This window comes from Halichoerus grypus, chromosome 9 (assembly GCF_964656455.1).
Source record: "Halichoerus grypus chromosome 9, mHalGry1.hap1.1, whole genome shotgun sequence".
NCBI classification, from domain to species: domain Eukaryota; kingdom Metazoa; phylum Chordata; class Mammalia; order Carnivora; family Phocidae; genus Halichoerus; species Halichoerus grypus.
The window spans coordinates 54,581,892-54,726,070 of NC_135720.1; the positions used below are offsets into that span (position 1 = coordinate 54,581,892).

At 42.2% G+C, this 144,179-nt stretch overlaps 1 protein-coding gene, 1 long non-coding RNA gene and 1 pseudogene across 2 annotated transcripts; 2 read left to right on the forward strand and 1 right to left on the reverse strand.

Annotated features, from left to right (window-relative positions):
* Positions 1–934: 934 nt before the first annotated feature.
* PREP (prolyl endopeptidase) lies at positions 935–116,902 on the forward strand. Its single transcript, XM_036095859.2, has 15 exons — positions 935–1,195; positions 6,271–6,345; positions 24,402–24,535; positions 25,704–25,834; positions 28,284–28,493; positions 33,842–33,963; positions 50,342–50,447; positions 63,960–64,151; positions 68,389–68,586; positions 74,177–74,280; positions 103,754–103,890; positions 106,547–106,641; positions 109,629–109,760; positions 113,133–113,289; positions 116,157–116,902. Exons 1-15 carry the CDS (start codon positions 1,151–1,153, stop codon positions 116,449–116,451), a joined length of 2,133 nt encoding a protein of 710 aa, XP_035951752.2. The 5' UTR covers positions 935–1,150; the 3' UTR covers positions 116,452–116,902.
* Positions 107,794–112,335, reverse strand: LOC118538061 (uncharacterized). The gene is made up of 3 exons (XR_004918425.2): positions 112,222–112,335; positions 111,110–111,305; positions 107,794–107,881 (listed from the first exon to the last, which is right to left on the reverse strand). It is a non-coding gene; the product is annotated as an uncharacterized LOC118538061 (long non-coding RNA).
* A 16,093-nt stretch (positions 116,903–132,995) lies between the features above and the next one.
* Positions 132,996–135,036, forward strand: LOC118538056 (cytochrome c oxidase subunit 1-like; annotated as a pseudogene).
* Positions 135,037–144,179: the final 9,143 nt, after the last annotated feature.

Here is a 144,179-nt window from a genome sequence, read left to right on the forward strand (position 1 = left end):
TTAAGAAGTCAGGAGTACATAACACATGGGACATACACAACAGCTCTCATGATGGGGGCTATAAAGCTTCTTTCCAATGGTCCAGAAAGCAAAACCTAGCCCAAGGATGAAGAAATAGAACTATTAAAATGTCATGACTTTGAGGTCAAGCATCTGGGCTACTACTTTTTCTCCGACAGGGTGACAGTAGGTGCTCGATAAACAAACACATCGGCAGGAACGGAATTAAGGAATGGCAGGATGATTAAACGACCCTAGATGCTCCCACCTTAGTCCCCTCTCAATTGGCAAAGCTCAGATAAGGGCTCATCCATTGTCCTACAAACACCTCAACGCGCCTCTATAATCTGGATGCCCAACCACCCAGTGCCCACTAGGGGTGTTGGAGTTAAGGGAGATGTGTTTCCTTCACGGTTATCATGAGCCATTATTCCTTCCCTTCCAAGTCCGGAGTAGCAGGCAGTGAAAATTAGGCCACCTCAAGCCCTCTGCTCTCACGGCTGGGGAGAGGCAAGGTCTCCCTTTGCCGCCTCACCACGCCCGGGAACAGGAAGATGGGGGGAATCGATTAATAAGTAAACCCGGCTGTTCACTCTCCCGGGAGCGCGGCTGTGGCTAAGCTGACAGCGAGGGACTTCGGGGAGGGAGGGAGGAGGCGTGGTGGCCCCGGGCCGGCGTGACCGGACGTGTGCCCCGCACCGTGGCCCCGGCCGGCGCGGGTGCGTCTCCGGCGGGTGCCCGGTGCGGTGGCCGCGGGCGGCGGGCCGGCGTGGCTGCGGCGCGGCCTCGGCGGGGTGGCCCGTGTGCCCGGGCGGCGCGGGCGCGGCCGGCGCTCCTGCAGAGGGAGCTGTGCGCCCGGCCCGGCGCACGCACGGCGCCGCCCGCTCCCTCTTGCCGCCGCAGCCGCCGCTGGGCCCGCCCGCCGGGGAGGGGCTCCCGGCCTCGCCGGCAGTTGCTTCCTGCTTCCAGCACGTCCTCGCCGCCTCGCCGCCGGTCCGGTCGTGGGAGCCCTGGCTGAGAGCCGCCAGTCGCCGCCGCCGCCGCCGCCCGCTCGGCCCCTGCCAGCGCCCCAGCCTCGTCCCGCGGCCAGCCCGGCCCGCTCGCGCCCGCAGCCCGCGCCCCCACGCTGCCCCCCCGCCCGCCCCTGGCCATGCTGTCCTTCCAGTACCCCGACGTGTACCGCGACGAGACCGCCGTGAGTACCCCAGCCCGCGCCCGCCCCGCTGCCCGCCGCGGGTGCCGCGTCTGCCGCCGCCCGCAGCTCCTCTCCCCGCAGCCCCTCGCCCCCTGCGTCCCTCCCCTCCCCCTCGGCCTTTGTTTGCGAGAAACGGGCCGGGGGCGCGGGGCTCCTCCCGAGCCGCGGGGGCCCTGGTGGCCGTCATTGGCCGCCTTGTGGCGGCGGAGCCCGGGGTCCGCCGCCGTTTGGCCGCCTCCTGAAATCAATGGGGTCAAGGGCAGACGCCCAGGTAGGAATGGGCGTTTTACGGAATTGGGAAGACAGAACCTGTCCCTGCTTTTTGACTGGAGGAGGCTCTTGCTTGAATATGGTGGTAGGAGTAAGTGTGGATGTGTGTGGCTAATGTAAAATTTAAAACAAAAGCAAACTTTTTAAACTTCCAGATTTAAAATCCTTAAGAGTTGAAGTTCATTCATTCGATTTTAAAACGTGTGTTGAGCGCCTGCCCTGCCCCAGGCCGGGTGCTGGGCGTTGGGCGCTGGGAATGCAGAGACTAGACACAGTAATGGGGAGGGTGGAGCAGTGACCCCATAGGGTTGCAGTGCTGATCCAAGTTTTCGTAAACAAGAAAAGGAGTTAATGGGGGTGAGAGGAGGCCTTTAGAAGGGAGAGGGGATGGCCTTTTTCAGAATGAGTTTGTTTTGCTTAGTGGAGGGGTTAGCCTTCATTTACATAAGCTGTAGATTAGCTCTGGGTAACTGGTGAGATCTAGTGGGTGGAAATCTGGGCAAACACCCTTTTTGTGTAAAAATTAATTTGGCATCTTAAGAACTGGAGTGAATCCAAACGTTGTGGGCATGATTCTCTTAGGAGTAGCCAAATTTCTCAGATTACTTAAAATAGAATCAGAATAAAAAAATTTTGTATATATACATCTAGTTTTTTTTCTGCTTACTCTGACCTGACTTATGCCAGAAAGTCTGTACTTCAAAGCACATTTCACTTTGGGTTAAAAGGTACTGAGACTTTAGAGTAAAGGACATATTGTTTCAAATTAAGACTTCCAAGTGGCACTGTGCATTCATGGTTTCTTTGACCAGTGGCCATCTGGTAACCATGTTTTCTCAGTCTGTTCAGCTGCTTGCTTATTAAATTTACTCTAACAGTCCAAGAAGCTCTATTCCTGTGTTTCTTTTGTATATGGGAGTAAAGTGATCCTGCCCAGAATGGAAAAGAGGACAGACCAAGTGAGAAGACCTGAGTGCTGGTTCTGGTTTTGCTGCTCACTAGCTGGATGCCTTTGGAGAGATCACTCACCTGTTATAGGCCTTCTTTCTCATATATGAAATATTAGTGCTGGCTTGGCTAGCCACAGGGCTTAGGACTTACGTTGGCAGTGAGAATATTATCATTCATTTATTCACATGACAGTCTAGCCCTGCAGTGTGCCAGACTTTAGAAATCGGAAGACATGTGAATATCTCACTTCGGTTCTTCAGGATCTTTGAGCTTTCAGGGTAAATAAAAATATAAAGAACTATCTACTGTGTGCCTTGATAAGTACCGTTTTAGATTTGTTTTGTTTTTAGTAGGGATCGCTTCTTGCTAAGTTTTTCCATTTGGGTTACCAAAATTCTGCAGTTCTAGAAAGGGTTAAGTGAGGATTTTATGAAGACATCAAAAAGATTATGAACAGTTAAAACAGTGATGAACAATTAACTTGAAAGGTGCCATGGATTTTAATATTCTCCAGTTTCTTCTCACCAGAGAACTCATGAAAACCCTAAGCCTCATGGCCAGGGGAATGTAGCTCTGGTCCAGCTTGGACCCTGGTGTGTGGCTCCCACAGTGTACTTATCCCAGCCCTGATAGCCTATATGGGGTATCTTTTTCCTGTAACAGAGTCCTGATTACTAAACCTTAGGCTAGACTTAACGCATTTATTCAAATTGTAGCCTTGATTTCTAGGATGGTTTTGTCTCTCTCCAGCAGGTGCTAGAGATTGCTGCAGCTCTCTGTCACTTGAACATCTTTCAGCCATATACCAGGCAGTCTTCTGTTGAACTGTGGGGTTGGAGCATGCAGCCATTTTTGGTGGATTTCAGAAATTTGGAAACCATGACACTTCCAGTGTAATGCCATCGTTCCCCCCCCCCCACCCCCCACCCCCAGTGTGTTGCTGTCAGGAAATATTCAGGCCTGCTACAGGGGTTAGAAGAGTGTGTAGGGTGAGGGGAGAACACAGAGGAGAATGGGATTAATTTCCATCAGGGGAAAGGGATCATATGTGAATTGAGCCTGGAAGTTGGCCAGTTGGATAAGGTAGAAAGGACATTCCTGGCTGTGTGACCAAAATAAATCATAGTTATGTAGGGCTGGACAGTTGTGGACTGGTGCACTTGTTTGTAGGATGGCAGGAGGGCCATTGTGACCATCCATGGGTGGATAAGCTTGGATGGGGGCTGGGAAGGAAAAAAAAAAAAAGGTCAGATTTGATGGGCTCTGCTTGCTGTGTGCAGGACTCTGCAATTTATCCTGAAGTCAGCAGGTAAGCTATTGAATAGTATAACTAAAATGTTGATTAGTAACAGTGCCTTATCAGGGCTCTATTTTTAAAGTCTTTTGGGGAGATGAGGAATGGCTGGCAAACTTAGAATCAGACACCGCATAACTTAAGTTCAGGGGATGTGGCTATAAGATCACTCCATTTGTAGGGAATGGTCTTGTAGAAGAAGTAGTGGGGCAGGGGAGTAGGGTGGTGGCCCTTGGCTCCTGGGATTGTCCTGGAGAGAATCTGTTTCCTACCCTGGTTAAAAATGTCTGCTGCATAACTGACCTCAGTCTGTTTTAGATGGTAATGCTGGTGCCAGGAAGATGGGGCTGTTTCAGAGGCACACTGGGTTCTGAGTCAGGGTCCAGGTATGGACCTGCCAAGTTACACCTGGCCTGGTTCATTAGCAAGAGGTTAAGTAAGTCCACAGGCTTTGGGGTTGGCTCACAGAGGGTCACCAGTTCTACTGCTTAGTAACCATCTGATTTCAGTTTCCTGCGTTAGTAAGAGTCTCTCAGGGAGATACCGTGGCTAAAATCTGTGGCACGGTGTTTAGTCCACCGTGGTCTCCAAGTGAACAGTAAATCTGAGGCCTTTACGCTTGCTAACCTTTGTGAATTGCATTCCATACTCTGTAAACTAAGAATATCATCCACCCTCTTAAAAGTTTGCCTTAAAACACTAGGCACAACAGCGTGGATAAGTCAGCAACTCTTCATTGCTTTGGATCTAGTATTAGGCAAAACTAACATGATTTCCAATTAATCTTTTCTGCTTTCTTATGGCAAGTTAACTTTATGGAAACGTCTGAGTTTTAGTGACATAATCGAGGAACATTTTTAAATCTGGTGTGTCACATCCAAAGAATATTTGGGGAAAAGCTGTTGGCAGTTTGCTTTTAGTCCCAGCTCTGGTTCTGAACTCGGTGCGGCCCTGGGCACGTTGCCATCTTGTGCCTGCCATGGCTCCTAAAAATATTGGATTGGAAGATCCTTTACAACTTTAAATTTTTCTGATTTCTTATTGTCAGAAGAAGGTGGTTATTTTAAGCGTATTTAAAACCACTTCAGGGTGTGTAAAATGTGAAAGCCTTGGGGATAAGAAGGAAAGATAAAAAGTTCTCATTCAGTGGTAACAATCAGTTACAGTTTAGAGAGGTTTTCCCTAAGGGTTGAAAGTTGGTGATTTTATGAAGACTCATCAGGAGAGATTTTAGCCTGGTGTTACATCCCTTGAATTTGTCAGTTGTTTAATGAGGACAGTTTCTGAGTGTTCTACTTAACTGCCCAGTCTTCCAGGTGTGCATTTCTCCAGGTGTTCTCTCACCTGGCACCACATGAAGGAGATGAAGGCCTTTTGTGGAAAAGCCTGGGGTTTTAGGCACCAGGAGATTCTTCTCACCCGGCCAGGAGCCACATTGGAACTGTGACCAGCAGGAGAAACAGAGATTGTTTCCCATTAGGGAGGAACCCTTACCTTCTGATAGTAGAGATGAAGCAAAGAGACAGGTTAAAAATTCATCTGAGACCCTGGTATTCTGAGAAACCGTAACTGAAAAGTTGGGAGTTGTTCGAGATACTTACTGGACAGATGTCCATGTGGCTTCAGTTAGATTTATCAGGATAGGATGAAATGGAGAGATTGCATAACGGTCTTTACCTTTGGGAATTTTCTTTATGCATGATCACCTGGGGCGTGGTGACTCCCACCCGCTCTGGCAGCCTCGCTCCCTCTCTGAGGACAGGCCAGGATGGGGGCTTTGCAGAAGCCTGCAGGTGTTTCTGATGGTCGGTTCCCATGGGAGCTCCTGAAGCCTTCCCCTCAGCCAGACCCTGCCTGCACGAGCCCGTGTCTTTCTTCAAATACCAGGCTAGTCGGAATGGGTGATGCCTTCGGGCCTCTTTTTTTGTAATCATTTCATAACAATACACAAAAGGGAAGAAAGGCCTCAGTCTTAGAAATGTTCTTTCATTGGGCCTAAGTCAGCTTTTTTAGCTGATATCAACCAGATTCATTATACTACACTTTGGTAACTTGCTTTTTTGGCAGTTGAGACTTAAAGACAAAAGGTATCGTGTAGTACATTGTAGGGAGATTTTCTGATCATTAGCAAGCTTAGCAGGACGAGAAAAGCTGCCAATAAGCGCGCGTGTGGTAGCTCCTTCACAGACATGCCCTTCTTGCGCCCCGGCTGCATTGTGCGGTTCTGTGCTTTGCCCCTGACCACACATTGCCAAGTTTCTTTAGCACAGCGGCGGGCCTTTGTTTTGTGTTGTACGGGCAGAGCGGTTCCCTATTCTGACCTTTCATCTTTCTTCCCTCTCCAGCTAAAACATTCTTTTCATGACGGGTGGCTTGACACCTTTGAGAACCTGCCAGCTTTGGTTCATGTGGTAATTTGGGCAGACACATTGCCAGTGAGCCAATTGGGGTATTTTCGCCTGTCCGTCTCCTCTGTTTTTTTCTCTGTTACATTCAGAAGATACTAATGTAATTGGGGGTTAGACACTAATTGTCCAATACCACATTTTGTCTGTTGCAGGTACAGGATTATCATGGACATAAAATTTATGACCCTTATGCTTGGCTTGAAGACCCAGACAGCGAGCAGACAAAGGTAATTGGGGCTTATAATTAAAGATAAGGTAGACCTAGTACCTGGCGCCAAACCCTAGCCATTGGTAGCTACGGCTTTTCCTTCCTGGTGTCTTCCTGTGTGTCCTGCCGTGGGATGGTGAGTGAACCTGTTGGTGCTACCGCTTTTTGTCGAATGACTCATGGGAGAAAGATGAGCGCATTTTAGTCCCAGAGAAAATAAAATGTTTGCAATAGTGTTTATGGTTTATGGTGACACTGATGAACAAAGTATTTGAAATGAAAATAGGAGAAAGAAAGAAAACTGATTTTTACTGAGTAAAAATGAAATCATAAAATAATGTGAAGGGAAAGTTGCCTAAAACATTTTTTCCAAAGGAAAAAGAAATCCTGTGAAGTTGGCCCTTGAACAACCTGGGGGTTTGGGCCATTGACCCCCCATCCCCACCCCACATAGCTGAAAATCCAATTATAACTTTTGGGTCTCCAAAAAATTGACTACTGGTCATCTACTCTTGACAAGAAGCGTTACCAATAACATGAACAGTCAACACACATTTTGTATGTTACACGTATTGTATATTGTATTCTTAAAATAAAGGAAGCTAGGGAAAAGAAAATGGTATTAAGAGAATCATAGGGAAGAGAAAATACATTTATAGTTCTGCACTGTAAAAAGCTCATGTATTAAGTGGACCCACACAGTTCAAACCTGTGCTGTTCAAGGGTCAACTGTATATTGAACAAATATCAGGTCTTAAAAAGTGAATGCTGGTCTTGGATTACTTACTGATTTTAATGCAACAACAATAAAACAAAAACCAAATTATAAATAAGAACATTCTTATATTTTATAGAAGTAAGGGGGTGGAGGGGAGAATTTTCTGTTCTGTCTAAAAATACAAAGCTTTCCTGTTCTTTTGGAGAAGCACAGTATTTTTTTTTTTTTAAGATTTATTTATTTATTTGAGAGAGAGCAATCAAAAGTACATGAATGGGGGGAGGGATAGAGGGTGAGGGAGAGAGAATCCTCAAGCAGACTCCTTGCTGAATATGGGGCCTGATGCAGGGCTTGATCCCAGAACCCTGAGATCATGACCTGAGCCAAAATCAAGAGTCGGCTGCCTAACCGACTGAGCCACCCAGGTGCCCAAAACATATAATATTTTGAGCTGAAGTCTCATTTCATTAATGAAGTTGCCCCTGAGTGCTATGTCCTACAGATACTCTGTTCTCCTTGGAGTACCCAGGACTTGTCCTTTGGGACTCATCCTTACATATACTGTATGTGGTTAATAAGTTTGCTTGGGTGTGGGGATCATGTTTCTCCAATCCATCTCAAGTTCCTTGACTCCTTTTTATAACTATATTTACATATTACTTAATTCATGGGAATATGTATACTATTTCTAATATGCTCACTATTCCAGAAATTTATGTGAGCTTCTTTAGAATCCCAGAGTACATTTCCCATTTTTTAAAAAGCAATGTTAAATATGCTCCTTTTCTGTCACCCTCTCCTGTTCTTCCTAGCATGTCTGTCCTTTTTTGCTCACTACAGAAGCTCTTACAACTTCTTCCCTACCTTTTGTCCTTGAAATAAGCACATCACCGTTTTGAGATTTTCTAGTGGTGTTCCCTAATACTACTTCTAATCCTTCTTATCTCCCTTTCCTGACCTTTTAAGAAAGACAGAGGTCTCATGGGTGAAAATGATTGGTATTTGGGTTTTCATGAAGCATTGGTTATAGAGGTGGATGGGTAGAGATTCCAAAACGAGCAACAGATGGAGATCTTTAGGAGCGGGCGAAGGCTCTAGCTCTGCAGAGAAGGCGAGGAGGCGCAGGGAGCAGGTGTGGGGCTGCCTCCTCACCTCGACCCTGCCATGAATGACCTTGATCACTCAGCATTAGCTGGAGCGGAGACAGGGATTGAGCCTGAGATGGAGAGTCACAGGCAGCTGCGTAATCTATGATGGATGGGAAGCACCGGGGGAGGGAGTGAACTTCCTGTGCATCTCTTAGAAAACTGTCCCCAAGGCCTGTCTCTGTGATGATTACTTTGTCTGGGGTAATGGGTGCAACCTGGATTTCTTCAAGCTTTGGTGGTGATTGAGGGATTCAGCAATGTCAGAATGACCCAGTTTTAGTTTATGTGGTGATGAACGTAACATATAAACTTTGCGGTTCCTTAATTGACACTGGCTGGTCCCATGGTCAACAAGCCACTTATTAGTAGATGGAACTTTGTAGTGACCTCACAGTCCACATTTGGTGGCAGCTAATGAGTATACGCTGTTATTTTCATGGTATACCTTTACTGGATGCTTACTGTGTGCCAGGCACTTCATTGGTAGCTTTGCATGCCCTATTTCATTTAATTCTCAAAGTCTGAAATACATCTTTTTGCTTTCCCCATTTCACAGATGAGGAAATTGAGTTGCCGAATGGTTAAGTAACATGTCTAAGGTCACTGGGCTAGTAGGTGTGGAGCCAGGAGTGCCGTCCAGGTAGCCCAGGTGGTTATCAATTATACAGTAAAAAATAATAAAAGAAAAAAGACTCTGGGAGTTACAGCTTTGAGAATGCAAGCTGTAGGAATATATTCATATCTGTGCTTGCCATGGGACTTCGACTTTGTGGTCGTTCTTCGAGGACTGTGGGCCGGCCCCATGCCCATGCTAACCTGTGTGGACAGCTTCACTCAGGTGTCGGGGGGCTTTGCAGCTTTTGCCTCCCCTCTACAGTCTTCCTGCACACCCTTCTCACTCTTCTCCAGACAGGTTCGTTATTGACGAATAGTGTATCATCTGGTTTGTAAGGAGTTAAATTTCAGTGTCAGACTGAAAAGGTAGCATGTACTTTTCCAATGAGCAAAAGAGCAGCGTGAACATTTTCTGCTCATAGTTATACACATATACACAAAGGTGGATTAGTCATATCTTGGTGTAAAGAAGACTATCTTCACATAGCCTCCAAAACAAAAAGCTGCCTTTTTTTTAAGATTTTATTTATTTATTTGACAGAGAGACACAGCGAGAGAGGGAACACAAGCAGAGGGAGTCGGGGAGGGAGAAGCAGGCTTCCCGCCGAGCAGGGAGCCTGATGTGGGGCTCGATCCCAGGACCCTGGGATCATGACCTGAGCCAAAGGCAGATGCTTAACCAACTGCGCCACCCAGACGCCCCTAAAGCTGCTTTTTCAATAAAAACCAGTCAGGAAGTGTGGAACATATGTAGTTCTTTTATACCAAAATCTGAAATGCTATCAATAGGTCTTTGATTTAATCTAGTATTTAATATGGGTTATCCATTTCAGACAGTGTCTGGCATTTAACACTTTATCCTTTATAAAAGAATATCAGACCAGACCTGTAGCTTAAAAAAACCAGGGTAGGAGGGTGTTGAATCTAGACGAATCCTTTCAAGCTGTCAAGGCCCATATAACCCCATTTTATAGCAAATGTTCCAGATTGTAGAAGATCCTGCACAACTCACTTGATTCTCTGAAGTAAATCCAATCTCGATGTGAAAACTTGAGATACTTCGTAAAGAGGAAACAGACCAGTGCTGCCCAGTAGATACATAATAATTCAAATTTTTCTAGTAGCCACATTGTAAGAAGTAAAAAGAAACAGGTGGAATTAATTATATAGTACTATATTTTATGTAATTAGTATTTTCAAAATATTAATATCTCAACAGGTAATCAATATGAAATATTACTATTTTACATTATTTTTGAGACTAAGTTTTTGAAACACTGTGTGTTTTACACTTCCTGCACGTATCAGTTCAGAGCAGACGCACTTCAGGTGCTCAGCAGCCGTACGTGGCTAGTGGCTACGTGTTGGACAATGAAGATGTGTGGACCGATAGATTAAAGAATATAAATGTTAGTAGATTTAAAAGAAAGCAGAATTTATCGCAGGAATTGAAGAAGAGTTTAATATTAACATAGAAATGGATTAAATAAAGCTATATAATTACTCTAATTAATATCAAAAAGAAATGAAAGAAAATCTAAAGTAGGAATAACAATGCTTTATCAAGATGACATCTCATTCAAAAACAACAACTGAAATACTAGGCTAAAATGTCTCCGTCACTGTGATTTTTATGTTTACAAAGCTTTGACCAGTACAATAAAACATGAACCAAAATGTGGAGAAAAGAAAAGAAAATTATCATTAACTGTAGATTATATGATCATGTGTCTAGAAAACCTAAGGGAAACAAATGAAAACATCAGAAGTAATGATTCAGTAGAGTATGTACAAAATAATATGTACAAAATATAAAACTTAACCCTCATATATATCATTGATAATCAGAAATTAACCTATCTGATAGCAACACTTAGAAAAAAAAAAAAAAGCAAACACTTAGGAATGAAAAAGAGATTTTATGCCTCCTGGGAGAGCAATAATGCCATTTTGGAAATATGGACATCTCAAAAAGGTTCAGTTGGGGGCATTATTTCTAATAGTGAAAAATTTCCAACAGTAGTGTAATGTTTGAGTAGAAAATATTGAATCTGCTCAGCGAAGTAGTAGATGCATCTGTTAAAATGTTGGGCTGTAAAGATTGCTTACCAACCTGAAAAAGTGCTTATGGTAGATTACTAAGTGGGAGAAGGATGCAAAATTCCAGTGCTCCAAACGATTACAACTTTAAAAATGACCTTTGTAAAAACGACTGTAGGAGAATCTATATGGAAAGAGGAACTCAGCAACAAAAATCAGATTAAAGGGAAAGCTCTGGGTTAAAAGTACTTTAGAGACCTAGGCATGACTCTTGAAGCATTGGAACCACAGTGAAATCTCACTGGTATAAGTGGAACCCCAGGGTCACCTTGGGAGTTTTCAGCATGAATTGCTAGAGAGGGACGTTTGCAGTCATTAGAAATGATTTGAGGACTAAATAGGCAGGTCCCAACGGGCAGTTAGCTCATACTCTCTTTTCAGCAGGCATTTCCAGTGTGTCCCGTGCACATCGTGGGATGCAGTTCGGAGGAGTCTCCCTACACGCCGATGTTTTGACAGAGGTTAATTTGAGCCTTCAGTCTAATAACAAGGCCCCGCTCCCCCATCTCCATCCACTGACATTAACGTGCATGTGGCTGGCATCCTCATCTTCAACTTTCTAAATTTCTTTCTTGTTTCTGCTGGCAAACAAGCAGTCCCCAAACCCCACACTCTGCTGTAGTTTTTTGCAAACTCTTTCTTCCTCTGTGTTGGTGCCCTGGCCCTTTGGGAAGTGCCCTGCTCAGATGTTTTTTCAGATCTTATTATGGGCTGTCTCCCTCTCTTTCTCTGCCTATCCACAAGCCACTTTCCATGCTCCCTTGATGTAGCTGAGCCACCTTCCTTTGTCACCACTCCCAGGAACATCTCCCATCAGTGTAGACCAACCTCCATCATGAGCAGCCATGGCCTACTTGTCCAATCCAGAAACTTCCCAACCCAATGTTCTTCACTATGCACGTGGACCATGCGTCTGGGGGAGTCGTGGAGACGTGCGTGTATCCTGGCTGGGGGACTGCTCTGCCGCTCGGCCCTGCATTGCCTCTCAGGCCCCCGGACTCTGCTTCCATTGTTTTCACGGTGGAAGTGGTGGTCTCACCGGGAGTAGTGAATGCGTATTTGTCCTGGCCTCTCCCCCTGCCGTGGTGTTGTCAGTCCACACCTCACCATTTGCTCCCCTTCTGATAGTGAAAACTTCCTCCCTTTACATCACTGGGCTTGGTTTTGCAGCCCCAAGTTCCAGGTAGAAGCAATGTCCTTGTAAGCTCTTGAGTCTCTTGGTCTCACTCCATGTTTTGTGGCTCCACCTTCTTAGTTGCATATTCCAGAAGTTGTTACTGAGTTACTGAAGGGGAGATACACAGAGAAGGGAAGAAGTTATATCTTTCAAGGGATAGCTGTCTTACTTGTAACGAATTGTCAGATCTGACTTTCACAGAAACTCGGCCCTGGGACTTTGCTACAGGAGTAACTAAGTAGAGTATCAGCTGCATATATCTAATGACTAATTTTTTTTCCTCCCTGAGAGCTGCCCTAGGCAAAATGAGAGTAACGACAGCTCCATTTCCTTGGTGGATCATGAGAGAAGAATGCTAGTAAGAACCAGCAACAACAAAACAAAAGAGTTTTTATTTATATTCATGCCTTCTGATAAAATGAAATAAAATTAGCGTCTCTTTCAGAGAGGATCAAAGGAATACACAACATAGGTCTTCTTTTCTAGGACATTATTTGCACTTCCTTCCCATTCTCCCATTGGGCTGAAGAGTTACAGGTCGCTAGCTCATGACACCTGCTGGTGAGGGGCTAGGAAAAGTAGGGAGGAGAGCAGGAGTCCTTCAGTCTTTCAGAGTAAGGAACGTGGACATATCACCTCTCTCTTCCCCTGTTCTTGTACTATTTCCTTCCCTGGCAGGCAAGATTTAAATCTTAAAGGACTTCTGACCATCTCTAGGATATTGAGGTAGGCTAGAATTTCACTATAGGTATTTTAGTGTCACAGAGGCCAGTGGAGAACAACATTTAGGGAAGTCAACACCTGCTTTCAGGCATCCTTCCTGCCTGTTGTGAGGTCTCTTTTCTTGTTTGTTTGCTTGCTTTTGTTTTCATTGTTAAAGGTTAACCCTAAAAGCACGTAGTGTGAGGAGTTTCGGCTCTGTTCGGTAGCAGTCTGGCCTCGATCTCCCTAGGCACTCTGCTTTTCCCAGCATGGAACCAGAGCCAACCTGTGGAAGAACCAGCTTGGAGCTAGGTGAGCAAGATTCATCTGTCCAGTTGCATTTCTGCATTAGGCCCCTGTGCGGTCAGGCTGCAGAGCCAACAGAGTAGAAGCCTGTTCCCAGGACTTCCAGTACTGTGAAGGGCTAGTTCAATGTCTCTGAGCCAAAAGACAGCAGATAAAGTTTACTGGAAATTAATTGAAAGTATAAAAGACTGGTTTGAGTTTATGGTGTTCTTTGAAGACTTCAGGACAGACTATGAATATCCTCCTTGTGGCTAGTTCCTTCATCCTGTGGACTTGCAGGCATTCCTCATGATCCTTCTGTTGGGAGGCAGTGTGGAGGCAGAGGATATTTGCCAAATGGGACTGGAAGTCAACGCACAAATCAGAGCTCTTATACTTGCGTTTTCTTGTGCTATGACCATGGCAGGCTACCTAGCCCAGACTGATTTTATTCATCTCTAAAATGAATATAACCATAATCAGTTCATCTGGCTTCCAAGGTTTGAATGACATTCAACTCAGAAAATGCACGGAAGAATTCACTTTCCACACACACTAGAAGTCTGTACAAAGATGGCACAGCGTGGGGCGCTGCTGCTTAAAGGGCTTGAGGTCCACACCTTCAGACTCGAGTGCTCCAACTCCTTAGTCAGAATGTCGAACTTAAACACTCTTCTTTTTATTTTCATCCAGAAAACTAAGCAGGATTTTCCTTTTGAAGCCTACGTTTTTTGGATAAATGTGCTTACGTTCTGGGCATTGGTGTTTTTCCATGGAACTGTGACCTTTAAGTGAGGCTTCCATGTTCTAAAGCATGACGATTCAACAAAGGGCAGAGATTACCTTGAAGCTGTTTGGTGGTGCCCCTTTTAATTGGGGCCTTGTGAATTCCACTGACAAAGCTGGCGTATAAAACGCCCTTCCCCCCCATTCACTAATGTTTCATGTAAGGGCCTGGATTCAGAATTACTACTATGCTGTCCATTCTTGAGTGGAAACAGGAAGTGCCTTAGGTAAATACATTACCACATATTTTCTCAATCTCCAAGACTTGTAAGATCTTAAATATCTCACCACCTCCTTTGGAAATGTTTACCCTTATCATGGTTTGTAAACATACTTCTCATAAATCCACAATTGAAATATGTAAGTAGGGAACAACTCCTCTTGATCTGTGGATGGTGTAATCATCAAAAGTATGAGGAAATGGGGCACATGGGTGTCTCGGTTGAGCGTCTGACTCTTGATTTCGGCTCAGGTCATGATCTCAGGGTCATGAGACTGAGCTCCATGTCCGGCTCCACACTGGGCGTAGAACCTGCTTAAGATTCTCTCTCTCCCTCTGCCGCCCCCACTTCCACTGTCTTTCTAAAAAAAAAGGAAGTTGCTGGTACTGGACTGTCCTCTTTTCTAAGTGCTACTGGCTCTCTTCTTTCTCTCTCCTCCTGCCTTCTGTAACCAGGGTTTTTATGCAAGCAGTAGAAATGGATTCTGGCCAACAGAAGCAAATAGGGAATTTATGGCAAGCATGAGGACAGCTCCTGGATGGACTGAAGGCTAGGCTTGGAACAGGCAGGAACCAGATCGTTCTAGGGCTCCGTGGCAGGAATTTCCTCTTTTCACCCAGCACTGCTAATGGCATCAGTGATCTTCACTCATTGAACCCTCTGTCCCTTGTTTCGTGACTGTCCCAGGAGACAGTTTTGATTGGCCAAACTCCAAAGGTGTGGTCAGTCATTCCTTGGCTGAACTGTGGCCATGAGAAATTCGGTAGAAGCCCCAGGGACCGTCTTTGGCCTTCTGTTGCATCAGAAAGCTACCTGGAGTTACTGTCTGCTAAGAAGGGGGAACGCTGGAAAGGGAGAATGGATGCTGGCTCTTCCAAATGCCACAGGTCTGCTGGCTTCATCATGTCTTCCCTCTCCATGGGTGTGTGTCCCCCCTCCGGTTCCCAGGCTTTCCTCCCCTAGCCTACGTTGACCTGTGCGAGACAGATGTGGCCCCTGTGGGCATGGAATTTATGTGCCAGCACAGGTGAACCCATGATTTGGGGATGGGCAAGCCACTTAACCTTTGAGCTGCTAGAGGTCAGTGCTGAAAGGAGGCTGAGCCATATCTTGAGTAGAGGCTGGGACACTAGCCCCCTGTGTTCACCATCAGGAAAAGCTCCATTTTAGAAAAGCAGACCCCAGACCACTGACGAAATGCTTTAAAGTGCTTGAATACATTTAACACTGATATCTTCCCTCTGGGCAATTAACTTGGCTTTGGTCTTAATCCTCTACAGTGTGTCCGTGAGAAATGCTGACATCAGATATGGAGTGTTCAGGAAAACCATCGGTCAAGAGCTCACAGCTGAAGAACTGAAATAACTCTGACTTCTCCCAGCCTCTCTTTTTTCCCCCCAAACTTAGGTGTCTAAAATCCATTCACCACCCCACACTGCCATGTCCAGGGAACAAAGCACTTAGTCTAAAGATCACCTTCCTTGGGCACTTAGTAAAATACAAGTGCCCAAGCTGTAATTCTGAAGCATCTGATTGCTGTAGAAATCGCTGTTTCCCAAACACTTCACCAGATAGGTGAGGCCCAGAAAGCTTGGGAAAACTGCCTTAGAACACCTTTGATTTACACGGGGTCCACTCTCAAGGAGCCAAAGTTCTGGTAGACGCCTCACTGTTGGTTATAGCATCTTTATAAATTGGAGGGAAGTGTTTGTGGTTCTTCCTTTTTTCATTGGGAGAAACCAAGGCATGTGTTAGAAGACAGACATCTGGGACTCTCCTGTATCACATTGTACAGCACTGTGGCCATTCGAATTAGCTGTCTATTTAATCAGACACGTGATTCTTGGGAGTTTCAGTTCTGCCTCTGTAAAATCTCATGCCTTTCTCCCTTTTTTCTTTTTCATCTCTGCTGACACTGCTCTGGTTCGGGCACGCGTTCCCACTGTGCTAGACAGTCGGTAGCTTCCTAACTTGTCTCTCTTCTAGAATTTTCTTTCTACCCCATTCCCCCCAGCAACTAATGAGAACCCGTAGGGATCTTAGAACCTGTTTATTCATGGGAAGGAAATAGTGTAAGGTCATTTAATGCGCAGCTTCGGAGGTAGAAAGACAGGTTTGAATCTTTATGCCACAATTTCATCAGATGTGACATTGGTCATATTTTTTAACAGCTCTGAACTTCAATCTTCTGATTTACAATTTGGAGAAAACTACTATCTGTGGTTGTGGTGAAAATTAAGTGATGATGTTTTTGAACCATGCAGCAAAGTGGTAGACTCAAGTAAGTGCTTAATAGGCCTTTGCCTTTGCCTTTGTTACAGAGCAGTTTAAATAGCACGGAAATGGTCTGCGTGATAATTTAGAGCTACTGGGGACAAGTTCTTTTGTTGCAATTAATTCTTGGGCTCTTTTCCTCTTTCATGGTTATTGCCTTGTTCAAATCTTCTTTCTTTTTGGATCAATTTTAGTCCTTTGTATTTCCTAGAAAGTTGTCCATCTCATCGCGATTCTAAAATTTACCAGCATGGGGTTATGTGTAATATTTCTTATATTACTGAATTTACTCTGTGTATGTCTGTATTTCTTTATCACCTCTAATTTTGAGTTTCTGTACCATCTCTCACCTTTCCTTGATTAGTTTAGCCAGAGCTTTGGTTGAGTCTGGTTTTTGCTTTTTTCTTTTTTTAAAAAAAGAAGCAGTTTGAGGACTTGTAAGTTATACTTTTTAATTTTCTGGTTCATTAATTTCTTCTTATTTTCTTTTGTTGCTTTAAAACTTCTTGATTTGAATGTTTAGTTTAATTTCACTTTCTCATTTACTGATAAGGCACCATTCATGTAGATATACCTTTTTTCAGGCTTTGCCAGCCAGGACTTGGGCAAGCTTCTGATCAGTTCCTCTTCTTCTGGGCTGCTCGTGTTCAGCTGACCTCACCTTGCTCAGCCGACTGCAGGACCCTTACAAGAGCTATGTTAGGACTCCTGATTAGCAGTGCCTGAAGCCCAGCTCAGCTCATACTAGCTCAAAAAAAAAAAAAAAAATTGGAGCTGAGTGGCTTACATAACTGGTGGCTGGGGCGTATGTGCCGTGAGGCACAGCTCAATCCAGGAGTGCACATGATATTTCTGGAGACCTCTCTTTGTCTCTTAGATCATCTACTTTTCCCTAATTGTTTTGTTTTCCAGTAGCCTCTTCCATGTGGAAGGGAAACGTGAGCCTTGCCTCTTTAGGTTTTACTCAGTCCTCATAGCTGGTTGCTTTGCCTGGGTTCGTGACTACTTTATTGACTCATCGCCCATAGAGAAGAATTGATGGAAAGACTGCTTATAAGATGAATAGGATTTCCTTACGCAAAGAATGTAGAAAGGAGTTAGCATAGTTAGAATACAGACAGAGGTATCAGTAACATTATCTAGGACAGACAGTGGTGCAAGCTACTGGTGCCCAGAAATAGCAAAATCTGATGGATGGAGAGAGAGGGTAAACCACAAACTTCCTGAAAACGTAACTCACTTCCCAGACCCAGGCTTTTTATTCAGATACAGAGCACCTTACCTGTGCCGTACGTACCTCATCTGTCACAGTGTTGCTGTCCTTCAGGACATGGCACACCCGGGCACCAACACGGTCCCCCAAGCTAGCTTCAGATCCACTCCTGAAATCAGTGCAGCGGGACTAGATCAGGTCAGCTATCCCAATGTGCCTGTGAGTCATGACACAAGCCCTTGGACCCAGCGCAGGCCTCATCTTGCAGGATGTTCTGCCTGGCCCCGGATCAGTACCTGGGATCTAGGGGAGGGGTGCTCGGAGGGCCAGCAGAGGTCACACACACACCCCCACACGCTATCAGCGGGCCTCCTCCAAGGTACCAACAAGAAATAGATATCATGACACATCTCATGAATTTACTTCTTTTTTTTTTTAAGATTTTATTTATTTTTTGACAAAGAGAGACAGCGAGAGAGGGAACACAAGCAGGGGGAGTGGGAGAGGGAGAAACAGGCTTCCCACGGAGCAGGGAGCCCGATGCAGGACTCGATACCAGGACCCTGGGATCATGACCTGAGCCAAAGGCAGACGCTTAATGACTGAGCCACCCAGGCACCCCATGAATTTTAATTCTTAATAGCCTCATTTTTCTTGTTTTCTAAATATTCTTACTGTAGTTTGGATTCCTTCATTGACAAAATAGTTGTTCAAGAGAAGATGTATATGCATTTAATTTCATGATCAGGTTTTTAGTTAGGTTTGGATTTGAGGTACCCTCTGTCCTTTTCAGGTTTCTGGTGAGTAGCATGTGTACCAAAGGACTGAGCCAATTGGCGTTAAAGTTCAGCTTTGAGTGGGAGTGACTAGATTTGAAAACAAAGCTTGACTGTAAGGTCAAACCGATTTGCACATACAGGACAGGTAGAGAAAGTGGAAAGAGACCTGTCTGGGCTTCTGGAAGGCCCCACCTGCTCTGTTAATTGTGCAGCTGGAAGCTCAGCTCGAGCCTTCCTCACCTGAGGGCAGATGTCCCAGAGAGAAGAGCTGGACCCGATCTGGGATTTTAGTGTTAAAAGGCGAGCCCAGTGGATTTGGGGCTCTCCCCACTTGAGTTCAGCGTTTCTCCTCCTTGGGAATGAGCAGTGGGTTTGTGGGGCCAGGAAGAGAAAGGCACCTCACTTAGTTGAGGTTAATGGCATTGTGGTTACAATCGTGACCTTTCCTTCTTGAGATTTAAGATTTCCTTTGTTGTCTGAGGTACTGCTAATTTTTATAAATGTTTAGTGAGTACTGGAAAATATGGGATACTCTTCTCTCCCTCGCTATTGCTCTTTTTTTTTTTTTTTTTTTGGTAATACATTCCTCCTATTAGTCTTGTAAAGTACATGATTCCATTCCCTTATAGTCTCAATTTCTAGACATGTTTCCTGAAGCAGCTGCATCTAATTTTCTGCTTGGCACGACCTGCCTTCAGTTTTCTGTGTGACTGTCCAGCCCTCCTGGGGTGGCCTCCTGCACTGGGTTCTGCAGCCTCAGGGAGGAGCTTTGCCACCCCTTGGCTTCTTTTTTATAAGCATATCCCTGCACTTGGAGAGTCATTTCTGAATTCTGCTACACTCCCAGCAGTGACAGGGGACCCACGTAAGCTTCTCCCTCTGGCCTCCAGGAAGCGCTCAGCCCTTTGCTGGGCTGGGACTATGGTTTTCTGCCAGGCCTTGACACCACCCATTTTCTCCAGAAGCCCCTGAAAGTTGCTTTAACCAGGTCATTCATTTATATATATTTATATGTATATAAATTTTTATATATGTGTTGAATTTATATATACTTATATTCATTTATATATATTTACACACACACACACACACACACGCGTGTGTTCAAATTTTGTGGGATGTGGATAGCGCCATCCCTAGTTTTTGTTGTTTATTTGGGAAGAGTGGAGGTTGATAGCCGTACCCAAGTCGGTTTCTGGTCCTCTTGACGCCTGCGTGCCCCACTCTCCCGCACCCCTGCCCCGTCCTGGAAGCAGTTTCCCCTTTATTTGTTCTCCTGCAGTACTAACCTTTATCCCTGACCCATTTGTTTAATCTTACATTAATTGTGGTGTTTTGTATATGTAGCTAGTTAATGAGTAACCGTATGCTTCATTTTTCTCATATATGTATGCATTGTACTTATGAAAGGACTTGAGGTATTTGTGGATTAAAATACAGGGCATGTGAGGACAACATGAAGAAATTCTTTCTGAAGACAGAGTAAAGGAATCTCCAGCTTCCCACCGGAGTGACCGCTTGCCAGGTGGCTTTTCGTCTTCCTTTTCTTTCATGATGGGAACATTTCAGACCAGAATTTTGTGTGCACAGTACGGCATTGTTAACTACAGGCACGATGCTGTACAGCGGATCTCTAGACTTACTCCTTGTGCATAATTGAAACATTGCTTTGCCGGTGGAGCGTTCTGATATTCAGGGCAAAATGAGATGCGAGTAGGGTTTCTTAGTTTTGAGCAGCTCTTTGACGTGTTCAGATCCATCCATAGCGATAAAATCTAAACTGTTGATCTTTAGAGGCTCAGCCACGGGCATCATCGATGGGCTTCCAGATTCCAGTCACTTTAACAACACTCTGGAGTGTGACCGTGCACACTGAAGCTTCTGGAGGAACAAAGAGAATTTTAATTCGCCTCACCCTGTTTCTTTATCATCATGGAAGTCCTCCAATTTTTTCTCTATCCTTACTCCTTTTCTCCCTTTCCCCCTGATTTGTTCTAATGTTGAGACCAAGAAGCCAGACTATTTAATCCATAAGTGACCAAGAAGGTATTTTCCTGATTAAAATACCAGAAGTCATACTGACAGTGCGTGGAACCCTAAATTCCACGAAGCCCCGTTACAGAAAATTTGCCACCTCCATCATGAAAAGTATAAAGATGTGCATGAAGAAAGAACTTGAGACTTTGAGGAATTTGAACACTGTTTGGTTTTACATGTAGATATTTGACTTGGAAGGGTATAGTCTTTAAATACTGCTCTATTTAGAGTAATTAATTGCCTAACATCTGTGGGTTGGGGGGTGACAAAATTGGTCACAGTAATCCTTGAATTGTTTCATTATTTAGTGGCATTATTATGCCTGGCATCAGAGTTTTATGAACATTTGAAATGAGAAAAGCCGAAGTGTCTGCTCCAGCGTGAGCTGGATTCTGCTGGCGCCGCTCTGACTCTCACGAGACATCTAACAGAAGCCGTGTGAGATGGGGAAGCAGTTCAAGAATACACTTCCACCTTTCCACAGAAAACTAACTGGGCCACCGCTGTCCCTTGGACCCTCCGTGGTCCTACTAGACCAGGATAAGGCCTAGATCAGCCTCAGACAGACACCAACCAGAAGGACAAGGGAAACCAAGCCTGCAGGGTGCCCTCCTCAGAGGCCCCTCCAGCCGAGACCCTCAGCATGCTGGGATCCCAGGGTGGGAGCCCTAAGTAGCTAGGATGTTCTGATGAGGCCCTTCTGGGAAATAGCCATCAAATCTACGCACTAACGTGCACTGTGCCCATTTTTCTCTGTCCCGATCCCGTTACAGTGGTCTTTCCTGCTCCTTTTAGAGACCAGCCATTTCACTTGGCCTCGGCTCTCACCGGACCACTGGCCCACCTTCCTGACCTCCACTTTTGCTCCCCTGGTCTACACTTCATCCAAAGCAAGTCTAGTTTTTTAAAAAAGATAAACCAGATATAGAACTATCTCCTTTCCCAATCATAGCTTGTTTTCACCTAGAATGAAGATTCAAACTTCCTAACTGCTCACCAGGTGGTACATAATCAGCTCCTGCCCGGGTCTTGGCTCCCTGTCACTCATTCCCAGCCTCACTGCCCAACCCCCCCCCCCGCACCCCCCCCTTCACACCTGTCAAGCTCCCACCCCCAGGGCCCTGCACTTGCTCTTCCTCGGTCTGGAATGCTTCTCCTGTCTGCATTAGCTGCTCCCTCTCCCCTAGCAGACCTTCATTCAGTACCTCCTCAGATGGGCCTTCCTGGCCACCCTCCCTGAAACTGTCCTTCCCAGTGATTCCCAGGATGTGTGCTGAATGACTGGCTTTTAAATTTCCAAACCGATATGGATTGATATTTTTGTAAAATGTAACAAACCTGTCACAGTGATGTCCAGTTGCTTATAGCGCTCCCTCTCAGCCTCTGTACTTGCCTCATCCTGGCCGGGCAGCAAGCATTTCAGGGCCAGCTCAGGTTGCAGATGCGCATGATTACCCTGCCTGTGTGTCCTTGGGACGAACTGTTCTCTGTAACCCTCTGGCTCGTGTTTTGTGTCCCCCAGTAAAATGTTCGCTCCACAATGGTAGGGAGCTGGTCCTAGACTTGTCACCCCTCTATCCACAATGCCAGGACCCGTGCTGACGCACACGAGGTTCTCAGTAAGTCCTTGCTGAAGCTCCGGTGCCCTGATGTGCCTGTCCAGCCCTGCCTGGCCCCGGTGGGGGTAAATCATGGGAGGCCCAGCTGTCCTTCTCCCCGATTGTCTGCTTTTGCTTAGCTCACATCCAGAATCAGGCCCAGAGTCTGCCTCCGTCACTGCTACCATGACTGGAATAGAATACGGTTGACCCTTGAACGATGTAGGAGATGGAGGGGCCCACCCCCACGAGGTCGAAAATTCCCTTACAGTGTTTGACTCCCCCAAACTTAACTACTGATAGCCCACTGTTGGCTGGAAGCCTTACCGATAGTGTAAATGGTTGATTAACATGTATTTGTATGTTATATGTATTATAGACCGTATTCTTACAGTCAGGTGAGCTAGAGAAAAGAAAAAAGTTGCTAAGAAAATCATGAGGAAGAGAAAATACATTTACAGGACTGTAAAAAAAAAAATGCACATATAAGTGGACCTGCATGGTTCAAACCTGTGTTGTTCAAGGGTCAACCGTAATCCCCCTTCAGTGCTATGGCTAAGTCACTGTGTGACCTTGCTCAGCTGACTTCAGTACTGCAGGCCTCCGTTCCCATGTCTGGGAAGTAGACATGGCATTTCCTTCCATCATGAAGACAGGTAATGCTCTCGCACATGCTTGGGGCTCTCCACAAGGCTGCCCTTGAGTGTGGCTTCACAGCTAGACGGGGGTACTGTAGCCAGAACAGAAGCCCATTTCCTCAGTGACGCTCTTTTCAATGAGGCACAGTGGAATCAGCAAACTTTTTCTATAAAGGACCATGTATTAAATATTTTAGATGTTGTGAGCCATGTAGTTCTGTTAGGTTTTTGTTTTTGTTTTCCGACTCTAAAAATATAAAAACTACTATTAGCTCATGTGTCATAGGAGAGCAGGCCTGGGTGAAGTTTGCCAATCCCTAGTGATAGGCAGTTGGAAGTTTATTTCTTTGCGACTTGATACTTTTTATTTTCTGTTTGGATGAAATAAGAAATGTGACCTGTGACAGTTTTATTTTTCTTGAATCGATCCTCTTGCCAAAAAGATTGTTCATCATTTTAGTCATACTTTCCACTCTTTCTCTCTTGTTTTCAAGCACGTTTTAAATATTAATGCATTTTAGAACAGCTTTCAGCACAGAATCATGGTTCTCCAGAGCAGAGTTGGTGGTTTGTGTAGGAGATCCCATTTGAAGACCATTTTGAGTTAGGATGGGCCCTTGATGATCCGTCCAAAAGTAGAGTCTGATAATAACGCATTTTTGTCTGCGACTCAAAATATATTATGTTCTTAATTTCTTGAAGTTTTCTTCTGAGGACTTAATTTGTTTACTTGTTTGTAGACATGGGGTTAAACCTTCAATTGAATTTAGAGCTGATATATCTATTCTTGTTTCATTTCTTACTAACAGCCAGACATGAATTATTCTAAGTCCAAGCTTTTATAGTACTAAGAACTTTCTAACTGCTTAGTTACAAATAGGGCATGCTTGGTTACGGTTGATCTGTTGTAAAACCTGCCCCTTGCCCTGCCTTTGCTGCCAGAGTCCCCTGACTTCCTGCAGACCATCTCTTGCCCTTCTTCCAAGCCATTGTTGTAGATATTCTCATTTAATGGCACCCATTCTCCAATTTTTTAAAAAGATTTTATTTATTTGACAGAAAGAGCACAAGCAGGGGGAGCGGCAGACAGAGGGAGAGGGATCAGCAGGCTTCCCGCTGAGCAGGCAGCCCGACGCGGAACTTGATCCCAAGACTCTGGGATCACGACCTTAGCTGAAGGCAGACGCTTATCTGACTGAGCCACCCAGGCGCTGCCCGCCCCCGCCCCCCGCCATTCTCCAATTTTTTAAAAATATTCTTTAGTTTCAAATTTTAGCAAGGTTCTCTAAAGTTGACAAAGTAGTGGGTCTTAGAAAGATGGTATGTCAAAAACAAAAGTGGTAAAATAGCACCTAGGTATTTATTTCTTTAACTCTGACGGATTGGGGATTACAGGCTGCTGACTAAGAAGAGTGAAACCTTGGCACAATGTGAAGGTAGTTCACTGACTGCGAGATCTTAGCACAGTAGAGTGTGTTTGTTAAGAGGATCAATTCAAGAGCCAACCCTGCGACTTCCTAGCTGTATGATGTTGGGCAGCTTTTCATCTACTCTGAGACTCAGTTTTCCCATCTGTAACACTGGGCAAATCAAAGAACCTTTGATTATCCGTAAGATTATTGTGAGGTCTAGATGAGTTAATAGTACATAGTTAGTGCCATGTAAGGACTAGTTAGTGTTTATTGAGTGAAAAATATGCTTTCATGGATACATATCAGTGGATAACACTCCACATGGAAAATTTTATATCTGACTTGCTTTGTCCATTTAAATTTTCCCTATAGGCTTTCGTCGAGGCCCAGAACAAGATTACTGTGCCATTCCTTGAGCAATGTCCTATCAGAGGTTTATACAAAGAGAGAATGACTGAACTGTATGACTATCCCAAGTATAGTTGCCACTTCAAGAAAGGAAAACGGTATGTGAGGTTGCTTTTATTTAATTTTCTTTTTACTTTTCTAATCGAATGCTTTCTTAAATCTTAAAATATAAATTCTAAATAACTTATCATTTTATAAAATTAATCCATTATGAAATCAGTTCATTTCTGTGCTTGAGTATGAGAATAATGTTTTTTGGTCTGTTGTCCATATTCTTAAATCATGATTAAGAAATTTAGTAGAGATATTTCCTAGGAAAGCAAATCTAGATTATAGGAAATTATTGTTGTCTTATGGCTAATAATTGGGCTAGGATGATTTGTAGACAGCAGTGGAGATTTGTTTGCCTTTAAAATTCTCTTTGGCTTACCCTACTAGAAAAGCTTTTATTATATGGATTTCTTTCATCCAAGAATGGAAGTGGGCCAGGAGGTAGCACCTATTAATTCACATCTCTTTTTCCTCTCCCTTTCACACCAAGGTAAACTTACTCTCTTCTTCTTTTTTTAAGTCTCTGGAACCACCATCACAAATTTACTTGAGAATTTCTTAGACCCTCCCCTTCTCTCTCTCTCTCTCTCTCTCTCTCTCTCTCTCTCTCACACACACACACACACACACACAGATCAGCAAAGTACAATCTACATGCCTAACCCTTCCTGCCGCTTGTTTTTGTAAATAAAATGGAAATGGCACACAGACCTGCCCATTCATTTATGTATCAGCCATAGCTGCTTTTGTACAACTATAGAATTGAGTAATAGCAACAGAGACTCTGTGGTCCACAAAGCCTAAAAAATTTGCAGTCTTGCCCAATACAGAACATGTTTGCTGACTCTGGCCTAGCAGCCTATCTAGGGAAGGATCCAGCATTTCATTTTAGAAGATCTGCTTTCTTCTCCATTGAAAAGAAAAAGTTACTGCTTTATTTGATTATCCATTTTAGTGCTAACAAATGAAGCAGTCTTTGTCTCTATTTAGCTAATATGCAGGATTATAATAAATTATTCCAATACTTAAAACAATTCAGATACCAAATTCTAATTACAGGGAGGTGGTGGAACCTTCCACCCTAGTCCCCATGTCGCTGGCATGGCCTGTTTGCAAATGAACATTTATTTGTTGTTTTTCTTTTTCTTTTTGCTTTGATTGTACCCCACAAATGGAAAACTCCATGGCTAAATAAAGACCATCTCTGTCCCCTAGGTATTTCTATTTTTACAATACGGGTTTGCAGAATCAACGAGTATTATATGTACAGGATTCCTTAGAAGGTGAAGCCAGAGTGTTCCTCGACCCCAACATACTGTCTGATGATGGCACGGTGGCGCTCCGAGGTGAGTGCTCCCCGGCTGAGCCCACAGGAGTCCCGGGGCCCTCACTTTCGGCTCTGACATTGATGCAGTCCCTTCACCTCTGAAATACCAGATAGGATGGACCATATTGTAGAACAGATGCACATGCTCTGTTCAGGAAAGCTCATTTTTGCACAGTATCTCTAGAATATCTCTAGAATTCATGTTCTGATAACATGAAGCAGAACTGGAGAATAATTCACACTGGACCCAAATTAGCTTCTAGGGCTTCTGAGATATTTAAGTATCATCATCATTGCTTCTAACATCCCTGAGCCCTCTCTCTTCTAGAAGTAATTTAAGCTCTATGAAGAATGTTCCAGCTATGAATGTACAAGAGGAAAGAACATTTACAAGATCTCTTTCCTTGGTGACGAGGAAGTGATCAGAGTTTTAAAATTCAGTTGCATTTTAGAATTGAAAGTAGAAAACCACAGTCTTGTAGAAATTAGACAACTTGATACCCTGTTCCCTGAAGACGGCAAGTTTAAAATCCGAATCAGTAAGTTTGGCCTGTAGTTGCCATGTATCTGCTAAATAACTCCGACCCGAGATGACCTCCTCCACACGCCATGAAGATTACCCTAGGTTTGTGCCGTTAGAGCTAGTTAAGGATTTGGCTATTCGCTGGTTCTATGGTTTAATAATTGTATACTCTGAGAATCATCTCTTGTTAGGATCCTAGATTTTAGTGAAGTTGGCTCAGCATTTCCCCCGGAGCATCTTCGGTTTTGTAGAGAAAGCACAGGGGAAGGCTCAGCCCTGTGGAGTTGAGTGATTGGAACACTCTAGTCCTGTAATTGATTAGGTGGGAATGCAAGGACCCTATTCCCACAGCCCTGTGTGAAGACCCATTTATAAAGCCACTCAGTCATTTAGTGGTTCTTCCCCTCTTCTTCCCAAGTGGGCTGTGTATGTAAATAGTGATCCTTTATCTAATTCGTGTTGAAAGTAATCAGTATTGAAAATAAGATGTCAGCCAGCTAACCAGGGATATTCTTCCATGAATTTGAGTTTGTGGTTGTAAATGAATGTAATACACTGGTTCTGTGCAGTAATATACCCTGTGTGGATATCGTTTAATTTAAACAATAAACCTTTGTTAATATTAAAGTTTTTGTAACTCATCCAGAAGAACTTCATTATAAGAGGGTCTCTGAAAGTTCATTTCAGTAACTTTTTAGCGGAATGCCTGCCACGTACGGGTCCTGATAGCTGAAAAGGAAAATCAGACATGGGACCTGGCCTGTCTTCGAGTTTTCTGAAAATGATATAGGGAAGTTACAGTACGGGTAAATATACAGATTCTTTTGATAGTATATGATTTTTTTTTATACATTTCAAATCAACATTTTTATTTCAATTTTTCCTGAAAATTTTCTAATTATATATAATTTATGTAGAATGAGAAGTATTTTCTCCACATTGCCTTCTAGATTCTTCTCTGTATTTATATACAGATGAACCTCAATACTTCATAGCAATTATAAAGGATTAATAAGTAGTTCTTGTGAAATCTTAATTACCACTAACAAATTCCATGTAAAACAGTAGGAAACCTCTGAAAATAGTTGGGTTTCTGAGAATAATTTTCAACCCCTGGTGAAGTTTAACAGACATTATAAGAGGAAATCTCTAGTGTGTGTGTCTGGTACCAGATGCTATCTATATATATTTTATATTTATAAGAGCCAATATAAACATAGAAAATTTCTCAACACACATTCCACAGTGATTAGAACATTCTGTCATGGACTTAAAGAATTAGACACGCATAACAGTTCATAGACGATGTTGCTTTTCTTTCTTTTTCATGGTTGCTTTTGGAATATGCTCTGTGTGAGCCTTCATTGCAACCTTCGGGCTTACCTGGGCTTGTGCTGGTCAGGTGATGTGGACGACGTTAATTCTTGAGTGCCAGCAATGCTCAGAAAATGAGGTTGTAAAGAGTGATTCCAAATAGTTTGGAATCCATCCCAAAAATTACTTAATGGCTTCCATTTAGTTCTGTTACATGGTATGTGTCATAATCCAGTCATTACTCGGAAAGCAGTTTCCTTATTCTTTTTCCCCTCCTCTTTAGAGTATAAATAAAATATGCTGAAATCTCAGATGAGCTCTGCTTTTAACTGAACTGCTCATTGAATTATAGGAATATAAACAGTGGAAGCATCTTAGTGGTCATATAATCTAGTACGTTTTTTACAGATGAAGAACCCAAGACCTGGCGAGGCGAGGACGCTTGTCCGGGCTCATGAGGTGAACTCCCGTGAGGCCTGGGCTCAGCCCCCAGAAGTCCTCACGACAGGCTCCCTGATCCTGCCGTTGCACGTATGGCAGAGAGCGTGTCAGGCAGCACGGAGGGCAGCGGGCAAGGCTAGGGGTCGTGTCCCCATGTGCACTGTGTGAGAATTTCTCCTGTGTCCCATAGGCTATGCCTTCAGTGAAGACGGGGAGTATTTCGCCTATGGTCTGAGTGCCAGTGGCTCAGACTGGGTGACGATCAAGTTCATGAAGGTTGATGGTGCCAGAGAGCTTCCAGATGTGCTCGAGAGAGTCAAGTTCAGCTGTATGGCATGGACCCATGACGGGAAAGGGATGTTCTATAACTCCTATCCCCAACAGGATGGAAAAAGTGACGGTAAGTGAAGATGGCAGCTGAAGCACCTTTTTCATGGACTAGAAGTGTGACTTCACATGACTTGAAAAGCTAAACCCTACGTAGAAGTTATTTGGTATAGAACCAGGTTTCCTCAAAGGGCGCTGTATCCGTTAGCATTGTTGTATGACAGATCGCCCCAAAACTTAGTGTTTTAGAATAATAACCATATTTCTTTTGCTTGGGAGTCTGTGGGTTGGCCAGGCAGTTCTTCTAGATTAGCTGAGTTCTGTCATGTGTCTGTGTTCAGCTGTGGGTCAGTTGGCCGATCTTGGCTTGGCTTTGTCAGGGGCTTTGACTCTGATCCTTTTGGTTTCTCATCCTCCAGCAGGCTAGCCCATGTCAGGGGCTTTGACTCTGATCCTTTTGGTTTCTCATCCTCCAGCAGGCTAGCCCACTTGGTTTGCGTGGCAGCTCAGCAGGATTCCAAGAGGGAGAGTCGAAAGGCACGAGCCTTTCGATGCCTGTGCTTGCTGCCCAGCCCTGCGTTGTGGTGCTGCATTCTGTTGTTGGCCGAAGCAAGTCATGGGGCCAGCCCCTGTCCAAGGGGTGGAGGAGCAGATAGAAGGAACCAGGAAAAACTGGGCCATTATTGCAGTCAGTCCTTTACAAATATGTTATATCCCCCAAGGGGTCATGGAGAAGATGGATTTTTTTTTTTCCATGAAACCTATTTATTTAATGATGTTGAGCGATTATAAAATTTTCCTACTGTGGTGATGGCATCTCTTCCTCTAATTAGAAGTTACAGGTTACTTGGTTGGTTTATCTTGACACTTTTCTCGTTGTGAATTTCTAGGACACACCTTTGTTCTTCTTTTCGGTTATACAAAGGTCCTATTGTGTTCAAGCAGTCTCTTTCCCTCTCCACCCCTCATCTTTCCAGAGAGAAAGGCCCACGGACCTTGTATCTTGCTGTTGCAAGCTGTCAGCAGTCATCGTCTTCTTTCCACAATGGCCTGTAGCATTTTCCTGTTGCCTTGGTCTTTACGGATGGGTTTTACAATCCCTTTGTTGGAGGTTTGGAGCTGAGGTACAGAGGCTCAGTTACTTGTTGGAGGCCTGGGGCTGGTAAGAAGCACAGCTGATACAGTGCTTTCTGCTACATACGCTATCCCCTTATCGTGATCTGCTGTACCTTTCTTGTCTTTACATATGCTAGCTTTCTTTTCTGATTTCCCCCAGTTGAATTGGGAATAAGACTATAATTCTTTTCATCTCTTTTGGCTATGTTCAGCTTTTGCTGCCTTTTGATTAGACTAGTGCAGTACCTTTTTTTTAATTCACCAGTGAACTACAAGAGCTGACTTAAGAGTAGGCTTTCTTTTCAAGGATGTTGGCTAAAGAAAGACCTCTGGGCTCTGTACACTGAATTAGCTGCCTCTGTTAAGAGTGGTGCTGAGTGAGCACCCAGGTGGCTCAGTCATTGGACGTCTGCCTTCAGCTCAGGTCATGATCCCAAGGTCCTGGGATTGAGCCCCACATTGGGATCCCTGCTCAGCGGGAAGCCTGCTTCTCCCTCTCCCACTCCCCCTGCTTGTGTTCCCTGTCTCGCTGTCTCTCTCTCTCTGTTGAAAAATAAATAAAATCTTTAAAAAAAAAAAAAAAGAGTGGTGCTGAGTTAGAAAATGGCTACTTCAAGTTCTGGGAGACCAAAAAAGTATTTCCCTAGCCATTTCTTGTTAGAGAACAATATTATTATTTTGTGAAAAACATGAAAATTATTATTTAAGCTCAGCTTTCAGTAGCAAAAACAGTAAAGATTAGTTACTATGATTGATTTCAGAAAGATAACATCTATTTCCAGCTGTAATTTGCTGCCCTCTTGTCGAGAAGACCTCAACAGCCTCTCAGGTTGTGTGCCCATGTGCTTCCCGGAAAACCCATGGAAAATCACCAAGTGCTGTAAAGCTTTCTTTTATATTGTGGTGTTATCTTACTTCTTTTTCATCATCCTGAAACCTTAGTACCTTTTTATAATGAAAAAAAAAGAATAGTTCAATCTCATAACATCTTCCAAAATCAACAAAAATGTGTGAATTACTTCCAGAGTGATACCCAGCCAATACTTAACATTAAAAAAGTGGGGGGAGAGAGAGTTTATCTTTTAGAGCATTTTTAGGTTCACAGCAAAATTGAACAGAAAGTACAGAGATTTCCCATACAGCCCCTGCCCCCACACATGCAGAGCCTCCCCTATTATTAACATCCGTCACAGGAGTAGGTACAATCGATGAACCTCCATTGATAACATCATTATCAACATCCCTCATCAGAGTAGGTACAATCGATGAACCTCCATTGATACATCATAATCACCCAAAATGCAGAGCTTACGTTAGAGCTCGCTCTTAGTGTTGTATATTCCACGAGTTTAGGCAAACGTAGAATGATATGTATCCACCATTACAGTGTCATACAGAGTTTGACCACCCTCGGAATCCTCTTTTCCACCTGTTCATCCTCCCTGTCCACTAGCCTCTGACAACCACTGATCTCCCTACTGTCTCCATAGCTTTGCCTTTTCCCAAACGTCATATAGTTGGAATCATACACTATGTAGCCTTTTTAGGTTGGCTTCTTTCACTCGGTGCTATGCATGTCTTTTCATGGCTTGATAATCCATTTCTTATTAGCGCTGGATAGGATTCCTTTGTCTGGATATAGCACAGTTTCTTTATCCTTTCACCTATTTTTAAATCCATTCAGCTATTGAAGGGTATCTTGATAGCATCCAAGATTTGGCAGTTACGAATAAAGCCACTGTAAACATCTGTGTGCAGGTTTTTGTGTGGACATAAATTTTCAAATACTTTGGGTAAATACCAAGGAGAGTGATTGCTGGATTGTATTGTAAGAATATGTTTAGTTCTGTAAGAAACTGCAAAACTGTCTTCCAAAGTGACTGTACTAGTTTGCATTCCCGCCAGCAATGAAAAGGAGGTCCTCTTGCTCCACATCCTCACCAGCATTTGGTGTTGCTATTGTCCTGGACTTTGTCCATTCTAATAGGAGTACACTGGTATATTATTGTTTTAATTTGCACTTCCTTGGTGACATATGATGTGGACCATCTTTTCATATGCTTCTTTGCCATCTGCATATCATTTTTTTTCTTTTTAGAGAGAGAAAGCGCACAAACGCACAGGGGAGGGGCAGAGGGAGAGAGAGAATCCCAAGCAGTCTCCACAGTCAGCCGTGCGAAGCCCGCCGCAGGGCTTGATCTCACCACCCTGGGGTCATGACCTGAGCCGAAATCAAGAGTCAGACGCTTAACCGACTGAGCTGCCCAGGCGCCCCTGCTTTAGTGAGGTTTCTGTTAAGGTCTTTGGCCCATTTTTTAATAGGGTGTTTTCTTTTTTTTTGAGTTTCAAGAGTTCTTTGTAACTTTTGGGTAAGAGTCCTTTATCAGATATGTCTTCTGCAGATATTTTCTCCCAGTCTGAAGTGTCCTGTTCTCTTGACAGGGTCTTCCACAGAGCAGAATTTTTTTATTTTAATGAAGTCCAGCTTATCAGTTCTTTCTTTCATGGATCATACCTTTGACATTGTATCTAAAAAGTCATTGCCAAACCCAAGGTCATCCTGATTTTCTCATATGTTATCTTTTAGGAATTTTGTAGTTTTGCGTTTACATTTAGGTTTGTGGTCCATTTTGAGTTAATTTTTTTGACAGGTACAGTCTGTGTCTAGATTCATTTTTCTGCATGTGGATGTCTGGTTGTTCCAGCACCGTTTGTTGAAAAGGCCGTCTTTGCTCCTCTGGATTGCCTTAGCTCCTTTGTCAAAGACCAGTTGACTGTATTTACGGAGGTCCTTTCTGGGCTCTCTGCTCTGCTCCATCGATTTACCTCTCTGTTCTTTTGCCAATACCACACTGTTTTGATTACTTACAGTAGATCTTGAAGTCAGGTAGTGTCAGTCCTCCAACTTTGTTCTTTTCCTTCAATATTGAGTTGGCCATTCTGGGTTTTTTTCTCTTTCCATATAAACTTTAGGATCAACTCATCAATATCCACAAAATAACTTGCTGGGATTTTTATTGGAATTAAACTGTATCTATAGATCAAGTGGGGAAGAAATGACATGACAATATTGAGTATTCTTATCCATAAACATGGAGCATCTCTCCATTTATTTCTTTTTTGATTTCTTTCATCAGTTTTGTAGTTTTTCTCATATAAGTCTTATACATATTTTTTTTAAATTTTTTATTGTTATGTTAATCCCCATACATTACATCATTAGTTTTAGATATAGTGTTCCGTGATTCATTGTTTGTGCATAACACCCAGTGCTCCATGCAGAACGTGCCCTCCTCAATACCCATCACCAGGCTAACCCATCCTCCCACCCCCCTCCCCTCTAGAACCCTCAGTTTGTTTTTCAGACTCCATTGTCTCTCATGGTTCATCTACCCCTCCGATTTCCCCCCCTTCATTCTTCCCCTCCTGCTACATTCTTCTTCTTTTTTTTTTCTTTCTTAACATATATTGCATTATTTGTTTCAGAGGTACAGATCTGAGATTCAACAGTCTTGCACAATTCACAGCGGTTACCAGAGTCTTATACATATTTTATTAGAAATGTACCTAAGCATTTGATTTTGGGGGTACTAATGTAAATGGTATTGTGGTTTTTTTAAAAAATTTTATTTATTTATTTATTTATTTATTTATTTTTAAGATTTTATTTATTTATTTGACAGAGAGAGACAAAGCGAGAGAAGGAACACAAGCAGGGGGAGTGGGAGAGGGAGAAGCAGGCTTCCCGCTGAGCAGGGAGCCCGATGCGGGGCTCGATCCCAGGACCCTGGGATCATGACCTGAGCCGAAGGCAGACGCTTAACGACTGAGCCACCCAGGAGCCCCTAAAAAAATTTTTTTTATTGAGCTATGATCAACATAGAACATTATATTAGATTTAGGTGTACAACCTAATGATTCAATATTTATATATATTATGAAACAGTCACCACACAAGTCTCCCATCACATCACCATACATAGTTACAAATTTGTTTTTTGTGATGAGAACTTTTAGCATCTTCTCTCTTAGCAACTTGTAAATATGCAGTACAGTATCATTAACTATTACTAACTATGGTCACCATGTTATATATTACATCCTTAATGATACTATATTTTTAATTTCAAATGCCACTTATTCATTGCTGGTATACAGGAAAGCAGTTAACTTTTGCGTATTAACTTTGTATCCTACAACCAGGTAATTAACTTTTTAAACGCTTCTAGCATTGTGCAATATGGGTGGAATAGATTTTCTTAAAATTGCCAACTGCACTTCAATATACATTTTTAACTCCTTCAGGTACAGAGACATCCACCAATCTCCATCAAAAGCTCTGTTACCATGTGTTGGGAACTGATCAGTCAGAAGATATTTTGTGTGCTGAGTTTCCTGATGAGCCTAAGTGGATGGGTGGAGCTGAGGTATGGTATTTCTGTGAGCTTGCCCCACGAACTCAATGTCACATGGACTGTGTATATGGATATTCTTGTTGTGTGATCTTTATGGATGTGCTAAGTCCTGTGAGTGAATATTCTTATGTTAAAAATATTGGTATTCAAATTGACTCTTAATAGTGAAGGTGATGATAAACCTTTTAACTGCAATTTCAACATAAAACCCTTAATACAAAGTAATACATGCTTATGGTTAAAAAAAAAAAGTGAAAGTACAGTATCACATAAAGCAAATCGTGAACATTTTGAAATTCAGAATCTTATGTCTCAGAGGTGAGGAAAGTATCCTTCCAAAAAATTTTTTTTGTGTAAGTGAGAATGTGGGGGGAGAGAGAGTATATGTTTTCCTTTTTTTTAACACAGCTTTTCTCTTTGTGCATATTGTTCACTTGTTTTGACATTAAAATGTGTATTTTCATACATTTTCCCATCTGATAGAAGGTCAGGTATTCCTTGGGAGTCTTGACCATAACAAAACTGTATTTGAAGTCTTTGAAGTTACTGGCCCAGATTTTATTCTGTATCTTGAGAATCAACTGTGAAAAGACTTAGAGGTACTTGGAGTAAAAATTTAACTCTTGTTAGTTCATTTCTGGGTACTAAGAAATATTTTTTAAAGAAAAGCATTCTGAATGTTTTGATATAGGTGGGCTGTTGGCCCATTTTTTAGTGGGACTGAGAAATCCACTAGAAAGTCTTTAGCTCATGGAGCTACTTACTTAGAACTTTGGTAAAAAAGGAACATTTGATATTTGAACTTGGTCTCCTGGGTCTGGTTCACTGGGGGATAGAATAGTAACCCATAGTATTTTAGTTGATGTGCATTGATACACCTTATCCCAGATTGTTCTTATATTTATTTATTTTGTTTCCCTAGACCAGGGGTTGGTAAACTATGCCTGCCTTCAGGCCACATTTGGCCTGCTGTCAGCTTTAATAAATAAAGCTTCATCAGAACACAGCCACTGTTTGTTTCGTATTGTCTGGGGCTGCTTTCAGGCTGCCGTATCAGGGTTGAGTCGCTGCAAAAGGCTCCATGGCCCACAAAGCTGAAAATATTTACTTTCTGGCCCTTAATAGAAAAAACTTGCTAGACTTTAACGCAGCGTATTAAAAGTGAATTTATAGGACTTTTATGACCTGAAATTGTATCCTTTTTTCACGCTTTTTCCTTCTCACTGAAGTGCCCCCCCGCCCATGAGCTTTCCTTGTGTAGTTACTATTGTCATTTTTTCACCTGTTTGTTTTTAATGGCTTTCTGACTCTATTTGTAGACTGTTTCTACTGTTTCCTTCTTAGTTCAGCTTCTCCTCCTACCTAAGTCTTCTGGTTATTATGGATAATAGGTGTTGGTTTATAAAATAATACACATTTTTATTGTCATCTGAGTGAAACATTAAGGAAGATGAATATGCTACCAAACAATGTTTTTTTTTTTTGAATCTTTTTTTTTTTTTTAGCTACCAAACAATGTTTTAATGTCAGATCATGTGTTTCTCTTTATCTTTTTGGAGGGAGTAGTATTGATGGGGAAAACCTAAAATAATGTATTTTAATAATCAATTTTATTCCCCCCGGGATTCTTCATAAAATCAAAGACATTCCTAGAGAAGTTTTTATACTTCAGAGCTAATAATTTCATTACAGCAGACCCATTTTAATCAAGGTAAGTGTATTTGGTTGATATAGTAACATGGATACTGAAAATAAATGCCAGAATATTTATATAATTTAGCACATTGGTCTAAAAGGAAACAAGCTTTATAGTAGAACATGCGAGCAGCTCAAGTTGCTTGGATCTCTCTTAGTGTTTGGTTGAAGCAGTTAGGTTTTTGGTTGGTTGGTTTGTTTTCTTTACTTTTAAATTGTGGTAAAATATAATAACAAAATTTACTGGTTTAATCATTTTTAAGTATAGAGTTAAGTGGCATTAAATACACTGACATTATTGTGCAACTATCACCACCATACATCTCCAAAACTTTTTTCATCTTGCAAAACTGAAACTGTCCCCATTAAGCAGTAACTCCCCATCTCCCCTGCTCCCCCCGTTCCCTGGCAACCATCCCTCTCCTTTCTGTCTCTCTGTGTTGCACTATTCTAGGTGTCTCATATAAATGTCATCATACAGTATTTGTCCTTTTGTGACTGGCTGTTTGACTTAGCGTGAAGTCCTTCGGTTCATCCATGTTGTAGCATGTGTCAGAATCTCCTTCCTTTTTATAGTTGAATAATATTCCATTGTGGGTATACACCACATTTTATTCCTTCATCTGTTGATGGACACTTGGTGTGTTTCCATAGCATTATTGTGAGCACCCAGTTTTTTAAAATACAGTGAAGGGCGCCTGGGTGGCTCAGTCAGTTAAGCATCAGATTCTTGATTTTGGCTTGGGTCATGATCTCAGGGTCGTGAGATCGAGCCCCGTGTTGGGCTCCTTGCTGGGTGTGGAGTCTGCTTGAGATTCTCACTCTCCCTCTCCTCCTCCACCCCTACTTGCTTGCTCATGCTCTCTCAAAAAAAATAAATAAAAAATAAAAATATAGTGGAGATATATGTGTATTTAACATATGTGCATTCAATTCTACTAGGAAAGTGAGAAGAAAAGCAGATTTAAGTAGTTGATGTGACCCTTCTACCATTCATTAAAAAGATGTTCACTTTGTGTAAATTATCTAATATAATCTTTACCAAAGCCTCGAAAAGGAGGTGATCATTCCATTGCATGGACGAAGTGAAATGCCTGCCAGAGAGATTAACTTGCAAGCCCATGGCTGGAACTGCCTGCTGAGTGTGTTACACCCCACAGCCTGTGTCTTCCTAACCACGTGCACTCAGCCTCTCTGGTCTAAAGGAAAGAAGTCTTGCAGTAACGGCAGCAAAGACTGTCGAAAGGATGGCAGTAATGGAAAGGATGCATCTGTACTGCACAGAAGTAGTAAAGTTGTTAAAAAACTAAAGGGACATAGATGGTGGGTCCTAAGGAACTTTGTATTGGATCAGAGCCTAATAGTGAATGATGCAGAGGAAGTCTGCGAAAACCAGCAGTCTTGGTAAGCACACACTGGGTGTAGTCTTCCTTGAAGCTGTATTCCAGCTACTTGGATGGTCTTGTTACAACGGGTGACAGACACCCACCAGGTGCCCGGGTTGGTTGCTTTATGACCACGCTCTTGATGCGTGGTATTTTTCAAGTAGTTGCTTTGGGGATCATCATTTTGAACCCAGTATTTTGTTAATACCTTTAACACTTTAACAGTGACTGAATAGAGAACTAGTGTTACAGTGATGGTGTACTATCACAGAAATTCGGACATTTTATCCTCGTCCTGTCGGTGCAGCCTTGGACACTTCCCTTGTCTCCAGATCTCTTTCCTTCATTTCCCCTGGGGCTTTTTCAGCTCTGAAAGTCTATGGACAGAGGCTTCAGCACAACATCTCACCGACCCTGACACAGGCTTCCTGGGTGAGGAGGTAGCTGCTGGATGTGAGAGCAGCTTGGGCTTTGTGGGTGTGGTTAGAGGGGTCTTTGGCGTGGGCAGCCAGCTGAGCTTGTGGACATGTGTGGATTTCTCCGGCGAGCTGCCATACTCCTCCCTTTGGGCTGCTGCAGTCCAGGTTCACTGAGGACTTCCCTTTGAATCCTAGACACTGTCTCCTTATGACTCCTTTTCCTTCATAGATGCCTCCTCTGCCTTCCTGCATGGACAGGTCTTCTTGCCTTGAGCAGTCCATCACGTACAACCAGGAAGCAGCTTTAGCGTTTCCATCATTGCCCGTGACACCATCTGCCCCAGGATGACTGACTTACATCTAGCAGAACCCATAGCTTTCAGGACATTTTGGAGTATTAGAACTGTTACGAAGGATCCACTGCAGTCCAAAGCAAAATATTAGTCTCTCCAATTTACATGCTTCTTCCCTCTGCCCAGCTCCTGTTTGGTGAGCACATGGGGGACTGGCAGGGGAATAGGGACTACTCAACCCCCTGGTTGGTGGTTTACTTATTTATTTTTTTCCATACAAAGACTTTATTCAAGATAGCCTCAAACTAGCACAGCCCAAATACCCATTATCAAGTGCATGAATGAATGAATGAATTGTGGTACATCTCTACAATAGAATAGTACTACTCAGCAGTAAAAAGGAACAAACTGTTGATATATTCAACAACAGGGATGAATCTCAAAATAATTCTGCTCAGTGAAAGCCAGAAGAAAGGAGTACACAGGAGTACAGAGTGTTTGATTCCATTTATAGAACGCTCTGGAAAATGCAGACTAGTCTGTAATGGCATAAAACAGATCAGTGGTTGCTTGGGGACGGGGCTGGGGAACAGGAGGGAGGGGATATGAAGGCGCAGGAGGAAACTGGAGGATGATCAGACTGGGACACTGGAATTGACGTTTTCCAGGTGAGGCCATTCTGAGCAATGACAGCATCTCCAATTCTCTCCCCTCGGTTATTCATTGTGGATTAGTTTCTCCAGCGACCTTGCAGGGAGGAGGAGTTGGAGGAGGGGAACGGGGTTCTTGCTCCTCCAGAGCTTTTTGTCGGTGTCTGGTTGCCACCATCTGCTTGCAGTCATGACCGGTATCTTGGTGCCGGCTCCCTCATGGCGTCCTTTTGTAGTGAGATACCCTCCATTCTGGGAACCTGTGTGCTGTTCTCTGCGGTGGATAATAAACTCTGGCTCACATTTGTGTTGCCTTCCAAGGCTTCTGCTCCTAGCAGGATTCCCTCCGTAGCTCCCCTCTTCCATCCTTTTTCTGCCGGGACCTTTCAAGATGACTAGAGGGAGGCTACCTTCCTGGTGTCTCTTGTTCTGAGGGAAGCGACCTCCATGGGTTGCTCCATCCTGGAAGGGCGGGTGCTGGTCACCACTGCTCTCCTCACCTGCCAGCCAGGGGCCTCTTCCCTCAGTCCCTGCAGCTCCCTCATGCCCTTGGGGTAACATGACACCTGTCTAGCATTGGGCTTAGAGGGACAGTGGTGTCAATTATTTAACATAGACTATAAGGCTTTACCTGGAAGGCAGGATTGTGGGGGAATAGAAATTGTTTTAAAAGATTCTACTAGATCCAAAAAAAAAAAATTCCCTTTATTTTAAAGTAATTCCCAGAGTTATTTGGTGGGGGGGTGGTGCGGAAACAAGGAGATCAAGTATTTTGAGGCACTTTTCCCAGCAGAGGGTGCTCTAGAATGAAGATTCTGAAAATGTGTCAAGTACCTTTAGAAAGGACTAAGGGGAAAATGCCCAGCCTCTTTGTGACTGTCTAGCTGAATTCTATATTGAGAACCTAATTCTGTCATAACCAAGTCTTGAAAACGGGGCTTCTTTTTTACAAAGGTAATTCTAATCTTGATGTTTATCACGTATCTCTATAGTCATTTTTATATGTTCACTTGTGATCCTTAGTTGTTCAAGTATGTGTATATTTGTGTAGACGTTTACATATTATATGTATATATTAACATGTAAAATCACTGCCTGATGCTTGACTCCGTGGGCACACAGTGAGCGTTAGTTTCCTTCCCCTCCCCTCCCCCTGCTGAGGTTCGTGCACGTGAAGACCCTCGAGGCCTGGTGTGCACCCAGCTTTGCCTCACGAAGCATAGATGGTCTAGATGTCTGGGTGTCCCTCAGGGAATTCTGCCTCACCTGCCCCTCACTCACTGGAAAGCGCTGGCTGGGAGCAGTCATTGTTCAGCAGCCCTCTTCCTGGTCAGCATACTTCATGCATCTATTCCCCGGGGGCCCAGGAAGCCATTGGCTTGGTGCACCCCGGTGCTAGGGCCAGGCGATCCTCGGGAGCACAGACCGGCATGCTCTGGCCCTTTGGAAGATGTTCTTGTTGTGGTCAACTCTTCTATTTATAAACACTTTACAATATTGCCAAGGGGCTTGGGGCTCATGACACAATTTCCATCATGTTCCATTTGTCATTTTAAAGACACTTTGTCCTCCTGACCTGAGCTGGCGGCTGCCAGCGTGTTATATCGGTGAGTCTTCATTTCCTTGTGCTGTGCCGGAGAGCCTGTACTTTCCTCCCAACTCCCAGAGCGGCTGAGTGCTTGTCTTTCTGTCGGTCCCGGGGTAGATTCCCAACCTGGCTGTGCATGTCCGTGGCTCATCACCCGGGTCCTCTCTCTCATCAGCACCGCAAGGCGTGATAATATCCATCATGCTGATTAGTAGCGGGTGGGAAAATCCCAGCACATGGTGGGGAAGAAAAGTCAGGAAGCCACACAACAGACTGGAATTTGAGTAAAGGTAGAAAGCAGTGCCGCTCTGTATACGTGGAACAGCTCCTGACAGGAGAGAGTTGGTTTTGGTAGCAGTAGGGTTGGAGTTGCTGATCAGTCGCTTCTCACCTGACGCCTCTTGGTCAGTAAGGGAGAAAAGAAAACAAACAGTAGATTCTTAAACAACAGTAGCGGCTCTATCATGTGAAGATCTATGTTACTCGTTTCACTTTGAACGCGGGTTTCTTCCCCCCCCTAAAATCTTCTGGCATACTGAGGAAGGAACACATCATATAGGATTTGGGTCGATTTCGGTTTTCGCCCACTGCTGTAGGACCACACTGTATTGGGAAAGCTGCGTGCTCTGTTGAATGACGACCTGTTGGGAGATGTTTATGCTAACACACATCACATGAACCTATGACTACCCCGTCCGTGTGTACTACGCTACTCCTATTGTTATACAACTCCATAATGAGTCCCGTTAGTGAGAAGCCATCATTGTAGGTGATTAGTTTGACCTTTAAAAGTTTTCCCAGATTAAGTTTTGGAAACATACTTAAAGAGATGATGTTGTGATTCACTACTATTATGAAAGGAATCCAAAAGAGACCATGAAATAAAATGGATAAAGTTTCCTGCTCTAAGAGGAACATGATTAACTCCCAAAGCTATTAAAACCCATTTTCATTCCTTTTGTTAATGTTCCAGACAATTTTAAGTCTCACTGCTTTTTAGAATACTTATTTTAATATACACAATTCTTTTGTCATAATATGTAAAAGGAATACTTTCCTCAATTTGAAAAAGTGCATGTAGATTCAAATGATGAAAAAAAAACTTTATTCACTTCGTGTTGGATTCCAAGTGGAAATTAGTATATGTACCAAAGAAATTTCATGTCTGTGGAGATTTGGTTATTAACACAAGACCACATGACTGGGGCTCAGTAGCTCTCACATAAAATAGCTTATGAGCTGTTCTTTGAAAATGATAATATGTTTGGGGCGCCTGAGTGGCTCAGTCGGTTAAGTGTCTGCCTTCGGCTCAGGTCATGATCCTGGGGTCCTGGGATCCAGCCCTGTGTTGGGCTCCCTGCTCAGCGAGGAGCCTGCTTCTCTCTCTCTCTGTCAAATAAGTCAAATCTTTTTTAAAAAAAGAAAAATAATATGTTTGATGAAAGTCCACATCATTATACACACACACACACATACACACACACACACACACATACACATAAATATTGGCTATGTGTCCTTGTTGTTTTGAAAAACACCTTTGGAGGGGCACCTGGGTGGCTCAGTTGGTTAAGCATCTACCTTCGGCTCAGGTCATGATCCCAGGGTCCTGGGAAGAATCCCACATCGGGCTCCCTGCTCAGTGGGGAGTCTTCTTCTCTCTCTGCCCTTCACCCCACTCTCTCTCGCTCTCTCTCTTTCTCTCAAATAAGTAAAATCTTTTAAAAAAAGAAAAAAACACCTTTGTAGATAAATGATTGGGAGTTTACAACATTAAGTGATCTTCTGTTCATTTTCTCTTAACATGAGATGCATAAAGAAAAGTTAGTTGATTCAGGTCATTTAGAAAGCCCACCTGTTCTTATTGTATAGTATTGAGACTGAGAATAGCCAAATTCAATGAATTTAAAATAATATGAATTTTTATAATACTAGTAATAGTAATAACAACATAGGTTTATTGTTTAAAATAAACTACAAAGATCCCATTTTCCAGAAAAACTGCTAATATTGTCATATTCTATTTCACGCTCATTTCTGTAAATTCATTTAAAAAAAAAAATGGATGATAAAGCTGATAACATCTTGTAAATATGGAGCAGCTATGATCCAGACTCTGGTCTGAATGGATCACTGTCACACCTATGTGAGGCATTGACTGAAGACATTTGATAAAAACATATTATTTGGGACTAGATTCTCCTGAGGTGTTTTCCGGTTGCTGCTTATCTTTTTAAATTCTGTGGTGTTATGGCTCCTGGGTTTGTAGAGGTTATATCCTGGATGTGCTGAATCATGTGAATTTTGTGTTTGTTGGAGCAGCATATGTGAACCTAACAGAATAAAGTACAAAATACATACTCCATTTTACAGTTTGAGGTCTGTCAGGGTTTCCTTATATCATCACCTCAGTGTAGCGTAATACCACAATATACACAACTGAAATTTCTTAGTGAATTAATGTGGCTTCTTTAATGAAAGTATAAAGTCTGATAACCCCATACCTTATGCCCTTTTGGTAAGTGTCAGTGAGTATGGCAGCCAATTCCTGGATCCCCTCTTCAAAAATGGAAGCCAACACTTAACGAAGATTTTCTCCAGTACCACAAAATATGCCAAGCTGAGAAACCACAAAGGCTAGATGGTAGCACTTCTTTCCACACTCCTCTGGCCTCCTTTTGGGGGAGTTTTCCTCAATCAGGGCTTCTCAGTGGCTAAAGATGAGGGAGGTTGGGAGTTCTCAGCCTCACCGATTCATAGTGCTGAGGCACATTCTTCCGTAAGCACCTTATCCGCAGTCAGGTTGTTATCTGCTGACTCTTGTTTCATTTCTAGAGGATGAACTAGGAGAAGCGCATTGTTTGTTGGGCCTGCCCCGGAGACTGCGTGGAAGCATAGTAGTCGTGGGCTGTGCCAGGTTACACACTGTGTGTGCACAGGGTATTGTGATGCTTTGCATGCTGTCACAGGCCAGGGTCCTTGGAAAACGGGCCCGGAAGTTGAACGGGAGTGCTTTCAGGACCTGTGCAGGGAGCGAGGGCAGAGAGGAAGGAGTTGAACTGTCATGCGGTCATTACAAAGACCTCAGCCAGTCCCACAGTGAGCTCTCAGGCTGGGTTGGCCTTCAGCATTTTCCTGACTGGGGGCTTTATACCCTTGAGTTAAACAGTTATTACATGTGGGAAGAACCTGAAAGGATTTGTGACCTTGGGAGAGGCGGTTCTCTCCGACCCGGGGACAGGCCTGGAGGTTCTCAGCCGAGCACTGCCCGCTCCTGGCACCCGGCAGACCACAGCGGCCACCACGTATGCTGCCGTCCAGTGGCAAGCTGTACGCTTGAGAGTGAATATAGGTAGCTCGCGGGTGTGTCAGCGTAGTTCTGGGAACCAGATAGCTACACCCCCGTAGCAGTTGTAAGAAGGCAAAATTCAAGCAACCATTTTGAGAGGAATTCTGCATCTCTTTTAAAATCACTTAAGGACCATCCCTCCCCCAAAGCCTTCTCAGAGCTCACTCCTCCTCCACCTCCCCTCCCTGTTAGCCGCCCTTCTCTGCACTCCCTTCATACTCGGCACTTCTCGCTATTCATGTTCTATAATGTTCATCTGTGTGCACGTGCGTGTCCATCTCTCTCTCCCATCTGAGCATGAGCTCTTCGACGCCCTGTGCTATTGATCTGTGTGTTTTAGAACCTGGTTCAGCAGTGGCCGGCTCTCAGTAAATGTTGGCTAAATAAACGGCCTCCGCCCCGACTCCCCGAATAGCGGCCGGCTGTGTCTGATGGCGTATGTTAAATCATGTCCTGTTAAAACCAGCCACTGTGGTGACGGTAGCCGTGTCCAGCCCCACCCACCCCAGAAGCAAGGGAGCTGGGGCTGGGGCAGCTTTTGCATTTGTTGCTCTCTGTTGAGGTTTGCCTGTTACAGATAATGAAAGGCTAAATGGGTAAAGAATGGTTATTTATGAGTAAATAAAGAATGATAGCTTTAAGGGGCGCCTGGGTGGCTCAGATAGTTAAGCGTCTGCCTTCGGCTCAGGTCATGATCCCAGCGTCCTGGGATCGAGCCCCACATCAGGCTCCCTGCTCAGCGGGGAGCCTGCTTCTCCTTCTCCCTCTGCCTCTCTCCCTGCTCATTCTCTCTCTCTCCCTCTCTCTCTCTGTATCTCTGTGTCTCAAATAAATAAATAAAATCTTTAAAAAAAAAAAAAAAAAGAATGATAGCTTTAAGGGGCGCCTGGGTGCCTCAGTCAGTTAAGCGTCTGCCTTCGGCTCAGGTCATGATCCTGGGGTCCTGGGATCGAGCCCCACATCGGGCTCCCTGCTCAGGGGGGAGTCTGCTTCTCCCTCTCCCTCTGCCTCCTTCCCCAATGCTCTCTCTCTCTTTCTCTCTCAAATAAATAAATAAAATCTTAAAAAAAAAAATGATAGCTTTCATCCCTGTTGGTATTGTTTGGAATGCAGTTACTGGATTTCATATCTGCAAATGTAAATATTCAATTTACAGTAATTCTTAGAATTTTTTTTGTTAATTAATATTTATTTACATAAAAGGTAGATTTTCATGAAATAAGATCATTTTGACTTAAGGAAAATTTGTCTAAAAAATATAGACATAAAGTAGAAGAAAGCTGTGAAAAGCACAGATTCAAGAATTACATCTTTTATAATTGGTCAGACTAGTATTCCAGCCTTGTTGTAATAAGTCAGTGCTTTTGAATCAGATTAATTGCTTCCAGAGAACACAGTTATTCTAGTTGATACCATATTGTTTAAAGAAAAAAATAATATTTTGTGAACGGGAGGTTATAGTGTTTCATGAAGACCTGATGGGGCCCTTGGCTCACCTGTTTATCTGTTTTCTTTTTATCTGGAATTTAGAAAAGTCACTTAAAAAAAAAAAAGATTTTATTTATTTATTTGTCAGAGAGAGAGAGCACAAGCAGGGGCAGCAGCAGAGGGAGAGGGAGAAGCAGGCTCCCCACTGAGCAAGGAGCCTGATGTGGGACTCGATCCTAGGACCCTGGGATCATGACCTGAGCCAAAGGCAAATGCTTAACCAACTGAGCCACCCAGGTGCCCTAGAAAAGTCACTTTTTTTCTGTTGAGATGCAAGTGTCCTCCTCATCAACAGTATTTTTCTCTCCTCCTCCCAGTGATTTCCAAAATTCATTTTTATAGTCTGAATGTGAAGCTGTGGTTAATAAATGTACATTGTTACAATTTTAGTGGAAGAAGGTATATTTCTAACCTGTGTATTTTAGGACAGCAATGACACTTATAAATGATTTTGAAATCTGAGACTTTGAGCACTTGAAAATTCAGAATTGTTTCCAGTTTAGCAAATCTGCTTGGTGGCTGTGAACCTCACTGCGTTGTGATGAAGAGAGTTACAGTGAAAAAGACAGACTTAATTGGCATCCCGACCAGCAGTGTACCTTGGGACTTCGTGCCTTAGATTAAATATAAACTGCTACAATATTTAGTCCAGCCAGAAATGCTGAGAAAAGCTCATTAGACGTGCTCGAGACAACTGTCATCAAAGGTTTGGTGTGGTTCTTGCAGTGAGTTTTACAGCCCTGTTTTTCCGTCGGCTGAATCACTATAACTGAATTAACTATCATTTATTATCAATATAGCATGGCTTTAAACACTAAGCTAAAAATTCCATCTTCATTTAAAGGATAAGAGAACAAAGCTCTGAAGTATTAATAAGGCTGCTTTTCATTACATTTGATGAAGTTATGATTGTAAGGTTGCTTGATGATATTCATGTAGGATCGATTAAAAATAAGGTGGAACTGAAATTCTAGACATGAGTTTATTAACTATGTATATGAAAAGCTTAAGGAAAACATATGAAAGCCTAGAAATAGGATATATATAACTCCCAAAGCAGTCAAAGAAGGGACAATGTTCATAAAGAAGTTTATAATGCAGTACCAAGAGGAAAGAAGGGGAAACTCTCAGGTGAATAGAATACTTGAAATTAAGAAAATGGAAGCCAGTACCTCAGCAATAACAGTTAATGGAAATGGAATATAGATTCTTAGGTTGGATTCTTTAAACTCAGTCAAGTCTAGTGTTATTTGCAAGAGACCCACTTAACATTATGACAGGTAAGTTGGAAATATAGTGAGGATGAGAATGGAGAAAAGAATTAATGGAAATCAGAAGTTTATAATAGGATTCTCCAAAACCGTTTGACGATCTTTGAAAAGACTCTAAGGAGCCTAGCAAAAGATGGAAGAGAGAGAATGCACCTGCAGCATTAGACATTATGTGTAGTTTGTGGCAAAAACCCATACAGCGAAATATGGTTCATGTTTGTTAAGGGAAACTGCTTCTGAACTCAGAAAAAACGTCACCAGGAAAGAGTGGCCAAATTAAACAGGACTTTCTAGAATCTTTGATAAAACTATAATTTACTTGGAATTCTCCTTCTGTTTCTCAAGTACAGATTATCTCTGTGCTTTAGAACAGTTTTTTTCTGAGAAAGAGATGTTCAACTTACAACATCCCGTGTGCTGCCAAGTGTTTAACAATGCTGGGCACTTTAGACATGCATAGTCATTATGATTAATTTATAAATGCAAAAGAACTTGACTGAAACAGCTGGTCTACCAAAATGAACCTGTAGATAGAAAGTGAATGGACATTTTCGGAGAGCTGGAATCTAATTCCTACAAGTCTAAGCACTTGCTGCTGCTAGGAAGTAAAATCTGAAGTATTCCATGCTCAGGCACTCTTGTCTAGATGACATTTAGCTCGGTATCATCACATTGCACTGATAGAAGGAATCAGTATATGTGGGCTTGATGAGAGCAGTGCAGCAAGTCAGAGTGAATGTTTGACCGTTTCACCTCTGCATAAGAGAAAAGAAGCATGCTCCAAAGGCTGCAGGTAGTTCACAGAAGTTTTATTGGAATAGAAAACAGAAACGGTAAAAATGCCTTACTGTATAATGACATGGAAGGAAATATGTCATTGTTATATTCTTTATGAATCATGGGTATCATCTTTTAAATTAATTCCATATTAATTACATTCTTAATTCTTATATCTGTGTATTTCAAGCATGCACAATAATATACTCTTAAAAGTGTAATTATCCAATTAAAAATGAGTTTAAAAAAATAAAAACATAATGACAGGTATTTGCCTCTGGCCTTGGCAGTGTCACTGGTCCTAGAGCAGCCCTCCTGCCATAAACAGTGAGAAAAGTACACAAAATAAAGCAGTCATTTGCAGATATGGTCAGCAGGCATTGCTGGACCATCATCTATAAGAGAAGCAAGTCCTGTGATTGCCCCATCTTTCTGCCTTTCTGGAGATATTTTCTGGAGTTTGGCACAAGGAGAGAGGAGCCCACAGAGTATTGCAGTCTCCCCGAACTTAGTATCCAAAGAATTCAGGAAGACTGAAGCCACTGGAATTTGCAGGCAGAGTATCAGAAGGAGGGAACTACCACTAAGAGTCCCGGAATTCTGCCTTGGTCTCCCTTTGTGACTTTGCTGACCATTAAGTAGTACGTGCATAGGATGAGACTCCATGATTCAGGCTAGCAACTACCAGGGAGCTATAAGCCGACAACTACCAGAGGTTTAACAAGTCTGGGAGACTGCCACTTTCTGACCAAAATGGAAAGACCTTGTGAACACCCAGGGTATTCACCAGCAACCCCAGAAAGGCCACACCTTTCCAGTGGGGCTGGAACAAGCTTGACAACAAACAAACCTCCAATGGATCAAACTTGAGAACAAGCCTCCAATGGATCAAGCTGATCCACTAACAAATTAACTGCCTCAAAACTTTTTAAAGGAAGACAAAAGCAAACAAGTAAAAAAAAATCCAGAAACGTTCAAAATGTGTAGAATCCAATTTTTAAAAGTTGCTAAATGTGTAAAGAAGCAGAAAAATGTGACTTTTAACCAGGAGAAATAGTAGCCAATGAAACAGACTCAGAAATGACAGGTAGTAGAACTACCAGACAGGGACTTTTTAAAAGCTATTATAAAATAATATTTAAAGGATTTGAGAAAATGTTAATATAATGAACAAAGAAATAATATAAAAATGAACCAGACATTCTTCTAGGTGTGAAAATAAGCCATCCGAAATGAAAAAGTCTCTGCATGGGCTTAATAGCAATTTAGATACTACAAAAATATCAGTGAATTTGAAAACAGGACAATTTGAAAATAAACCAAAAAGAGAAGAGAAAAAAAAAACGGAAACAAAAATGAACACAGCCTCACTGACCTGTGGGACGATGCTAAGTGATCGAACATTGTGTATTTGAAGTCCTACAGTAGGGGTGAGAGGATACAAAAATATATAGGAGGGAAAAAAGGCCAAAAGTGTTAGGAATTTGATGAAGTAGACAAACCCACAGTTCCTAAATGCTCAACAAATCACAAGCAGGCTACTACAGCAAAGCCCCTTATTAATTACTTTGCATAAAACCTATGATGATAATACAAAAATCTTAAAAGCAGCCAGAGAAGAAAACACACATTACGTATAGTGAGAAAACGGTAGCAAATGACTTCTCACCTGAAACAGTGCAAGGCAGGAGACAATGGAAAGACATTTTTTCTTGACTACCATATTTAAAAGTACAGTTCCTCCCCCCCACATCCTGCCTCCCTTACCTATACCTGTTCATGTTCTCCATGGCACTCATCATTTTATAATATGCTGCATAATTGCATATTTATCTCCTCTACTAGAGCATAACATTTTTCACTCACCTGTACCTCTGAAACAAATAATACATTATATGTTAAAAAATAAATAAATAACATTTTTTTCCTGACTTGTTCATTAATATGCCTTTAAATGTCTTCCACATAATGGCTGCTTAGCAAATACTTATGGAATGAACATATGAAAGAGTAACAGTTGTTGGTAAGTGTGTTAGGCTTCTCAAGAGAAACAGAACCAACAGGTTATTTGTATGTGTATATAGAGAAAAAGATTTATTTTTAAAGAGTTGGCTAATGTGATCATGAAGGCTTGACAAGTCCAAAATCTTAAGGTAGGTTGGCAGGCTGGAAATCCAGTTTCGGTTTGAGTCCAAAGGTGGTCTGCTGGCAGAATTACTTCTTGCTTGGGAAGGTTGCAGTTTTTCTATTAAGACTTTAGACTGGTTGGATGAGGCACACTCAATTGCGGAGGGTAATCACCTTGAGTCCACCAATTTAAATGTCAATCTCATCCAAAAACCCCTTCACAGAAACATCCAGAATAATGTTTGACCAAATATCTGGGTACTGTGATCTAGCCAAGTTGATATGTAGAGTTAGCCATCACAGTAGGATGTGGAAAAACAGGAACTGTTTTTCATTGTGACACATAAGACGTAAGTCCGTACGACCCTTTTGGAAAATAATTTGGCAACACCTAATAAGGTTGAATGTGTGCATATTCTACCACTGAGCAATTTTACTTCTATTTATATACTCGGAAACACAGATAAGGCTACAAATAAACGTTGTTCAGAATTTCTGTGAAGTGTTGCTTGTAATAGGAAGAAAATAAAAACAAAACATCTATTCATGGGAAAATGTATCAATTGTGATATATTTCTAGATCGGAATACTGCATAGCAGTTAAAAAAATGAATTAAATATACATATATTGACATGGATTAATTTTTTAAATTACGTTGAATGAAAAAAAATAATTGCAAAAGGATATGTGTTTGCATATATGTAGAGTTTGATACCACTTATATCAATTTCAACAACTCAAAATCATAATATATTGTTTGTTATATTAGTTTACCAAGATTCTTTTTGCTACCTGAGATTCTCCTATTTAATACTACCAAGGAAATCTACAGAAGCACAGGCTTTTGGTCTTTGACGTCGTGTTGTAGAGGTGACTAAAGATACACAAAGAGTTCAGTAGAAACTACATCATGTCACCAGTGTGCACCACAGATGAACTTCCTTGCATCGTTCCCATTTTGCTAATTCCTACTCATTTACAACAATTTAAAAATATGTGACCCATGATGAAATTTCAAAGTCAGGGATGTTGATACTCAAAATGACAGATTGCATGTATTCTCAGTTAAAGCCGAGACTATAAATTTAAATAAAAATCACATTGAGTCACGACATTCAGTTATATCTATTGATATTTTCCATTTAAATATTTCACTATGTTTTTTTAAACTGTGATGTAAAAGTAAAATAAAATTGATGTTCATCTTTTTTTCTAACTTTCTTTGCCAGTCATAAATTTGGGGTAACCATATGACATTTGAGGTTAACCTTTATTTTTTACTTAACAGTGCTTTCACAAAAGATATTTTCTCATCAGCCCCTTGCAATGTTTTTATTTCCTTCCTAGTTGTCTGACGATGGTCGCTATGTCTTATTGTCAATAAGGGAGGGATGTGATCCAGTAAACCGACTCTGGTACTGTGACCTACAGCAGGAATCCAATGGCATCAGTGGTAAGTTATCTTTCAGACAGGTAATTATTCCAGAAAGCTTCATTAAGAAGCAATTATTTTGGTCTTCTAATTGATTTCCCAAGAAACCTTCTTCCATTCAACCATATGAACCCTCAGTTCATATTTTTCTCTCAGTATTGTTCCATAAAATGAAGAAAAATTGAATGAAGCTCTTTTTGTTGGCTTTAGCATTTTCTCCATAAATTGAGGTTAACCATGTATTTTGCATATGAATGTGAAAATGTCCTGTGAATATTGCAGATGAAGAGTGTTAAGGAGGAGCTAGCCCTTTGGTCTGTAAAGCATTATCATTGTCTAGATGTAATGGTGCAAACTGTCACAGGGAAAGGTAAGAGACCAGTGAGAATTAGCGAGGTTAACAGGTAATTATAAGACCATTCCTTAGCACTGAGTCGCATCTACGGTAACAGCCTGATTTTGCTTTCTGGAAGCCTTATGCATCATGTTAGTAAGCATAGTATCAGCCAGCTACAAATCGTGGAGGTGGCTCATTTTAAATGTTACTCTCTTTGAACATCTAGATCATACCAGCACCGTTACCGAGCATTAAAGCTTTCCAGCTGCACAATTTACTATGCTAAGAATACCCAGACCCAAAACTGCATAGATATGCTGGTACTCGGATAAGGACAGTAAACTCATTACACTGTGTTCTGGCTAATATAAGTATATTATAGAGTTTGTGACACAGATTTTCAAACTATATAATATTGAGTGCATTTTAAATTATTAGATTACTTCATTATTGGTACCTGATTTATGTTACATTATGATAAGAAAATATACAATTTTTTTTTTTTTATTGATCGGGCATTGCATCATTTTTAAACTTCTCTGAGCAAGATCCTCATCCCGACATTCTTAGATACTGCAGAGCGCCATTCACAGATGCAGCAGGATGAAGTCAACAGATTGATTCAGGTGTGAAATATATATCCATTTAATAAAGATACATGTAGGGTTTTGTTTTTTCTTTTCCTGTTAAAAAAAAAAGATACACCCATTTTGATCTCAAAAGAACGTTGCATCAACCACACCAGTTTTCACATTCTTTGACAGGAGCAAAGCCTGCACCCAAGAGTTGTTCATTTGAGGTGCAAGTCTGGTCTACACAGACCTGAACCTCTGAAGAATGAGATCTGAAAGAAGTAGTGACAGCTCTTCTTTACTGTGCTGTTACCCTGACAGTATTCCTGTGTGAGTCTGAGATGGTGGAAAGGACTTTGCCTTTCCCCACTTTATTAAAAATTCCATTTACGGCATTCTTCCTCCAGAGAGTGCTGGTTTCATTTTCTTTTTATTACTGCATTGTATCTTTAAATTATTAGGTAGACTTATTATTAAATGATGCAAGTTAACAAACCAAAAAACGCAGATTGCGTAATTTACTCTAAATACAGGGAAGAGAATTTCTTCCATAGACTGGTATACTGAACTTGTATTGCTGGGTTCACTTCAATAATAGTAATACTCTGTGTGAAATTTACAAAATGGCTGGCAGAACTTAAGGCAATCCTGTTTTCTTCCAAATCTCTTGGTCCTTATCGTTGTTTTGTTTTGTTTTGTTTTGTTTTTTTACCTTACATACTTCTTATCCCCCAATTTATCATTGCCATATTACTGAGGAATTAGAGAAGAGGGTATGATACCGAGAGATTGAGATTCTGAAAGGAAGATAGTACAACGGTATAATAGGCCATCACAGATAAAATTAGGTACTGTAGCCCTGAATGGGCATGAAGGAGAAAGAAGGGAAACAGCTAAGAAACCCATAAATGGCGATGATACATTCAGATGTTTACAAAACAGGCCAGCTCCTGGCCTGCCTTCCCATTTTGATCTTCCTTGAGTTACCTGACCGCTGTCTTTTCTGCTTCTTAGGTGGTGGTTTTGCAGCTTAGGTGAAGAGCCCAGTGCAGAGTAAGCTTACTCAGTAAATGTTAGCAGGTATCATTTTCCAGATTGTTCTCTTTTTTAAAATTCATCCAGAGGAACTTTAAGGTTATTTTGTCATGATCTGAACAGAAGTCCATTTGGACTAGGACTGTGTGTAAACCTATAAATTTATTTGGTATTACTTCTGTCTCTCAGTGGAACCACTTTTTTTTTTTTTTTAACTTTTATGTAACCTCTACGCCCAACAGTGGGGCCTTGAAGTCTCATGCCCTACCGACTGAGCCAGCCAGGTGCCTCATAACCACATATTACTTGTTAGAGTTACTCCTAGTTATTTTGTATTTGTGAGCTATTGATGGCTTGTGAAGGTATCTGTCAAGGTTTAACCAGAGAAGCAGAACCAGTAGGAGACATACATGAAGAGATGTATTGCAAGAAATGGGCTTATGTGATTTCGCGACTGGCTAGCTAAGTCTGAAATCAGTAGGGCAGGCCACCAGGAAGAACAGGCTGGAATTCTCAGGCACAGGGTGAAGCTGCCGTCCACAGGTGGTATTTCTTCTTTCTTAAGAAGGGAAGCGTCAGTTTTGCTAGAAGGCATTTCAACTGGTTGAATCAGGCCCGCCTAGATTATCTAGGATAATCTCCTTTGCTTAAAGTCAACTGATTATGGTCTTGAATCACGTCTGTAAAATACCTTTACAGTAACACCTAGTTTAGTATTTGATTGATTAACTCAGGACATGTCAAAAAGACCATCTCAGTGAGCTCATGGAAAACCACAGGGAGAGGAATAAAGCAAACAAGTCTGACCATGCTAACCTGATGTCGTTTTTTAATAAGGTGACTAAACCGACCAGTATTTGGAATTCATTGAGGCACTTAGAAAAGTATGTGATATCCTATAGATTTTGTAGTAAATAGGATACGTGGATTCGAAGCTGTTGATTTGTACACTGATATGCGTACTGAAGGCACTGGGGAGTGTTGGCCGGCGACAGCTGCTGAAGTCTGGGTTTAGCTTGGCTTGCCATCATTTTTAAATCATTGCTTTACTAGCATTAAATCTGTGGATAGCATAAACCTCAGAGTAGTTACTCCTTTGAATGGCTGTCCTGGGATTCTGAAAGCTCGGGACAGTTACAGTGATTGGCCAGTACTAATTACGATGAAATGGGCATCCATTTCCATGTTTGGGTTTAAGTCAATTGCATACAGCAATATTAGAGAGATCTTGTTTTTTTTGTTTGTTTTAATTGACTGCTCGTTCATTAGGAGTCAATGATATGATTATTGCTGTTTAAGAAACAAATACTATGTGTGAGTTGAAGACATTAAGTATATTTAGTTTATAACAAGGGAGACCTAGCAGATCGAGATAGTGATCATTAAAAATTCTTTAAATAATCCCTATTGATCACAGTTGGATGTATTGCAACAATAACCAGAACACTTTCAAGTCAGATGTGCATTTTAATCTCGGCTCCAAGACTAACTAACTGGTGAGCCTGGGGTGGGAATGTTTTCTCTCATTATTTCCATGACTACCAATGGGGAAGGAATGCCTACTTCAGGAGGAATTGTGAGGAATAATGAAGAGGTATGGCACAGGGCTTAGCAGGGTTCCTGGCATATAGTAGGGTCTTAGGAATTCCTCCTTTTTTTTTTTCCCCTTTGTTTCTTGACTGAAAGAGAAATATTTGGAATGAGCACACTTTGATTTGGGGTACCACAGGAAAATAGAGGATATCCTAGAATAAATAGTTATCTTCAGTATCAAACCTGCTCTAAACACAGATCTTGGTGTTGACTTATTTCCTGCAAAACCAGGTTCATAATCAAAAAAACGTCCTTTCATTGACAAAAACATATGAAACACAAGACTAGGTGGGAAAGTGTCTAATTTTTACAGTTTGATAATTGAAATTTCGGGGGTTTATATGCCAGAGATCTTTTTTCTTGCTGTTTCTTTACCCACTCCATTTTTGTTACATTTTTTAAATGAGGGGAAGAATAACATTTAACTTAAATGCTAAATGTGCTAGTTAACTATTAGATGAGTTAAACTTGAATAGCCAGTGACCAAAAACTAAATCCAATGTTATGAAATCTTTCATTTTATGTTGCTGAAATTTAACCTAAAGCCTTTCTGCTATGATTTTAATCTTTTACCTTAAAGGCAGGGACAATTATCAGCATTTTCATGCAAATTAATTCTTCATTTATTATGGCATCACTGAATAGCTTGTCGGGAAAACTAAATAATTTCACTTAGGTAGCACTTTTTAACTTTTCTGTCAACTTTGTCTCCCAAGAAAACCTTCTGCCCCTGTGCATTTTGAAATGAGAATCACAAAAAGCACAAAAAAGTGGCTGGTGGCTATATAATATCATAGGAAAAACAGCATATAGAGAAAACAAAACTACATAAATACAGGATGGAAAAAAAATCCTAGAATCTTGAGAGTTAAAGGAGTTCCCTGTGAAACTGGATTCCTTTGTCATTTACGTTTGTTGTGTAAATTTCAATTTCTCTTCTCCAACCTGCTGACCATCTTGCCACTCTGTTAGCGTTCTCTCCTTGGACAACCTCCTTTCCGCCATTTACATCTGCAATATTTTCACTTAAAAATAATATGAATACAAAAAAAAAAATAATAATAATATGAATGCATCTGTTACATACTGTGGGCCATAGCCTTTCCACAGAACTGCAGTTCAGGGTCGTTGGCTGCTCCTTTCCTGACCTTTCTGTCCAGGTAAGTCCTCTGACTCACCTCATTCACCACTGTGTAGAAGCACTGGGCATATCATCTGGGCCTTAGAAGTTACTGTAATTTCCCAGGTGTTCAAAACAGCTAAGCAGGTGCCCTCCAAAGAACAGCGCACCCCCTTCAGTGCCGGCTGCCAGAGAGTTGCTGTCTGAGTTGCTATCCTCTTTCTTTGAGGGCCGTGGGATTTTTGTCCTAGCCATTGCCACACTTCCTCATGCCTTCAGTTGATACCTTTCCTTCTACAGTTGGCTGTTCTCCTTTGCCCTATTCTGATTCTCGCCATGCAGAAACAACAACAACACTGTGTGAGTATTTGTGAGCTGCATGACATCAGGGACCTTGTCTGTCTTGCTCTCTGGAGTGTCCACCTAGAACAGTGCCTGACCGATAACAAGGACTCTGTCCTTGACCAGACTTTAGTCAGGCTTCTCCTCAGCTAGGCCTCAACCTTGGTTCCTCAGCCTCCTACTCCCTCACTGGACCAGCACAGCTTAGTTGTAGCAAGAATCTCACTACATCAGTTTAGAGAGAATCCCCTACCCTCCATATCAGATCACCCTTGATATCTGGTCAAATTCCTCACCCCTCCCCTCCCCCGCCACCATCCCCTATGTGATATCTGATGACCTTGACCTGCCCTCACCAAGAATATTCTTGGGTCAATTTAACAAGAATCCCCCTACTCCATGTGTCCTCTCAGTGACTACCCCTCTGTCCATTCTGCTCATTGGCTATAAATCCCCAGCTGTCTTTTTTATATTTGGAATTAAGCCTGATTTCTCTCTCTTATTGTGATAGTCTTGACACCTATCTCGGCAGTCCTAAATAAATAAAGTCTTCTTTACCATTTTATCAAGTGTGAGATCAATTTTTTCTTTAACATAGACTCATACAAGGTGGGCTCCAGCTTGTCTTGAATGACATCATTGCCCCTTTATGGTTTCTGGTGCTCAGAGGACCCTGCTTTATAAGCCATCCTCCACCAGTAACTGTTAAATTTTCTTGTAAGCATTTTGAATCTTCACTTTTCTGGCCACCTAATTTTTTTTAGTTAAATTTTTATCATTTGTTACACTCTGAGAATGATGAATAGGTACAAACCATGTTTCTCCAGTCATGTGTATTGTATGAGCAGAAGATTTTTGCTTCTCTTTGTCTGTTCCTTGTTTAAGATCAAAAGTGAGGAAACCGCTTAGGACCCCAGGCTGGCATGACGATTTAATCGTTCTGCAGTAGAAAAGACAGCTGAGTCTTGACTCCTGTGATTCTTAATGTGATTCCTGCCTGCAGAGTAGTTGAAATTAATCATCTTGAACCTTGGAAGAAAATGATTCGTGTCTGGATTTTCTTAGTTATGTTTTCTGTACTTTTCTTAATAGTTTTTTGAATCATATATATTTTTTGTTTCCTAAGTTTATTATCCTATTTTGAATATGCAGTTGGCCCTTTTCAACCCCAATTTGAACTGCACAGGTCCACGTATACACGGATTTTGGGGGTTTTTTTTTAATAATAAATACAGTATTGTACTATAAATATATTTTCTCTTATGATTTCTTAGTGTTCACTCTCCTGTAGCGTACGTTATTGTAAGGATACAGTATATAATATATATAACATACAAAATATGTGTTAATTGACTGGTTATGTTATCAGGAAACTTTCCAGTCAAGAGTGGGCCAGTAGTAAAATTTTGAGGGAGTTAAAAGTTATATGTGGATTTTTGACTGTGCAGGGGGATGGTGTCCCTAACCCCTGCGCTGTTCGAGAGTCAACGGTATATAAGTTACTTCATATCAACTAAATTGGGAATAAATTTTCACATATTTTCTATATTACAGTTAAATATCAGGCCTTAGCTCTGCTCTTTTTTCAAGTATGTGGGCTTTAAAAAATTTCATTAAAATTAAATTTATAGGGGCACTTGGGTGGCTCAGTCGTTAAGCGTCTGCCTTCGGCTCAGGTCATGATCCCAGAGTCCTGGGATCGAGCCCTGCATCAGGCTCCCTGCTCAGCGGGAAGCCTGCTTCTCCCTCTCCCACTCCCCCTGCTTGTGTTCCCTCTCTCGCTGCGTCTCTCTCTGTCAAATAAATAAATAAAAATCTTAAAAAAAAAAAAAATTAAATTTATACCCTGAAAATGTAAATGATGGTTTTCAACATTCTCTTATACATATTTATCTTAGTGTTCAGTATAAGTATTTAATGCACATTTCTAAATAGTTTTATTGGAAAAGTATGAGACTACGACTTTAAAATTTAAATTCAGTTGCTTCTATTGTCTTCACACTGTCAACAAATATATGTAAGTTTCAGTCGAAAATGCAGGATTATGTAAATGTTACCTATTTAGTTACGAAGCAGAACTGTAGTGGTGCCCCACTCCGTGCTGTCATTCCTCCCCTGGTGCTCTCCCCGCCTGCAGGGCAGTAGCGGGGAGATCGCCAGCGCCCGATTTCAGGGCACAGCAGGGCCTTGGCCTAGCATACATGCCCAGGCTCAGACGTAGGACAGCTCTGGAGTTCCGAAATACTCAGCTGCCTCCCTCTGCCCTCTATTTTCTTTCTTTTGTTCCCTCTCTTTTTGGTTCTTTTCATTTTTTTCTGTGAAAGGTCAGAGACTTTATTTATTTTATAGGGTAGATACCAACAAAAGGGACGCTGACCATTTGGCCCTATTCTGAATGAATTTAAACATGTATTAGAGGTTTTTAAGTAGAATCCTTAGGAAGCAATTATTAGGTGAAAAGAACTATCAGTGCCTAAAACCCTCGTTAGTAACAGAACACACTTAGGCGCGGATGTCGCCGTTCTTAAGACAGGCCCGAAGTGGTCTTTGCTCCTCCCGCAGCATTAATGAAGCATTCGGCAGCAAAGACAGATGGTGCTGGCATAATTGATCTTTGTGAGAAAATACCAGCTTATCCTTACTTCATCCAGACTCTCACTAACCTGTCTCTCTGCTTTTTCCTTTTTTGCTGAAAGTTCGATCCTTTTAGACTGGTGAAGTTTCCAGCACTCAGCATGTTGTTTTAGTGCTTCCATGTCATTAATGAAAATTGACTTGCTTCTGTATAAGAAATTCATCTACACTCCATGTTACATGTAACAATAAGAGGAAGCTCAGTATTTGTCAGACACTTAAATTGTTCCTTTAGCCATCTTTGGCTAACGCCCAGCACACCTCTTGTTTCTAGGTAGCTGGTACCATAGTGACTCCATGGTTCATGCCTTGTGGGGCTGGGGCATCTTTTGGGGGCAGGGTGGAAAGGGAAGATAAACATTTGAGAAACTAAACAAATGAGTTGTCCAAAGTTTAGCGAGCTCAGCTGAGTGTGAAGAGCCAGACCAACAGGTGAGGAGAAGCAGAGTTATTAGCAAATAGTGTTCATTTCAGAGTGGGAATGCAAGAAAAGCAAAAAGAATCGGAACATCAAAAGATAGCATAAAAAATAAGGAAAACGTTAATTTTGAAGTAAAATAAGTAATAGTGATAAAATTAGTATTTTTACTAATTTTAAAATGAGTGATTTTAAGGGCTTTTTCTAGGAAAATAGCTGTGTGCTGTGACAGATGGAAATTAGATTTTAAAGTTCACTATTAGCAAATCATGCTGTTCAGAAGCCACATTTAGCTTATTTTTGTCATTTGAAGAATGCTGGGATTATTTGGAATAGTAGTAAGTATTGACTAACATTTTCTGAGTGCCAAATTCTGAGCTAAGAGCATAGATAATTCATGTCTTCTCAACAACCTCTGAGAAACACATGCTGTTATCCCCAGGAACCTGGGGATGGTGAGGCCAGCTCGCTTTCCTGATGTAAAGATTCAGTCTCAGGTCAGTTGAAACTCCCAAGCCCGTGTTCTAACTCACTGTGAGGCAGGGGAGGATGGAAGGAAGGTGTCAGGCCAAGGAAAACAGCCACCTTCTGCCCCCTCAGTTTTAGAGCAAGACCACACTTTCCATTTGTATATTGTTGTTACATAGGGTTTCGTACAGTATAAAAGCACTTTTTAGCTCCTGTTGCGAGAGCTTACAAAACATTTTCTGTGAAACATAGTTAATACCGTGCATTTTCAAAGAAAGCGATAAAAGTAATGACTTTGCTCTAGGGAAAGCATAAGATGACTTATTTTATGCTAATCTTCACTCAGTAAACAAATCATTCCCCCACCAAGAATCAGATCTATAAAAAGTAATTTTAACTTTAATGTGGAGAAGTTTGGGAATAGAATTCTTTTGGCTTCAGAGTGAATAATGCCACTTACAGAGAAAAGAATCTAAGAAAGCGTTGGCAAAAAGTGAGATGGTTTGGGAGTTAAGCCATGTCTTTTTTTTTTTTTAAAGTAATTTTTCTGTTTTCCATTTAAATCAATAGTGTTCTGACTTGTGAATAGCAAAACTGAGTGAGCCCCATTGTTCAACTGAAATACCATTTCTCTTGAATTATTTTGTGCCAGAGCCCTGAGGAGCAAGGGTTTCAGGAGAGCAGAAGGAGCTCCGTTTTAAACATGCTGCCCCATGGGGGCCGGTACTTTGAATGACATTTGTATAAATCCAGTCACATGCCTAAATTTGAGTGAATTTATGACTTGTAGTATTTATTAATGACTAAGGTTAATACTCCAGAATTTGGTGGTAGATACGACCACAAACTCTGTTGTTTTGGTGTTCATTGGAGCCTTGATTATTTAAAACAAATGTGCCACATCTTCAGGCTCACCTGATTACACAGAGATACTGAAGGCAATTTCTACTGGGCCTTTGGTAGATATTTCAGTGACTTTTTGTGTTGGGGGAGTGGTGTCTAGGGTCATAAATATCAGTACAATGGCTGCAAGACCTTTTCAGGCAGAAACCGTAAGATGGTTACTTTGAGAAATAAAGGTTGCACATCAGGAAATGTTTTATTGTCAGGGGAACATTTAAGGATCTGACATTTTCCTGAACCAAAACTCTGTGTCTACAAATGTCATAGTCCAGAAAATTGTGATTCATCATTCTTACCATAAACAAATGTACCTTTCTGATTGTTTGCAATTTTTGCTTTACCTGCTAATTTTTACTTATTTACTTATTCTTCTAAGGAATAGTTTTTGGGCTTTTTTCCTTTTAAAGTATTGTTTTATGTAAATTAAAATGAGGTTACCTTTGACTGGTCACCTGCTTTTGAGATTAGCAGTTTGTCACTGAAAAAAAATTGTAACTTGAGTGCACAGCTTAACCTTTAGAAGAATTCATTGTAAGGATTTCTCTTTGAGGGAGTTTAGCAGATTATATATTCTGAGTAACCTCCCAGTTGAAACAACCAAAATGCCGTAAAAAGTTTATAAAGTATCTTTCTAAATATATTGCCAAGTTGGCACAAAAAAAAAAAGAAAAAAGAGAAACCGTAGAGACCAAAGACAAAAATGAAAGCAGGAATCCTGGATTGTTCTGGAATGTTCCTGCTGGGCTTTGGGGGTTGAGTTCCCATCTGATGGCCACTTAGGGCAAGGGGAATGGAGGATAAAGCCTCTGGTTGTCCATGTTGGAAAATCTAATAAGGGATACCCTCAATGTAATGGTGATTAAGAAATAAGCCTGAGAGTGGGGGGATGGGGAGGGGGGAGGAGAAGAAAACCTGCCTGTTTTTACCTTCACACTAGTGAGGGAGAGGGAGCAGCAGGATGTGAATTCTCCTAAAATATGAGAAAGACTGACATGGGTACAGGTTGTCTGGATTGTCCCTCTGAGGTCCAAACATCCTCATGCCAAGAATTTAATTTAAAGGGCTCCCAGATTGGTTGCCTCCCAACAGGCAAATGGAAGCCAAATAGAAATCTTCTCTGGAGGAGTGCCACTTTAACTGAGGCCTCCACGAATTGCCACAGATAATGTTTCAAGGGAAATCATTTCACAGTCAAAAATCTCAAATTAAAAAAAAAAAACAAATCAGACAAAATCACCAGCATGAGAAATAGAGCAACAGAAGTAGAGTGGACTTATCCCATTCCTAATGTAAAATAAGTACATTAAATACACTTTTAAAAATAATGTGATGCTGCTTTTACAAAAAAAATAAACAAGAAGCTTGGAAGTATGAGCAGGAAACGACATATTGTAAACAATGACCAGATTGGGAGGAGACTAAGTAGAATTTCTACAAATAGGGCGCCTGGGTGGCTCAATTGGTTAAGCGACTGCCTTCGGCTCAGGTCATGATCCTGGAGTCCCGGGATCGAGTCCCGCATCGGGCTCCCTGCTTAGCGGGGAGTCTGCTTCTCCCTCTCCCGCTCCCCCCTCTCGTGCTCACTCTCTCTCACTCTCTCTTTCAAATAAATAAATAAAATCTTTGGGGGAAAAAAAAAGAATTTCTACAAATAAGGAATATGGTTATTTACATTACAAAATTCAGTTATTAGGTTGAAGAAATTAGACACAGCTGAAGAGAGAATAAATGAATTAGAATATGGATGTAAAGAAATTACCTAGAATGTAGCCCACCAAGAAGTGGAAAGCATGAGTGGATAAGAGACCTGGAAACAAGGGAATCTTTTCAGAAATGATAATGCAATTGGGACCATTTTGCAGAGGACAACTGGCCCAAAATGTTACCGTGAAAATCACATAGCTGTCTCAATATCAAAGTAGACTTCAAAGTAAAAAGCATTGCTAAAGATAAAACTTCATTACCATTAAAAGGTTGAGTTTTATTTAAATATAATAATTCTAACTTTGTGTATATTGAAAGGCATGATTTCAAAATACAAAGAACAATTTAACAGAAATGCAAGTAAAAATAAATCCACAATCATAGAGGGACATTTTAACAGACCTTTTCTGTGACTGACAGAAAAAAATGGCTCCCTAAATCAGTAAATACATGGATTTGAACAATGTGAGTAACAAATGACTTAATAGATATATTTAGCATATCATACCTGACAGCTGCAAAATATGCAGGAACATACAGGAACATTTAAAAATCACTAATGGAAAAATAATTAGGTCATAAAGTTTTTCTCAGCAAGTTTTAAAAGATTGGAGTCATACAGAGTGTGTTCTTTGAGCACAGTAGGATTCAGCCAAAAGTCACTAACAATAACCAGAGGATGAACAGTTTCACAAACATAACATCATGTGAAAAAAGTCAGACACGAAAGAATACATGTTGTATGGCTTCACTGTACATGAGATTCAAGAATAAGGCAAAATTAGACTGTAGGGTTTATGGATGCATATTAAAGCAGGAAAAGAACAAAAGAAAATGAAGTAATTAATGTAAAAATCAGGATGATGATTACCTTCAGGAGGAGGGGGGCTCATTCAGAACATCATAGGGCATCCTCCTCATTCTATTATGAAAAATGTTTTGAGCATCCTTACGTGTGTATTCTTTCAAATGGACTTTAGAATGATGTTGTCAAATGCCCTAAAACTCATTTGAATTTTGATTGGAATTATGTTAAATTTATAGATTTCCTTTGGGATTATTTACAGCTTTGAAATACTGAGTCTTCCCATCTAGAGATATGTGTTTCCAGTTATTCAGGGTTTTTTGTTGTTGCTTTTAGGATTCCTTAGGAAAATTTTAGAGCTTTCTTCATATAGATTCCACATTTCATGTTAAGTGCACTCCTAAGTATTAATTTTGCTTCTACTGTAAGAGAGGGCCCTCCTCATCCCATGTTTTCTAACTGGTTATTGCTGGCCTATAAGAAAGCTATAGATTTTGTTTAACTGCTTATCTTATTATTAGTTTTAATTTTAGTCATTTGTTTTAAAATAATATTTGTTGAGTTTTCGTTGTGGGGTAGGTATTAGTAGTCACTTTATAATAGTTTTTGAATAGACTTACTTGTCCTAGTTTACAGTTGAGAAAATGAAGCTTAGTGGAAGATAAAGAGATTGCTCAGGGTCACACAACTAAATAGTGGAGCTGGGGTTTTAATTCAGTTATGTCTCACAAAAAAACCTCTCTTTCTACCATGGGAGTGTATTTTTCTTGATAAATTTAATTCAACAAAAAAATCATATAAAGATATTATGCTATGGAGATGAATGAGATAATGTAAAATTGCCTTGAAAGATTGAAGGAATATAAACGAACTATCCAAATTAATGTAGCAATTTCACTGAGAAATTTAAGGCAGGAGATTAATTAGAGAATAGCTAAGATCTGGCATTGCCTTTCAGTAGTTCAGAAATCATAGAGCTTGTTTGTTTATAAAACTTTTGAAATGTACTCTGAGCATCTCTGTCGGTCACATTGTGAGATAGATGTCTTCCCAGTGGTTTTTTTTTTTATAATTTATATTTTTTATTTTTATAAGTGGCATTTAGTGTGAAATCAACCCTGGGTGTGTGTGTGTGTGTGTGTGTGTGTTAGTGAAATCATCTCTGTGTATGTGTGTCTCTTTATGTGTCGTGTGTGTGTGTGAAATCTGCTTGGGGAGGAGCCACTGCCAGAGACCCAGAGGGGAATGATGAAGATGTGGAATGATGCAGTGGCAGTTGAGGTAGAAGGAAGTGCTCAGATTTGAGACACACTCAGGTAGAAGAGGATTTCCCAGATTACATGGGGCAGGGTGCTGAGAGGAGAGGTCCTTCAGTCTCCTTAATGGCTGGGTTTTTCAGGAAAAGAATTTCTTCATATTTTTAAAAACCTTTAAATTCACCCGCACTTGTCCTTGCTCTTTCTCAAGTCTTACATCTTCCAAATACTGTGTCTGCTTTGTGTTCCGTGGACAGAAAAGACCTGCCCTCCCTTCCCTACACATAAATAAAGCACACCATTTTCAACACAGGAGAGGTGACAGGGATGCTTGGTCTCTCACCAGGAATCCTGAAGTGGGTAAAACTGATCGACAACTTTGAAGGAGAGTATGACTATGTGACCAACGAGGGGACAGTGTTCACATTCAAGACAAATCGCCATTCGCCCAACTATCGCCTGATCAACATTGACTTCACGGATCCGGAGGAGTCGAAGTGGAAAGTGCTCGTTCCTGAGCATGAGAAAGATGTCTTAGGTAAGACTACATGCTACTGGAACACTGTGCTTTTGTTTTGGGTGAGAAGGCCAACAAATTGGTACAACTCTCATTCTCTGGTGACTGGTTACACGGTAAAGAACCTTTTAGTCATCGAGAGTGAAGGGTCTGAATAGCACAACCAAATATTTACTGGATGACATCTGTGTGGTTAGTACGATATCATGCAGGGTCTTCATAAAAATTGTGGCTTTCAAAGGTAGTTTGTTGTTGTTTTAGTATCAGTTGCCTCTCTGTGTAGTTATTATTTGATAATCATCACTAACATTTAATTTTCTAAACCATTTAGACCAGAATCCTTAGCTTTTAGCTTTTGAATAACCTTTGGCTGTTTGTATTATAACTGTTGTAGATCTCAGAGTGGATTCACAGTCCTCTTGTTAGAAAAGAGAAGAGACTGTTGTCAGATGTCATTGCAACTCACTGCAGTTGCTGGTGTGTGCACTGAGCTACACTAACCTCTTGAGAACCTCCCTTTAGCTTCAGAGTGCCCTTAAGTTCCCTCTTACTCATTTTCTCTGTGATTTTCCAAAAATGATATGCTGCTTTATAAATTATTCATTGCCTGAAAGCTAATTTGATTAGAATAAGACCCGCTAATTTTGCTACCGTTTTTTACACAAAAGGAAAGTCCAGTACCTTCAAGCCATTGAAGAGTTTACTTGTTAGAGGTGAACTTCTGCTGATGGGTTGAATAGGGTAAAATCTAAGGCCATCCCAAATTGTGAAGGTATTAGATATAAAATTGGGAAAATAATTCCTTTTGAGATCTGCAAAGTGGCCCTGGGTCTGATAGAGCAGTTCTTAATGTGTTTTTCAGTGAATTAAAGCACAAGTATTAGAATCAGACAGGTCCAGGTTCACGTCCTAGAAAAAGTAAGGGACTCTTTCTCCCTTGGCTCAAGGCAGTATGCTCTGTGCTTGGCACATTCAACCTGGCCTTGGGTAGGAGTAGAAGGGAAAGGACAGACAGACGACTGACTGTCTCAGGGAGGGCTTCCTGCTGGGCCCTTGCTTCTGTAGTTCCCTTGGCCCTGGAAGAAGCACTACTCTGGGTGTTTGCTTGAGAGTCTTCTCAGCTCTTGGGCATCTGGCTGTATCCACCACTTTCTTCTTCTTCTTTTTTTTTTTTTAAAGATTTTATTTATTTATTTGACAGAGAGGGAGAGGGAGAAGCAGATTCCCCGCTGAGCAGGGAGCCTGATGCAGGACTTGATCCCAGGACCCTGGGATCATGACCTGAGTCGAAGGCAGACGCTTAACCGACTGAGCCACCCAGGCGCCCCAGTCTACCACTTTCTTCTGTACTGAGGTCTCCACATCCTTCTGGGCAGTTCTTTTAGATGGAACCCAAGACAACCCCATGCCTGCTCTTTCCTGCAAAACCGACATCTGGAACTCTGAGGCAGCCACGCATCCCAGGCCCTTCCCCTGGCTTCTAGATGTTCAGTCATAGTCCCTTTAGCTTCTCAGGTTTGGCTGTCTCATAAGCTGGGGTTCTCCCAAGGGGGGAGGGGGACCTGGAACATGACAGGGGCTCTCTTCAAGGAAATTCCTCCACCTGCCTCCTCAGAAATCTTCATTTGTATTTGGATGAGGGATCCATGAGCCAAGGAACAGGGTTTTGGCCATTTCCTTTAACATCTTCATATGAGGAATACGGTTTGTAGTGACTTTGGTAGCCTGATGGCTTCTGTCCAAACTGAGACAGAATGTCCCCCCAAGGATGGTAAGAGCCAGCATTTAGTGAGTGCTTCCTAAGTTCCACATGAATTGATTTCATATTTGGTTTCAAGTGAGCCTTAGTGGCATAAGTCTTCATGTAGGTGCCCTGGGTGCTTTTCAGGAGCAAGTCAGATTGCATCTGTGATCCTCACATAGGGAGCTATGAAGAGATAGAAATATTTCCCCAGACCCATGTCCGTTTTCTGCCTTTTAAAGTCCCAAAGAAGCGATTTTACTTGTGTCTTAAGGTGACATTCTCTTTCACTTATAGATCAAATGAGATGTAAATCGATGCTTGGAGATTTGGGGGTGGGGGGGTGATATATTTTTATAATCTTCCTTCTATAAGGTTATAAGGTCTTCAGAAAGAAGAAACCTTCAGTATTCACTAGAACTCATCAATTCAAAGAGAAGTGCTGTTGCATTTGCTATGTATCATTAGCACAGAATGCCCTATGGAGAATAAAAACTAAAGATGAGTTATAAAGTACAGCCATAAAGTCAGAGCTTTTATTAACGACAGTCTACAAATCACCTTGTCTTTTTCTTATTCACTCTGTTTTATAATTCTGACATGCCCATAGTTAACACAGAGTGATTATTCTTTGACAGAAATAATTTACTTCAGTTTTTCCCCCGTACTTTCTTTAAAACATTAAGGCCACCTGAAATATATTGCTTGATTGAGGCACTTTAAAAAAATTGTATTGGACAATGAGCAAATCACTTTTGGATATAAGAGTTCTTCTGTCCTCACTTGGCGGAAAAGCTTGCTATGGTAATCCAAACAACCTAGCACCCTTGAGGCCCCGGGTGATCCTTAAGAGTTCCCTCTGGCCAGTGTCTGGTTCATATTGGTAATTAATAATCTTATAAGCATGAACCACTAGTTTCTTGGGTTGTAAGAATAAATGTCAAGAACCTCCCCCCACCACACCCCACAGCATAAAAGGCTTGTCTTTTCTGCATGTTTGAGCTATATTACCTGTTACCCTGTCCTTCCATTTACTATAGCATCTCTCCCTCTGCAGGGGGCCCCGTCTTTACCTCAGGCTGATCCTGTGCACACCAGAATGGGTAGTGCTCTGGGCCTGCCCTTCGTTTTCTCCTCTCCCCATCAGCCCCTTTACCTCCTGTCCCGGCTCTGTCACTGACAGCACCATTCCTGACCTCGTCGCAACCCCAGGAGTTGAGGAGGACTCGTCTCTCTGCCTTACTGTCCATATCCCCACGGTTACCACATCCTGATGATTCTTCTTGGAAAATGCATTTCTTTTCTTCCCTCCCTAGACTTCGTTCCAGCTTGATTTGATTTGACTGGCTAATAATGGCAGTAGTGTTCTTCCTCATCTCCCCTCCATCCTTCCGTAGACCTCCATTGTTCTGCATCCTTCATTGCTATCATCTTTATTTATGTCATCCATCTATCCAAACAGTAACTCCCCAGTAACGGCTAAGTGAGAACTAACCTCCCGTCTGGCTCACCAAATCCCCTGCAGACCACCACCCTCTCCACCTACCCCACACTGAGCAACTTTTTTCTTCTTGGAAATGGATGTCTCACTTGTTCTCCTTACCAGTCTCCCTCCCTCCTCCCCTCTTTCCCTCCCCCTTCCCTCCCTCCTGGTTGTTCCTATTCCTTTTCTCTATTTCCAGCTCTGGCTGTCCTTCCTTGAGTTGCCTGTCCTCCCACCACCTCATCCCCCAGAGAGGTGTCCTGTCTCTGACCCCACCCTAGGCACCTGTCACCTCACACCCCTGTACTCAAGATGCGGTTCAGCGCTTGTTTAAGGGCTCTTGTGTGTTTTGGGTCCCCAACCAGCCTCTCACCTCTGCTTACATGTTATTACTTGTATTTTTATATGATTGTGTCTTAAGGGCAGAAGTGACATCATCTGCCTGCTTGTTTCTCCAGCACCTTGCCGGGTATCTGGCACATACCCGGAGTACAATATATTTTTGTCGGAAAAACAGCCCTGACAGACATGTTTCTACCTCCTGTACCATGATACTGGGCACAAAATAAGTAGGCAAGATTGGGGTGCCTGGGTGGCTCAGTTGTTAAGCGTCTGCCTTTGGCTCAGGTCATGATCCCGGGGTCCTGGGATCGAGCCCCACCTCGGGCTTCCTGCTCGGCGGGAAGCCTGCTTCTCCCTCTCCCACTCCCCGTGCTTATGTTCCTTCTCTTGCTTTGTTTCTCTCTGTCAAATTAAGAAATAAAATCTTAAAAAAAAAATAAGTAGACAAGATTATTTGTATCACAAAATACTTCGTAGAATATTTTGTTTCCTCTGGACATGACAGTAACAATCATTTATTAAAGGAATATGCTGGAACTAGATGAACGATTACATCCAGTTATAAAATCACTTTGCAAGTCTCATTGCTGCGTAGCACATTGGAGAGCTGAAGAACCGTTGTTCAGTGAAGTGAGTATGCTTTTCCCTCCTTTCAAAGCTACGTCAGCTTTTACCTGCCCTTGCCTTTTCAGAATGGGTAGCTTGCGTGAGGTCTAACTTCTTGGTGTTATGCTACCTTCACGACGTGAGAAACGTCCTGCAGCTTCACGACCTAGCCACCGGTGCTCTCCTCAAGACCTTCCCACTGGAGGTCGGCAGCGTGGTGGGGTACAGCGGGCAGAAGAAGGACACCGAAGTCTTCTATCAGTTTACTTCCTTTTTATCTCCAGGTGAGAGTCTTTTCACCAGTGTTACTCAGCTTTAAAATCAGACTGATGTTTGGGTTTCTTTTGGGAAATGGAAATGGAATGCTGTATTATTGAAAATCCCATATGCTTTATTATAGCCAGAATTACATAATGGGAATAAAACAGTAAGACAGATGCTTAGAACACAGGGAAATGTGAATGCCTAAAATGGCACACTCATTCATCTTATATCCTGAGTCTCTCTTCTGGGGACAGGACCAACTGCTATACTAGGTTGATTTAAAAAAATTAGTATGAATGCGTAGAACCTGAGATTCAGCTTTTGGTCTATACGGATCAGGATACACAGTGCAGAGTAACTAAAAGCATAAAAGAAAAATCTATAGTCTCATCTGACATGAAAAACCCATTTTCTAAACAGACTGAGAATAATTTGTGCTATTGTTAAACTGAATTAAAATATAATTCTAAAAGTGTAGTCTTACGTCATATAAAAAAAACGTGGTTCAAGGGAAAAGGAAAAAAACATGCTTATAAGTTATGATACTGTGTTCCATGGTATGGGTTAACTTTCCCCAAAGTAAACATATTTCTCTTTTTAACTTTTTTTTAGTTGGTCACATTCATTTTGCTGTTTTGGTTTTTCCTGCTTCTCCACTTCGCTGCCCAGGTTTTGTTGTAGCCAAAGCCACACACATACTCTGATTTGTCCCAGGAGCCTGGCTGAGTTGGCAGCTTGCAGTTGACCGAGCAGACCCTATCTTAAAAGCAATCTGGCTGAAAACATTTCTGCACTTCCCTCGTTTGTTTTTCAAGCTCCTTCATAGCCCTTTTGTCCCGTCCGGCTTTATGGCAATAATTTGGTCCCTGGCACAGTCAGCAGGTGTAGGGGAGAGAACTAGGCAGGTACCGAAGTGGCTCTTTCCTCATGGGGTTCAGCCAGATGGCAGCGATGCCTCGTCTACGTGTGTGTGTGTGCGTGCACGTGCATCTGAGTCACAGAGCAGGCAATCATGAGGAATCTTATTGGCGTGACGGCTTGCTGTCGGGGTTACTGAAACCAAGAGAATGATGTTCTTCTGTAAGTAGGTCTGATGGTAGACCCAGAACACCAGCAAGCTCTATTTCCCATGTGCCTTTCAGAGGATCCCAGGGGGGCTGGGGAAAGTGCCCGCAGCCATGTGGAAACTGGGCCCAGTGCCAGGAGTCGGAAACTAACAGGTCAGGAATCCCATGTCAGGGGGGTCCTATGCCACACCCCTTCTGCCCTGGGGTACAGTGGCAGCCAGGGGACCGGACCCAAGAAAAATCCATTTCTTCCAGATTACCATTCTCAACCCACTGCTGTGGGGGTTCACCATTTATTTCCCCAACTTAAACTGGTCCAGAATTTTTACTTTGAAAATCCCATAGCTTAAACAGTTTAAATGGATAAAGGGCAATGAGGAGAACAGGGTAAGGGTGATTCACCCATTCTTAATAAAAGCCGGAGTCCCCGAAGGCCCGTAACCCTCCTTCAATGACTCCATGTGACCATTTATTTCAGGAACAAGCTCATCATTACCTGGGCAAGAAAGGGCTCACTGACCTAGTGTAAAAGGATGGGTTCCGTGCCAAGCAGTGAAACACTGTCTGTGACTATTCTGGCTGGGAAGTTTGAAAAGTTGCAAAGTTCTGTACTGCTGAGCAGCTTCTGAACAAGCTTTAATTTGTTGTTGTAATGCTTTGTTCTTCCCCTTTGTCTTGTCGTACTCATTTGGCTCCATCTTTCTCTTTTCTCCCTTTAATGCAATTTTTTTATATCTAGAACCAGAGAACAGGGCTTCTAGACTCAGGCCTTCTGGTCCAAAGTAAAAACAGCCATCAGAGCATTAAACTGGATCTCTCGAAAGCAAGAACTGTCAGTGTGTGTACATACACATCCACGCACATGCATACCAGAGGCTGCCTTTCCTTGGTCTCTGAAGATTAGCTGTCTACTACTGAGTAAACAACAGAGATACTAAATTATAAGTAAAGCCTCAGGGCCAGAAATAACTACGGCTCCAGGTGTTTAGGACATGTGGTGCATCTGGCCGGTGGGCACCAGCTGACTTTGTTTCCTATGGAGGCACATAGTGAAGACTGTGTGTCTTGAGCCCAAGCTATTTAGGGCTTTTGTACCTTGAGTCAAACTTAGGAGACAATGAGCAGCCAGGGCAATTTGGAACACAATGCACTTATTCCCTGTGGCCCAAACCACTTAGTGGTTGAGCTGATTAATTCTGTATTCATGGAACCTCAGAGGGTTGTCTAAGGTTGGCTCCAGACAGATTTGTACCTTGTAATAATCCAGTATAGCAAGTCCCAGGTGCATGGCTCTGGGAAACAGGGATGAGCAAAGAAGCCTTTGCCAGACTGTTTGGGAAAGGCAAAAAAAAAATTTTAAGACTTAATTTTTTAGAGCAGTTTTAGATTCGTGGCAAAATCGAGAAGGTACCAGAGATTTCTGGTATACCCCTGCCCCCACATCACAGCCTCCCCCATTATCAGCATCCCCCACCAGAGTGGGACAGTTGTTACAATTGATGAACCTACATTGACACATTCGTAATCACCCAGAGTCCCTAGTTTACATTATGGTTGACCCTTGCTGTTGTACATTTTGTGGGTTTGGACAAATGTATAATGACATGTATCCATCATTATAGTATCCTATAGAATATTTTCACTGCCCTAAAAATCCTCTGTGCTCCCCCATTCACCCCTCCCCAACCCCCCAACCCCTGGCAACCACTGATCTGTTTACTGTTTCCCCAGTTTCGTCTTTTTCCAGAATGTTACATGGTTGGAATCATATAGTATGTGGACTTTTCAGATTGGCTTCTTTCACTTAGTACTAGGCATTTAAGTTTCCTCCATATCTTTTCGTGGGCTCAATAGCTTATTGCTTTTAGCCCTGAGTAATATCCCATTGTCTGGATGTACCAAGGTTTATTTACACATTCATCTTCTGAAGGACATCTTGGAAGCTTCCCAGTTTTAGCAGTTATGAATAAAGCTGCTATAAACATCCGTGTGCAGATTTTTGTGTGGACATAACTTTTCAACTCCTTTGTGTAAATACCAAGGAGTGCAAACATTTTTAAGATTTGTTTTAGTTTCCATTTATGTTTTTTTTCTTTTAATAACATTAAAACCCACCCTGTACGGGTGGGTGTATATGGGTCATCTTTTAGAAAAAAGTTCTTTTGCCTTCTCTGTACATACCCAGTTTTTTAAATCCTTTGATTTTTTCTTTCACAGTTTCTCCCAGAGTTTCCCCTTCCTCTTAACTCCCACTCCCATTTCTTTTACCTCCTTACATTTATTTTAGATAACTGGGAATATATGAGCTGATCGTCCCTGCCTCCTTCCTGTTACTACAATGGCTTTGTTAAACCACTGATTTCATCAGGAGACCTGTCTCCTCAAGTCCAGGCACCTCCTCTGGCCTTAAGGGACTTCCATAACCCAGTTCTCTCTTTCACCCCTAAACGTGGAAATTCATTTCCTAGAGATCACCTAACCAGTCCTCCAGTTTATGATTCTAAGATGTCGTCTCCAAATCCCTTGGACTTACCAAGCCAAACCAGACAGGACACAAACATCATTAGATAATAGGGATTCACATTACGTGAATGTGCAGTAGGCTCATCTAGGCTAACCCAGATGGATCTGTAAAGAGAAAGTATTGATCAAACTTAAGCCCTGGTACGTTCAGGTTTAACCCAGCCTCCTCCACGGTGCCACTTCTGCGCAGGACAGAAGAGTAGAAGTCAGGTTCTTGGCACCCTTTCTCTGAACAGTAGCCAGCCCCTGTTTCCTACTTATTTCATTCTGCTGTTACAGGATGTGATGTCTTAGTTTTTCCAGATAAACAGGCATTTAGAGTACATTTCCTATTCATTGTGTTTCACAGAGGAATTTGTATTCTAGTACTTTGGTGACTTGTGTAAGGTCATGGACCCAGCACCTGTCAGAGGTGGGAGTCCTGGCTGCCCGGTCCTTTGTCATTCACTGTGGTGCAGGCTGCAGTGGTCCCAGGGTGAGTCAGGGTGGCACATGCTTGGTCTGCAGTCTTTTTTGTTAGTTGTTTGGTGGTTCAGGCTTGGTTTTGTTTGTTTGTTTTTAAGGATTCAGATTTTTTTGTGTGTTTTGAGGAAGGGGGGCAAGTACATACTGATCAAGAAGCTTTTCAAAAATTAACATATCTCTGAAAATAGCCTCACCCTCAAGATTACATTCATCTAGACAAGGACAATATTCAGTATATTTGGTACATTAGAATGTATGCCCCCCCCAAAAAAAAATGTATGCCCAGAGTGTAGTTTGCAACTACTTGATCTATAAAGACATATTTCAACAGATACCCAAGTATGACTTAAACTAGGAAAGCCAATACTTTGGTCATGTTACTTATCTTCTGTCGATATTAATCAGACTTCCTGTTATAGTACCTTAAAATAATTTGTCTGTAAGCGTGAGACTTGCGATGACATTCATAGGGATCAGCAGTCATGCTATTAATGAATGTAAACGTATTATCCTTTGCCATTGGGGGTGCAGAGTATTGTTTCCCATCTCTTAATGAAATACATGCACAGAGGAGTTGAGAAGAAAGCAAGCCACCATTATACGTGATCAGTCAATTTGAATGTACCCTGTGGGAGTACTGTTTGGTTTCTAGTTTTCCAGGAAGTATTGGGATCACTAAATCGATTTTTCATATATTTGACAGCATATGTTTAAAGTATCGTGTGGGAGGGTTGTTTCCACACCAGCCACTCTGGATGACTAATTCTGTTTCGTAAACCACCCCAGTGTGGTTGTTTCCAAATAGCAACGACTCATCTTACTTATTGTTTCTTTGATTGAGTTCTTAAGTGTTAGAGTGTAATAGCATTAAATTCAGGAAATGGAATTTTAATTAGTGATTAAATAAGCTGGCATTCTTGATGTATATTCATTAATTTGTGTGGTGCACAGTTAATGGGATAATCAAAATTTTAAAAGCAACTCTAAAATGGTACCTGATCATCTCGGGTCCCTGATTGCTGTCCACACATGTATCCACAGATAGGGGGGTGTCAGGTATCTGGAGCCCCAGAGTTCCCATCAAGAGACCCTGACTGGCTGTTGACTTTGGGCAAATCGTTTGAGTTTTTCATTGTACTCACCTTGCAGGTGAAACGGCCCTACATGAAGTTTCCCATCTTCTTTGACCTGCACTCCTAAGCGACCTGGCATAGGGAAGACCTGTTAAGTTTCCACTGTGACGTTTTTCTGCCTCTTCTCATACTCACAGAAGGCTATGGAATCTTCTAAAACGTCCTCGCAGATTACGGTTGTAAAATTGAAGGCCGCATGTGGTGGCGATGATGAGTGAACACTTACCTAGCACCCCACGCACCGGACTGTTCTAAGTACTTGTGGTGCAGTGACCCTTACTCGGCAGCAGAGAATACCTCGGTCCCTCACTGATGCTCCTCTCTTGCTACTCATGGGGTCCGGTTGTGCCTTGTGATCCTCGTGCCCCCCCGACCCCCCCAGTGAGTTTGTGGACTAACCCAGGACTTCTGCTTCCTTCTAGGTATCATTTATCACTGTGACCTCACCAAAGAGGAGCTGGAGCCACGAGTCTTCCGAGAGGTTACTGTGAAAGGGATCGATGCTTCTGATTACCAGACAGTCCAGGTATGGAGCATTTACAAGAGTCAGCAAACCTGGCTTCCAGGCCGGGCCGTCCTCACCCTAGTGGGTCAGGAGCCGGGGAGGGAGTGCTCGGGAGTACGGACCACAGGTGTTGTCCCGGGCACGGAGCATCGTTCCGCCCTCCTAGAGCATGCAGCTTCTGCTCGCATAGCTGCTGCTCTCCACGGGAAGCTGGAGCCCCCGTGCGGGGGTCTTCCTGCAGGAGCTGCCAAGGCAACACCATTTGTCTGCTTGCCTGAGAATTGGCTAGCCCAGGTCTTGGGGTGTCTCAAGTAACAACGTGGATCTGCTCTATACAAAGTCTTGACGCGAGCGCTGCCAGTCTGTCTTTTCTGCCTGACGGTCACAGGTGCCTGTGCCTGGCTCAGCCGAGGCGCTCCGTAAAGTACTAGAGCGAATGACTTAACTGATTGTCACGGCGCCACAAGCTCCGTCTCTGGCCACCCGTCCTTTCAGGTTAAGAATCTCCATTTTTGTTTTTCCAGCTCCCCGAAGGCATTAAGTCTTCCAGAAACTGAATCACTTATTGATTGAGGATGTAGCATGTCTGTTTCCTTTGCAATGGAAGGTCACCTGTGAGGTACCAGGTGTTTACCAGGCCTTTCCTACCTGGACGGCTGGACCACACAGACCACAGATTAGGAATCCGAACTCTGGGAAGGAAGTGTAGAACACAGAGCTGGATGCTCCCAAGGATGTTTCTGTGAAACCAGGGCATTACTTTAGCTTATTGAGTTACCCTTCACCTGTCTAGAAACAGTCAAGATGATGGGCTAGATCTAGATCGTAAGTAAAGTGTTGTTTACAGAGACCCATGGTGGGAAGGATCTGGCCCAGGGCTGCAGCCTGTCACCCCTTGTTCTAGATCAGGAGTTGGCAAGCGGGCCTCTGGTTTTGTGGGAGAACAGCCATGCCCATCTGTTTACATAGTGTTGGTGCATTAATAGGGTGGGTGCAGCAGGCCTATATGGCCCACTAAGTCTAAACTACTTAGTATTTGGCCCTCTAAGAAAAAGTTTACTGATCCCTGGTCTATATTAAAAAGTACTTCTAAAATCCAAATGTTCTCAGTAGGTGCACAGGGCGTTTGTCACTTCAGGCTCTGTCAGGCCTGAAATGTGCATATACTCATTGGGTGACACTGGGTGGAGTCACTTAACCTTTCTTTTTTTTTAAGATTTTATTTATTTATTTATTTGAGAGAGCACAAGCAGGGCGAGTGGCAGGCAGAGGGAGAAGCAGACTCCCTGCTGAGCAGGGAGCCCGACGCGGGGCTCGATCCCAGGACCCTAGGATCATGACCTGAGCCGAAGGCAGACGCTTAACCAACTGAGCCACCCAGGTGTCCCTCACTTAACTTTTCTACTGCAAGTTTTTTTAGCTGTAATATAGAGATGGTATTCATTTTTACAGAATTCCAGTAGGGTTGTATGACATGATGTATATTAAGTGTCTGGCACATAGAATACAATCCATTTTTTCAGTCAATATTAGAAATAAATATAACAGACTATTAGTCTTCTGTATCTATTTTGGCTTGCTGCTGCATTCATTTTCAAGGTGAGCTGTTGCCTGGAGAGAGATCCTGTGGGAGCCAGTAGCCCGTCTGGCGCTTACATGGTTCGCTAATTCACCCTAGTCTTGTATTAGACATTAAAAATCATTTTTAGGCTATCGTTCTTTGCCATTATCCCTTTTCTCCATGTATTGAAAATTTGTCCTTACCAGATGTCACATGTGACCTCCCCAGGACCTATGTCTAGTCAGCAACCCCGGGGCCAGGGTGTGCACATACACACCATCGCCTCCCCCATCGGCAATGCCAGGGATGCCCAAGCAGCACCCACTGACTTCCCTCTTTCACCCTCAAGGGTGCAGCCTTGGCTGCCCTAGAATTGGGCGGTCACCCAGGAGAGACCCCCTGTCATCGCCTCATCTCTACTATGCAGCCCCTCAGCTCTATTTAAAAAACACATTATTGTCTTCTCCTTGCCAGCTTCCCACAAATAATGAGTGCTCAAGTCTGCAGTTACCTTTGGGGTTCAGGTGAGGGAGAGGCACCTGTAATAATGCCAGGGAGGCAGCTGCTTACAGGGAAGTAACTCTTCTCACGGCGAGGGCAGTTGGAGTTGTTTCTCCTGTCAAGTAGCTCTTCTTGTCCGTGCTGGTAATAGTAATATTCTTGATGGTGATACACAGAGAAACTAGTTACCAGCTAATATGTATTGTTTTCTTTTATAAATGAAAAGATAAAACATTACAGCTGAGCAAGTGCTTGGCGGAGTAGAAATCTCTCTGCCATGTAGGTCGCCTGACATCTCCCCATTTAGCCGGGGAAGAGACGAGCTGGGGTGATGCCAGTAGTCTGTATCATGGGACAACCCAGCTCCTCTGTGCCTGGCTCCCTGCTTCACAAAGAAAACTTCCCCCAAAACAACCTTTTGTTTCTACCACTGCAGTAGGGAAGAAAAAAGGGAGAAAGATGATAAATATTTAAAAGGGTAGTAACTGGACAGAACACACTGCATCCCACATCTCAGTGCACTGCTCCTCATTTCCGGATTTTAGAAAGTGGAGCTATGCCTGTGGACAGAGTAGATGTATAATGCCTACAGGAGTTTCTCTCTATTGATCATACACGTCAGACGTCTTGTAGTGAGTTAACAAAACAGAATTCTTTCATCGTTTACAGGTGCCTTTGAAATGCTCTTTGATACCACAACACCATAGACTTATGTCACTTAAACTCCATTGTGCAGTGGTTTAGAGTCACGTGTATCAGCAGAGCTTTGACGTGAAATGTGAGCGTGACAGATGTTCTCACATTTTGATTAGGCTCTCAGTGGTGTTGCCAACAATGACCTAACCATTGTAAAAGCAGGCCCTAGAGACGGATTTGTGCATGAATGGAAAATGTCATGATGGTGTGTAATAGAAACCACAGCATTTTGGGGGGGAAAAAGGATATTTTTGTTTTCAGTCACTTTAGGGTAATGTCACTTTTGATTCCTCTTGACCCTGGTGTTTATATTTATTCCATATGTGATTTAACAAGAAGATCCTCTGGACCATTTGCAATTCCTTCTTACATTTTGTGAGGAATGTTATCATTGGGAGCAAACACTGCAGCACAGATTATGCTGCATAGTTGGTCAATGCAATTAATGATGGTCGTGACCACGTACATCTACCTGGTGGGGTAGCTGCTAAGATAGACCAGGACAGGGAGAAAGAGAAGGTCAGAGAAACATGTGGCTAAATAAACGACAGAGGACTATTCTGTACTGTGTGCTGTACATTCACCCAGGACCCAGCGCATCTTGAATTTGGGCGGGGGGGAGGGGTGGGAGGTCTTGGAGGATATGGTGTCATATTTCGCTGGCAGACATAGAACAAAAATGTCCGTATAACCTTTACCCGTTCCTGACTGCAGCTGCGGGTGGAAAATTGATCTGTATCAGGAATATAATTTTTGAAAATCAGATCCTTGAAAAACTGTTCATTTCTCTTCCAGTCGGGGGGGAGGGGTGACATATAAAAATTTAGTTTTAGATAGGGTTATCAAATCTGCAGTTGACTAATCCTGTCTTCTTTATTTTTTCGTTGTGAATGACACGTCCACATAATATTGATTAGAACCTCTGCGCCCCTCTTTTTAAAAAGAAGCTGAAATACTGAACATTAGAAATTACATTCATAAAATAAGTTTGGTGATAAGTGATTTACCTGAAAAAAATCTGTCTACCTTTATAATCAGTAATGTGTTTCATTTTAAACAAACGTGAAGTAATAGGGACATGGTAGTTAAATTTAGTCTGTCAACAAGTATGACCTGACCTTCAGTGCCGCTGGTACTGTTTGAATACAGAGAATTTCTAGACACAAGGCATTGACCCTGGGAAATTTACAGTCAGACTGGAAAGTTGAGACGTACAGATCTGAAAGGTCAGACACCGCCAGGGTGTTCTGTGCGTGAGCAAGGGCAGGGTGCAGCCTTCAGTCAGAGCTGCGGTGTTGAAGACACAGGAGGGTGGGGGCTTCCGTAATCCCTAGCTCCCCATGAGACTCCTGGCCAGTTTTACCACCACCCTCGTTCAGAGACTGCCTCTGCCTTCTCGGGGCAGGTTAATTTCATAATTTCACCGCAAATTCAAGGAGGGAATCATGCCCTCAGTATCCCATGCAGTGGGCTTGCCTTTTGTCGTTAGTGGATGGGGTAATGTTTGCACTGTGGTGGAACGTGGCATGATACGTAGTGGAGCAAAGTACACTTTTTGGTTTCTCAGTACCTCATTTTTGTCCAGCCAGGCTGAGAGATTGGCTTTCTTTTCCTCCCCAAATGAAAAACAAAATTTATAGACGTGAAAAAGAACAGTGAACGGAGTGTACTGTGAATAAACTCCATTATCGACAGTTTCCACATTTCATAAAAGACAATAAATTGGAAGGAAGGTCCATCTTATGGGTGAAAGCAAACAATATAGTATGAAAATAGTAAGAATCATCTTGATTCCTGTTTTCTTATGCTTAGTAGGGACTTTGCTGAGGTTTACCTGTAGTAATGCATATGAAACACCAGGAACATCCCAAAGGTGGTTTGCTGGGTAACTGAAAAGAAATGTTAAAATTAAATAATTCTTTGGGTTTACTAAGATGCCTTGAGGTAGAGGGAGTGGGAATTTTTTTCTTTAATTTAGTGTAGGTTTTTCTAACCTTGGTGATAACTGGTTTGTGGTTGCTAGCATACACAGGCTTTGCCATTCAGAGAACGTGTTCTCAGAACATTAATTAGTCTTTTAACATTTGTTAACTTCTGTGCTGAGCGCATGGCACACCCAGTTTTTGAATATTGACTCATGCACATCCCCAGTGAGCTGACCATTGAATTGGTGGTGATGTTTTTCTGTGGCGCTGTGTTCTCGCAGGTACCAGTCAGAAACCTTCAGAAATGTTAGTGAAGAGTGACTGGGGGAACATTTTCAAAAAGAACTTTTTGAGGGGTCACTGTGCTTGCATATGATTAGAAAACTGCTTTAAGTTGTTCTTGATGATTTAGTGCCTGAGCATCCCAGTTACTTGAGATATTATGTTTCATAGCGGCATATTCTTGCATAAACAGATTCCCACCCTTCTTTAGAACTCTCTGTCGTGCAGGCATTCTAGATTGAGGGTATAACGTTTGTATTCAGAGGGTACATGTTTATGTCTCTTTCCCCTTTTGGTATCAGCTATGTTAAAATAATTTGACTGTAAAGGTTGTTAAAGAGTTGGTTTTTTTGTTGTCTTATAATAGAGAAATAAGTTATGGGGGCCCAAGTCAGTGCCATCCTCATACCACTGTATATAAATCCTTTTCCGTGTTTTAAAAAGGACATCACTTTGCGGCAACCTGCAAACATGTAACCCTTTTCCAGTAAAAATCACAAGGTGGCCTTGAGCGTTGAGCAGTCAGTCCCCTAATGAGAAGCCTGGGGAGGTCTCTTGAGCGTCCTGTGAGGCTTCACTGTGGCAGCGTGGCTGAGAGCCAGGCCTGTGCTGCCATGCTCGGAGCTTCTCTGAACTGTGCTGAGGAAATGGGTCTGCATGCAGATGGGGGCCAGGAAGAGCGCTGAACCCACCCTGGTGACTGAGAGCCTGAGGACGGCAGCCAGGAAAAAAGAAGCCCTATTTGCTTGGCTCTCCCGGGACACGGTGGTGACTCAGCAGCAGGCATATTTGCTCAGCTTATTTTGCTGAGATGTTAATGAGTTAACAGGTGTTGATTCTATTTGAATGGCTCAGATTCACTTCCTAGAAGGCCGTCTAGGTTTATTATTCTTTATTGTATTAGAGGCCCCAAATGTCAGAGATCAGGCTATGTGGAAACTCAGTACCATAGGTGACAACTATACTCACTGGAGATTTGTTCTTAGTACACACAAAATTTGTAATTTGTACATTACAAATTATATTACATTTGTTAATCTGAGCAGATTAACATTACATTACAATGTATCAGATATCTACAGATAATACTGAGCTTACTGTCATACGTAATAAAGCCACTTAAATAGATTCAAATTTTGTTTACCTTGTTCTAAGAGTCATGGCTTTTGAGATCCATAAAAAGTTGCAGGTTACTGAGCTTTGCTGATGTGCAGGTGGGTCGATTTCAGTTAACTGAAAACAATTCAGCTAACTGCTAACAGTTTTAGCTCCAGCTCCTTGCTAGAAAACTATCTTAGGAAGAGAATGTCCTATTTCATTATCATATAGAAAACAAAGTAGCAAGTAACTCCCTTCTTGTTATAACTGAATCAGTAGCATGGTATCATCTGAATAATGGTATGTGTACAAATGGTACTTATCTTTTGTCATTTTAATAATTTTTTTTTGTTTTTAAAAATGAATCTGAATCTTGAGGCGCCCAGGTGGCTCAGTTGGTTAAGCGCCCAACTCTTGGTTTTGGCTCAGGTCACGATCTCAGGGTCTTGGGATCGAGCCCCATATCAGATTCCATGCTCAGAGTGGAGTCTGCTTCTCCCTATCCCTTGGCCCCACCTCTCTCTCTCTTAAATAAAGGGATAAATCTTTAAAAAAATAAAAATGAATCTGAATCTCAAGGTATGTTATTCAGATTAGATTCAGCTGTGAGCAACAGGAAACATCAAAATAACCATGGCTTAAAGAAGAGAGACGTTTATTTCCCTCCCACAGAAAAGAAGCACAGGAGGAATCAGTCCAGGGCCGACTTGGTATCTAAGGTTCGAAGAATCCAAGCTCCTGCTCTCTTGCTGCTTCCTCACCCGTCGCTTCGGTTCCCAGTGTCTTTTCCTGGTCCTCCAACACTGCTGGCCATCCAGCCACATTATACCCACTTTCTAGCCGACAGGAAGGCAGCAGTAGGGAAGACGATGGAGGTGGGGGAGGGAAGGTGCATGCCAGCTATCTTAGAAGCATGTTTGCTAAAGGTGACATGTATTCTGTCTGCTTTCATCTTACTGGTGAAAAAGTACTCGTCTGGCCACACCTAGTGCAGTGAGGGTTAGAGATGTAGTTCCAGAAAAAAATGTGTGCAGCTAAAAATTTGGGCCTTTTTATGGAGGAAAAAGGGGAATAGACATTGGGGGACAACTAGCAACCTGTCACACAAGACAAAGCAGGACTTCAGCAAAAATTTTTGGTGTGGATGGGGCACCTGGGTGGCTCAGTTGGTTAAGCAACAGCCTTCGGCTCAGGTCATGATCCCAGGGTCCCGGGATTGAGCCTTGCGTCAGGCTCCCTGCTCAGCGGGAAGCCTGCTTCTCCCTCCCTCTCTCCCCACCCGTCCCACCCCCTCCCCCCCACTCGATCACTCACTCGCTCAAATAAATAAATAAATATCTAAAAAAAAATTTTTTTTTGGTGTGGACCCTGAGACCAGGGAATTCGGTACCTAAACCTCAGGATCAGGATTAGAAAAACAAAGACTGAAAAAGGTGAATATTCAAATATTATAATTACAGACAGTAGAAATCATGTACTACGAAGAAGCACCCTTTAAAAGAGGCTCTTCTCCCATGAAGAAAGACCTTTAATATTGCTTCCAGAACATGAGTATATGTATTTCTTGAATTTTGGTATTAACTTTAGCAGAAGTGTGATGCAAGGCAACATGGGACTCTGAGAATTAGAGTCAAGATGAAATGTAAGGGGTTATCTCGGGGAGGAAGAAGAAACCAGGTAAGCTAGGTCCACATGGCTCTCCAGACGTTCGACTCCGTGCTAGAGTCTTCTTGCCTGGGAAAGCCAACTCCCAACCACCCCTCCTGTGAAGGACGTGGACACGGGCCATCCTTGCAGGACCTGCTCATTAGAATGGAAGCATGGCATGCATCAGCCTTTGGGGAGGGGGTCAAGTCTCTAATTTCATAGCTGCCTCTTTGCTTGTTCCTAGGTGATCTATTCTTCCACTTCCCTATGTTTTTGGGCTGCGGACAAAGTTGTATGCTTTCCAGTTGCATATACATTAGGGTTCATATAGTTGAGACCTCTCATTTTACAAATGAGGAAACCAAAAATCAATGTGTTTGAACAAAGGTAACAGTGTAAAAGTAATTGACAGAACTCCACAGCTGTGCTAATCTGCACACTTTGTTATCAGGATGAATTATTTGCACTCTCCATAGCTCAGTTATTGTTTTTTTCACCTCTAAAATAAATTAGACTAAAAGCCTTCTAAGTTTCTATGCCTGCTTACCTTTAAAAATACGTTTCTGCATCATGTAAGTATCCAGCGATTACTTCGTGAATACTTGTAGAACCTGTTAAACAATAAAAATACTCTTTGTGAAAGGGGAAACACGAGGGGCCCAAAATACATTTTAAAAATTGCTTATAAATATTATGATTTATTTTAGTGTTCACTTCTAATCTCCTTGTTGCATGTTAATGAGATTCTCATTTCCTTATCCATTTGGTTAGATCATATATGATATATTCAGATACAAATACATACATACATTATATTTTAATCGGAGGAGTTTTATGTAAGTCTTAAATGTTGGTCCCTACACGGCAGCTTGAAACTCCACTTAAAAGTGAACTAAAACTTGAAGTGTTTATGGTTTTGCTTTTGTCATCTTATCTCTGCTGGACTTCCCCCAAGATCTTTTCTCAGGGGTTGGCACTAATACCAGTTCGGGTATCAGGTTGCTTCAAACTCAAATTCAGAAGAATATCCTTAGGTTTATTTTGGAAGTGCTAGCCCAAGACCTTGGCTTCTTGTGCAGTGAACCCGGAAAGACACTTTTATGCCCAAAGCAGGCGACCTTCTCAGTTGCTTTTTCTTAGACAAGTACACCCATTCCAGTGTCTGTCCATCATTTCTGCCTTCTTAATGGGTGAAGTTAGATTAAAAGTTAATAGGATTAGGTGGCGATCTAGAAACTGGAATCTGGAAATTGCTTAGATTTTCTCTGTATGGAGAAGGCTCAATAGGAGAGAGTTGAAGTAATTCTCCTGCTTTTCTGTGATAGTATCACCCCTAAACCCCAGGGGTACGTCTTAATGTAGGCTGCCACCTAGACAAGTGTTCTTTGGCTTCCTGCTCTGCTCTGTCTTCTCGGGCAGATGGGGAGAAGAGAACATAGGAGCTTAGTGTGGGCTCCCCACCTGCTACATAGTTCTTCCCTCCCCTCTCCTTTGCCTGCATTACGCTGATGGCCGATGGATGAGAGATGGAGTAAAAATAGACCTGGCGCTGCAGACATTCCATTATCTCCCTGGAGGAAAAACCATTACGGCCTAACTTCGTTGGTCTGTGAAGAAGGAAGGAAACATGTTCCATGTCCATAAGTATAACCTTTTGACTGGGGTCAAGTGTACCTTGACCTGGGCTTAGAGAAGTAGACTTGATCATTCTCTATTCATTCCCAGTGCTGACTCTATAAGTGTAAGTGGCAGATTAGAAATGTTGTAATAGTGATAAACATGATGGCAAAATACCGCCAGTTAGAAGGCATTGTGAGGGTACTAAACAGGGACACACACAGGTTCCTGGTCATTGTCTGAGTCAAGTGGGAGCTCCTTTCCCCAACTCTTGAGGCCCTCTTTCATCCAACCCCGCAAAAGTGCTGCCTCACTGCCCCAAGTCCCCACCCCAAATACACGGCATCGTCAAGGCTCAACTCCCAACCAAGTCCTTGCCCACCATGGGCAGACTTACCTCTGCCTGGCTCTCCTTCCTCCATGCTCCATCGTCGTACTGTTCGTTTTCTTTACCGCATTTTCTGAAATTCTGTACATTTTGAGTACTCAACCAAGTCCCAGCTTCTATAGAAGCTTCTCTTCTTGTTCCTGGCCTAGGAAACTCCGGCGAAAGCAAAAGACAGGGAAAGGGGATAGCGTGCTGTTACTTGGAAGTAGAGCATGGATGTGGGCACACCCTGCGCCAGGCTGCGTGCCCGTCGTTCTCAGTGCCTCTCCTCCTTTCGTCACACAGTCAGGACTCTCATGATTTCCATTCTCGAGGGGAAGAGGCTGTAGTGTAGGGAAGTTAGATGAGTTGTCCCTAATCACACGGTGGCATAGCTGGTGCTATCGGCCCTGAGGAGCTCGGCCGGCTTCTTCCCAGTTGTCCCAGTTCACCAGTTGAGTACCTGGAGGTAGGTGGTTCTAGGTCTTCACGTAGGAACTGATAGAAAATGCTGTGGCTTTATTAAGACCCTGGAGAAAGCTTCATCGCTCACCTTGGTTAATGTCTCAAAAGAAGGAAATGTACATCATGTACTCAAGCTGTATTGATAAATGCAGCCCATATAAATTCTTACACATTTAAAATCGTCTGCTAGTTGGTTCTGCTGAGTTAAGTCATAGCTGACCGACCTTGTGTCCTCCCTTGCCTCCAGCTGCGTTCGTCTACATGTGTATGTATATGAGTAGATACCATTATTAATATGCATGTAAACATATCTTTAAATGACTTAAATTGACTCTCAAACAGAAAACCATTTAGGCTGCAAGTAAAATCACTGTATGTGCTGCCTTCATCAGGACCCTGAAGCCTTCCATGTTTTGCATAGGATATAGCTAGTTCAGCTTCAAAGTTTAATGTGCATAGAGCTAATTTAAATATTTGGAAAAGATTAGAGAAGAGTATAAATACTCTAAACTGTGGCTGGTGCTTTGCTAGAGAATCTGCAGATTTGACTGTTGAAGTGCCGACTTTGAACCATTGCTCAGAATCTGCAGAGACAGGAGGGACCAAGGAGCGTGGCGGGGCATTGCCGGCACCACCTCTGCTCCCTGCCTAGGCTCCCACTCCTCCTCTAGTCCATGTACAGCTGCCGACAGGTGACTTCCTCACCTGCCATCAGAAATTGGTCAGCCTTGTTGCGGGGAGGTGGGATGGGGAAGAGAACCACTTTCATTCATCCAGTCTGTGTGTTTATTAAGAATTTACTCTGTACTGTGCATTGTGTTAAACAGTGACCCAGAGAGCTGTGGTCTTTGCCCTTATGAGGAGTCCAAGCAGAAAGAAAAACAACAACAACAACAAAAACCCCCCAAAAACACAAGTGAACAGAAAATAAGCATGAAGATTGCAAGATGGGAGAAGGGCCGTGAGTGAAATAAGTAGGGCCAGGAATGACAGTGTGAATTGAGTGGGCAACCAGAGTGCCCTTGCATTGTGTCAGTGGAAACATAAAGGCAATATGCAAGGGAACTAACCAAGTAGAAATGTGTTAGAGCAAAGACCCTGAGAACAAGGTGCTTGGCCTCAGAGAAGACCCGAGAGAGGACTGGTAAGAGAGAGGGAAGGCAGGACCTCATGGGTGTGTTGGGGTTTGTTAGGGATCCCAAGTGCAGTGGGAGTCCTTACAGGGTTTTATACTGGAATGGGACATGTTCTGGTTTAAGAAAACCATCTGCCATTTTGTGGAGAATAGATGGAAGGGGAAGATGCGGCTGTAGAGACTGCTAGAAGACATCTGTAGCATTAGACCAGGGAAGACGTAAGGTGGCCTAGACTACGGGAGAGACTGTGGACGTGAGGAAGAGTGGGTTTGGAAAATACCTGGAAGGTAGAATCAACAGGATGCACTCAGGGATTGCACGTGATGGGAAGAGGGGAAGGGATACATCAAGGATGACTCTGAGATTTGGAATCTGAGCAACTGGTACCACGTATCAAGTTGTTGGCAGTGGGTCGGGGAGGACATGTTTGGGAGGACGAATATTTTGGACGTGTCAAGTTTGTGCATGTTACATGGTCAGCCAGGTGACAATGTCACATATGGAGTTGGGTATTTGAGTCTCATGCTCAAAGGAGAGATCTGAGTTGGAGTTATAAGCATGGGCATCTTCAGTGTAAGTGTGTTGTTTAAATCTGGGGCAAGGACAGAATTACATGGAGTAGAGTGAGGGAGGGTCAGGACTGCACCCCGAGGAGCCCCACAGCCAGGGCTTAGCTGCTGGAGGAAGGGCCAGCAGGGGAGCCCCAGAAGCAGTAGCCAGGGAGGTACGAGAAAAGCCAGCAAACTGCAGACCAGGGGGGAGCAGGAGGTCAAGGGGAGGGTGTTAGAAGGAGGCAGCGGCGGACAGCACTCAGTGAGGTTGGTCAATAAGCAAAGAAGAAAAGTTCTCGGATTTGACGGGGTGTATTCCTTGGTGATCTTGACAAGAGCACTTTCAGGAGCAGGGGGGTCAGACTGGTGGCTGAACAGGGGATATTGAGGGAGAGGGGAGAAGACGTGTGGTTTCTTATGGGGGGGGGTGTGATTGAGGGATTGGGGGATTAGCTTTGCTTTTCATACATTGTTGTATTGCATTATTAGTCTAGTTAGCACAGTCTTGTGTTAATGCTATAATCTGAAAAGCTTATATTTTAAAACTTTTAAAAATTTCTTAAGAAAAAATAATCCTTGGTAGGCTGAGTATCTCTGTCTTTTAACAACTGTGGTTTGTCTTCCTACCCTCCCTTTCTTCCTCGTCCTTCAGATTACTTTTCAGATTTTTCATTTTCTTGCTGTAAAATACAGCTGTGCTAAGAAAACCAATCAATCCAAAAAATCAAATTTTAACTTCATAGAACATTTTACAGATGGAGGCTTCCATAGCTTTTGTGGCAGTGTGTTCAAGGTCAGGGAGGAGGGAGTTAGAGGAGAGGGAAGTGGGGAACCATGTGTGCAGACAGTCTTGAGAACTTGAATTGCATGAGGTGAGAGGGGTGTAGAAGGTCAACGGCCTGTCTTATGAAGGGGGGAGAAACCAGATTATTGTGGTGTGTTGATGGGTTGGCCAGTAGGAAGGAACCACCCCAGGAACCAAGTTCCTTGAGAAGGTGAGAGGGTCCCAAGCCCTGGTGGAAGGCATGGCTTTCATAGGAGGGACATTCCCTCCATTGTGTCAGGAAGGAAGCCAGCTCCTTATTTTCCTTCTGTGAGACCTCTAAGGGCCTGAATTCTCTATCTTCTTTTGTTTTGTTTTGTTTCATGTTTTTATTTAAATTCTAGTTAGTTTTTATGTAGTGTAGTATTGGTTTCAGGAGTAAAATATAGTGATTCATCATTTACATGTAACACCCAGTGCTCATCATCACAAGTGCCCTCCTTAATGCCCATCACCCATCTAGCCCATCCCCCACCCACCTCCTTCCATCAACCCTCAGTTCTCTATAGTTAAGAGTCTCTTATGGTTTGCCTCCCTCTCTGTTATCATCTTATTTTTCCATCTCTTCTCCTTTGTTCATCTGTTTGTTCTTAAATTCCACATGAGTGAAATCATATGGTGTTTGTCTTTCTCGGACTATTTCAGTTAGCATAATACCCTCTAGCTTCATCCACGTTGTTGCAAATGGCAAGATTTCATTCTTTTTGATGGCTGAGTAATAGTCCATTATGTGTATGTGTGTGTGTGTATGTGTACACCACATTTTCTTTATCTTCTTACCTACTGTTTTTTCCAAACAATTTTTGAGTTTTAACTAAAAATGAAGAAGTAGTTTTGAAATTTTGAAATATGTGCATTTTTTGTTATGTAAGTTTAAGGGCCAGAAGACTCTCAGATAGTGAGTGTGAGAAATTTTCTGCTTCTTATGAATGAGTTCCTTCTGAGTGCTCTTTTCTAGATCAGTCAGATGGGCTAGGCTATTGCAGTTAACAAGCACCGTCACAGTCTCAGAGGTTTGAAGTCAGAAAAGTTGACATTTTCTCCCTGTACACTATCTGTCGGACCTCCTCTGGGGCTCTGTCCAGGCCCTGCCTGAGGAGCCTCCCCGACCACGCACTGCCTGTCCCTGTGGCACAGAGTTCTAGAAAGCACATCCCATCCCATGGTGGCCTTCAGTCCTTCTGTCCAGAAGTGTCCCCTCCCTCCCCTGGCCACATGTCATTGGCCAACCCCATGTGATGGGGACAAACCAGCTTTAGAGTTGGCAGATGGTGATGGTCAGCCATCCTCCACGTGCTGGAAGGAGAGAGAACAGCGCCCGCTCCGATGACACCACATTTCCCTCCCCAGAGAAAGCAGGGGGGCTGTTGGGGGAGCACAGGGTTGCTTCTGCCCCGGGCCCCATCTCTGACATGTAGCACCTGAAATTCTATCAGTAGAAATCCATTTCATTTTTTTTAAGCTTTTGTTTTCCAAATATTTTCCTTAAAAATACAAGCAGCTCTAAAGAGCTTAGTAAGTCATTACCTTTTATTTTCTCCACAGGCATTTTTCTGGTGGACTCAAATCGTAGCAGAGTTTGTGTCCTGAACAGTGTTTTAAGTAACATGTATTTTCCTACTTTACCTCATAAAGAACATACAGCACTGCTCCGCCTGAGTTGCTGGTGACCGCGTGCGGCTCATGTCACAGGTCTGCGGCCGTCCGGCCTCTCGGAAGTCGCCCGAGCTCTCAGGCCTCCACCACGCCTCGGTGGACCTGTCTGGACGCAGGAACTTGCGTCGGGCCCCACCAGTCGGTCAGAGGAGGGCAGGAGGACGCTGCAGGCCGCACAAGTGACCCCTGGGCGGGCAGCACAGCCTAGCAGGCACTCCGCCGTCTCCCCGTGCACTCGCTCTGGCGCCTCCTCACCCCTGCAGGCCACCTCCCGCGCGCGCCCACCCGTGCGATCTGAGCTCTGGCTGTGCAGCTGCGTCCCCGCCATGACTGCTCTCTCCTCCACGGCCCCAGGCCAGCCTGAGCTATGGGGCCGGCAGCAGAAACTGGGGCTCTGCTCCACCACGGTACCCTCCCATCGGTGGAAGGATAGAGCTCGTCCCTCGTGGTGACCTGAGTCCCGCGATACCGAGATTTCGTGGTGGTGGCGGTGGCGCGGAATGATTGGCGTTACTCGCGACACGTTAGCCGACTTCCTGGCTGGGGTCAGTATCCGCAGGCGGACAGCCAGTTCTGAGATGTGTGGTCCAAAGGAAGAGACTGTTTGCTCTCGTTTCACAGGATAATGTGGCTTCTTAATAAATTGCCTATCCCTTATGATTACGGTTGTCTGCCGGTTGACCAGCCTCGAGTAATGCCACAGGCCTCCCCCAGGCTGGCCCCTGGCCCCTCCTGCCGGGCGCTGTGCCGCACTCACGCTGGCCGCCTCGCTCTCCCTCCCTCCCTGCTGCCTTCCTCTGCCTGGACCGCTCACCTCCACTCCTTCACTCACCTCCGCTGCGCTGACCAGAGCTCCCTTCTCTCCCTCCCGGGCCAGTTAGCAGCCCTTCCCCATCCCAGCTTCCCTTCTGTCTCTTCATTTGTTTATGTGATCCTCTGTCTTCCCTTCAGAAAGTGGCTTTCCCCACTGCTCTGTCCCCAGAGCCCAGAGCAGATCCATATAAATATCTGACAAATGAGTAAGAGAAGCCAGTCTGAAATTATCTAGTTATCACTGTCAAACCTATGCAAATGGATCATTCCCTTTCTGTAAAATTCCGAAAGGAGCCAGCTCCCTCTCCCCTCCAAAGGTAATTTCTATTCAAAACCAGCAAATAGTGTCAGAAAACGAATGTTTGTTACCGTCTGTACTTCTGTGGAGTTTTTGTGTGATCTAGTCTTTAAGTGTATTTCGGGTCATAGTCTGTGACCACACTATAGAAATGATCCCTGAAAGTATAGTCTTCATAGTCTGTGACCAAAGCAGGAAATAATCCTGCCCCTCCTTTTAGAGCATCAAAGTTAAATTTTTTTTTTTTAATATCTTCCTGGTACACATTTATTGTGTTGTTTTCTTGCAGGTGTCTGGGAAACTTATAGACAAGCTGAGCAATAAAAAAAAAAAAAAAAACAGTTCTACTAACGTGCAAATTTAGTTGACCAGGATTCCTTGCTACGTTTTATGAGAGTGTGTGACCATTTGGATTTTTTAATTAATGCTTTCAGACTTTGGAAACTTAATTCTCTCCCTTTGGCTTTTGGCTTTTCTCACAGGTTTTCTAAAGCAGCCTCTCATATTTCACATGCCACTTTCCCTTTCCTTCATCACTCCTCAATAGTTTATTGATTTGTACATACAGTTCTTTTCTTCATTGTTCATGTTTCTTATAACGTATTCCCTTGCTGTGTTTGTCTAAGCAAGGTCCCCAAAGTCCCAGTGCCTCACAGAGAGAAGCCGGGGGGATGCCTAAGGCAGTGATAGTTATAATACTAATTTAAATAAAATGGAATTTCTAAATGAGAAGATGGCATAAATAAATAAAAATAATTATTTCACAAACACTTATCAAGCTGCTACCTTGTAACCGGCAGTGCTGGGACTATAAGGATCGAGGATAGCATTTACTAGGGGAAATGATGCGATCAAACATTTGTAGCACTTGACGGTGGGAGAAACGATACAAAAGGTGATCCCAGGTCCTGTGAGAGCCCAGAGGAGGAGGAACGTCTAAGACTGTCCCTGGAGGGCTTCCAGGAAAGGAGCTTCGGGCAGACAGGGGAAGGTCACGGGAAGGAGGAGAGCTTGCGCAGAGGCATCCCTAGCACCAGGGCTGCACCCCACTGGCAGAAGATGAGCCTGGAGATGCAGACAGGTCAAACCGTAAGAGTCTGGTATGCACCCAAATAGGGTGAGATTTTATCCCCTGGACAGTGGGGAGCCCTTGAAAGGGACTGTGCTGGATACCTACGTGACATTTGCCAGGCGCTCAGAGAATTAGGGTCAGGAGTCAGGGAGAGTCATGAAGGCTGGCCGTGGTGGTGGTCATTGAGCACCTGGGCACAGACTGAAACCCCCAGGGGCGTGTACGGTGGGGGGAGGACCAAAGGGAGCGCTAACAGTTAAGGACTTGGGAGGTGGCCAGGAAAGCAGTAGACTGAAGAAGCTGTGAATGGAGCCCCTGAGCCCAGCCATCTGGGAGTGAGGAGTCTCCTTGCAGCCCTGGGCTTTGCCTGTTAATTACTAGGCAGCACAGATAGCACCGGAATTCACTAGATGGAAGTTTTTGTCCGCAGTGTGCTATTTTTGTGGCCAGCTTTTCTGCACACACCCCTGATGCTTCATATCATCAAATGTTCCCCATCCGCCGTCCTGAATGCCATCTATCATCAGAACAGCACGCTGTTCTTTTCCAGATCTTCCGTGAACATGAATCGATTATTCATCTGAAACATTCATTTTCCTTAGACTTTGATATTTCACTCCCTTAATGCCTTGATTACAAGTGATAATAAAAAGGTGTGTGTGTATGCATACTTAAAATTACACTATTTCCACATTTAAAGCATTTAAAAAAGAATAGGCAAGATCTCCCTTATCATGATAGCGCTGGGGTGAACAAGGTGGTGGGAGGCATTTCATAGTCATCAAAAAAGAAAAAAAGGTTATTACGGTTCCACTGGGAAGATTTTTGCTACTGTCATTCTACTGCACAAATAGGAAACCATTTCACACAGCCAGGCGTAGAATATAAATCGAAGAAGTTGTGCTCGTAGCTTTGCAGCAGGACTTCTGAACCTTGTGATTTGTGTTCATTTGCTCCCCTTCCTCTCTTCCAACCCCTGGTGAGTGGCCTCCAGTGGCTGGCTGTGATGCTCCTGGAAGCCTCTACTTGCGTGTCTCCCCATTGACCACCTCTCTGCAGCCCGCCTTCACCAGTGTGAGTCCACCTCTGGCTCCAGGTTCCCCAGCGGTGGGGAGTGAAACGCACTGTGGCGCTCACGAGCTCCCTAACGATTGTCATTGAAGCAACCTGAAATCCCATCTCAGATGGGTTTTTCCTGCCTCTGACTCTCCCAGGGGGTTATTTTGGTGATTTGCATTTGCCGTGTCCGAGAGACTCTAGGTAGAAGCAGATCAGTGTACTAGCAGCATTGGAGGTGTGCAAGAGAAACTCCCCGAAACGTCTTTAGGCCAGAGGATTTTACTTCCAGATTCCCCTTTTCAGTATTCCAGTCATTCATTTCTCCGTAGCGAAATGGTTTTTGTGTGCATCTGCTCCTCACAGTGTTTTGATGTGTCTCCCTTTCCCTTTGAATATACAAATGAAAAAATGGCAATTGGACAGTTGTGCCAGCTTCCTGGCTCGAGGGCTTCTGTCGGTGCTGCCCTCGATTCAGGGCCACTGTCGGCAGCACGTGGTTCTGTCCCAGCCCCCCTCCCCCCCACCAGGAGGTGCTTGATTGCACAAACACTGCTCTCCCTTCTCACTAACATCTGTCTCTCTTTCCTAGTCCAGCCTTTTAAGGCATGCAGAGCTACCAGCCCCAGATCCTTAAAGCTGTATGGTTGCTTCCCTTCTGTTACTGAACATTCTGGCCGGAGTTTGTCATGTCAACATTTCGCTTGTTAATTTTACTTTTCTAAGGCAGTAAAATAAGTGGTCCACCATAGTTTTGAGTTAATGAGAATTTGAAATGGATTTCAAGTATTCTTTCTGGGTTTTTATGACGCAGGTGCAATCTCATGCAGTAAATTACCATAACTAAACCGTTTCGGAGCCATAAAGCTCGTCTGCCATGGCATTGCTAAATTAATAGATTAACAGCTACACATAAAGAAAATATCAGATGTTAAATATTTTTCATTAGTAATAAGTTGGAAATTTGTGACCTTATACAGTCTCTTGAGTGCCTCAACCCGAGTTAATTTGTATTTTATTCCTTTTCAGCTTATAAGCATTTTGATGCCAGACTCTAGACTGCTTTATTTTATAGTTTTTTTTTTCAAAGCACTGCCACCCGAAATACTTTTTTGTTGTTTGATTGCAGCGTGGTGTCCAGTTTGAGTGTTTGTGCAGGGATCCAGACTTGTTTTCTACGTGCTCACTGTCTTCCAGGCACCGTGCTAGGTACAGAGGTATACAGAAACGTGACGGCACCATAGCCGTGAACAGGGGGTTCAGGAGGGGGCCTGGAGGGGGGCCGGGGGTTTGCTGATCCTTTGTTCCTAGTGACTGGCAGCAAGGAGTCTGGAGTCTGTCGGCCCAGCCAAAAATCCTGACTCCATCACTCCCAGGATATATGACCTGGACAAGTTACTTCTCTTGGTCAGAGTGACCCCCCCAAAAAATGGGGCCTTCATGGTATAAACCTCATATGTGGATTAAATGAGGGAATATTTATAAACCTCTAGAATAGTGCTTGGTTCATGGTAAGAACTATTTAAGTGTTTTAAACAAATCAAGTAAAATAACATCTATTTTGACCTAAGGACTGAGGAAAATCCTATTGTGAAAAACATAGACACGTACTGGTGGGCACTTTAGTATTTTTTTTTTTTAATGTACAGAACTTTAGTTGATAGTTTATATGGAAATTTACTATCACTAGGTTCTGTCTCCAGAGCCTCGGCTGACTTTTGTGCCCTGTGTTTTCATTTATTTTGACGTTTTCAGGTAAGGAAGAACTTTCTAACAGAGAGGCTCCCAGTGAAATGAGCTGCCGTTTGTGGTGTTAATTTCTTTCTTACTACTAGAAATAGCCAAGCAAAGGTTGAACCTGCCTGAGAGACAGCTTTGGGGATGCCTGCATTGGTTGGAAGCTCGAGGGGGATCAGATAAGTGAATTCCTTAGAGCCAGTGAATTTTTTTTTTTTTCCAGTTGTGCTTTAGTCTGTGAAGCCTGCTGACCTGGAGACCTAGAGATGGGAACGACAGTTTCAGTGGAGGGGACAGTTGCAGTTGGGAAGGATTCAGAAAGGTAGAAGGTAGAAAGTGGAGAGATTTAATGACTGGTCTAAAACGTGGACCTCATTGTGTAGAGGATGGGGAGGCGTTACACGTTGTCAGGAGGGGAGTGACCTCGAGTAAAAGGAAGGTTCCCTCTCTCTCTCTCTCTCTCTCTCTCTCTCTCTCTCTCTCTCTCTCCCCTTGATCTCAGGGAGATTAATCTGGTAACAAATGCCCAAAGATTGGAAGCAGGAATCCTGTTAGAAGCCAGGGGGCCTTCACGTAGGTGGGCGGGGAGGGGACGGTGTGCAGGAGGCATCCGAAGTGCCTCTGAGCCTCAGGAACTGAAGCAAGCTGGCATAGGTCTTGCGGGGGGGGGGGGGGGGGGATCAGAAGGAGAGTGTTTAATGTGCAGTTCTATGTTGTTTAGTCATTCATCAAACGTTCACTGAATGCGAGCAGTGCCAGGTTCCTACCCCCCTGACGACGGACTCATGACGCTGTTCTCATAAAGAGCAGAACAAACACGTGTCCGTTTGACGTGCCACCTCAGTGCCCCTGTAGTGAGCCTCGTTGCCCACACCTGATGTATTCTGTGAGGGCACCCTGAGACAAACACAGAGGCTGCTTTCCCTGAACCTGTGCATGCAGTAGGTCCTTCCGTTTTATGAGGATGTCTGACTATGTGGGCCTCGACCACAAAGAGGTCAGATCAGTGGAACTGAAGATGGCGACTGGTCTGCTATCGAGTCCTATTTATTCATCACAGCCCTGAAAGCCTCCAGACTCCAGCCAAACTCATCAAAGTGCCACGGTCCACGTGGGCCACTGTCTGTCTTCCCTTGTGTTCAGCACCTTCCCGTTTCTGTTTCACTTCTTGCTCCACATTTTGGAACCGGGAATAGGCTTATTATTCCAAAGAACAGATGGCCCAGCCTTGGAGAGCTGAGGCGTTTCGGTAGAGACTATCAGCAGAGCACTTAGCCCGTTGTTGATACTCAAGAAACGGACCAAAAATTAAAATAGATTTTTAAGTATACTAACGTTGCTGTTATTGAGGTGCCCCATAGGAGTTTTTAAACCTCCACGGTTAGAAAACTGTCTAGCCACCCTCTGAAAAGCAAACGAAAAGGATCTGGAATAGAAATTTCCCTTTATATTTTCTGCCCAAAGGTGACTCTTAAAACTCCTCCCCACTCCTCCAAAGTTAAACGCCTGGAAATTAGATAGGATTATGACTTCCTAATGCCTGGCGGGTATCTTTAACCTAAACACGGTACAGAAATGTGCAGCACCCCCTTGAAACCCTGCGAGGTTCTCCCTGTCCTTGCTTTACAATGTAATGGAGGTTCAGCGGTTGCTTTCTGCCTTGTTCTTTGGGCAGTGGGATGTCCTGACCCTATTCGCGTTGACCAGATTTCTGAGCGGCTCTGCTCCTCGTCACATGCGTTTGCCACACTTAAGCACAGGGCACACAAGTGGCCTCTGTCAACTCTGATAAAAAGGGAAGCTCAACACCCTTTCATGAACATTCTCCTCTAAACCTGTCAGGCCCTAAAATTAGGAAGGAGCTGCGATCACCAGACATTCTTCTCTCCGAAGGGCTTGCCCTTTGCAGTTTATCTTCATCTTTCGTGGATGAGCATGTCCCTTTACTGGGGAAAGTGAGAGTGCCGGCCTTTGCCTCCAGTAGCACCAAACCCGAACGAGAACACATCTGGGGTTGAAGACTGATTGTTTTCAGAAGCTTCGGTGGTTGCCCATGTCTGAATGTCCTAGCAAAATTGATTTTAGTACTAAGTGTGTTCATTTCAAGAAAAGTAATCATTTCAGTAGAGATGGCTGGTCTCTTCATGACTGATGTCATTCTCTTGGAGAACGGTAACATTTCCTTGATTTCTTAGGTTTCCTTGCTCTGCTTTTTTCCTTTAAAGGAAGATGTTTTTATCTCCTCTATTGGAAACCAGATTCCCATGTTAGGAGAGCTGGACATGTATTCAGTGACTGTCATCTCGTGCCAAAGCACGCTTGTAGAGTAGCATTGCTTTATATGTGGTGATGCCTCTGGGAAGTCATGCTTGGCAATAAGGGATGGTCATTTCTGACATTTTTTACTACATGCTTTATATGTCTCTTACCTTCAATAGTTTTTTAATTTAAAGCCTTCAACTCAAAGATCTGTGAGCTCTTATCTGCGAAATAATCATTCATTAGACTATGGCCTTAAATATGCAAAATTGGAAGCCGCTGTAAATTTAAGTGATTGCTTAGAAAGTGGGGGTTGTTAACTGTGTCTGTTACACCTTTTAAAAATATTATTGAAACAATTTTTTTAGTAGCATGGTATTACAGGATATTACTGGGCTTTTTATTATTTTAATAATCTGTCTTGAAGATGGTAACACTGATGACTGCTTGGAGAAAGATCATCTTTCCACGCAGACTTACTTTGCTTTAAAAAAGTAAATATAATAACCTCTGTATCTGAAATATGGCTTTTGACATGCTTGAATGAGTCTCCTTTTCAAGAGGGCAACAAAAACAGAAAAGCAAATAAATCACAGAATCTCTGGCAGAATATTTGTCCCCTGGTTTCCTTAGAGACTGGTGATTATTGTCTTGAGGGGAAAAAAAATCTATTAAGTCAGTGCCAAAGCTGCTAACATTTGCAGAATTCTACACAGGTACACCCAACAAAGATATTTACAAGGAAGCAATACCATAGAGTGAATTACTTCGTGATAAGAGGAGGAAGAAAACCCTGGACCAGGGACTTAGGAGACCATGGTGGTAATTTTCCATTAACTGGCATTGTCACCTTGGCAGGTATCTTATCTTCATGGATCTCAGGTGTGTCCTTTATATAATAAGAGCGTGACCAGTTTATGAGGTCCCAGAGTGACGATCTCTCCTTGTGTCTGAAACATTGTAAATCTCCAGAATTTGAGATGACCTTATTAGCTCCCCAGGGCTGAGAAAGAACCGACACCAGCTTTTCTGTACCAAGTGGCACAGTCTTGGGACTGCTCAGAGAAGACCCATCGCTGTCCTCTGTGGAGAAACAGCGTGGGCTTCCCAGAGGGTATAGACCTTCATTGCCTTGTTGTGCTGAATGCTCTTGGTTCGAGATGTGGAGTAACATTGTTACACTGCTATGAGAGTCTCCAAAATGAAGAATATAAGTTTTAAGGGGGAAAAAAATAAAATCAAGGAGGGAAGCTTTCTTCGTGCAGTGTTTGAGCAACCTTTGGCTGGCTCACTACTGTCTAGAATGAACGGTGGCTTTGAATTGCTGTCATGATGTTTATTGTTACTTGTGGTGCCCTTGACGAAGGTTTCGTGTGGAAACATGCTAAAGCAGAGGCTCTTCTGAGATCTCACAGGTGCTTCTGAAGACTCCCGGCCACAGGTTCTTTGGCGGGCCTTGCACTCTGTTAGGTGAAGGTGTGTGCCAGAGGACAGACCCTGTTGCTGACAGGAGGAAGGGGAAGGCAGGGCCCGTCAGCTTCACATGACGAGCCATTAGCCCTGGATGACACAGAGACTTTCTCTATTGCTCAAGTGGCCGCCTGTTAGATCCCATGTGAGCTCTTTGTTTTCCTGTCCATTAAGGATCCCATAAAAGCTCTGGCATTCCATTAAAGGGCTGTGCCCACAGTGGACGCTCAAAAACAATGGATGTGTATTGCCAACTCTCATTTGGTTACAAGTATGAGGGGGGAAGAAAAGTAAGTTGTTTTGCTTTTTAACTTGAACCTAGGTATTGTGGTGGCAATACCCTGTTGAATAATGGAAAAATAACACATGGGTTTAAGCTTGGCAGTTGTCTACTCATAAAGCATTAATGGCTTTTGTATTATATGTATACATACATACATACATATATATATATATAAATTACATTCTAATTTCTGTATGTGACTAATAGTTTACGGTGCTACTCTTCCTACCACAGCACCACTTTAGCAAACGTGAGGCATCAGGGAGACCGGCTGGTTTTGAGGCTCGTGCAGTAGGGAATCCTGAGCGGGTTTGCCAGAGCAAATGGGAGAGGAGAGGCCTGGCTGTGGGAACTGGAAGGACTGCATGGGTGCCTGGGTGTGGGGTCCTTGGTATAAGATAGGAGTTGGCAGGCAGGTGGCTGAGAAGAGAAAGAAACGAGGGACCACTGTTGTTAGCCAAACTAAGAGAGCTCCGAGGAGGAGCATGTCCCCAGGTATATCCAGGGCATGGTGACATGGAGAGGTAGAGGGGCCACCCACCCTGGGAGATCACATGCGGACTTGAAGGTCCTTAGCACAGAGTAGTTTATTAGCGCTCTCTGAGAATGGCAGAGGAGGAATTTGCAGGAAAAAAAGGGAAGACAGAGCATAAAATTTGCAACACAGTAGCATGTGGTGGGAGGAAGAAGAGCTAGTAATGGATTCATTAGGAAGGTTGAAAAAGAATTAGAGAAATAAAGAACCAAAGAACTACTACTCCACCCAGGAAGCCAAAGAAGCAGTTGCCAGATAGAAATCAGAACAGATGAGGCCTGGGAAGAAACCAATTCAGAAGTGGCATTTCTGAACAGTGGGGGAAAGAACAGTCCTTCAGTGAGTGGTACGTGATAGTTGGTCTTTGGGGGAAAGACCATATGCAAAAACAAACTCCCATTTGGACTACAAATATAAATGTAAAAATTCAAAAATTTTTATAACTTGGGGTGAGAAACCCCTATCTGTCTATGTGGTGTGTATATTCAAGATTCCACAAAGAAAGTTAAAAGATAGGTTATAGATGGGGAGGAGATACAAACAAAACTTGGCAGAAAAAAAGCTAATATCCTTGATGTAAGAAGAGTTCCTATAAACTAATCAGAAAAGTAATGCAATAAAAACAGGTACGTTTTGTTTTCTGACAAAGAGACATAAAATGATGAATAAATAGATGAAAATGTTCGTGAATTTAAAAATAATCTTAAAGCAATAATGAGATGGTAAAGTTTGCCTGTTAGACTAGCAAAAATTAAAATCCATTTTTGTAACATCCACTGCTGGTAAGATGTTAGGTAATCTTAGGTAATCAGTGTCCCTAGGGACTTAAGTTGATACACCATTTGAAAGAACTATTTGTCAGAATGCATTGAATTTTTATATGCAGTTTGATCTGGCAAGCTCATGTCTTAAGAATATATATCCTATGAAATTATAGCATGAATATATGAGATTTATCTAAAAGGGATTTATTCCATCATTGTTAAGAGAAAAAGAACAGTCTGAATATCCATCAGTAAGCAAATGATTAAATTCATTTGTGTACATTCATACAATGAAATGCTAGGTTTGTTTTTTGTTTTGTTTTGTTTTTTTGGTTTGGTTTTTCTTTTTTTTGTGTGCGCTTTTTTTTTAAAGAGGTAAATTTGGGGATTTTAACATGAAAGGAACCCCATGATATCTTGCTGCGTGAGGAGAGTCTATGTTGTAGGCCAATATTAGCCTGACTCTATGCATCACCACATGACAGTAACCTGTGTGTGTGTGAATATGTAAGAATAGATGTGTCTCTATAAACTTATGAAAAACTTGGGAAGCACACACACCACTGGGACAGAGATGAAGTTGGAGGGGTAAGGAGAAAGACAGAAAACATTCATTGATGCCCTTTAAGAGTGGTGGTAAAGCTGGGGCACCTGGGTGGCTCGGGCAGTTGAGCATCTGACTCTTGGTTCCAGCTCAGGTCATGATCTCGGGGTCATGGGATGGAGCCCGCGTAGAGCTCTGTGCTCAGCAGGGAGTCAGTTTTCTCTCCCTCTCCCCCTCTGCCTTTCCTCCTCCTCGCTCGCTCGCTCTTTCTCTCTGTCTCAAATTATAAATAAATCTTAAAAAAAAAAAAAAAAGTGGTGGTAAAGACACCACTTTACCAGCAGTGGTGAATGAGGTCGGAAGGCATGAGCTGTGGGTGTAGGTTACCGTGGAAGATGTGTGATCAGGAAGGAAGAGGGAGATGGAAATTTAGCTTGAGGGGCACGCAGGGCAATGCAAAAGGTTTTGGTGTCTTGTTTTGTTATATAGGATAGGAGAACTCTGAATGTGTTTGCATGCCAAGGAAAGGGAGAAAATGCAAAAGAATACGTTGTGGTAGTGGGGAGTGTGATGGTGGTGGGATTGGCAAGGACTAGAATCAAGGCTGAGTCTTTCTCTGGGGTTGTAGAGGGTGAGTGAAGTTGGCAGAAGGTTTTTTACGAACTCCAAGCAGATGGCCTCAATGACAGCAGACAAGACAAAGAGTAGGGGATGCAAATGGGTGGTATTGGGAATGGAAGAAGATGGCAGGTGTTGGAAACAGCTACTCTGGAATTGATTTCAGTACAAAAAGTATAAGGAAGACATTTAGGAAAGACATAGGAAGGAAAAGAAGGAGAAACATAAGGAACTCATTTAGGGAAAGGAGAAAACCTACAGAAAGCATAAGTTCAGAGCCTGTGAGTTCAGGTATTACTAATTTGCAGTGAAGTGAGCTGGCATTTTCTGAGTGGCCGCAACCTGGAGGAGGAGAAGGAATCCAGTGACTTAGGTTAGAATGAGAGGATTTCAGGCATTAGTGACACCGAGAGAGCTGGCTAAGGGCCTTGAGCCCAAGTGAGGCTGACAGAGCCAGAGAGAATACGAGGGATTGAATGTTGTGATAAGACGTTGCACTCAGGAGTGAGGAAGGGAAGGAAGGGGGAAGAACAAGTTGGAATCACAGGGGGAACGTCAGCGTTCCTTGCAGAGAGTTTCAGGATCTGAGGGCAAGGACAGAGCCAAGGTCACGGGTGTTCGTAGTGCCTGCTGGCTTGTCTCCGTACACCCTACGTCCCGTGCGGGAAGGGATTCTCCAGCACCTGGCACGTGATGGACACCCAGCAAACATTCGAATGAACAAGTGGATAGGGTGGTGTGGAAGCTCAGATTGGACAATGAGGCATTCAGGCGTCTGTAAGGACAGGATGCTGAACAGGTCATCGATTCCATTGTTAAAGTCACTGAAGAAAATCGCATGAGAACCAGGGGGAGAACAAGAGAGTCCCATATTGAATTATTAAGGATTGTGGGAAGACACCTGGTTTTAGTCGATACAACTGACAAGGATACAGGGAGTGATAAAAGCAGACTGTGTGACTAGTTTTGGAGCCCCGGTCCACCTGCACCAGAGTAGGTAGGAGACTTGCTACATCGCAGCTTTGAGCACTCCACCCTGTTGAATTGGAACTTCTGGGAATGGAGTCTGGGAAAGTGTATTTGTAACGTGTTCGACACAGATGCTTAGGCCCAGCCAGTGAGTTTCAAGAACCACTAGTGAGATTCTGAAGGGGAGCTGTTTGGTTTGGCCAGGTTTGGGAAGCAAATGGAAATAAGGAGTTTGCTAGCTTTTCTTCCTAACCAAACAAATCCAGAGCAGTGGGAAGGACACCCCAAAGCCTCTTAAAGAAAAGCTTTGAAGGAAGTGGCTTCAAGAGGAAAGCAGTTTCAGTGAAGTCAAAGAAGGAGACAGTGCGTGATGGAAAATGGCTGGGCTGTTGTAATGACTATTTCTAAAATGTTCACATGGATTCCTTCCATGGTTACGAAAAGACTCAGGATTCAATTTGCCCTTTTATTGAAGAGTCGGGTTAAGGTTTATTATCAGTTGCCCTGCCATAAATAGAAACGGCCTAGAGCACTCCTGTGTGTGTGTGTGTGTGTGTGTGTGTGTGTGTGTGTGTACAGAGATGTGACGAACTCTGCGTACACGGGTGTTCACATGGTGTGTATATTCATTTCAAGTCTGAAATAGCCTTCTTGTAAGGAGTTTTCTTGAAGTGGATTTTATTGTAATCCTCTTCACAGTGCCCTTTTGCTTTTGGACAGCATTCAGAGTGGTGTTATTTTAACATCTGAACCACACCAACTTCAGCTTGCATATATTTTTGCATCTACGGGCGTGAAGGGGACTTGGGGCTTCTGCTGGTATTCTAAAAGGATTCCTCTGTCCTGGAGCCAGCTGGGGGAGGGGGACTCGCACACTGACCCACAGGCGCTGGAGATCTCTAGGTGGCAGCCAGAAAAGTGGGACCAGAGGAGCCACATTGTCACAGGGCACCAAGCTGGAGCCCTTTGGGGACAGAAGGAGAGCCAGCTGAGTGGAGACTAGAGGTGCCTCAGCCCCGCTGGCTGGGCGGAGAGCAGGGAGCAGAGGAGGGTGTTGTGGGCGGGTGAGCTGGACCGGAGAGAGCTGAGGTGCCGGGCCAGGGGTTTGAGGACAGGTGTAAGCTGGAGGGAATGCGATTTTTGAACAGAGGATTCGTTTAAGGTAGAATTGTGTGAGACCATTTGTTCCCCTGCTCCTTCTGTGGTTGGAGTGCTCCAGATTCTCCCCACGTCTGAGTTGAAGGCCCTGTATTTGAACTCCTTAGCCCGAGCCAGTGACTTGGAACTTGCTCCTCTCACTCTGCATTTACTCGTACACCCACACAGTTACACTCCGGTAGATGCTGCTGACTGGCAGCCCCTGACCACTTCCAGTAAAAGTGTGTGTCCCTCTGGTAGTTCTGAATCCTGAGGAGGGTTCTCCATGATTCCTGAACTCTCAAATTTACATCTCTCTCAGGATCTCTCCAAAATCAGAAACCAGTGCTTTTTTTGCTATTATTTTTTGGCAGGTTTCCGATAACTACCAACCTTGCAGGCATTTATTTCATCTTGTAGTGCTTTTCGCTACATCTGCACCCCCGCCTCCCCACCCCCCGTTGATTGCCAGGGACTTTGTGGCAACTCTCTGCAGGAGAACTGCTACCGTCAGAAGCCTTGGATAGAATATGGCTCCAAACCACACTAAGTGCAAAGACTTATGTCCTTGAGTGTAACATGGGAGGTCAGCAAGACATTTCTGAGCGGGAACACTTTCCAGGTATCATTTGGGGTAAAGACACCATGTTTGCCCAAAGAGAAAACTATTTACAGATTTTCCGTCTGGACGAAACCATTATCTGCTTTTGGTGGGCTCATCACTTGATTAGCATTCAGTGTTCTCTTTCTTATTCTTTTTCTCTTACCCCTTTTATCCAAGAAGTAATGGATATAGAAATGTTGATCGAACTTGCCCAAGGTTGCCCAGAGTGTGATGAGCCTTAATTAAAAAATGCTGAAGAACGGGGTGCCTGGGTGGCTCAGTCAGTTGGGCATCTGACTGTTGGTCTCAGCTCAGGTCTTGACCTCAGGGTCGTGAGTTCAGGCCCCACGTTGGGCTCCGTGCTGGGTGCGGAGCCTACTTAAAAAAAAAAAAATGCTGGAGAAAATGTCTTTAATAGGAATAATAGGCTTTCCTTGTTGTTGTTCTTCTATTCTCTCACCTAATACATATTTTGTAGTTGTTAACATTTACTTAATAATAGCTGAACACAGAAAAATGAAGAGTTGAGTATCTTAATGAATAGAGAGGAAGTTGAATATGAAATTTGTTTCCTAGAAAAGAGTCTCCCTAGATTGAATTGTTTGGTAGGATGGCCGATCTGACTTTTCTGGTCCTGGGAGGGTGACAAGGAGCAAAGAACTGACGGCCTGTTCTCTTCTGTGTTGCGTGTGGTGGGCACAATGGCCCCATTTGGGGATGAAGAACTGAGGCCAAAGGATGATAAATGGGTCACCCAAGGTAACCTAATTAGCTAATTGTGGAATAAGAATTCAAATTCAGGTCTCCCTACTTTCTGACACTTCTCTACTCCACAAAGTCTCCTTAAAACTGAAAGATGCTTCACATCAGATACATCAGGGGGACTGGCTCTCCATTGTGCTGCTCTACATCTTGAAGAGACAATTGACTACCTGCACGTTTCTCCCATTTAAAAGCAAGCAAGCGTTAACTAAGTAATACTAAATCTATTCTGCTTGCTTTTGTTCTAGATTTTCTACCCCAGCAAGGATGGCACAAAGATTCCAATGTTCATTGTGCATAAAAAGGGCATAAAATTGGATGGCTCTCATCCTGCTTTCTTATACGGCTATGGCGGCTTCAACATATCCATCACGCCCAACTACAGGTAAGCATGGAACGCTCGGGAACTTCAGCGTGGATGCGATCCTCCCCCTACGGTGGGAAGAAACCAGAGACGAGTCCACTAACTCATTGTTTCAAATGTATGTAACTGTATATTTCTTGCTTGTTTTTTGTGGAGGGGCAGGATTGTGTGTTAAGTACATGCCCTTTTGGTCAGGAATTTCAGGAGCACAAGCTAATCTTGTGTCTTCAGTGAATAGGCTGTTTGAGAGCTAGACGCTGAGGCTGGAGCTGCCAGGCTACAGACGGGAAGTGTCAGCTGAGGTTTGGACGGAAGGTAGTCGTCCCCACACAGTTTGTCATTTGCTGTCCCGCCACTGCCCTCAGTATTCTCTTCAGGGGGAATGATTTCTTAGCTACTGATTATATTTTTCAGCAGCACAGAGTCTTAAAATGGACCATCTTAATATTCAGCCACAAGTATACTTTCTGTATCTGCTATTTATTACTTCATCCATTTTAAACTGTTATGTGATTATTTCCCAGTAAGTATGGTTCAGGGAGGGAAAAGTCTGCATTGCCACATTTGCTGTTATTTAAATAAATATCTTCTGTTATTTGCAAACTTGGATTTAATATCCCATTCACAGTATAAAATGGAATTTGTGTTGAGCATTTTTAGTAAAAACAAGGAGTCTCCTACCAGCAAGACCAGCCATGAGCCAACTTCTAAATAGAGCCTCATATGAAATCTGATCCTATTCAGGAAGAAATTTATGGACTTGTGACTCCCAGGACATAAATTCAGGGTAGATCAACTGGCTGCCCCAAATATGAAGACAAGAAAACTGTTGCTTTGTTTTGAGCCTTTGATGGTTCAGTGTTTAGGATTTGATGAGGTACGAAACATGGTCCCTGCCTCGCAGTAGCTTACAGCCAAATTGTGAACTGCCTTAGACATCTGGTAAAAGAGTTGGATTTTATCCTTTTGTTAGTGAGGAGCTGATGAATTTGTAAAATCATCATATGAATACATTGAAGGGAAACCAGTTAAAAGAGTGGAGCAGGGGTGGTTCTTCATTCACCATATGATGACAGTGCCACTCTGCATTCTGCAGTGTTTCCTCCGCACCAGCCATTATTCAGGGCAGGGCCTGAGCCACAGATGGGCTGCCCACCTCTTGCCAGTTTCCCGGGCAGTCAGATGTGCTCTCTCATTCGTATGCCCGTGTCTGTGTGGTTAAACCATATGCCATATTTATGCTTTGTGATGATTAGTCTAAGAATGCAGACCAGTACCTGTTGGTTCATTAGACTGACCTAATCCTTAAAACAAAAAAATAAAATGTGTCATTGTTCACCCTTCTTTATCACTCAAAGTGATGAAATTCAAGCTTCAGTTTCAAGTCATGGTGATGCCTGAGTGTAGGGCCCATGAGCATGTGTTTCATTCAGTGAGTAAGTTAAGAGACTTGCATCCTGAGCCCCACTTTCCTTAGTCCCTGCAGTGGGTCTTGCATGGAGACAACCCTGATTCTCGAGCAGATCTATAGCTAAAACTGCTTGTCTTTGTTCATTTGTACAAGTAGTTATTAATCCTGCTCCACTGGGACTTGAGGGATGAGTAAGGAAGGGTCCCTGCACCATTTTTATCTCAGAACCCATCAGATATGCTGGGAGCTTCCGTAGAGACCACCAGGGGTGCATGAACAATGTTGATGAGAAGACCAAGTGATTGAAAATCTGTTGGGCCAATACAGTTGTGTGGTATGATCACCTCCCCCAACTCCCCTTTTCTCTGAGTCCTCAAGACCCAAGAAATTAGCACTCAGGCCATCGAGAGCCCCAGGTTACAGAAGCCTGCGTTTACCCAGCTACTAAAAGGGAGAATGATAAAATTTTCATAAACACTTCTCAAGGCAGAATTAATTTTAGGTATTAGAAATAATGGATGTCATTTAGCACCGTCAGGGTCAGAGTAGAAAGAAGAAGAGAAAACAAAATCCAGATTTCCCAAAGGACTTACTTAAGGGCTTTGTGCTATAGTTTCTTCTACTTATTTCTAGAAAACTTTCTCCAGCCCTGAGCCCTCCATGCTTCCTTTCTGGACTGTGTCCTTGGTCTCCTCAACCCCTCTCACACCTTATGTTACCTAGTTCAGCATCTAAATGTCTATAAAACTGGAACACCTCTTTAAAATCCCAATTTCAGAAACCACTTTCTCTATTCCAACTTGAACAATGAGGAAAGAGATGCTAGAAACAGTGGAGCAGGGACCACCACTGGGGATTCCTGCAAGCCCAGAGCCATTCACACCAGGGCTGTGTCACGTGGCTGGAGATACTCAGTTTGCCAACGTAATTGTTTAAAAGATGGATTCAGCATGAAATGAGAGCTTCGGGTTCTTTCTCTGTTTGCATCCTGAATTGTGTATTCCCACTTCCTGTAGTAAAATATTGACCAGTATAGAAAAATGAGATCTACTGAATGCACATGAAAATGTATGAACTTCGCAGTTAAACATTAATCAGAACTTTTATATTTTGCACTTTGTAATCAAATAGTATAAAACTCCTGGGCTCCTATTTCAGTAATGTTACCTGTGGAGTGTCTTCGGGGATACATTTTTTTGGCTGGAGAGACAGCTTGGTCTGTACCAGGTGGTCCATGGAAGGTTAATTATTTGAACTGCTTCTCAGTGTGTCCAGGCTCATCTTTGTGAGACACATGGGCGGTGTCCTTGCGGTGGCCAACATCCGAGGAGGTGGCGAGTACGGAGAGACGTGGCATAAAGGTGAGGATTTTCTCTGCGGAAACAAACACGGCATGGCCAAAGCTGTGCTTGAGCGAGCCGACGGGATTAGGGCAGACAAGCGAAAAATAAGGAGGTGTCCAGACACGTTGCAGGCACCACTGCCCCTCTAAAAACAGCTCCGTTTTGTCACATTCTGTTTTCCTTTGTAATCTGTTTATTTTAATGAAGTACACACTCCTCAGAAGCATTCCCTATAAAGCATAATCAGAATTGATTTTTTTAGCAATGCACAGGGTACATTTTTATCTTATCACTGTCAGAAGTGGGTCTGCGGGGCACTTTTTGGCTTTTTTTTTTTTTTTTTTTTTTTTAAAGATTTATTTATTTATTTGAGAGAGTGAGAATGAGAGAGAGCACATGAGAGGGGGGAGGGTCAGAGGGAGAAGCAGGCTCCTCGCTGAGCAGGGAGCCCGATGCGGGACTCGATCCCGGGACTCCAGGATCATGACCTGAGCCGAAGGCAGTCGCTTAACCAACTGAGCCACCCAGGCGCCCCAACTTTTTGGCATTTATTGGATCTCTTTTGAGTCAAGACCAGGCTGTTTGGTTAGCATTATATGGCCATCTCCAACCAGGTCATTTTCTCTTAAAAAGAGCCATCTCAAATAGAGCTTTCCTGTTCCCAGAGTGAGCATCCTTTTGCTTGTTTTCTCTGATTTTCCCGATGTTGCTAAGAAGTTGCAACCTCCTAGCATTACGGCTGTGACTCTGTCGTGAGCAGGTTTTAGACTCAGGAGCTCACTCGTTTTTCTTTTCTGGTTTTAATGATTCAGTCTCTTCTCCGGGCTCCTGAAGCATGTATTCTACTTCACTGAGGATATTGCTTCGATACTAAGCTTCATTCCCCAGGCTTCGTCGAAATTTTTTTAAAGCCTTATTTCTTCCTTTTCTTTCCATATGGAGCACATCCTTTCCCCCAGACTTTTGTGTGTCTGGAATTCTTAGACTAACCAATAGCCAGAGGAGGATGTGGGAAGGCACGTTCACTCCCACCGGCCTCAGGCTGCTCCCCACTCTCATCATCAGCCATCGTTTATAAGAAGGCCTCCTAGAACACAGGTAGCCACCGGGCCTTGGTGTTGGGCAGCAGCATCAGGCAAAAGGGGGTCTTCTCCCACGGGAGGAGCAGCAGACCTGCATATACCCACCTGTGCCTGAACCTGAGGCCAGAGGCTGTGGTTTTCTGCACCAAATCCAGTCTGCAAAGATGAGGGTAGATCTGTAAAGAGATGTTTCATAAGTACCTGTTAGATGACAAGATGTAGGAAAGGCCAGGCCTGACCCCCTGAACATCCAGCAAGCACCCTAGAGGCTGACATCAGACAACATACTATGAGCATCTTAGCAAGAGTGAGCATTTCTCATTAACACATGGGCTCCTGGCCTGCCTGCCATCATTAGGGCAACTGCTCCCGAGTGTCATCCTCAAAATTGTCATTGCATAATTTTGACCCTGACCTGATATCAGAGTTTAATTACACTAAAATCATACTGTGATATTAAGAGATGATTGATCAAAGAAAAATAAGAAAATCTCTACATAGATATTTATGTTCCCCATCCATGTGCCAAGTCTGGACTCCCGACACACGTCACTGACTAAACCGTTGGCGGCATACACACACCCCTGCATGGACTCCTGGTCCTGTGGCCTGCCCCTAGAGAACCCAGGTTCTTCTCCAGAACCCCGTGGTCATCAGGTACACCATGCCGTGGTAGACACCAGTACTCTCGCATCTCTGTATTAATGAACCAACTTAATTGTCCAAAAGCCCTGGGTGGGGGAGGGGGGAGTTTGGAGCTTGAATGAGTCTAAAAGTAGACTGTCTGTATTTAGACTGATTCATAAACTTTCTCCATATTTAGGCAGTCATGGGGCCAGAAATGGATTTTTCCAGTTAGACCCTAGTATACTAAACATTGATAGATCTAAATTCCATTCGGTTTATTGAGTTTAAAATTTAATGCTCTTTAAAAAATATAGTCCTATACCCAAAATGATATTATTCCTGGAAACTAAGTAATTCTAGCTATTCTAATTCACCGATAATTTCTTATTAAGATTTTAACAACATTTCTTTTCATCTGAAAAAATTGCTTCAGTAGCACAGCTTCATCTTTAATTGAATTTCTGCAGAAGTGGTTAATCTCAAATATCTAATTAGACCTGTCTGCTTTTGGTTCGTCTCATAGGCAGTTACTTCAGACGTCTCTTCCGTTGAGGGCCCATCTTTGACTTTTGGCCTTATACTATCAGATATTCCAAGACCTTACAAATGTTCCTCTCTTTACATAATTTCTTTGTGTGGTTTTATACACTGGATGACTTCTGGATGAGAAAATCCAGATTTTCTGGGGAGAGGTCTGAGATCTTCATTCAAGAATTGAGCAACTCTAACAGGCTGCTCTGTACACCACCACCTCCCCGCCTCACTCTTGCTTACATTCCCTAAAGAAGGGCGGAACCGAAGAGCTTATTTCTCAGCATGACCATTTCCAGCTCCGGCCAAGAGGAGGGTGGAGAAGTGCCCCTGTGGGCACACGGCCGTCCCGTCCCCGAGAGGGGGTCGTTGCTCACTACTCAGAGCACAGGCTTGAGCACAGCTCAAGGTTAAGTTCAGCCTCTCTAATACCTAGGTTCTTTTTGGTTACCTGTTGTCGTACTTTTGTCCTCATGGTTCTCTGACCTAACAGATCATCTCTTCCCTATGGGGCACTGCCGTTGTATTTAGAAATACACACATCTACCCTATGGATTAGTGATTGTGGTGTTGATGGATTTCCATAATGTGTAACAAAATTGCAGTTGAGGCATTTTTCTAAATGTGGTGTTCGCCCACTGTGTGTAAGTGATCCATAGTTGAAACTCTGCCCTATCGTTTGAATTCCCTTTAGGTTAAACTTGTGTGTGTGCGTGTGTTTTAATGTTTTGTTTCTTAACCATCTTTTACTTTGGTACATTGCAGGTGGTATCTTGGCAAACAAACAAAACTGCTTTGATGACTTCCAGCATGCGGCAGAGTATCTTATCAAGGAAGGTTACACATCTCCCAAGAGGCTGACTATTAATGGAGGTTCAAACGGAGGCCTCTTAGTGGGTGAGAACTGGATTCTATTGTACTTACTAGTTAACACTCTTGGGGTTTTCAGATACACTGTCCGGAGACAGCTCTTGACTGATTTTGGCTCACGGATGGGAGCAAAGAAAGCAAAACCCATTTGTATCAGGGCATCTGATAAAAGACACATAAAGACCCAGCTGAACCCACTGTACACAGGCTTGATTCACGATAGCCTGAGAAGCTTCTCCCCTGCATGCCCCGAGCTCTTCTGGCTGCACACTGGGTGGGACCCCCCGCCCCACAAACTAGATCCACTAGACCCTTTCTAGGATTCAGCCAGCACAGGATTGAGCCTGATAACCCCTGTGATTGTGTTACTTGTAAGATGTGATCACCACTAAACATCTGTTGAATATCTATGCTGTGGGTGCAGAGAGAGGAGTAGTGAAAGAAAATGAGGTCGCACACAGACCGATGCACAGCAGAATAGTCAGGAAATCGTTCATGGTGTTAATTCACACTTGTTGAGCACCTTGTGTGCTGGGCGCTGAGCCCTTCGCACGCACACTCTCATTTGTCATGCACGCAGCCTGAGGGACAGGAACTGGTAGCATTCCCATTTTACCGAGGACCCAGGGGCACGGAGAGGTTGAGCAGCTTGCCTGGTGTCACACAGCTGGAAAGTGGTGATGCTGGGGCCGGAACCTAATACTGTGCTTTTAGATTCTGTTCCTTTAACCTGCAAGTGCTATGGCCTCTAAGTAGCTTTTCCTAATTTTTGGTAGTTAATGACATTTTACCTTGTAATGAACATTTATGGTGGCTTTGCTTGCTGGGTCCTACATCCAATGTCAGTATATGAGGGGCCGTTGTACAAATATAGGCTCAACTTAAAACACAAGTGAAAATCCACTGTTTTCGAAGCAGGCTCAGGGGAGCCGCACATTCACTCAGTTTCCTTATCCTTGAAATATACGGAGTCATTGCAAAACCTGAATACCTGTTCTTACTCTTCACCCCAGTATAGTCTTGAAAAAAAAAAAATTCCCATGTAGGTAAAATATATATGTCCAAAATAATTTAAATTTAGAAAGGGCAGTGATAGGTTTCAAACAAAACAGACAGCACCTCTGCCCCCATGGAGCTTTCGTTCTAGTCGGAGGCGGCAGACAACACACACCAAGGGCCCTGAGGCCAGCAAGGGCTCAGAGTGTTCCAGCAACAGAGTAGAGGCCCACAGCTGTTGCTGGGCATAGTGAGCGAGGGAGAGTGTCAGGAGAGGTGGCAGGAGGTGAAACCAGGCAGGACCTCAGAGCCAGGCTAGCGGACCTAGTTTACTCTGGGTGAATGAGAAGCCTTTGGGGGAGTGTCATAATTTGACTTACTTTTTAATGGGATCGATCTTGCACTGATCGTGTTATGGTGTTAGGGGAGGCAAGAGCAGGAAAGCAGGCGGCCAGGTAGGAGGCCTCCGTCCCCGTGAGATATGGTGGTGGCTTGGCCCTGGAGTGTGTGATGGAAGCTGCTAGAAGGGGTCAGATTCTGGGTTTGTTCTGAATTTGCATGTGGATCATATGCAAACTGTAAAAGAGAAGCACGAAGGGCAAATAAATCTAAGATTTAATGGGAAAGGATATTGAAAATGCCATGATTCCAATAATGGGAGAGTTGTTCAGTAATTCACAGTTTCATCCAGTAATTCCTTTATATTTTCAGTTTATTGGTTTACATCTGTTGGCAAACCTGGTTCCTTGAGGAACTTGCAGAAATGGATTTCCCTTCTCAGGGTGTTGAAGGCTAATTTAAAAGGACAGATTCCTGCCCCTCTAATATCTGAGAGCATCAGGGTCTCCCAGGGTAGGACTCAGGATCTGGTATTAGGAATAAGCACCAAAATCAGAACTAGGTTTTTTGCCAGAAGCGGGAGAAGTCCAGATTCCCTTGACTCACTGTTTGTTTGTCATGCCAGCTTTGATGTGACTTCCTCCCACAGCCTCCCTAACTCCTTACCCCGGGTTGGGCTCCCTCGCAGTGGTGGTTCCCACATTGTAATCACTCGTGCACTTAACTTTCCCACTGGAACACTCACTGATCTGACTCCAGTGCCAGGCACGTGGCGGGATATTCAGTAAATATTGTTGAGTCATCAAAACAAAAGAATACATTTATGTAACTTCAGTGTACGAAGACAAGTAGTTTTAAACCAGGACAAGAACGTGTACCAGTATTGGTTAGAGCCTGTGCTCGCTTTCAGGCCTGCCTTGGGCTGTGTGAACACTTTCTACTCACGACACTTCTGACACCAAGTGTATGGGGTTTTTTCCTTCACACCAACCAACTCTCCCACACCCGCTGGCGGTCCTGCACTTCAGTTCGGATAGTGCCCAGAGTGAGCACAGACCCCACATGGTACAGGCTCAGTCTCCCAAGACTGGTTCCAAGGCCCAGGCCCCTCATACTTCTGACTGACTGGCTTCCCATTCAGGTTCAGACTTACTTGATACGCCATTCGAAGTGTTGTTTGCTGTCTGTCAGGTTCCCATGCTCCGCCTGCTCGGCTTTGGTAATTTGTGAGAACAGCTCCCAGACCCAAGGAGAGTACGGTGTGTGGTCGAGGGGGGGCTTGCAGAATGGGCATGTCCTCTCTGGGAAGGCCACCCTTCCCAGCACTTCAGTGTTCACCAGCCTGGAAGCTCTTTGAACTCCACTGCTTAGGGGTTTTTATGGAGGTTCTATTAGGCAGGCATGATAAAGGAAATCATTAGGCATTATTAACTTAATTTTCAGCCCCTCTCCCCTCCCCCAAGGTCAGGGGCGGGGCTGAGAGTCCCACCCCTCTAACCACGGGATTGGCTGTGTGGTGACAGCCCCCATCGTGTAGCCCCCTAGGAGCCCACCAGGTGTCACCTCTTTAGCATAAACTCAGGTATGGTTGAAAGGGGCCAGCCATGAGTTCTAAAAGACATGCTTCTCGCCTGTGTCACTCAGGAAATTCCAAGGGGTTTAGGAGTTCTGTGCCAGGAACTGGGGACAATAACTATATATTTCTTATCATGTCACAATGTCACAGGTTACTTTTGAGATTCTGAACAAGTTTTCCTTGTGAAAAAAAAAAAATAGGAATGAGAGCAGTGGACACAAGTTTTCCAGAAAATCCTTGAGTTTTTCTGAATAACTCCCCCATTGAGATTCACTTCAGGGAATGAATCTCTATCACCGGTGAGAACATCCTACCCCTCAGATATACTGGAAGCAGGGAGAAAAGCTTGTGGCCATTAGGCAGGTGGTTTATGATGGTTTCTTCCTGTGCTCCAGGAAAAAATGTATTTAAAGTGATTTGTCCTTGTTTATTTAGATGTTTAAAGACAAACCACCCTCCTTTTCCATTCTTTCTGTCCTGGTTTTCAGCTGCTTGTGCAAATCAGCGCCCGGACCTCTTTGGTTGTGTTATTGCCCAAGTGGGAGTAATGGACATGCTGAAGTTCCATAAATACACCATCGGCCATGCCTGGACCACCGATTACGGGTGCTCAGACAGCAAACAACACTTCGAATGGCTTATCAAGTAAGTCTGGATTCCTATCAATACATATGGTACATGTTGCTAACAATTTGATAGAATACTGAACGCAGTCAAAAGGATAAGTGTTTGACTCTTTGTCCCCTTCAGTGTCTCCTGTTTGCATATCATTTACTGCAAAAGGAGTGGAAGTGATGGAAATTCCTCTTTGTCTTCCTTGTTTTGATCTGGTCTTTACAAAAACAACAAACGACAAAGATGTGACAGGCAGAATTCTAAAGTCATCCTCCCACCCCCAGATTCCCGTCCCCTGGTCTCTTCAAATCAGACACTAATCTGAGTGCCGCTGTGAAGGGACTTTGCAGATTAAATTAAGGTTACTCATCAGTGGACCTTAAAATAAGGAGATAATCCTAGATTACTGAAGTGGACCCAGTCTAATGACAAAGCCTTAAAAGGCTGAGCACTTTCTCAGGCTGGGGGCAGGGAATGCAGCAGAAAGGGAGGTCAGATTAGAAGCCTGAGAAGGACTGGATCTGCCATTGCTGGCTTTGAAGATGGAGGAAGGGGCCTCTAGAACCTGAGACCAGCCTCCAGCCAGTGGTCATCAAAAAAAGGGAGACCTCAGTCCTATAATCACACAGGAACTGAGTTCTGCCAACAGCCTGAATGAGTCTGGAAATAGATTTTTTTTCCCAGAATTTCCCCGATAAGAGCCCAGCCAGCCAACACCTTGATTTCAGCCCTGAGACCCAGAGCAGAGAACCCGGTTGAGCCAACCCAGACTTCTGGCTGACAGAACTGTGAGATAAGAAATCTGTGTTGTTTTAAAAGCTGCCAAACTTGTGGAAGGTTGTTACCATAGCAATCAAAAACTAATAGAAAAAGGTGTCATTATACTTAACATCTATGTATGGGATTTTAAGAAGGAAATAAAGAGGGATATATGCAGGTACATTAAACTTGTTCTCTCAGTGTAACCATATATGTTTGAAACTGCAAATCACATTATTAAAATATTGTACAACTGCATTCCTATCCTTCAACCGCTTTGGCAAGACCAATGAGAAAATGACAGACATTTAGACTCTCAAGACCGCAAGCTACATTCTTTTCTGGCTCTTCATTGTCTTCGCTTCCCACGCATAGGGGGTTGGGGATCAACCTCAGCACTTAGGAACTGCCTGTGTCCCCTGTCCCAGTCTTCTCAGTCGACTCCACATTTCAATACAATAATTTCTCCAGTCAAGCTTTTTTGTTTCATTTTATGTGCTTTTTATGGTTTTAGCTCCTCAGCTAAAATGACCAAAGTTTTATCATTGCAATAACCTCGTTGACAAATCCCAGTAAAAGCTAAATAAAGAAGCTATAGTTCAAATTAATGTAAAGAAAATACACACTTAGGGAGTCCCATCTAAACTCAAAAATACTGACTGAATTGTGTATCAAAGGCAACAAAATATTCAATGGAACCTAATACTTCTAAAATTAATTTGGGAAAAAAAAGAAAAGTATCTTTACTTTTCCAACCTAGCTCTCACGGGGCTGTATTCTCCTCATACTGCTGCTCCCAGAGCAGCAGAGAGCTCAGCCCTACACACTCGAGCCAGAGAGGGCCTTACCGAGAGCTGCTCAAACCTGGCAGCGTGTCCCCCCCATGAAGGAGCTGGACTTCCACATTTGGGAATAGTTGGATAAATTTTCTACAGAACCTCTCAGAGTTTTTTTCCCCAAGAACTAACCTTTATCTGGAGGGCTAGGGTTGATCCAAGAACAACACTCTGAATCAGAAAACCGATCCATTGCCGCCCCCACCTTATCTGTTGGGAGGCTAAACTGCAGAACTTTTCAGTCTTGACTTGGTTAACTGAGCAGAAATTTTACTGTTTTTGACTATTTACCCTCCAAAATAAAAGTCTCCTAAAATAGCCGATTATATTCAGTAATAGTGAACACTGAGAAACAGGACATCCATATTATTGAGTAAAATGTAAAGAAAAAAAGTCCAGAGATTTCACTCACTTAACTACTATCAGTTACTGTTTAATTCGACTATACTTTTTTTTTTTTTTTTAAGATTTTTATTTATTTGCGAGAGAGAGAATGAGAGACAGAGAGCATGAGAGGGAGGAGGGTCAGAGGGAGAAGCAGACTCCCTGCTGAGCAGGGAGCCCAATGTGGGACTCGATCCCGGGACTCCAGGATCATGACCTGAGCCGAAGGCAGTCACTTAACCAACTGAGCCACCCAGGCGCCCCCGACTATACTTTTATTCTTAAAACCCTCTTGTTCCCTTACCTGAAAAGTTGTACTTCAGAAGGCGCTTCCTCTGCCCCTCCACTAACTGTGTCCCCATCAGCCAAAGGCCGTTTCTTTCTGCCGGACCGTGAGAGCCAGCAGGAGGCCCAGACAGGACCCGGGTTCTTCCTAAGACTGCCATGCTGAGCCTGCAGTAAACGGTTTATAGATGGTAAAGGGGTAAAAAGCTGCCATTCACTTTGAATTTCAAGTTTTTCAACAAAAGAAAGGCTGGCTCCTATTATACTCACAATCAGTGGCTTAAAGTCAGTCCACTTTGTAGTAGTGAGAAAGTCAGTCTAAAGAATACAGAGCTATTCCAGACCGTAAGCGTGCACACATAGTTAGGGTCATCTCAGCAACCCTAGGAGTTTCTTCTTTACCCAGTCTTCCAAAGTGGGAGCCACAGAAGTGACACAGCTCCCCACTCTGCAGTAGCCCCGGCCAGTTTGACCTCCACGGCGATGCACGCAGAGACTGCGGTGGTCACGCGGGGACTAGTCAGGCCACAGTCATGGCTAGTGAAGTTAGGCTGGTAAACTACGTGGGTTACTGTGCCCGCCAGTGCTCCTTGAGCAGCCTCGTGGACAAACCACACTGCCTTTGCCTTTCAGATACTCTCCGTTGCACAACGTGAAGCTCCCGGAGGCAGACGACATCCAGTATCCGTCCATGCTTCTCCTCACCGCCGACCACGATGACCGCGTGGTCCCACTCCACTCCCTGAAGTTCATCGCCACCCTTCAGTATGTCGTGGGCCGGAGCCGGAAGCAAAGCAACCCCCTGCTTATCCACGTGGACACCAAGGCCGGCCACGGGGCCGGGAAGCCCACGGCCAAAGTGATAGAAGAGGTCTCAGATATGTTTGCGTTCATAGCGCGGTGCCTGAACATCGACTGGATCCAGTAAACGGACTCTCCCTCTCCCTCCTGACAGCCGCAGAAAACCTCAAGGGCTTTCCCACCGTTCACACGGAGAAACCACTGGGCATAATGCTCCCCCCACGGACACTATTCCTGCACTCACAGACTGCAGTTGAACAGAACTGCTGCGGGAATTTTATCTTTTTTAGGCTTCTCCTTTTTAGCAAGCCCTTGGCGTTTCTTTTTCCACCCTGTGCAGGCACATGTTTTAAAAAAAAAAAAAAAAATTAAAAGGCATGTTTGGATCAATAGCTAAGTGGCAGCCAACACATTGTGAATATTAGATTGCTGAATTCAGAGTCGTAGTCGGGCATACTTCATCTAGAACACTCAATGAAATCTGCTTCTATAACCATAACCAATATAGCTTTAAATGTGAGAACTGTTCTCATGAAAGACTTCTTTGCAACAATAATAAATGTTATTTAAGAATGGGAGGCTTTAGTTCTGGTTCCTTTGTGTTGAGGGGCACTCACTCCGGATCGTGTCACTTTTCTATTGGAACAAGCAGTTCACCTTTCCACACAAGTTAGTTTCCAAACAGTGAAGTCCTAGAATGTTAGTGCTGAGAAGGTGTGTGCATCCGTTCCAGCTCCCTTGTTTATGGTGATGAAGCTATCAGGCAGCTCGCTAGCTTCTGTATTGACCACTCAGTCAGCGGATAATCGGACTCTCTTGATTTGGATACTCATGCTGAAAAAACAGTGGACCAGAAGCTTCAGATTATTGGCCTATCAATTTGGTTACAAAGTATCCCTGGACGTCGGAGTACCTGGCATATAAAACTCACATGAGTGAACTATCCAGATATATTTATCCAAACTTACCTTCAAATCAGAAATTTCAGCATTTCCCAAGCTGTTTTTCCCTCCCATAGACCGCTTCTTAGGAATAGTCACACTTAAAATGGTTTTGGCCCCTTACCCCTGCCACCCCGGATGTTTAAGAGGAGGATATACCAGTCCTCAAACTATTGTTCATACAATTTCAAGGCATTAGCATCTCATGAAACACTGTTCCTTTGGGCATCAGTTTGGGAAATGCTGATCTCATTTATGAGAAGAAAACCATTTCTTCTTTGTCTTGCTTCAGATGATAAAAATAACTCCTCTCTGTTTTGTATGAAGTATCTTAACCTTAAAAAGGCTTAAAAGATTACTTCGCTGTTCCATTAACTTGTACTTTTCCAGAGAAGTCCTGTTTTCCAAATCATACATATTTGTGCTTTCCTTTAGCACTCTGCCTCTCAAATTGTGGTCTGAAATCAGACACACACAGTTTTCTGTCAAGCATATCACTACAAATCGAACATAGCCGAAAGGTGGCTACTTTGGTTTTTCTCACCTAGGATCATGTATTCTAGTAAAGCGTCCATGAGCACTGTGTACAACGTGGCTGTCCCTGGCGCACGGGATGCACACTCTAGCCTCCCCCGGCCACCCCACCCCAGAGAACAAGGGTGCCCCCGGCTATCAGCGCTTGCAGAACTGACATCACCTCCGCCCCCGAGAGAGGCGAACCCTGGCTAACGGCCAGGTACCTGTCGGCCAGCATGGCAGGAGAAAAAAAACTACATCTGCAGAGATAAGCTAGAGGCAGCCTTTTTCTTAGACCTGCTGGGTAGTCTGAGGTACAGACAGCCAAGTTACTCCCACTCGGTCCAGAGCATGTTCAAGCTTGCACAGAACCCAGCCCTACTTGCCCACGGAGGGCTCTTACTGAGCAGTGGAAAGTGAAGAGCACAGTGCGTAGGGTCTCAGGAGGTCTTCAGGAGAAGTCAGGCCCAGGGTCGAATCCCAACTCTCATTTCGTAAGTGGTAATTAGGAACAGACATTATAAATACACTTACAAAAGTGCCTACCAAAGAACTGGCCTCTAATTGTGAGTTCTCTTTCCTAAGCTAATTTTCACATCTAGATTTAAGCAGGACACCTGCACCCACAAACTGAAGGTAGCCTTTTTTAAGCCCTAAACACTGGGAGTATATGAAGTTGGCCCCTTACCAGATCTCCAGGGCCTTCCCTATTAGATGCCACCCTCCTCTATGTCCGGTGCTCCGCCTCTCTGCTCTGTCCTACGTTGGTCTATGGTGTTTTGGGGAAAAAAAAAAAGCACACATTATACAGGTAGTCTAACTTGCCACGCAGGTCACAGAATTTGCTACCTTAGTGAAATAAAGTCACATTTCTGACAGTTAATGCGTACACGCCTGGAATAGTGTAAAAGTTGGCAACTACGGTTTCCTAATACTCCCACTAAAACTTAGCCAATTACACACAAATGGTGCAGCAGGCTGAAAAGGTTAAATTTCAGCTAAGAAAGCTTGTCACCCATCTGTCTGTATCTATCAGACACTTTAACCAGCCTCGGGGAGTTCCCTGGGACAGACGATACAGCCATTGCCTCGAAAGGTTACAAAGACTCAAAGAAAGATGAGTAAAGGACAGGATGGAAAGCTGTGAAGATTCTAAAAAAAGCAAAGGTCGGACTGGAATGGGGTGGTCAGGCCAGCAGGATGAGGGATGAGGCCAATGAATAAGGAATATTTAGCCGTGTTCTCCATCCTGGGGCTAGGGGTACAAACTAAAGTCCTGTCTTCATGAAGTTGACACTCAAGAAGGAGGAGACAGATGAGAAATGATTTTACTGACTCCCCTGTGCCACCCAGCCCTAAGCACTCTGTGTGTGGCTATTTGTCCTCAAGCAACCTTACAAGCCACATGCTACACTTACCCCAATCTGGTAAAGGCCCAAATTCCCCAGCCAGGAAGTGAGCAGGCAGGACAGTAACCCCAGCAGCTGGACCCTGGAGTCTGCACTCTTACCCACTGGTGTATTAATAAGATAATAAACAAGAGGGTTCTCATTCCAGATGATGACACAGGAGGGTCCTGAACTTACCTCCTCCCACAGATGCACTGAATCTACAACTACATATAGGACAACATCTTCTGAAAGAAACAAAAACTAGATGAGCAACTCCTACAAATTGGGCAAATGAGGAAAAAAGCCCACATTGAAACGGACAGGAGAGGCTGAGACACGATCTTCCCTTAAGCACCCCCCTCCGCCAGCATGGCCAGCCACGGTCAGGAAGGAACTCACAACTCCGAGCTTCTCCCTGAGGAGTGAAGGGTCTGGACCCCACAATTGGCACCCCAACTTTTAAGACCTATATCTAAGAGACGAGCCCCCAAAACATCTAGCTTTGAAAGCCAATGGGGTTTGTGTCCATGAGACCCACAGGCTACAGCAAACTACACGTTTTCTGTAGTCTACTCACATTTTTTTATTTGAAAGATAAAAAGTCCATGAGAATACAGAAATTTCTAATAGTTTTTAAGATCTACTTCCTTAGCAATTTTCAAATGTACAGTACAGTACTATTAACTATAGGCACCACACTGTATGTGACATCCCCAGAACTTAACTTATAACTTGTGACCCCTTTCTCCATTTCACCCACCAGAGAAATAGTTCTTAGAGGGCTCATGCAGACTGAGCTGGCCACCCCCAGAGCTCAGCGGAGAGGTAGCCCACTGAAAAGTGTCCAGTCTTCTTATGAAAGACACCTGCTTGCTTATCTGAAAGATTTGGCCTGAGGGAGGGGCAGGCTTCTAACTTAACACACACCGAGCACCCTTCTGAAGTATTCTAAAGGCCGCAGGGGCCAGTGGGAGCCATCTTCATGCTCTCCCTCTGCCTCCCTCCAGATCACTGGTATTTCTGGGAAAGGCACTTATGCACACATCTGGTGCCCTGGTCTTTGCAGCTGCTGCCTATGGGACAACCCTTGATCCCCTGGCTCTGGTGGCCAATGGGACTTACATTCGTGGGTGCCATAGGACGGCAACCAATAGAGAAATAGTTCTTTACTGGCTCCCCCCTCGCCAAGGGACAGCAGAGAGACAGCAGTCTGAAATGCATATCCAGTATTTCTGTGAAAGGTGCCTATTAGCTTATCTTCATAACTGTGGCCCAAGGGGCAAACTTCTCATTAAAAGCACTTCTAAGGGCCAACTATAATCCTCTCTGGAGACCAGGGAGGCTGCCAAGTATCATCATCATGCTTCCTCTGTCCCACCCTAGGTCACCAGGGTCTCCAGCATTTGTGGCCATACCACATCCTTTGATAACCTAGCTCTGGTGGCCAGAGGTGCTTGTGTTCACAGGGCTTGTGTTTTTGTGTTAATGGAACAGTAGCAAACACAGAACCAGTTCCTAACTGGCTATTACCCCAAGGCTCAGCACAGAGGGAGTACACAGAAATGCCCATCTCCCAGGCTTCCCCTGAAAGAGATATGTTTGCATACTTTAAAAACTGTCTAAGTGTCTGGCGTCCAATCAGCCTGAATCTAGGTGCTGACCGAGATACTCCCCTTTGGGACACTGAGAGATCTTGGTTAAGATCTTGGTAAACCCTCACCTACTGGAAGCCACTAAATCTACAGTAGGCTGCTTGAACAATCACAAAGGTTTGGGAGACAGCCAAGAGCTAGGGCAGGGTTGAGCAATAAGGTTCATCTCCTACATGATGTCACCCCTTCAAAACTGGGAAAGGTGGCTATTTAAATCATAGATTTAAAAGAAAACAACAGAGATTCAAAGAAAAATGAAGAAACAAGAATACGTTCCAAACAAAAGGATAAGATAAAACCTTAGAAAAAGCCCTCAATGAAACAGAGATAAGTAATTTACCTGACAAAATGTTCAAAGTAACAGTCATAAAGTAGCTCACCATGCTTGGAAGGTGAATGGATGAATACAGTGAGAACTTCAACAAAGAGACAGAAAATATAAGATAGTACCAAATAGAAGTCACAGAGCTGAAAAATACAGTATACTAAAAAATGCACTAGGTCATTCAATAGCAGACTAGATAAAGCAGAACAAGGAATCAGTGGACTTGAAGACAGGGTAGTGGAACTCATCCAATCAGAACAGCAAAAAGAAAAAAAGAATGAAAAAGCTTAAGGGACTTACGGGACAAGATCAAGAAGACCAATATTGACATTATAGGGGTCGCAGAAGAAGAAAGAGAGAAAAGGGGGCAGAAATTTTATTTGAACAAATTATGGCTGAAAGTTTCCCCAACCTGGGGAAGGAAACTGACAGCCAGATCCAGGAAGCCCAGAAAATTCTAAAAAAGATGGACCCAAAGAGATCCACACCAAGACACATAATTAAACCGTTAAAGACAAGGAGAGAATCTTAAAAAGCAGTGGGAAAAAAACAGCTTGTTACATACAAGTGAACTCTCATAAGACTATGAGCTATTCTTCAGCAGAAATTTTGCAGGCCAGAAAGGAGTGACATAATATATTCAAAGTGCTGAAAGGAAGTGCCAACTAAGAGCACTCTGTCTGGCAAAGGTGTGCTTCAGAACTGAAGGAGACATAAAGAGTTTTCCAAACAAGCAAAATCTGAAGGAGTTCATCACCACTAGACAGACCAGCCTTACAAGAAATGCTGAAAGGAAAGGAAAGGAAAGGGTGCTAATTAGTAACAGGAATACATATGAAAGTATAAATCTTACTGGCAAAGGTAAATATATAATAAAATTCAGAATAATCTAATGTAAAAATAGTGAGTTAATTTATAAAGCTAGTATGAAGGTTAAAAGACAAAAGTAATAAAAATAACTATAAAAAGTTATTAATGGATACACAAAGTTAAAAAAATATAATATGTGACATCAAAAGCAAATTGTGGGGTCAGAGGGAAGTAAATGTAGAGCTTTAGAATGTGTTTGAACCTAGTCATCATCAACTGAAAATACTGTTATAAGTTGTTTTATGTAAGCCTCATGGCAACCACAAAGCAAAAACACATACTAGATACACAAAAGAGAAAGAAAAAGGAATGTAAGCATATCACTACAGAAAATCATCAAGTCACCAAGGAAGAGAACAAAAGAAGAATAGAGGAATTTCAAACCAGCCAGAAAATGATTAAAATGGAATAAGTATATACCTGTTGACTTACTTTAAATGTAAATGGACTAAATTCTTCAATCAAAACACCCAGAGTAGCTGAATGGATAAAAAAAAAATAAAATAAAAAAAAAAAAACAAGACCCATCAAGGATCCCAGTCCAAGATAGCTATGTAGGAAGACACTGAACTCACTTCCTCCATGGAACATAACAAATTACACCTCTTTATAGAGCAATTCCTCCTGAAGAAGAACTGAGGGCCAACTGAACAGCTTCTGCACAACAAAAGATGGAGTGGCAAAAGAGAACAAGAGAGACAGAGACACATTAATATGCTGCAACCTGATGCTGCAAATGGCAGTGGGGAGGGATGGTACAGAGGGACTGGGAGCACATTCATCTATCATGGGGCACAGAAAAAAGAACTGCAGTTAAAAAAGTAACTAGCATATAAAAGAACCAGCCCTAGAACTCCACCACACAGTAAGGGAGCTGCTAAAACTCTCCAGGTGAGAACTGCCGGACACAGTCTACACTTCTCCGCCTTGAAAGCACAGACCAGGGTACAGTCCAGGCACCCCATCCAGCCTGCTTGTCAATAGCCCCTGGCTTCTAGCCCACACCAGCCTAGCCATCCCACCAAGGTAGCCACAGGGCAATGCATACCTGGAAATCCCTGGTTAGCAATCATTATAACTCCAGCTTTTGCACCACGGTGAGAGAGGTGCAAAGCACCCTGGAACACTCCAGGCCCGTACCACTTGGATTTCAGGCAGCTTGCTAGGGCACCCCCAGTGCAGAGAGCTCTAGAACCTCCTGGCTGCCATCTGCTTCAAGTCCAGCTGCCCCACCAGGGTGCCCCCTGCGTGAAGCACCCTGGGAACCCTGCACCTGTGCCTGCCTTGGTTCCAGCCACCACACCTGGGTACTCTCTCTATGCAGAGTGCCCCAGAACACCCCCACCCATGTCAGTCTTGGCTCCAGTCACCTGGCCAGGGCATCTCCTGTACTGAGCACTGCAGGACACCCCAGCTTGCACGCACTTTAGCTTCAGCTCTCCTGCCAGGGTGCCCTCAGTGTGGAAAGTCCTGGAACACACCAGCTTGCAACCACTTCAGCTTCAGCTGTCCTGCCCGGGCACATTATCTGTGGAGAGCCCATGGACTACATTGGCCCATGCCCACGTTAGCTTCAGCTATCCTGCCAGGATGCCCCTGCATGGAATATCCCAGGACCCCCATGCTTGTACCCCACCTTAGCTCCAGCCACTCCTCCATGGCATGTTCTATGCAGAGTCCTAGAACACCCCAGTTTACACCCACTTCAGCTTCAGCTATCTTGCCAAGGTGCCCTCTGTGCGTAGAGCCCTTGGTTTGCCCCCATTTCAGCTTCAGCTATCCTGCCAGGGTGCCCTCAGTGTGCAGAATCCCAGGATACCCCAGCCTGCATTCACTTCAACTTCAGATATCCTGCTAAAGCACCTGCTGCACAGAGAGCCCCATGACACCCTGACTTGCAGTCACTTCAGCTTCAGCTGTCCTGCAGGGTGCCTACTGCATGGAGAGCCCCAAGACCCCTGGCCCACACCAACCACAGCTCCAGCCAACCATCAAAAGTCACCAAGCACACACAGTCTACATAGAGGATGAACATACACAGGACCATGTCTTCAAGTTTAGGAGAAGTAGCTGTTCTGCTAATCTATAGAAACAAAAAGAGAAAGTAAAGCAAAATGGAGAGACAGAGGAATATGCTCCAAAAGAAAGAACAAGACAAAACCTCAGAAAAAGAACTAAATGAAATAGAGATAAGCAATATGCTTATATAAAGAATATAATTATTGTAAAGATGCTCACTGGGCTGGAGAGAAGAGTGGAAGAATTCAGCAAGACCTTCAATAAAGAGATAGAAAATACAAAAAAGAAGCAATCAGAGTTAAAGAATACAAAAACTGAAATTTAAAAATATGCTAGAGGGAATCAAAATATTAGCTAATGCAGAAGAACATATCAGTGATCTGGAAGACAAGGTAATGATAAGCACCCAAGCTGAACAGCAAAAAGAGAAAAGAATTTTTAAAAATTAGGACAGGTTAAGGGATCTCTTAGACAATATCAAGCAAACGAACTTTCACATTATAGGGGTCCCAGGAGAGAGAAAGAAAGGGGCAGAAAACTTATCTGAAGACATAATAACTGAAAACTTCCCTAACCTAGGAGAAAAAAATAGATATCCAGGTTCAAGAAGTACAGAGAGCTTCAAACAAGATAAACCCAAGGAAGTCCACACCATGGCAAATTATCTTTAACCTTTAATATTTTAATTATTAAAAGAGAATTTTAAAAGCAGCAAGAGAGAAGCAAAACATTATGTACAAGGGAAACCCTATAGAGTTATTAGCTGATTTTTCAGCAGAAACTTTGCAGGCCACAAGAAAGTGCATGATATAGTCAAAGTGCTGAAAGGAAAACACTTACAACGAAGAATACTTTAACCAAGGTTATCATTCAGAACTGCAGTAAAGATACAGAGTTTCCCAAACAAAAGTTAAAGGAGTTTATTACCACTAAACAAGGCTTGCAAGAAATGTTAAAGGGACTTCAAGCGGAAAATAGCCATAATTAGACATAAGGAAACTATGAATAAAAAGATATAAAATATGACAGCATATACATAAAACATGGAGGGAGTAAAAAAATGTTTTTAAGAATTTGTTTGAACTTAAATGATAATCAACCTAATACAGACTGCTATATAGTTAGGACGTTGTATATGAACCTCATGGTAATCAAAAACCCAAAACCTATAACAGATACACAAAAATTAAAGAGAAAGAAAGCAAAATATAGGACTACAGAAACTCATCAATTACAAAGAAAGAGAGCAAGAGAAGAAAGGAACAGAGAACAACAAAATCAACTAGAAAACAATTAACAAAATGGCAGTAAGTACATACCTATCAATAATTAATTTAAATATAAACAACCTAAATGCTCCAATCAAAAGACATAGAGTGGTGGAATGGGTAGAAAAACAAAAAAACAATCATTTATATGCTGCCTACAAGAGATTCACCTCAGACCTAAAGACACATACAGACTGAAAGTGAAGGGATGGAAAAGCACTCACATGCAAATGGAAGTGGGAAAAAAAAAAAAAAAAAGCTGGGGTAGCAATACTTATACCAGACAAAACAGACTTTAGGGCAAAGACTAACAAGAAACAAAAAAGGGCATTATATGATGACAAAGGGATCAATCCAACAAGAGGAGATAACAATTGTAATAACCTATGTACCCAAAACAGGAGCACCTAAATACATAAAGCAAATACTAAGGGAAGTAAAGAGAGAAATTTATGATGATACAACAATAGTAGGGGACACCCCACTTACATCAGTGGATAGATCATCCAGGCAGAAAATCAATAAGAAAAGTGTCTTTGAATGACACAATAGACCAGATGGACCTAACAGATATATACAGAACATCCCATCCAGAAATACATATTCTTTTCAAGTGCACATGCAGCACTCTCCAGAATAGATTACATTAGGCCACAAAACAAGTCTCAATAAATTTAAGAAGACTGATATCATACTGCGCATCTTTTCCAACCACAATCGTATGAAACTAGAAATCAATCACAAGAAAAAAACTGGAAAAACACAAACGTGTAGACTAAATAACATGATACTAAATAGCCAATGGGTCCATGAAGAAATCAAAAAAGAATTTAAAAAATACATGGAGACAAATGAAAATGAAAACACAATGGTCCAAAAGATCTCTGGGACATGATGAAGACAGTCTTATTTTTTGTTTTTGTAAGATTTTATCCATTTATTTGAGAGAGCGAGAGGGAGAGAAAGAGAGAACACGAGCAGAGGAGAGGGGCAAACAGAGAAGCAGGCTCCCCAATGAGCAGGGAGCCCGACGTGGGGCTTGATCCCAGGACCCTGGGATCATAACCTGAACCAAAGGCAGACGCTTAACTGACTGAGCCACCCAGGTGCCCCATGAAAGCAGTTCTAAGAGGAAAATATACAGTGATACAGGCCTACCTCAAGAAACAAGTAAAAGCTCAAAGAATCTAACCTTACACCTAAAGGAACTAGAAAAAGAACAAGCACAGCCCAAGGAGGAAATGATAAATTGGAGAAGTAAATAAAATAAAGATTTTTTAAAAAATAGGAACAAAAAAATTAAAGAGCTGGTCCTTTGAAAAGATAAAACTGATAAACACTTAGCCAGAATCATGAAGAAAAAAGACAGAAAGGACCCAAAAAATAAATAAAATCAGATATGAAAGAGAATTAACAGTAGACACCACACTTCAGAAAGGATTATAAGAGAATACTATGAAAAATTATATGCCAACAAATTGGACAACCTAGAAGAAATGGATATATTCCTAGAAACATATCATCTTCCAAAACTTTATCAAGAAGAAATAGAGTATTTGAACAGACTGATTACTAGCAACAAAATTGAATTGGTAATCAAAAACTACCAAAAAATAGGGGCGCCTGGATGGCTCAGTTGTTAAGCGTCTGCCTTCGGCTCAGGTCATGATCCCAGGGTCCTGGGATTGAGCCCCGCATCGGGCTCCCTGCTATGCAGGAAGCCTGCTTCTCCCTCTCCCACTCCCCCTGCTTGGGTTCCCTCTTTCTCTGTGTCTCTCTCTGTCAAATAAATAAAATCTTAAAAAAAAAAAAAAAAACTACCAAAAAATAAAAGTCCAGGATCACACAGATTCAAAGGTGAATTCTACCAAACATTTAAAGGTTTAATAACTGTTCTCCTCAAACTATTCCAAAAAAATAGAAGAGGAAGGACAGCTTCCAAATACATCCTGTGAGGCCAGCATTACCCTGATGCCAAAACAAGGGCACCACACACACAAAAAAATTACAGGCCAATATCCCTGATGAACATAGATGCAGAAATCCTCAACAAAATATTAGCAAACCACATTCAAAAATACATTAAAAGGATCATTCACCACGATCAAATAAGATTTATTCTAGGGGTACAAATATGGTTCAATATTTGTAAATCAATCAACATGCTATACCACATCAATAAAATGAAGGATAAAAATCATATGATCATTTCAATAGATGCAGAAAAATCATGTGACAAAATTCAACATCTGTTCATGATCAAAACTCTCAACAAAGTGGGTTTAGAGGTAACCCACCTCAACATAATAAAAGGCCATATATGAAAAACCACACATAATATCATACTCAATGGTGAAAAACTGCAAGCTTTTCCTCTAAGATCAGGAACAAGACAAGGATATCCACTTTCAAACTTTTATTCAACATATAGTACTGGCAGTAGTAGCCACAGAAATAAGCCAAAAAAATAAGGGGCATCCAAATTGGTAAGGAATAAATTAAACTGTCACTCTTTGCAGATGACATGATATTATACACAGAAAACCTGAAAGACACCACCAAAAAACTATTAGAAGTAATAAATGAATTCAGTAGAGTTGTAGGATACAAAATTAATACCCAGAAATCAGTAGTGCTCCTATACAGCAATAGTGCAAAAGCAGAAAAAGAAATGAAGACAATTACAATTACACTAAAAATAAAAACCTAGAAATAAACTTAACCAAAGAGGTTAAAGACCTATACTCTGAAAACCATAAAACACTGATGAAAGAAATTGAAGATAACACAAATGGAAGATACTCCATGCTCATGGATTGGCAGAATAAATATTCCACACTCCCCTTAGCAAGTACAGATTCAATGCAATACTAATCAAAATTCCAATGGCAATTTTTCACAGAATTAGAACAAATGATGCAAAAATTTGTATAAGAACACAAAAAAACCCTGAATAGCCAAAGCAGTCTTGAGAAAGAACAGGCAGAAGTATCACAATCCCAGATTTCAAGACATACTACAAAGATGTAGTAATCAAAACAGCATGGTACTGGCACAGAAACAGACACACATAGACCAATGGAACAGAATAGACAACCCAGCAATAAATCCATGCTTATATAGTCAATCTATGACAAAGGAGGCAAAAATATACAATGGGGAATATATAGTCTTTTCAATAAATGGTGCTGGGGAAAACTGGACAGCTACATGTAAAAGAATGAAACTCGACCACTTTCTCACACTATACACAAAAATAAACTCAAAATATTTTAAAGACCTAAATGTGAGACCTGAAACTATAAAAATCCTAGGGGGAGAACACAAGCAGTAATGTCACTGATGCCGGCCTTAGCAACATTTTTCTAGATGTCTCCTTTGGCAAGGGAAACAAAACCAAAATATAAAGGGACTACATCAAAATAAGTTTTTGCACAGTGAAGGAAACCATCAACAAAACAAAAAGGCAACCTACTGAATGGCAGAAGACATCTGCAAATGATATATCCACTCAGGGGTTAATATCCAAAATATAAAAAGACTTCTACAACTTAACACCATAAAACCCCAAATAATCTGATTAAAAAATGGACAGAGGACCTGAATAGACATTTTTCCAAAGAAGACATACAGATGGCCAACAGACACACATACCATGTCAGTATTCCATCCAAAAGCAGAATACATGTTCTTTTCAAGAAAACATGAAACATTCTCAAAAATAGATCATGGTAGGCCACAAAAACAAGTCTTAAATTTAAGAAGGTTGAAATCATATCAAGCATCTTTTCCAATCACAGTGGTATAGAACTAGAAATCAATTATAAGAAGGGAACTGAAAAACTCACAAATATATGTAGATTAAAGAACACACTACGGAACAATCATGAATCAAAGAAGAAATAAAAGCCCTATCCTGCCCCCCACCACGGCCCCACCCCACTAGATTCAGCAGGTGCATGCAATCCCCACAGAGGATGCCCCTTGAACACCTGGCTCTTGTGGAGGGGTGTGGAGAGGGGACTGTGTTTCTGAGTCCCATGGGGCTAAAACAATAGCAGTTGGAGGCAGTTCTTGGTAGGCTACCACCCCCAGGGCACGGACTGCACAGACAGCAGACTGAAACACATCTCCAGTCTTCCGGTGACCACTCCTTTAAGACTGGGAGAGAGCTCTTTCGCCTCATACTAGAAACAAGCACAGAGTCCAGCAAAATGAGGAAACAAAGAAATATGTTTCAAAGAAAAAAAGCAAGATAAAAAATCCCAGAATAAAACCTTACTGAAACAGAGGTAATTTACCTGATGAAAAGTTCAAAGTAACGGTCACAGATGCTCACCAATCTTGACAGAAGAACAGATGAACACAGAGAGAACTTCAACAAAGAGAAAATATTAGAAAGTGCCGAACAGAAGTCATAAAGCTGAAGAATACAATAACCGAATAATACACTAAAGGGGTTCAATAGCAGACTAGATGAATCAGAAGAAAGAATCAGTGACCTGGAAGCCAAGGCAGTGGAACTCACACAAAGAGATCAGCAAAAAGAAAAAGAATTTTTAAAAATGAAAAATAACTTAAGGGACCTATGGAACAACATCAGGTGATAAGGGATAGTAAGACTTTAAGTGGACTAGCAATTTTGGTTGGTGTGACCTTAAAGAACAAAATAACCTCTGAGTGATTAAAATCTAGACTCACTAGCCAAAATATTACATCACTTATTGAAGCAAGATCAACAGAACAAGTTACCCTCAGATAACAGTGCAATCCTATTCTAGAGTTCATATCAACAATAGGGTTTACCTCAGTGTTGTGTCAGGACATCCCAAGGTGCAACCACTATTAATGGTTCATTTGTTCAATGATTAAAATCCTACCTGATCTAAGACCAAAGTAATTCAGGTTAGTTTCTTTCTATTATAAATTTCTCCCAATATGAATGGACAAGAGAAATGAAGCCTACTTTATTAGTTTGAGACATCCTCAAACTAATAGATTATATAATCTTAATTTACATCTACCCTGCCCAAGAACAGGATTTGTTAGGATCGCAGAGCCCATTAACTGCGTAAAACTTAAGCCTTTATACCCAGAAGTTCAATCTCTCTTCCTAACAAAATGTTTATAATCAACATTATCTCATTGGTTATCCCCACCCCACTTGCCATAGCATTCCTCACACTAATCAAATGAAAAGTGCTAGGACATACACAACCTTGCAAAGGACCAGACATTGTTTGCCCTCATGGTCTATTACAACCCATTGCTGATGCTGTAAAACTATTCATTAAAGAACGAATGAAACACTAACATCATCAATATCCATATCCATTATTGAACCAATCTTAGCCCTCACCATAGCCCTACAATAGAAATTCTCCTTCCTATACCATACCCACTAATCAATATAAACCTAGGAGTACTATTCATGCTAGCTATATCAAGCTCAGTTATAAGTTCCATCCTCTGATCTGGACAGACCTCAAATTCAAATATGCATTACCTGGAGCTATCTGAGGAGTAGCACAGAGAATTTCACACGAAGTAACTCTAGCAATTATCTTATTATCAGTACTACTAATAAATGGATTGCTTACACTATCAACATTAATCATTACTCAAGAATACTTACGATTAATTTTTCCATCATGACCACTAGCCATGATAGGATTCGTTTCAATACTAGCAGAAACCAACTGAGCTCTATTCGACCTAACAGGAGAAAGAGAACTAGTCACTGGCTTCAACACTGAATATACAGCAGGCCCATGTGCCCTATTTTTCCTAGCAGAATGGCCAAAATCCTCCTAATAAACATTTTCACAACAATCATCTTCCTAGAAGCATTTCACAGCCCCTACATGCCAGAACTATGTACAGTTAATATCATTGTCAAAACCCTCCTACTAACCATTACCTTTCCATGAATTTGGGCATCTTACCCACAATTCCAGTACAACCAATACACCTCTTGTGAAAAAACTTTCTATCACTAGATTAGCTCTTTGTATGTGACACATATCCTTGCCTATCATTAGATCAGGTATTATACCACAATCCTAAAAATACCTCTGACAGAGTTACTTTGATAGAGTAAATAATAGAGGTTTAATCTTATTTATTATATTATTGTAATATATATTTTAATGTTATTTCTTTTATTCCTATAATTATAGGAATCAAACCTTAAAAGTTATAGCATATTCTATAATAAAGTCAGCTAAATAAGCTATTGAGCCCATCCCCTCCAATATTGGTTAATATCCTTCCCATGCTAATAAACCCCCTCATTTTTACATTATAACAACCATTATCTCAGGAACTATCATTGTAATAACAAGCTCTCACTGACTATCTAAATTGGCTTTGAATAAATATACTAGCTATTATCCTAGCTTTAATAAAAAAAAAAAAACTTAACCCTTAAACCATAGACGCATCTACTAAATATTTCCTAACACAAGCAACAACATCAGTACTTCTTATAATGGCTATTATTAACTTAATATACTCTGGACAATGAACAATTACAAAAATCTCTAATCCAACAGCATCCATCTGCCATTGTAACAATAGCTCTCATTATAAAATTTGGACTTTCCCCTTTCCACTTCTGAGTACCTGAAGTAACACAAGGAATTCCATTATCCTCAGGTCTGATTTTATTAACATGACAAAAACTTGCATCAATGTCAATCTTATACCAAATCTCATCTCCATTAATCCAGACTTAATTCTAACCATAGCTATTACATCAATTGTAATTGGAAGATGAGGTGGACTTAACAAAAATGCATATATGAAAAATCATAGCCTATTCATCAATTGCCCACATGACATGAATAACACCTATCACAATTTATAACCCAACAATAATAACCCAAAATCTATTAATCTACATCATGAGGACACTCACCACATTCATATTTTTATGTGTAATTCATCCAACATAACACTATCACTCTCATATATATGAAACAAAATACCCTTAATCACTACATTAATCTTTACCACCATACTATCAATAGGCCTTCCTCCTCTCTTGGGATTCCTGCCCAAATGGATAATTATCCAGGAGCTGACAAAAAATTAGCTTATTATACCAACATTAATAGCCATTATAGCACTACTCAATCTGTACTTCTACATGCAATTAACTTCACATCACTAATTATATTTCCATCAATAAACAACATAAAAATAAAAGGACAATTTGAAAGTACAAAATGGTTAACTCGTTTAACACCACTAATTATAACATCAACAACAATTCTCCCACTAACACCAATACTATCAATCTTGGAGTAGGAATTTAGGTTAGAAAAGACCAAGAGCCTTCAAAGCCCTAAGTGTATTCACTTAATTCCTAAAAAGTACGATGTTTGTAAGACTTTATCCTACATCAATTGAACACAAATCAAATTCTTTAATTAAGCTAAAACCTTACTAGATTTGTGGGTTGCCACCCCATGAAATTTTAGTTAATGGCTAAATACCCGAATCAATTGGCTTCAATTTATTTCTCCCACCACCTAGGGGGAAGAAAGGCAGAAGAAGCCCCAGCAGAGTTGAAGCTGCTTCTTTGAATTTGTAATTCAGTATGATATTCCCCACAGGGCTTGGCAAAAGAGGACTCTACCTCTGTCTTTAGATTTAGAGGTTAATGCTTACTCAGCTATTTTACCTATGTTCATAAACTGCTTACTATTCTCAACAAACCATAAAGATATCAGCATTCCATACCTACTATTTGGTGCATGAACTAGGATAGAAGGAACTGCCTGAAGCCTTTTTTTTTTTTTTTTTAAGATTATTTATTTATTCGAGAGAGCGAGAGTGCAGGGGGAGGAGCAGAGGAGAGGGACAAGCAGACTCCATGCCGAGCGTGGAGCCCAACACTGGTCATGAGATCATGACCTGAGCTGAAACCAAGAGTCGGACGCTTAACCAATGTAGCCACCCAGATGTCCCTGTCTGAATCCTTTTATTTTTTTTTTCATTTAAGTCTTTGGTTTATTTTTATCAGTTTTAAAGTTCTCTACTTATAAATCCTGGACACATTTTGTTAGATTTATACCTAAATATTTTTTTTTGGTGTGATTTTAAATGGTACTTTTAATCCATGTGGAACTTGGCCAACCTGGAGCTTTACTGAGAGATCACCTAATTTATAATGTAACTATAACTGCCCATGCATTCATGATAATTTTCTTTATAGTATTAGCTATTATAATTGGAGAATTTGGAAACTGTTTAGTCCCCTTAATAATCAGAGCACCTCAGCATTCCCCCAAATAAATAAATTTAAAAAAAAAGAAACTCATGTTAAGATTTTATCTATTTATTTGACACAGAGAGAGACAGCGAAAGAGGGAACACAAGCAGGGGGAGTGGGAGAGGGAGAAGTAGGATTCCCACTGAGCAGGGAGCCTGATGTGGGGCTCAATCCCAGGACGCCGGGATCATGACCTGAGCCAAAGGCAGACGCTTAACAACTGAGCCACCCAGGAGCCCCAAATAACATGAGTTTCTGACTATTACCACCATCATTTCTGCTCTTACATCATCAGGAACCATTTGAAGAGCATACACACCCCTAACCAGGAACCTAACTCACTAGAAGCCTCAGTCAATTTAACAATCCTCTCTCTCCATCTATGTGTATCCTCAATTTTAGGTGCTATCAATCATATTACCACAGTCATTAATATAAAACCACCAGCTGTATCTCAATACTAAACACCTTTATTCATTGGATCCCTCCTAACTACAGCCATCCTATTACTACTATCACATCCAGTCTTAGCAGCCAGAATTACCATATTACTAATAGACAATAACCTAAAACACCATATTCTTTGATCCTGTAGGAGGAGGCAACCCAATTTGACACCAATGCTTATATTGATTTTGATTCTCCAGATATTCCAAAGTTTATATTCTTATCTTCCCTGAATTTGGAATAATTTCCCATATTATTATGTATTATTCAGGGAAAAAAGAACCTTTTGGATATACAGGAATAGTCCGAGCCATAATATCTATTCGATTCCTAGGTGTATTGTATGAGCCCATCATATATTAACAGTAGGCACAGATGTTGACATATAGCATATTTTACATCAGCTACTAGAATTATTGCCACCCTTACAGGAGTAAAAGTATTTAGCTAACAACCCTTCACGGAGGCAACATTAAATGATCACTAGCCATACTATGAGCTCTAGCTTTTATCTTCCTATTCATAGGAGGTCTAGCAGGAATTGTCTTAGCCAACTCATCCCTAGACATTGTTCTCCAGGACACATACTATATGGTAGCACATTTTTACTACATATTATCAATAGGAGCATTATTCACCATCACAGGAAGATCTGTTCACTGATTCCCATTATTTTCTACAAGCTACACAGTCAACTGTCTTGGGCAAAAATCCTCTTTACAATCATAGTAATTGGAACTAATGTAACTTTCTTCCCTCTCAGGAATGCCCTGACATTACTCTGACTATCCAGATGCATGCACAACATGAAACACTATGTCATCTATCGGTTCATTCATCTCCTTAACAGCAGTAATATTAATTATCTTCATAATTTGAGAAGTATTTGCATCTAAATGAGAAGTAGCAATCGTGGAATTAACTAACACTAATCCTGAATGACTACATGGATGCCCTCCACCATATCATATATTTAAAGAATCCTCTTACATAAGCCTAAAATAAGAAAAAAAACCCTCTAAAAATGGTTTCAAGCCAATACCATAACCATTATTTTTCAACAGTGAAATATTAGTAAAACTTACATAACTTTGTCAAAGTTAAATTATGGGTTTAAGTCTTTATGTCTCCATGGCATATCCGTTCAACTAGGCTTTTAAGATGCAACATCCCGCATTATAGAAGAACTCCTACACTTTCATGACCATACATAATCATCTTAACCAACTCTCTAGTTCTTTATATCATTTCACTGGTATTAACAGCTAAATTAACGCAAATAAAATAGATGTGCAAGAAGTAGAAACAATATGGACTATCTTACCAGTCATTATCCTAATCTTAATTGCTCTGCCATCACTATAAATTCTTGATATAATAGATGAAATCAACAGCCCCTCACCAGTAACTGGAAAAACTAGGCTGTCAGTGATACTGAAGCTATGAATATATGGACTATAAAGACTTAAACTTTGACTTCTACTTCCTGACTTCTTTGACTCCTTAAACTTTGATCCCCACACAAGACCTAAAACCAACAGAACTACAACTAGTAAAGGTTGACAACCAAGTTGTCTTACCCATAGAAATGACAATCCAAATATTAATCTCATTGGCAGATACCTTGCACTCATGAGCCATCCTCAAACAAATCAAACAACCTTAATACCTATACAGACAAACCTATATTATGGGCAGTGCTCAGAAATTTGTGGGTCAAGTCAGTTTTATACCAGTTATTCTTGAATTAATCCCACTAAAACACTTAGAAAAATTATCTGCAACTATACTGTAATGTCATTAAGAAGTTAAGTAGTATTGGGGTGCCTGGGTGGCTTAGTTGATTAAGTGCCCGACTCCTGATTTTGGCTCAGGTCATGATCTCAGGTTCATGAGCTGGCCATGGAGCCTGCTTAAGATTCTCTCTCTCCCTCTCCTTCTGCCTCTCCCCCCTAAAAAAATAAAAATTAAAAAAAAATGTAAAAGAAGCTAAGTAGTATTATTAACCTTTAAAAGGTTAAGGACAGAGTTTAAGCTTCTCCTTAATGATATGCCACAACTAGACACATCAGTGTAATTTATCACCTTCATATTAATAATTATAAACCTATTTGTTGTATTTCAGCTAAAAATTTCAAATCACTATGACCAATCAAACTCAAAATTAAAAACAACAAAGACACTGGAGTACTTCACCCCTTGAGAGAAAAAGTAAATTAAAATCTATTTGCCTCTTTCATTATCCCAATAATGATAGGGTTATCTATCATAGTTTCAATTACTATATTCCCTACAACCTAACCAACTAATCAACAACTATCTAATTGCTATCAAAAAATGACTAATTCAGTTAGCATCAAAACAAATAACTATCCATAATCATAGGACACAATCAAGGACAAAACTGAACCCTAATATTCCTATTACTCATTCTACTTATTGGCTTAGCAAGCCTACTAGGCCTACTACCACACTCAGGTACACCTACCACACAACTCTCAATGAATCTGGGAATAGCCATTCCACCTTGAGCAGGAACAGTAATTAATAGCTTGTGTCACAAAACAAAAGCATCTTAGCCCACTTTCTATCCCAAAGAATAACCATCCCACTCATTCCAATACTAGCAATTATCAAAACCATTAGCCTTTTCATCCAACCAAGAGCACTAGCTGTATGGCTAACTACCAGTATCACTGCTGAACACCTACTCATTCATTTAATTGTAGGAGGAAGCCTTGCCTTAATGAAAATTAGCCTCACTATAGCTCTCATTACCTTCATCACTCTTAATTTTACTATCCTTGAATTCACTGTGGGCTTAATTCAGGCTCACATATTCACTCTACTAGTAAGCCTTCCCCTTACATGATAACATCTAATGACCCACCAAACCCACATGTACCATATAGTAAACTCCTGCTCCCAACAATTTATAGGCACTCTATCAGCTTTCCTTGTAACATCAGGTCTAGTAATATGGTTTTACTTTAACTCAATCTTCCTCCTATCCTTAGGCATCAACAACTAATGTCTTGACTATGTATCACTGAAGATGAGACATTATTTGAAAAAGTACATTCCAAGGTCACCACACACCAATTGTTCAAAAAGGGCTTCAGTATGGAGTAATTCTTTTCATTATTTCGGGGAAATCTTTACTAGTTTCCTCTGGGCTTTTACCATTTAAGTCTAGCTCCAACACCTGAACTAGGTAGTTGCAGACCACACACTGACATCCATCCCCTCAATCCTCTGGAAGTACTACTTCTCAATACCTTTGTCCTATTAGCTCTGGAGTATATCTATCACCTAAGCCCACTACAGCCTAACAGGAGGAAATCACAAACACAAACTTCAAGCCCTATTCATTACAGTCTCTCTAGGAATTTATTTTACTTTATTACAAGCCTTCGAATACTATGAAACATCATTTACAATCTCAGATGGAGTTTATGAATAGACATTTTTTATGGCTACAGGCTTTCATGGACTACATGTAATTACTGGCTCTACCTTCCTCATCATCTGTTTCCTGCTGCAACTAAAGTTTCATTTCACATCTATTTATCACTTCAAATTGATATTAACATTTTGTAGATGTAGTATGACTATTCCTATATGTCTCCACTTATTGAGGAGGGTCCTATTCTTTTAGTATTAAATAGTACAATTCCAATTAATCAGTTTCAGTACAATCCGAGGAAGAATAATAAATATAGTATTAACCCTATCAATTAACACACTACTAAACTCATTGCTTATATTAATTGCATTCTGACTTCCCCAACTAAACATCTACATGGAAAAAATTAGCCCATATGAATGTGGATTAGACCCCATAGGATCAGCACACCTACCCTTCTCCATAAAATTCTTTCTGGTAGCCATTACAGTTCTGTTATTCGACCTAGAAATGCTGTTCTTCTACCTCTACCTTCACTGTCCCAAACAGCCTAAAAATCATACTTATCATGGCATTAATATCTCATTACCAGCCATAAGTCTCATCTATGAATGAACCCAAAAAGAATCAGAATGAACCAAATGATAGTTAGTTTAAACTAAAACCAATGATTTCAACTCATTAAATTATGGCTAATTTTATAATTATCAAATGTCTCTAGTCTATATCAACATTATTCTAGCAATCATTGTATCCTTCATGGAACTATTAATATATTGATCTCATTTAATATCATTTCCCTGTTTAGAGGGTATATTCATTCACTTTTCATTATAGTAACCATAATAATTCTAAACACCCACTTTACATTAGCTAGCATAATACCTATTATCTTCTTTTTTAAAAGATTTTATTTATTTATTTGACAGACAGTGAGAGAGGGAACACAGCAGGGGGAGTGGGAGAGGGAGAAGCAGACTTCCTGTGGAGCAGGGAGCCCGACATGGGGCTCGATCCCAGGACCCTGGGATCATGACCTGAGCCGAAGGCAGACGCTTAACAACTGAGCCACCCAGGCACCCCTACCTATTATCTTCTTAATATTCATGGCTTGTGAGGCTACACTATGACTATTTCTACTAGTTATGGTGTCTAATACTTACAGCACTATGTATAAAACCGTAACCTCCTGCAATGCTAAAAATCATTATTCTAACCATTATACTAGTACCACTGACATGATTATCAAAAAACAATATAATTTCAACTAACAAAACAGCTTACAGCTTATTAAATAGCCTTATTGGCCTAATATTCCTAAATCAACTTAACAACAGCCTCAACTTTTCATTACTATTCTTCTCTGACTCCCTATTGGGACCCCTACTGGCACTAACATGACTTCTTCCACTAACACTCATAGCTAGCCAATTTCATCTATCAATGGAAGCCCTAACCCAGAAAAAGCTGTATAATACTAATTCTGTTACACATATTCTTAATCATAACTTTCATTGCCACAGAATTTTATTATATATCCTGTTTGAAGCCACACTAGTACCAACCTTAATCATCACCCACTGAGGGAATCAAACAGAATGATTGAATGAGGGGCTCTAGGTCCTACTTTATACATTAGTAGGGTCACTCCCACTTCTCATTTCATTTATCTACAACCAAAACCTCATAGAGTCATTAAATTTCTTAAGTTAGTACTGAGCCCGATCAGTGTCCAACTCGCGATCTAACATTTTCCTGTGACTTGCATGCATAATAGTGTTCATAGTGAAAACACCCCTTTATAGGCTATACCTCTGACTGCCAAAAGCACACACAGAAGACACTATTGCTGGTTACATGGTACTCGAAGCTGTACTACTAAAAGTAGGTGGATATGGGATGCTACTGGTAACAACAACACTAAACCCTTTAACGAACTACATAGCCCACATGGGAGCACGTATAGAAAGGAAACATTAGCACACCTAAACAGAGAAATTAACAGCAGCAATACAGAAACAGGAGACTTTCACCCCCCACTTACACCAGTGGATAGATCATCCAGATGAAAATAAGGAAACATTGGCCTTAACTGACACATTAAACCAGATGGACTTAACAGATATATACAAAACATTCTATCCAAAAGCAGTAGAACACACATTCTTTTCAAATACACTATTCTTTTTCAAGGATACATCACTTATTAGGTCACAAAACAAGTTCTGATACATTTAAAAAGATTAAAACCATATCAACCATCATTTCAGACTACAATGGTATAAAACTGAAATCACAAAAAAACTGAAAAAATCATAAATATGTGAATTTTCAACAACATGCTACTGAACAACCAATAGGTGTATGAAGAAATCAAAGGGGAAATCAAAAAATACCTTGAGGGATAAAGAGTACACTTTGAGGGATAAAGAGTACACTTACCTTGATGAACATGGAGTAATATATGGAACTGCTGAATCACTATATTATACATCTGAAACTAATATAACACTGTATGTTATCTACACTGGAATTAAAATTTACAAATTAAAAAAAATACCTCGAGACAAATGAAAATGAAAATACAACATACCAAAATCCATGGGGTACAGCAAAAGCAGTTCTAAGAAGTTCATAGACAGAAATTCATAGCATAGCAATAGGGGTCTACCTCAAAAAACAAAAGACTCAAAACAATCTAACTTTACACCTAAAGGAACAAGAAAAAGAACAAATGAAGACCAAAATTGGTAGAAGGGAGGAAATAATAAAAACAGCAGGGGGGCGCCTGGGTGGCACAGCTGGTTAAGCATCTCACTTGGTTTTGGCTCAGGTTGTGATCTCAGGTCATGAGCTCAAGCCCCTTGTCAGGCTCTGCACTCAGCACAGAGTCTGCTTGAGATTCTTTCTCCCTTTGCCCCTCCTGTCCATGCCCTCTCTCTAAATAAATAAATCTTTAAAAAAAAAAAATCAGAGCAGAATGAAATGAAAGAGACTGAAAACACAGTAGAAAAGATCAAGGAAACTAAGAACTGGTTCTTGAAAAGATAAACAAAAATTGAATAATATTTAGCTAGACTAAGAGGGGGCCCAAATAAATAAAATCAGAAATGAAAGAGAAGTTACAATTGATACCAAAGATACACAAAGGATCATAAGAAACTACTGTGAACAGTTATATGCCAACAAATTGGACAACCTAGAAAAAACGAATATATTCCTAGAAACATACAGTCTTCCAAATTTAATCATGAAGATATAGAATATCTGAATACTAGCTAGGAGATTGAACCAGTAATCAAAAACCTCCCAACAAAAGTTCAGGACCAGATGGCTTTAGTGATGAGTTCTACCAAATACTCAAAAGATTTAGTACCTATACTTCTCAAATTCCTCCAAAAAATTGAAGATGTGGCAGTGCTTACAAACTTATTTTACAAGACCAGCATTACCCTGATAACAAAACCAGACAAGGCACCACAAAAAAAGAAAATTACAGGCCAATTTCCCTGATGAACATAGATGTCAAAATCCTCAACAAAATATTAGTAAGCCAAATTCAACATTACATTATAAAGATCATATATTATGATCAAGTGGGATTTATTCCAAGGATGCCAGGACGGCTCAATATCTGCAAATCAATCAACATGATACACCATATTAACAAAATGAAAGATAAAAGTCATATGACCATCTCAATAGATGCAAAAAGAACATTTGACAAAATTAAACATCCACTTATGATTAAAAAAAAACTATCAAGAAAATGGGTATGCGGGAATGTACCTCAATATAAAGGCCATATATAAAAGGCTCATGGGGGATCGAGGCCCACATCGGGCTCCCTGCTCCGCGGGAAGCCTGCTTCTCCCTCTCCCACTCCCCCGGCTTGTGTTCCCTCTCTCGCTCTCTCTCTCTCTGTCAAATAAATAAATTAAAAAAAAAAAAAAAAAAAAGGCTCATGGTTAACATCATACTCAACAATGAAATGCTGAAAGCTTTTCCTTCAAGAAAAGGAACAAGACAAGAATGCCCTTTCTTGCCACTTTTGTTAAACTTGGTATTGAAAGTCCTGGCTGGAGAAATTATGTAAGAAAAAGACATAAAAAGGCATCCAAATTGAAAAGAAAGGAAAACCGTCATTTGCAGATAACATGATGTTATATAGAGAAAATCCCTAAAGATTCCACCAAAAAACCATTAAAACTAACCAACAAATTTAGTAAAGTTGCAGGGTACAAAATCAATATTCAAAAATCTGTTATACTTCTATAACTAACAGTGAACTATCAGAAAGGGAAATTAAGGAAACAATCCCATTAGGGTGCCTGGGTGGTTCAATTGGTTGAGGGTCTGCCTTCAGCTCAGGTCATGATCTCAGGGTCCTGGGACTGAGCCCCATATCAGGCTCTCTGCTCTCTCCCTCTCTCTGATCCTCCTCCCTGCTTGTGCTCGGTCTCAAAATAAATAAATCTTAAAAAAAAAGAAAACAATCCCATTTACAATTGCATCAAAAAGAATAAGATACCTAGGAAAAAGTTAAACCCAGAGGTGAAAGATGTGAATGCTGAAAACTATAAGACATTATGAAAGAAATTAAAGATGACACAAATAAATGGACAGATATTGCATGCTTGTGGATTGGAAGAGTTAATATTGTTAAAATGTCCATACCACTCAAAGAATCCAATATCTGCAATCAAAGTTTCAATGCAATCCCTATCAAAATTCCAATGGTATTTTTCATAAAAAAATAGAACAATCCTAAAATTCATATGGAAGCACAAAAGACTCCAAAGAGCTAAAGCAATCTTGAGAAAATAGAAAAATCTGGAAGCATCATGCACCCTGATTTCAAGCTATATTACAAAGCTATAGTAATCAAAGTGGTATGATATTAGCATAAAAACAGACACACAGATCAGTGGAACAGAACAGGGAGCCCAGAAATAAACCCATACATATTTGTCTGAATAATTTATGACAAAGAACCCAAGAATATACAATGGGGAAAGGACAGTTTCTCCAATAAAAAAGTGTTGGGAAAACTGGATAGCCACATGCAAAAAATAAGATTGAACTACTATCTTATACCATACACAAAAATTAACTTATAATAAATTAAAGGTTTTAACATAAGATCTGAATCCATAAAACTCATAAAAAGAAAACAAAGGTGGTAAGCTCCCTGACATAGACTTTGAGAAGGATTTTTCTGGGGACTTGACACAAACAGCAAAAGCAACAATACCAATCTGGAAAGAACACAAATAAATGGTGGCTAAACAGTATGCTACTAAACAATGACTAAAACCAAGAAATCAAGGAGGAATAAAGATTAGAGCAGAAATAAATGAAATAGTGACTATAAAAATAGAAAAAATCAATGAAACCAGAGCTGGAACTTTGACAAGATGGAATTGATAAACCCTAAGTCAGACTCATCAGGAAAAAAGAAAGGAGAGAGGATTCAAAATCAGACATGAAGGAGAAATAACAACTGACACCACAGAAATACAAAAAGTTATAAAGAGAATATTATGAAAAATTGTATGCCAACAGATTGGACAACCTAGAAGAATTGAGTAAATTCCTAGAAACATAGACTCTTCCAAAATTGAATCAGGAAGAGACAAAAATTTGAATAGATGGATTACTAGTAAAGAAATTGGTCAGTAATTAAAAAACTCCCAACAAATTAAAGTCCAGGACTACAGAGGTTCACAAGTGAATTCTATCAAACATTTAGAGAAGAATTAATACCTGTTTTTCTCAAACCATTCCAAAAAATAGAGGAAGGAAAACTTCCACATTCATTCTATGAGGCCAGCATTACCCTGATAGGAAAACCAGGCAAAGACATTACAAAAAAAGAGAACTACAAGCCAGTGTCCCTGATGAATATGGATATAAAAATCCTCAACAAAATATTAGCAAACCATATTCAACAATGCATTAAAAGGATCATTCTCCATGATCAAATTCCATCATGATCAAACTCCAGGATTAATTCCAGGAATGCAAGGGAGGTTCAATATTCATAAAATCAATATGATACATCACATTAACAAAAGAAAAGGATAAAAATCATATAACCTCAAGAGATGAAGAAAAAGCATTTGACAAAATAAAACATCTGTTTGTGATAAAAACTCTCAACCAGGGGCGCCTGGGTGGCTCAGTCGTTAAGCGTCTGCCTTCAGCTCAGGTCATGATCCCAGGGTCCTGGGATCAAGCCCCGCATCGGGCTCCCTGCTCGGCCAGGAGCCTGCTTCTCCCTCTCCCACTCCCCCTGCTTGTGTTCCCTCTCTAGCTGTCTCTCTCTCTCTCTCTCTGTGTCAAATAAATAAATAAAATTAAAAAAAAAAAAAACTCTCAACCAAGTGGGTTTAGAGGGAACATACTTCAACATAATAGAAGTCACATATGGAAAAACCCACAGTCACCATCATACTCAATGATGAAAAACTGAGAGCCTTTCCCCTAAGGTAAAGAACAAGACAAGGATGTCCACTCTCACCACTTTTATTCAACCTAGTACTGAAAGTCCTAGCTGCAGCACTCAGACAAGAGAAATAAAAGGCAACCAAACTGGTAAAGAAGTAGTAAAACTGTAACTCTTGGCAGATGACATGATACTATACATAGAAAACCCTAAAGACTGCCAAAAAACTATTATAACTGATAGATAAGTTCAGTAAAGTTGCAGGATACAAAATTAGTATGTAGACATCTATAG

What these genes read in the sequence shown, in the direction of transcription:
- PREP (XM_036095859.2), top strand. Translation starts at nt 1,151, where the DNA reads ATGCTGTCCTTCCAGTACCCCGACGTGTACCGCGACGAGACCGCC. An exon ending in TGGCACGGTGGCGCTCCGAG is followed by an intron (nt 25,835 to 28,283) that starts GTGAGTGCTCCC and finishes TGTGTCCCATAG; the next exon opens with GCTATGCCTTCAGTGAAGAC. An exon ending in CACTTCGAATGGCTTATCAA is followed by an intron (nt 113,290 to 116,156) that starts GTAAGTCTGGAT and finishes TTTGCCTTTCAG; the next exon opens with ATACTCTCCGTTGCACAACG.